General features: G+C 45.9%; 7 protein-coding genes across 7 annotated transcripts; 1 reads left to right on the forward strand and 6 right to left on the reverse strand.

Annotated features, from left to right (window-relative positions):
* Positions 1-11,625: 11,625 nt before the first annotated feature.
* Positions 11,626-15,439, reverse strand: LOC149343763 (uncharacterized). The gene is made up of 4 exons (XM_089542466.1): positions 15,391-15,439; positions 14,526-14,538; positions 14,387-14,427; positions 11,626-11,873 (listed from the first exon to the last, which is right to left on the reverse strand). Exons 1-4 carry the CDS (start codon positions 15,437-15,439, stop codon positions 11,626-11,628), a joined length of 351 nt encoding a protein of 116 aa, XP_089398592.1.
* A 14,761-nt stretch (positions 15,440-30,200) lies between these two features.
* On the reverse strand, positions 30,201-34,009 carry LOC149343764 (uncharacterized). Its single transcript, XM_089542467.1, has 4 exons — positions 33,961-34,009; positions 33,096-33,108; positions 32,957-32,997; positions 30,201-30,448 (listed from the first exon to the last, which is right to left on the reverse strand). The coding sequence occupies exons 1-4, from the start codon at positions 34,007-34,009 to the stop codon at positions 30,201-30,203; spliced, it is 351 nt and encodes a 116-aa protein (XP_089398593.1).
* Positions 34,010-48,780: 14,771 nt separating this feature from the next.
* LOC149343765 (uncharacterized) lies at positions 48,781-52,594 on the reverse strand. The gene is made up of 4 exons (XM_089542468.1): positions 52,546-52,594; positions 51,681-51,693; positions 51,542-51,582; positions 48,781-49,028 (listed from the first exon to the last, which is right to left on the reverse strand). The coding sequence occupies exons 1-4, from the start codon at positions 52,592-52,594 to the stop codon at positions 48,781-48,783; spliced, it is 351 nt and encodes a 116-aa protein (XP_089398594.1).
* A 14,761-nt stretch (positions 52,595-67,355) lies between these two features.
* On the reverse strand, positions 67,356-71,649 carry LOC149343766 (uncharacterized). Its single transcript, XM_089542470.1, has 4 exons — positions 71,601-71,649; positions 70,736-70,748; positions 70,597-70,637; positions 67,356-67,603 (listed from the first exon to the last, which is right to left on the reverse strand). The coding sequence occupies exons 1-4, from the start codon at positions 71,647-71,649 to the stop codon at positions 67,356-67,358; spliced, it is 351 nt and encodes a 116-aa protein (XP_089398596.1).
* Positions 71,650-88,707: 17,058 nt separating this feature from the next.
* On the reverse strand, positions 88,708-92,517 carry LOC149343767 (uncharacterized). Its single transcript, XM_089542471.1, has 4 exons — positions 92,469-92,517; positions 91,604-91,616; positions 91,465-91,505; positions 88,708-88,955 (listed from the first exon to the last, which is right to left on the reverse strand). The coding sequence occupies exons 1-4, from the start codon at positions 92,515-92,517 to the stop codon at positions 88,708-88,710; spliced, it is 351 nt and encodes a 116-aa protein (XP_089398597.1).
* An 8,746-nt stretch (positions 92,518-101,263) lies between these two features.
* LOC149343768 (uncharacterized) lies at positions 101,264-104,785 on the reverse strand. The gene is made up of 4 exons (XM_089542472.1): positions 104,737-104,785; positions 103,853-103,865; positions 103,714-103,754; positions 101,264-101,508 (listed from the first exon to the last, which is right to left on the reverse strand). The coding sequence occupies exons 1-4, from the start codon at positions 104,783-104,785 to the stop codon at positions 101,264-101,266; spliced, it is 348 nt and encodes a 115-aa protein (XP_089398598.1).
* Positions 104,786-119,034: 14,249 nt separating this feature from the next.
* On the forward strand, positions 119,035-122,740 carry LOC149343769 (uncharacterized). The gene is made up of 4 exons (XM_089542473.1): positions 119,035-119,083; positions 119,925-119,937; positions 120,036-120,076; positions 122,493-122,740. Exons 1-4 carry the CDS (start codon positions 119,035-119,037, stop codon positions 122,738-122,740), a joined length of 351 nt encoding a protein of 116 aa, XP_089398599.1.
* The last annotated feature ends 21,439 nt before the right edge of the window (positions 122,741-144,179 follow it).

Consider the following 144,179-nt stretch of genomic DNA (forward strand, 5'->3'; position numbering starts at 1 on the left):
CTGTAGTGACGCATCGATCAAGACACAAAATTCTTGGTTTTTATGCAGGCATTCTTTGCGCTTCTTCTTCGACAAGTGATTGCACATTGATAACGCAACTTGGCCAAGCGCCATCGCGAGCGGACCCACCTTTCACCCTATCAGGAAGAGATACTAATCACAAATCGCCGAGAACATTTCTATCGACGAACAAGAAATGATTAACTCAACGGAGCAGATTGGGGTGTTCCCTAAAGGGCGAGAATTCGGGCTAGCGAAAAGGTACAGTGCTAGAGAGAACAAAATAAAAACATAAATTCCCTTAGAAACGTCGCAGGAGTAACCAGTCTTTGCGCAATTTTTTTTTTTCAAGTTTTTTTCTTTCCTCTCACCACCGCCTTCTCTGCTTTCCCTGCGTCGACTGTCAAGAAATAACCTGCTCGACCGCGGTTTTTCTGTCTCCCTTTGTTCCTTCCACGAGGATTCCTCTGTGTCTGTCTTGTCCCTCCCAGCCCCCTTCCCCGAAATGGCACCGAGGCGCTCACTCTACAACCCACTACCGAACATTTTAAGCCACCCTCCCGACCACACTCCCCGCGAAACTTCCATGAAGTGGAGAGGGGGCTCCGATTCTACTTGTTCACTGTGTCCGGTCGGTGCGTGGTGACGTTATGCAGAAGTGCTCCCCGCCTTTCCTGCGTTTGCTTGGAACAGGTTTCCTTCTCTCCTGCGGTTGGGTTCACTTTTTAGTCCTCGGTCAATTTGTGCTATACAGTTTTTTGTGCCTTTTCTCGTGTGTCTTGATCAATCACGAACGAAGATGACATCGCCTTCCATGCGTATGTCCAGTGCAAGTATAGTGGAACCCTGTCGTCCTTGTCTTAGTGTTGAATAACTTCGCTCCGAAAGACGAGTGGTGAACAGTAACATTTACTGACATTTGAGCGGTGGAGGCCGCGGCGGTGAAGGCGGATTTTATGACGGCGACGTCGTGCTGCTAGGACGTAAGTACGCATTTGAAATCACTCTGTTGTCTGAGTACTGCCGCCGTCTCGGTTATATGCTCGGCGTCAACAGAAACTTTCTAGTTGTAGAGTGTCTTTTTTAAACCAGCCAGTTGTAGATTGCACAGCGTAGAGGGCCAAAATACCGAAACATTTTCTCTCAGTTACATACCGAAATATATTGTCCTTCATGGTAACAAGACGAAAATTAGTTTTGTTGTGTGTATTCTTTCTTTACACAGGCATATGGTGCATACGTGCGAGTGCAATCAGCGACGAGCGTCCTGAGGGGGAGCGGCTCGAGGCATCGCATCGCATCGATGCTGCGGAATGTGCCGTAAATAAAGGAGGGACCCAGCAAGCATTCGAATCGTTCGAACAACCTGTTTACACACCAAAAATGTTACGACACACATTTGCAACGCAATATTGATTCAGATACGAAAGGCGTGAGGTGCATTCACGATACTGAGCATTTCCAATGATCAGGGCCAGGCGTCATGAGACGCCTGGCTTGTCCGAGCCTTCTCTTTCGCGCTGTCTTCTTTTGCACGCATTATCTCTATTTAAGTAATGTGACGTACAACTTCCGCTGCGTGAGATTCTCGGTAGCTCCTTTTCTTCTTTTTTGCTTTTTGTATTTCTTAGCGATTACGAGTCCCCAATCACTTTAGCAATAATAATCGTCGATTACAATCCCAATTATCGATTACCTATCATCAATGCTTATCTAGCTTACAGAGCACGGGATGCTACGCAACTTCTACACATACATCATCAATCCCTATCTAGCTTACAGAGCACGGCATACTACGCCACTTCTACACATACACGCCATTTGTTCCAGTACAGTGAAGCACTATAACACCCCTTTTCATTCCGTCCAATTTTTGGCTTGTAATTACCGTATTAATATTTGTCTGGCTCCGCCGTGGTGGCTCAATGATTACGGCGCTCGGCTGCTGACCCGAAACACGCGGGTTGGATCCCGGCCGCGGCGGCCGAATTTCGATGAATGCGAAATTCTAGAGGCCCGTGTACTGTGCGATGTCTTTGCACTTTAAAGAACCCCAGGTGGTCGAAATTTCCGAAGCCCTTCACTAAATCGTCCCTCATCGCCTGATTCGCTTTGGGACGTTAAGCTCCCATACACCACACCAAAAATTCAGGGGGCACTTTGACAGTCTAACGTGCGTACAGGCGAAAGCGTTTTCCGCACCACTTTCAGTGCTTCTGTGGCTCTGGTGGCGTCACATGTAATTGAGTACTAATTACTAAGTGATGACAAATCACTAATTAATGGTTAATTACTGATTAATGCCTGAATACTAATTAACTGCTAATTAAGCTTAAGCTTAAGCTTCGCCTTTAAGAGTGGAACGCGACAGCGGGGCGGTCTGCGGGGCAGGGACGCGCTTCGGCTCGTGTATGCCTTCGTGACTAGCCGGATCCTCTACGCCGTGCCATATCTCCGCACTACTAAGCAAGACGAGGCGGGAATAGACGCCATCATCCGCAAGGCAACTAAGCGAGCCCTGGATCTCCCGGTGGCTACCCCTAATGACAAACTTAAGGCATTCGGGGTGCTAAACTCCTACCAGGAGCTGCGGGAGGCCCACCTCGTGAACCAATACACGCGGCTCATGCAGACGGCCCCTGGGCGCCGCCTGCTAAAGCGCTTACACATCCAACACGACTGCACTCCAGAGGAGGCGGAGCGTACGCAGTACTGTGGCGCCATATTCTCTGGGCCTCCCCGCTCCCCCGTAACATGGACACCGACATGCACGAAAACAGGCGACAAGCGCGGGCTCGGGCTCTTGAGAGACAACACGGCTCCCGACCCGGTGTATATTATGTAGACGTAGCAGGGCCATCGCCCGCGGGATTTCACACGGCCGCTGTCGTTCACCAGGAAATGCACGTTGATGGACTCTCTTTTCGAGCCCCGAATTCAATGCGAGCCGAGGAAGTAGCGATAGCGCTTGCTGCCGCCCACGCCAATTCGAGAATCATCATTACGGACTCCCGAAAAGCATGTGATCATTACTTGGCGGGGGAGATCTCCCCGTTGGCTGCTTGTATTCTAAGACGGACTGCCACTGATCCAACACCCAAAAGAATCATTTGGGCTCCTGGCCACCAGGGCTTACGAGGTAATGAGGCCGCTGACGCGGCTGCCCGAGCGCTTATTCACCGGGCTCCTCATCCCAGCTCTTCTGGCTCGGAGACTAACCAGCCGCTGCTGCGATTCAGGGAAATTATAACGCATTATAGCGACATCCACCGTCTTTTCCCGGCCCCTACAAAGGGGCTGAGTAAGACGGAGGAGCGAACTTTAAGGCGCCTGCAGACAGGTACTCTACTCTGTCCTGCAATCTTAAAGCATTACGATCCAAACACGGATGGGCGATGCCCGCACTGTGGGGAGACCTGTGATATCTTCCACATGGTGTGGGCATGTACTCAAAATCCCCACCTCCCCCCTTCCCCTACCCCTTCCAGAGAGGCATGGGAGACTGCCCTCCTCAACTGCTCCTCGCTTGAGTCCCAAAGGGCTCTGGTGAAACGGGCGAGACGGGCATTGTCATGCGGTGTCCCGGACTAAGGACGCCGACCATGTAGCGGGGCCACTCTGTGGCTCCCAAACCCTATTTCAACAATTAAAAGTTTTCACCACCACCACCACCACCACCAGAGTGTTGTAGCGCTGCCAGGGAGTCCACGGAACGCCACCACCCGTTCGGCGCGATGCCTTGCCGTTTCAACGCAACGGTTTTTGAGGAAAGGAAATGGCGCAGTAAATCTCTGTCATCTCGGTCGACACCTGAACCGCACCGTAGAGGAACGGAGGAAGTGTGAGTGAAAGAAGAAAGACGAAGATGGCCCGTAATGAAGAAAATGAAAATTGTATTTGAGGAAAGAAAATTACGGAGTAACTGTCTCACATATCTCGGTGGACACCCGTCAAAATTCAGGGGGGGGGGGGGTGCATTTTTTTGACCTAAAGTGTGGTCACTGATGTGTGGTTAAGATGTTAAGCTTCGCCTCTAAGAGTGGAACGCGAGAGCGTCTTGCAACGCTGCCAGGGAGTCCATAGAACGCCATCGCCCATTCGGTTCTACGCCTCGCTCGTCGGTAAATTGGTTTTTGAGGAAAGGAAATGTATTCCTGTCTCATATCTCGGTGGACACCTAAACCTCGCCGGAAGGGAGCAGCATGGCAGTGAGCGAAGACACCGTATTCACTAGACGTGCCTTTGTTCATTCCAAACCATCGAGCTGGCATGGCGGAGTGGATAGCATGCTTGTCTCGCACTCCGAAGACCGGGGTTCGATTCCCGAGCTCGACCAATTTCTTACTAGGTTTTATTTATTTATATGGCCTGACTAGAAAAGTTAATTAGGCTAATTGGGTAATTAAGCAATTAACTAAGCTCAGTCCCTCTTACTTGGAGCATCACTATATGGTCCCTTCAATTGGTTGCATGGTTACTAGCCAAAGTACAATTGGCCCCGTTTGAAATTGGCGCACTGTGACGTCACGATCGTTTCGACCAAGTGAAAAGCGTGACATTCTCTTTCGACAACTGCTGCTTACAACGATGAGACATTAAAGGCTTTCGCCTTAATATTTTTTTTTCATTACTGTCAGAGCAGAACACATTCCAAACACAGGTTACTAAGCCGTACACCCGACCACGAATTCAGTGGGTGTCCCTCAAACACGCCTGAAGCAATTGCCCTTCGTGGCCTACGGGAATAAAGAACAAACAAAAAACCTTCATGGCATACGCGTGAATTGCCCACCTGGCGCAGTGGGCCTATTTTCTTTTTCTATTTACAGGAATTGGGTTTTTTTCCGATGGGCGGAGCCGGGATTTCACCTGAACGAGCTCCTTAAGCTGTCGCTTAATACCTGCGACTGTCCAATAGACCTTTCCCGGAATGCATCACAGCTCGTGTTCCTGCTTCGATGGGCAAAAGATAGCGCGCACCGAGGTGTCTCTAACAAGGAGAAGAAATGAGGCGGGGGAGCTATCGTACCAAGGAAAACCGGTTGAGAAGCCAAAGTGGAATGTTTTGCCTGTGGAAGAAGTCCTGACTGGGCTAATTAGTGTAGATTCATTATGGTGGTTTAACAGCGCGAACACACCAAGAAAGACAGAGGACAAACACACCAGCGCTGAATTTAGCGCTGGTGTGTGTCTGTCTCTTTCTTGTTCTATGTGTGTTTGCCCTTGGACCGAACTTGGGCTAGCCCCCGTGGGCCGGACTTGGGCTAGCCCATGTGGGTCCCCGCTGCAGTGCCGCCTAAGCCCTCCTGGAGGTCCCCTCTGAGAAGCCCAATACTGCCCATATGGGTCCCACAAAGGACCGAGGATAGCCCCCTTTATTGTTTTTATGCATGCAGACCATAGGGGTTCCTTGCTGGTACTATGTAGCAAGCTCACTTTGGGTCACGCGCGATGCCGAGTTGCAAGTCCCGCACATATCCCACATCGGGCTTCCATGGGCTGCCCGTGTCGGGCCCACGAGGGCCCGCAATTCCGAGCCCCGTTTGTGCTACTGGGAATGTATGCAACCATGCATTTATGCTGACGGCCCTAATATAGTTCTTTGCAATTGCGGCAGGAGATTTGCTTTTTCTAATTAAATTCGTTTCTGCTTTCTAAAGTTGCTAATATCAGTAGCTTGTTTTTCAGCAATGAATGTTTAGGGTATTGCAACTCTAGGCTTTCCTACGCAATGTTCACTCGTGGTTTTACATTTTTTCTCAATTCTAAAAACACGTCATTAAAAATATGCCTGGAGATTATCTAGGGCTGGTTATTTGCGCCTGTAGATCGCGATTTAACGTTACGCCTTTCGTTGCTGCCCCAGCTGTAAAAAAAAAAAAAACTCTCCTACGAGTCAGGTCGCCCTCCCGAATTAAAACATGGACTGATGAAAGGTGCGCTATATCAATGTGATTGCCGTCATCAAATACTTGATCTAAACCTTACATAGCAACTGTATAGAATTTTTTGTAATTGCTTAAGAACAAGCCGTCTACGGTTTCCAAATGGCAGAAACGTTAGCAGTGCTGGCTTGCATAGTTGCATTACTATTTCCTGTTGATGGCTATAGCCTAGAGAGTGGATAAAAAGCTATAAGTGCCTTTTGCCTGCGACACCCGACCAACGAGTATGGATTGCCTGAACACACGTAATTACTCTGCCTTCTTAACAAAATTTGTATCAGGAGAGTCCTAGTGTCTCGATACGTTCTTGCTATGTCGAATAAGCACTGCTAGGTGATTCTAAACGTGCCGATCCCTGTTGTGAAACAGTGTTGCTGCAGCGCTAAAAAAGTAATAATGATATACAGTCCACTACTGCTTGTTTGGCGATAGCCTGCGAATGCTGGGACATTCCTTTTGTGGAACTTACACTTGACAAAAACACCAAAAGCCTACCTGGTTGCCAATTTACCACAAAATAAATAAATTATTCGAAAATCCCCTGTGTCCCTTGGTTTGTGTGACTGTTGGCTTCTCTCATATTTATAACGAGCCCCTCATTTTCCTTCCCTTGTTTGGCTAACTGCGTAGCTAGGGCCTCGGTTCTCGCAGCCTTGACGCCATAGGAAGCATAAGAGGGTTCTCACACAGCTTCCACCCTCGCCGTTCGATGACGTTCTACGTCACATCAGCGGTAACTCAGGACGTGCTACGTCCGCCGCTTAAGAACAGCGGTGGCGCTGACGAACATTCTCAAGGCTAGGATATTTGTAAACATATATACCGACGAAAGCAGAAGATTTGACAGCCGTCGCCGTAGCTCAGCGGTAGAGCAGGGGACGCGGAATTCGGAGGTCATGGGTTCAGATCCCACCGGCGGCTTGTGGTTTTTTTTTCTTCGGCTTTTCTAATGAATTAGCTTTAAGCGATAGAATATTCACGAATATTATAAATTGATCGACACCACAAAATAAATAATTTCTGAGACTGTTAGCTTCTCTCTCATATGTATGTATGTATATATATATATATACACATACATATATATATACTTCCTTTTTACCTGTAACTTTCGCAATGCTGAATCATTGGCTTACAGTTTTTGTTTTCTGTTCAGTGCTGCCTTTCACCTGCTGATCCGAGTATTTGAAAGTTTAGAACCTTTTACTTTGTTCCTGTGTTCTTTGCTAAGCATCATGCTCACACAACGCTGTGTGCTATTGTGCGTATTTATTAAGACTGTTCAGCTTATGCCCTTCCTGTTATAACCCCATGTGGGATTTACAGTATGTAGCGATAAAATAAATAAGCAATATTAGAAACCAAAAAACTTTTTTGTTCCTGCTAATGATTGTCTAAACTATTCAAGTACTTAAGCCGAACACTACTGTTCCCCAGTCCCTTTATTCACCGGTCTGTGCAGCTGTGCTGCCTCCGCGGCGTATCAGTGGTTAGCGCGCTCGGCTACCGAGCCGGGGAACCTGGCTTCAAACCCGACCGCATCGACCGCGTTTCAATGGAGCTCAAACGCATAGAGGCACCCGTATACTGTGCGAACTGAGCGTTCATAAAGATCTCCAGGTTGGTGAAATTATTCCGGAGCCCTCCACAACGGCACTTTTATGACATTCTGCTTCCCCTCCCCCCCCCCCCCCCCCTCCCTGTCTTCCCTCACGGCGGGGTTGATGTTTCCACCGCGAATTACCATAGTGAATGCACGATTTCGTACCATAAAATTAAGTAATCTTAGTGCGCTACAGCGGCTTTGATATGCTAATGTGCTCACACTGCTACGCAAGATATTTACACGTTCCCATTGTTTAGATTTAGATTTGTTTAGATGATGCTATCCTCGAGTATCGTGATTGGCAGAGCAAGGTATATATATTGCCTATTATGTCTAGGAAACGAATGGGCCCAGATTTCCAGTCTGAACCAATCAAAGTCTGGAATAAACACCCTCTTTGCACACTGACATTATCGGGCGCTCGCCAACCGGCAGCGTCGCTAGTCAGGAGGTCCTATTAGAGAGGTGGAGGAGCTCCGTATTCTGGGCCTTTTCATTCACCAGAGACTCAGACCGGACTCCACTATTGCGAAACTCAAGAGAGTAGGCGAACAGGTAGGGCGCATGATCCGCCGCGTTTCCAACAAGCGGGGTGGTCTGCGGGGCAGGGACGCGCTTCAGCTCGTCTATGCCTTCGTGACTAGCCGGATCCTCTACGCCGTGCCATATCTCCGCACTACTAAGCAAGACGAGGCGCGAATAGACGCCATCATCCGCAAGGCAACTAAGCGAGCCCTGGATCTCCCGGTGGCTACCTCTAATGCCAAGCTCAAGGCATTGGGGGTGCTAAACTCCTACCAGGAGCTGCGGGAGGCCCACCTCGTGAACCAATACACGCGGCTCAGGCAGACGGCTCCTGGGCGCCGCCTGCTAAACCACTTACACATCCAACACGACTGCACTCCAGAGGAGGCGGAGCGTACCCATATGCTCTGGGTCTCCCCGCTCCCCCGTAACATGGACACCGACATGCATGAAAACAGACGACAAGCGCGGGCTCGGGCTCTTGAGAGACAACACGGCTCCCGACCCGGTGTATATTATGTAGACGTAGCAGGGCCATCGCCCACGGGATTTTACTCGGCCGCTGTCGTTCACCAGGAAATGCAGGTTGATGGACTCTCCTTTCGAGCCCCGAATTCAATGCGGGCCGAGGAAGTAGCGATAGCGCTTGCTGCCGCCCACGCCAATTCGAGAATAATCATCACGGACTCCCGAAAAGCATGTGAACATTACTTGGCAGGGCAGATCTCCCCCTTAGCTGCTTGTATTCTACGACGGACTGCCACTGATCCAACAGCCAAACGAATCATTTGGGCTCCTGGCCACCAGGGCTTGCGAAGTAATGAGGCCGCTGACGCGGCTGCCCGAGCGCTTACTCACCGGGCTCCTCATCCCAGCTCTTCTGGCTCGGAGACTAACCAGCCGCTGCTGCGATTCAGGGAAATATTAACACATTATAGCGACAACCACCGCCTTTTCCCGGCCCCGACAAAAGGGCTGAGTAAGACGGAGGAGCGAACTTTAAGGCGCCTGCAGACAGGTACTCTACTCTGTCCTGTAATAATAAAACATTACGATACTAACACGGATGGGCGATGCCCACACCGTGGGGAGACCTGTGATATCTTCCACATGGTGTGGGCATGTACTCAAAATCCCCACCTCCCCCCCTTACCCTACCCCTTCCAGAGAGGCATGGGAGACTGCCCTCCTCAACTGCTCCTCGCTTGAGTCCCAAAGGGCTCTGGTGAAACGGGCGAGAGACTGGGCCTCGTCATGCGGTGTCCCGGACTAGGGACGCCGACCATGTAGCGGGGTCACTCTGTGGCTCCCAAACTCTTTTTCACAAAATAAAAGTTTTCACCACCACCACCACCTAGCACACACTCCCTGTGTCCCCCGCGGGTACCTCTGGGCGGCATGTAGCCTACTGTAGCAGTTTCGCAGAATTTGGCGGCAATCGTAGAAAGCGGCAGGCATGGGTGCGTCTCTAGAGATTGACTTGATTGAGTTTGAGCCCAGAGTCGCAGCTAAAGACGGGGAAAAGCGCGAGCCAGGGAGCGTACAAGCGATCGCGTAACAGGCTACACTTTGAAACTGACGCTAATAAAAGAGAGCCCGAGCGGCACCAGTAGTGTAACGCGCTGACAGCGGGATTTTATGTCATCACTTGCCTAAGCTGTCTTAAAAACAGCTCTGGCCAAAATGACAGGCGCTGCCTGAAGCGGAGGCTGCAAATGAAAATTTAATTTGGAAGAAAAAACATCTTAAATCAGGACCTGTCAAAAATTCGTTGCAAATAAAAAATCCCAACCAGGCTGCACGTGTACTAAAGAAACAAAATATTTCTTCTGTTTGGTATATCAAGGTTCATCAGCACTATTTCAAGCAAGCCAACAGGTAGGCGACACACGTACTTCTATTTGATCTTGTGAACTATGAAGCAGTAAGTAACTCACTTTCCTTTTCGTTCGGTATTTGTGTTTGAACACGTCCTTTCTTTGAACGTAGCCAAGCGAATTCATTGCTCACTTGAATGAAACAGGGACTCGGTGGAGACACGATGGCCAACTTAAAAGAGAACTAACCGAATCTTTTTGCTCCCAACAGCTCAGAAAGGTAAAGTCAGCCTTCGGTTACCTTTCACGCCAGTGTCGTGATAATCGGCAAGCATCATATCAGGATATTTTTTTCGTTTAGAGAAATCCGAATAGACTGCTACTGCCTGCAGCTGCTGCTTTCGATAAAACAAATTATTGGTGGCAACAACTTTGCTTCCCAATCCACGTTTCGCCTTTCTTCCACGGAGCTGTTTGCATGAACCTCGCTCTGTGGGAGGAGCATAGTGCATAATTTCGCATTAATGATTTTACTCACAAATAGGAACCCTAACATGGCTTGTCGAGTGTACGGGGGTTGAATGATGAAATGTCAAGACTCCAAGGCTGTGTCGTAGAGAGAAAAGCGAGAACATTGCGGAGCGGCTATTAAGAGCAATCACGATAAGATATGCTGCTACATGTAGTTCGCACCCTAGTTGTGCATTAGTGTACAGCTTCCAAAGTATCTGTCAGGCAGGCGCCCCTCTTTTGAGAAAATAAATTGGCCCAGTAACGGTCTCACGCCTTTGCTAAACATCGAAACTTCGCTCAGAGTTAAGGGAATTAGGAGCAGTGAAATAATACACCAAAACAGCAGCTGCTGTGGAGGTGTGCAGAATAATTTTGTTCGCATGAGGACTTTTCACCATTACTGGCCTTAAAAACGCGTAGCCGCCTTTTGTGTTTCGCCTCCATTGCAATGCCTTCGCTACTGCCAGTATCGAACCCTGGTCCTCCGGAACTGTAGCCAAGCACATGCTTGACAATTCTTCGCTTCAAGGTGATTTAGTTGCCTGTTTACGGTCATTACTTTGCTATCAGTGTGCTTGTTTGCGTTTGTGCCGTTCCTTTTCAAGTTAATAGTAGTGAATGAGTTAATCGAGTAAAAATCGTGCTGCTTGTATATTATCATTTCTTAACCGCTATAAAAAGTTCTTATGTTACCCCGCATGCATATTTAGAGTTAAGCACTTTATTTCTGCACCCGCCGCGGTGGCTCAGTGCTAAGGCGGTCGTCTACCGAGCCGGAGTACCCGCGTTCGAACCCAACCGCGGCGGCCGCGTTTCGATGGAGGCGGAACGCAAGAGGCGCCCGTGATCTCCAGGTGGTCGAAATTATTCCGGAGACCTCTACTAAGGCTGCTCTTCCTCTCTATCTTCTTTTTTAGGTCGGCGCCGAGATATGTGAGTCAGATACTGCGCCATTTCCTTTCCTCAAAAACCATTTTACCAATTTACCCATTTTATTTTGCAGGTAGACCGCTTACAAGTAAGAAACGTTTGCGGGTGCCCGTTAACATGCATAAACACTTTAGAGACAGGGAAAAAAAAGACCGAGGACATACTATTAGCAGAATAGCAGTATATTTGACGCGACTTTCAACAAGTAACAACACTCAGTGCAGTTCTATTTTTGTGTTGTTAAAGATAACATGGTTGGGACAGATTGGGCATTTCCGACGATCTTCGCTTATCCCAGATTCTCGAACAATTTGTGGATTCCGAGTGATACGGCTCCCGAGATGACGCCTTTGACGATAAGGGGCCAGAAGTACTCAGCGTCTTCACCACTCAGGGCAACTTCCCCATTCGTGAGAACACTCAACACCTCAAGCACTTCTTCTTGCTCTTCCTTGGTCAAGCTTGCATCGCCTCGTAGGAGACGGCCGACGCTCTCCAGACTTTTTCCAGCCTTCAGCATCACTGCAGCTTCATCCTCTGCAGGGAAGGTAAATGTTACGTGCATATTTATTCGTGATTTTATTAAAAGAGCATATTCTTCTGTACAAGCCAATTACTAAGTCTGGAAGCAGATACAGTGCAAAGCTATCACCCGTTCTATGATACCTAAGACAGGGGGCTTAGGTAGTGGTATGGTACATCTGATTTAAGGTGTCCAGGTGTAATACAGAAATATTCGCTGCAGCTTTCTCTCCAAAGAATTAATTAACACTTCTCTTAAACGGGGTGGCCACGTGTTCGGTTTATTAAATGAAATACTTGTAACTGTGGAAACGCAGTATTTTCGAAGCGTACGTATATCGAGTAATCACAACAATGATGTGAAAATAGGCCTAATAATATATGTGCTCAGTTGCAGGAGTGTCCGCAGAAGGTACACTCAGCTCAGCGTTCTTATCTTTCCTCATAATGTGCTTATGCGCCATAAAACCCCATATAACTAACTTTCCTCATAATGTGAAGATGAAGAGGCAAGCAAAATAATAAAATGGTGATGATGACGATGACTGCGGCATAATAAAATAGCAGGACACGGCAAGTATAAGACGGAGCACACAGCTGATGTGAACAAAATTTGGCCCCACATACACGGATTCGTTAGGTGCAGATAATGCTGGCGTACAGTGGTGAGCAGCCTTGACTAAAACGCTCGGGCGGTGCACTTCCCTGCAAACAAATCTAAATTTTGTGGCAGCCTCTAGGGTCCAGCTGCAACGCTTGCACGGAAGTAGCGCCAGATAGCCTCGTAAACAAAGCAGGCACGAAAACTTTGCCCTGTAATGAGGGGTGCTCTCTGATTTCGGGTTTTGTTACGAAGTGCGCACTGTTCAAGCCCTCTAGACAAGGCTGCTCACCACTGTACTGTGATCGTTGCATATTTTATACTTCAAATTAAAGTTCACCTCTTCTACACTATAAATTAACTGATACTCCCAAAGGGGACTCCTGTGATACCGACCATGATTAATAAACCCGGTAAGTTGTTGTTTCTATTTTCGAGGAAAAGAAATGAACACACAAGAAATATGTTTGTATTTAGGCAGGCGCATAAGACATTCACGAAGATCGCGGTTTAGAATATATTCTAAGGATCGTGCAATCTGAACGGTGAGAAAAATATCCGGTTATGTATTTTTAACATCACGAAGATTATCGCTGCCAAGTGAAGGACAAGGAAACACCATGTAGCTGTAAAGTTATCTCCTGAATGAGAAAAACACCTCCTGACCGCTCAAGAATCGATTACTTGATATGCTTTAGTGAACGACATAGTTTCTCCTTTTTTTCCAACGGATTTTCCCCACCTGTGTTGTAAAGTAAGCCACGTTCATATTATTCCAGAGATAACACCAAATCTATTTTTTCTAACAACTGACAGCTTCCATGAGTGTTTGAGCTATTTGTATATAGGCTACTTTCTTAAAGCAGCACATCTAATGTCGTGAGAATTAAGCATTTTCAAGTGGTAGAAAGCATGCCTGAATTGTGGCCGCCTCAGGCTTATGTGGGGAGCCCTTGTGGGGCCCGTGTGGTGAGCCCATCTGGGAAACAAGCGGGATCTAGAGCTGGTGCCCGGATGGGCCCCGTGTGGACTGCCCTCAGATGACCTGCTATTTTAGCCCCTTTCAGATCCATGTGGCCACGAAATTGCAAGGCACCGTCCCACATGAATTCCATATGAGAGACTTTTCAGCACAATTTTGATACGCCCCATTTTCGGCCCTGAGGTTCTCAGGTTCTCGCTAAGGTTCTCAGTGCGTAAAGCCCACATTAGCGTCCTATATGCCCTCAGTACAAAAAGAAAAGGCTTTTCTGAGGATCATGCAGACCCGCTCGCTTTCCAGACGCACTACTGCCCTTGGAGGTCCGATAATACATTTGTACAGGCTGCCCTATTTGGGCTAACCCAGATGTTTTCAGCAGAACTCCCACAATTACATTGCGTCTGCCGTTAATTAACCCAGAATGGATTCTTGTCGCCTTGATGTAAGAATTGAGGCAAATTTAGAACTAGAGCGTAATACGAGACGCATGTGCAATTCATAGGGAAAAGTCCAATCTGGAATTGCCCACATGTTTCCAAGATAGGCAAATAAGACACTAGAGGGGTTCCCCTATACCCAAACACACAGGCCACACCTACAAGGGGCCCCATATTGTGCGCTACTTCCGTGGTTTTAGTGAAATAATATCAGCGGCAGTGTTCCTTCTAAAGAGTTCTCCTATGCTCTTCTTCTGTCATTAAAGCTAGCCTGCGCAGTGTGGTCCGGAAATTCTCTTTATTTAAACCAGAATAATTTCGCTGATACCAAAGTTACTTGTTTTTATACGGGATCTATAGGTAATGCTTGGAATTGTATCGCAAATAGGAGCGTATTGCCAATTAATGCGTTAGGCACGTTAAGGCTTTCTTTTCTTTTTGCCAATTGAAGACGGTTTATTTGCCAGTGGAATTTTCACGGCTCGTTTCCGACCGAAGCGATTCTCACCTTTCGATAGAACTGGTTTTTGGAGGTCCACTTTCGGGGCTCTGTTGAAAGGAAGGGAAAACAGAATCGTTCCGTTATATATCTTCGAAATACTGTGCATAGAATAGTTGTCAATGGCGATAATAACGACTGTACTTACACTGTAGCTCCATCTTCATCACGCATGAAAGAAATATGAGAAAAAAGGCATTAATAAATTTTTCAGAATTGTAAAATTCTAGAAATGCATAAAAGCCATATTTTCCATCATAGGTGATAAAAGCTTTAAACACAAAATAAATATTGCCACAAGCTTTTGAACTAGCGAGTACTAGATAAAAACCGGATATTTCAGTACTCAAAGAAACCTTATTCACAGAGTTGCGGATATTTCCAACCTTTTTCTGCGCAACTACGCAGAAAAAGGCACATGATTTAAGCGGTTTTGTCTGAACATGGGCACTTAATGCCAAGCTAATCTCTCTTTCTTATCTGTGTTCACTCATTACAGGTAAGTTCCACATTTTAAATAGTTATTGCTCCAGGCTGAATTCATAAATAAATGCAGCACCAGTGGTGATTCCAAACAGCGTCTAAACCTTTACTCATTCAGCTGAAGGATCGCCTTCGTAAGGAACATCGCCATTTAAGTGTGACGCAAAGGCCGAAAATATTTCGTCCAATTGCGATCATTACAGACATTTGATTGCGCACAACTATTTTAAATACAGAAGAACTTGTACTTATGTCCACTATCGGTGTATTTGCACGTTTTCTGGCGTTTTGAATCTTCACGTTTGCTTCTGGTTAATTTACTGATACTCATAGGAATAAAATCCGGCTTTGCGCTCGATCAAATATTGCTAACTTATAAAGTAGCAAGCTTCCACTGAAAAGAAAGCCATTCCATAGTAAGCGATCATTGCGTATAAATGCTAGTTTCATTCTCATAGTAGGTATGACGCATGACTGGTACGGCGAAACGAAAATTTTCCGAATCCCTAAGAACATTTCTGCATACTCACAAGCAACGGCAATGAGAGAGATGAGGGTGAGCCACAGGCAGGTCTTCATGGTGAAGCTAGCTGTATGGACCAACAAATAAGAAATAAATCGTGAGAAGGACACGTGCCGAGTTTAAATTTAAAGAGCTTGCATTTGACATATCTTCACAATGTTAAAGCGTAATGTTTGGTTGGACCTGTTACAAAATCATGATTCAAAGTTCACTGCAATGAAAAAAAGTTTCCTTGGCTCATTAGTTTCAAGAAATACGTTAAGCATTCACTCTTTTCACCGTGCATGCCGAATCCCAAGGCAAGGTTTCCTGCTTTTACCATGCTGTAAGATTAACAGAACACGCTTGCAATGTTTCACATGCACCGGAGAAGGTTGACGTTCAAGGTCGCAAGTTTTTCAACATTGGCAGTTTAAACGAATAACTGAAACACGTGATTCAAAGGAATGTCTGATAACCCAGCAATTTCTAGACAGACTGAAATTTATCGCTAGAGCTTTTCTTTTCTAGAGATACAGTTCAGATTTGAAATGAACATCCACATTCCACTTTCAAAGTACAACTAGAAATCAGTACCATTATAAATGCCATCGTATGCTCTCAGCAGAAAAAACAAGAAGTGACTTCTGTTTTCATTACAATTGTCGCAATATTTCTATGTTAATTTCTTTCTCAAGTAATTTCATTTATTCTATCCATTATAAAATGGTAAATGCGGCTCGTGTCTGTTCGGCTGAAAGCTAAAATTGCTTCATCATGGTATATTTTGCGTAGTTTGGATTTATCTATCAGCCTATTTAATTCTTGTTCTTGGCTGTTTTTTTAACATAGGAAAAAAATATCTTTTAATGCGCACCTTTTGCTTCGTTTCGCATACTTGTCGGATCCTAGAAAACTCGGGGCTGTAAGTCATTTCATCTACAAATCAAATTTATTCAGAATGTCCTCCATTTACAATGTACCCTGTGTAACTGGAAACAGCTTTTCAAACGTATATATGATATAAGGTCAACTGAGATCTACAAGGCGCGTAGCAGTATACATAAAATACATTCTGGTAATACAAATAAATACCTTCTGAAGCACTAAGCATAGATCTGCTTTAAAATATCGAGAGAAGAAACACAAACGTGTAAAGAGAAATCAACAGGATAATGGTTGCGAATAGCATATAGCTGGCTGGTATGAGGGAAGACTTCAGATTACACAGTAGTGATTCAAACACAAACAGAAATGCAGTTGCCACATGAAAACACTAAGGCAGAAAAAACGGGGCTAATTCGGATGGAACATTTCTCTGCGACGTTTTGTACAAGTTCTTAAAGGGAATAGAGTCCGCTATACTCTAACTACTATCAAAAGTAAAACGTGCTACTCACCAGTGATCTTCGGAGCAGCCGCTATGCGGTGTCAGTTCTCTGCTCGTTTTTATACTGAGTATCAAAGGGTGTGTGTATCTTTCTTCCGTGCGATGACGTCAGCTGTCGGCTTTATATCTTGGTGCGAACACATGCCACGAAGTGCATACATTAATATCGGCCATTTACGCACACTGCGAAAGCCAGATATTATGCTTATCCGCAGACACAAAGAGGGAGAGGAGGGCTGAAATTCCATTCGAGACTTATTAAGTTACGAAAGAAGGAACTAGACGAGAATATGTACAACACAATACAGAAAATGTCAGTGCCCTAAGCCCGACAAGACGCATCGGTTGATAACTGAAATACATGCCTAGAGCGAACAGGACAATGAACGGAAGATGAATTTTTAAAGCTGCATGTCACGAATAGAGATTTCTCCCCAGTAGCACAAGGTGGCGGGCCCATGCGGGTCCGACATGGGCAATGAGGGCTGGTGGCTGCCTGCAATAAACCCACATGGGCCCGCCGGGGGCGCAGTGCTGGCACAAAACGCTGGGGCTGCCCACTTCATGCCTGAATAGGACCCTCGATGACTAGGCATGGTATTAAACAGACTGGGCAGCCCACCTATAGGTCCTACCGCAGATACAGGCGGGCTAGGATGTGGGCTCTATTACGGTAAAGCGCGGTCAACCCCAAAAGGGGCTGCCCGTACACCACCGTGAGGAAGCTGCAGTGTTTTTGTGTGGGCAAAGAGCTTGTATTGCCGCCTTCAGCCTACATGGGTCCCGCGTAGTAAATACAGGGGCTAAACTATGGGCTTCACAGTGGCGAAGCGGTTCAGGCATGCAGTTTGGGCTGCCTTAGCAACACCGGCGAAGGTCCCGCGTGGGCTGGGCATGGGCACATTTGCCATTCGGACGTCTGCACCGCCTGTAATAATCTAAATCGGGTATGAAAGGGGTAAGAATGGGCTGCGTGCAGTTCGTGTGCATAAATGTGGGGCTACATGACGGTGAAGTGCGGGCACACCCAACAGGGGCTCCCCGTGCAGCCCACTGACGGAGCCAAATGGGCTGTATGTGGGCTAACACCAGTATTCCCGCCTGTAGACTACATGGGTCCTGCATAGAAAATATATGGGCTAGGCATGGACACAATTGCGATTCCAACATCTTCCCCGCCTGTATCGTACGTATCTGGTAGAAAATGCCTAAGCGTGAGCTGCGTAGTAGCAAAAGACGCAGTGTGTGCGGGCGAACGGCTAGTATCCGCCAGCATCCTTCGTAAATGCTGCGCAGATTACTCTGGGCTTCACAGTGCAGAAACATCATGCGCCATTAGCGAGTTGCCGGGCAACACCTATCGACAGTCCCACGTACATTAGTTGTACACGGGAGGAGTTGAAATTGTCTCATTTAGTCTGCCTGCATATCCTACACCAGCGGTAAAAGGGTTAAGCGGGCCCAAATAGCAAGACCTTGCACGTTTCACTCTGACGAAGAGCTGCTCTTTGAACGTCGTAATAACAAAAGAACCCGCTTCTGAGTTTTGTTGGTGCTTTTTTTGCGTTGATCGCATTGCATTTTTTTCTGGTGTGCTACGGTCGCCGCGGAGAAAGCTGCCAGCATAAGGTTTCTTCCTTGTTTCAATGCACTTCAATTACGCCAGCACTGCAAGCGCTTTCGTCGTCTCCATGCAACATGTGGCGCATGGAATTCATCACTGGTTGATGGACATAGCGAGTCTCCGGCGACTGCGCCAGAGGCTGCAAAAGGTTTGCTACTGTCGCGTTCATTGCAGCAGCTTTCTTAATGTACGCCAGAAGCAGCCTGTAGTGACGCATCGATGAAGACACAAAATTCTTGGTTTTTATGCAGGCATTCTTTGCGCTTCTTCTTCGACAAGTGATTGCACATTGATAACGCAACTTGGCCAAGCGCCATCGCGAGCGGACCCACCTTTCACCCTATCAGGAAGAGATATTAATCACAAATCGCCGAGAACATTTCTATCGACGAACAAGAAATGATTAACTCAACGGAGCAGATTGGGGTGTTCCCTAAAGGGCGAGAATTCGGGCTAGCGAAAAGGTACAGTGCTAGAGAGAACAAAATAAAAACATAAATTCCCTTAGAAACGTCGCAGGAGTAACCAGTCTTTGTGCAATTTTTTTTTCAAGTTTTTTTCTTTCCTCTCACCACCGCCTTCTCTGCTTTCCCTGCGTCGACTGTCAAGAAATAACCTGCTCGACCGCGGTTTTTCTGTCTCCCTTTGTTCCTTCCCCGAGGATTCCTCTGTGTCTGTCTTGTCCCTCCCAGCCCCCTTCCCCGAAATGGCACGGAGGCGCTCACTCTACAACCCACTACCGAACATTTTAAGCCACCCTCCCGACCACACTCCCCGCGAAACTTCCATGAAGTGGAGAGGGGGCTCCGATTCTACTTGTTCACTGTGTCCGGTCGCTGCGTGGTGACGTTATGCAGAAGTGCTCCCCGCCTTTCCTGCGTTTGTTTGGAACAGGTTTCCTTCTCTCCTGCGGTTGGGTTCACTTTTTAGTGCTCGGTCAATTTGTGCTATACAGTTTTTTGTGCCTTTTCTCGTGTGTCTTGATCAATCACGAACGAAGATGACATCGCCTTCCATGCGTATGTCCAGTGCAAGTACAGTGGAACCCTGTCGTCCTTGTCTTAGTGTTGAATAACTTCGCTCCGAAAGACGAGAGTGGTGAACAGTAACATTTACTGACATTTGAGCGGTGGAGGCCGCGGCGGTGAAGGCGGATTTTATGACGGCGACGTCGTGCTGCTAGGACGTAAGTACGCATTTGAAATCACTCTGTTGTCTGAGTACTGCCGCCGTCTCGGTTATATGCTCGGCGTCAACAGAAACTTTCTAGTTGTAGAGTGTCTTTTTTAAACCAGCCAGTTGTAGATTGCACAGCGTAGAGGGCCAAAATACCGAAACATTTTCTCTCAGTTACATACCGAAATATATTGTCCTTCACGGTAACAAGACGAAAATTAGTTTTGTTGTGTGTATTCTTTCTTTACACAGGCATATGGTGCATACGTGCGAGTGCAATCAGCGACGAGCGTCCTGAGGGGGAGCGGCTCGAGGCATCGCATCGCATCGATGCTGCGGAATGTGCCGTAAATAAAGGAGGGACCCAGCAAGCATTCGAATCGTTCGAACAACCTGTTTACACACCAACAATGTTACGACACACATTTGCAACGCAATATTGATTCAGATACGAAAGGCGTGAGGTGCATTCACGATACTGAGCATTTCCAATGATCAGGGCCAGGCGTCATGAGTCGCCTGGCTTGTCCGAGCCTTCTCTTTCGCGCTGTCTTCTTTTGCACGCATTATCTCTATTTAAGTAATGTGACGTACAACTTCCGCTGCGTGAGATTCTCGGTAGCTCCTTTTCTTCTTTTTTCCTCTTTGTATTTCTTAGCGATTACCAGTCCCCAATCACTTTAGCAATAATAATCGTCGATTACAATCCCAATGATCGATTACCTATCATCAATGCTTATCTAGCTTACAGAGCACGGGATGCTACGCCACTTCTACACATACACGCCATTTGTTCCAGTACAGTGAAGCACTATAACACCCCTTTTCATTCCGTCCAATTGTTGGCTTGTAATTACCGTATTAATATTTGTCTGGCTCCGCCGTGGTGGCTCAATGATTACGGCGCTCGGCTGCTGACCCGAAACACGTGGGTTGGATCCCGGCCGCGGCGACCGAATTTCGATGAATGCGAAATTCTAGAGGCCCGTGTACTGTGCGATGTCTCTGCACTTTAAAGAACCCCAGGTGGTCGAAATTTCCGAAGCCCTTCACTAAATCGTCCTTCATCGCCTGATTCGCTTTGGGCCGTTAAGCTCCCATACACCACACCAATATTTTTTTTTCATTACTGTCAGAGCAGAACACATTCCAAACACAGGTTACTAAGCCGTACACCCGACCACGAATTCAGTGGGTGTCCCTCAAACACGCCTGAAGCAATTACCCTTCGTGGCCTACGGGAATAAAGAACAAACAAAAAACCTTCATGGCATACGCGTGAATTGCCCACCTGGCGCAGTGGGCCTATTTTCTTTTTCTATTTACAGGAATTGGGTTTTTTTTCCGATGGGCGGAGCCGGGATTTCACCTGAACGAGCTCCTTAAGCTGTCGCTTAATACCTGCGACTGTCCAATAGACCTTTCCCGGAATGCATCACAGCTCGTGTTTCTGCTTCGATGGGCAAAAGATAGCGCGCACCGAGGTGTCTCTAACAAGGAGAAGAAATGAGGCGGGGGAACTATCGTACCAAGGAAAACCGGTTGAGAAGCCAAAGTGGAATGTTTTGCCTGTGGAAGAAGTCCTGACTGGGCTAATTAGTGTAGATTCACTATGGTGGTTTAACAGCGCGAACACACCAAGAAAGACAGAGGACAAACACACCAGCGCTGAATTTAGCGCTGGTGTGTGTCTGTCTCTTTCTTGTTCTATGTGTGTTTGCCCTTGGGCCGAACTTGGGCTAGCCCCCGTGGGCCGGACTTGGGCTAGCCCATGTGGGTCCCCGCTGCAGTGCCGCCTAAGCCCTCCTGGAGGTCCCCTCTGAGAAGCCCCATACTGCCCATATGGGTCCCACAAAGGACCGAGGATAGCCCCCTTTATCGTTTTTATGCATGCAGACCTTAGGGGTTCCCTGCTGGTACTATGTAGCAAGCTCACTTTGGGTCACGCGCGATGCCGAGTTGCAAGTCGCGCACATATCCCACATCGGGCTTCCATGGGCTGCCCGTGTCGGGCCCACGAGGGCCCGCAATTCCGAGCCCCGTTTGTGCTACTGGGAATGTATGCAACCATGCATTTATGCTGACTGCCCTAATATAGTTCTTTGCAATTGCGGCAGGAGATTTGCTTTTTCTAATTAAATTCGTGTCTGCTTTCTAAAGTTGCTAATATCAGTAGCTTGTTTTTCAGCAATGAATGTTTAGGGTATTGCAACTCTAGGCTTTCCTACGCAATGTTCACTCGTGGTTTTACATTTTTTCTCAATTCTAAAAACACGTCATTAAAGATATGCCTGGAGATTATCTAGGGCTGGTTATTTGCGCCTGTAGATCGCGATTTAACGTTACGCCTTTCGTTGCTGCCCCAGCTGTAATAAAAAAAAACTCTCCTACGAGTCAGGTCGCCCTCCCGAATTAAAACATGGACTGATGAAAGGTGCGCTATATCAATGTGATTGCCGTCATCAAATACTTGATCTAAACCTTACATAGCAACTGTATAGAATTTTTTCTAATTGCTTAAGAACAAGCCGTCCACGGTTTCCAAATGGCAGAAACCTTAGCAGTGCTGGCTTGCATAGTTGCATTACTATTTCCTGTTGATGGCTATAGCCTAGAGAGTGGATAAAAAGCTATAAGTGCCTTTTGCCTGCGACACCCGACCAACGAGTATGGATTGCCTGAACACACGTAATTACTCTGCCTTCTTAACAAAATTTGTATCAGGAGAGTCCCAGTGTCTCGATACGTTCTTGCTATGTCGAATAAGCACTGCTAGGTCATTCTAAACGTGCCGATCCCTGTTGTGAAACAGTGTTGCTGCAGCGCTAAAAAAGTAATAATGATATACAGTCCACTACTGCTTGTTTGGCGATAGCCTGCGAATGCTGGGACATTCCTTTTGTGGAACTTACACTTGACAAAAACACCAAAAGCCTACCTGGTTGCCAATTTACCACAAAATAAATAAATTATTCGAAAATCCCCTGTGTCCCTTGGTTTGTGTGACTGTTGGCTTCTCTCATATTTATAACGAGCCCCTCATTTTCCTTCCCTTGTTTGGCTAACTGCGTAGCGAGGGCCTCGGTTCTGGCAGCCTTGACGCCATAGGAAGCATAACAGGGTTCTCACACAGCTTCCACCCTCGCCGTTCGATGACGTTCTACGTCACATCAGCGGTAACTCAGGACGTGCTACGTCCGCCGCTTAAGAACAGCGGTGGCGCTGACGAACATTCTCAAGGCTAGGTTATTTGTAAACATATATACCGACGAAAGTAGAAGATTTGACAGCCGTCGCCGTAGCTCAGCGGTAGAGCAGGGGACGCGGAATTCGGAGGTCATGGGTTCAGATCCCACCGGCGGCTTGTGGTTTTTTTTTATTCTGCTTTTCTAATGAATTAGCTTTAAGCGATAGAATATTCAGGAATATTCTAAATTGATCGACACCACAAAATAAATAATTTCTGTGACTGTTAGCTTCTCTCTCATATGTATGTATGTATGTATGTGTATATATATATATATATATATATATATATATATATATATACATATATATATACTTCCTTTTTACCTGTAACTTTGGCAATGCTGAATCATTGGCTTACAGTTTTTGTTTTCTGTTCAGTGCTGCCTTTCAACTGCTGATCCGAGTATTTGAAAGTTTAGAACCTTTTACTTTGTTCCTGTGTTCTTTGCTAAGCATCATGCTCACACAACACTGTGTGTTATTGTGCGTATTTATTAAGACTGTTCAGCTTATGCCCTTCCTGTTATAACCCCATGTGGGATTTACAGTATGTAGCAATAAAATAAATAAGCAATATTAGAAACCAAAAAACTTTTTTTTTCCTGCTAATGATTGTCTAAACTATTCAAGTACTTAAGCCGAACACTACTGTCCCCAGTCCCTTTATTCACCGGTCTGTGCAGCTGTGCTGCCTCCGCATCGTATCAGTGGTTAGCGCGCTCGGCTACCGAGCCGGGGAACTGGCTTCAAACCCGACCGCATCGACCGCGTTTCAATGGAGCTCAAACGCGTAGAGGCACCCGTATACTGTGCGAATCGAGTGTTCATAAAGATCTCCAGGTTGGTGAAATTATTCCGGAGCCCTCCACAACAGCACTTTTTATGACATTCTGCTTCCCCCCCCCCCCCCCCTCCCTGTCTTCCCTCACGGTGGGGTTGATGTTTCCACCGCGAATTACCATAGTGAATGCACGATTTCGTACCATAAAATTAAGTAATCTTAGTGCTCTACAGCGGCTTTGATATGCTAATGTGCTCACACTGCTACGCAAGATATTTACACGTTCCCATTGTTTAGATTTAGATTTGTTTAGATGATGCTATCCTCGAGTATCGTGATTGGCAGAGCAAGGTATATATATTGCCTATTATGTCTAGGAAACGAATGGGCCCAGATTTCCAGTCTGAACCAATCAAAGTCTGGAATAAACACCCTCTTTGCACACTGACATTATCGCGCGCTCGCCAACCGGCAGCGTCGCTAGTCAGGAGGTCCTATTAGAGAGGTGGAGGAGCTCCGTATTCTGGGCCTTTTCATTCACCAGAGACTCAGACCGGACTCCACTATCGCGAAACTCAAGAGAGTAGGCGAACAGGTAGGGCGCATGATCCGCCGCGTTTCCAACAAGCGGGGTGGTCTGCGGGGCAGGGACGCGCTTCAGCTCGTCTATGCCTTCGTGACTAGCCGGATCATCTACGCCGTGCCATATCTCCGCACTACTAAGCAAGACGAGGCGCGATTAGACGCCATCATCCGCAAGGCAACTAAGCGAGCCCTGGATCTCCCGGTGGCTACCTCTAATGCCAAACTCAAGGCATTGGGGGTGCTAAACTCCTACCAGGAGCTGCGGGAGGCCCACCTCGTGAACCAATACACGCGGCTCAGGCAGACGGCTCCTGGGCGCCGCCTGCTAAACCACTTACACATCCAACACGACTGCACTCCAGAGGAGGCGGAGCGTACCCAGTACTATGGCGCCATATGCTCTGGGTCTCCCCGCTCCCCCGTAACATGGACACCGACATGCATGAAAACAGACGACAAGCGCGGGCTCGGGCTCTTGAGAGACAACACGGCTCCCGACCCGGTGTATATTATGTAGACGTAGCAGGGCCATCGCCCTCGGGATTTTACTCGGCCGCTGTCGTTCACCAGGAAATGCACGTTGATGGACTCTCCTTTCGAGCCCCGAATTCAATGCGGGCCGAGGAAGTAGCGATAGCGCTTGTTGCCGCCCACGCCAATTCGAGACTAATCATCACGGACTCCCGAAAAGCATGTGAAGATTACTTGGCAGGGCAGATCTCCCCCTTAGTTGCTTGTATTCTACGACGGACTGCCACTGATCCAACAGCCAAACGAATCATTTGGGCTCCTGGCCACCAGGGCTTGCGAAGTAATGAGGCCGCTGACGCGGCTGCCCGAGCGCTTACTCACCGGGCTCCTCATCCCAGCTCTTCTGGCTCGGAGACTAACCAGCCGCTGCTGCGATTCAGAGAAATATTAACACATTATAGCGACAACCACCGCCTTTTCCCGGCCCCGGCAAAAGGGCTGAGTAAGACGGAGGAGCGAACTTTAAGGCGCCTGCAGACAGGTACTCTACTCTGTCCTGCAATAATAAAACATTACGATACTAACACGGATGGGCGATGCCCACACCGTGGGGAGACCTGTGATATCTTTCACATGGTGTGGGCATGTACTCAAAATCCCCACCTCCCCCCTTCCCCTACCCCTTCCAGAGAGGCATGGGAGACTGCCCTCCTCAACTGCTCCTCGCTTGAGTCCCAAAGGGCTCTGGTGAAACGGGCGAGAAACGGGGCCTCGTCATGCGGTGTCCCGGACTAGGGACGCCGACCATGTAGCGGGGTCACTCTGTGGCTCCCAAACTCTTTTTCACAAAATAAAAGTTTTCACCACCACCACCACCTAGCACACACTCCCTGTGTCCCCCGCGGGTACCTCTGGGCGGCATGTAGCCTACTGTAGCAGTTTCGCAGAATTGGGCGGCAATCGTAGAAAGCGGCAGGCATGGGTGCGTCTCTAGAGATTGACTTGATTGAGTTTGAGCCCAGAGTCGCAGCTAAAGACGGGGAAAAGCGCGAGCCAGGGAGCGTACAAGCGATCGCGTAACAGGCTACACTTTGAAACTGACGCTAATAAAAGAGAGCCCGACCGGCACCAATAGTGTAACGCGCTGACAGCGGGATTTTATGTCATCACTTGCCTAAGCTGTCTTAAAAACAGCTCTGGCCAAAATGACAGGCGCTGCCTGAAGCGGAGGCTGCAAATGAAAATTTAATTTGGAAGAAAAAACATCTTAAATCAGGACCTGTCAAAAATTCGTTGCAAATAAAAAATCCCAACCAGGCTGCACGTGTACTAAAGAAACAAAATATTTCTTCTGTTTGGTATATCAAGGTTCATCAGCACTATTTCAAGCAAGCCAACAGGTAGGCGACACACGTACTTCTATTTCATCTTGTGAACTATGAAGCAGTAAGTAACTCACTTTCCTTTTCGTTCGGTATTTGTGTTTGAACACGTCCTTTCTTTGAACGTAGCCAAGCGAATTCATTGCTCACTTGAATGAAACAGGGACTCGGTGGAGACACGATGGCCAACTTAAAAGAGAACTAACCGAATCTTTTTGCTCCCAACAGCTCAGAAAGGTAAAGTCAGCCTTCGGTTACCTTTCACGCCAGTGTCGTGATAATCGGCAAGCATCATATCAGGATATTTTTTTCGTTTAGAGAAATCCGAATAGACTGCTACTGCCTGCAGCTGCTGCTTTCGATAAAACAAATTATTGGTGGCCACAACTTTGCTTCCCAATCCACGTTTCGCCTTTCTTCCACGGAGCTGTTTGCATGAACCTCGCTCTGTGGGAGGAGCATAGCCCTTTCGGCATTGGCGTCGTCAATTGATCCCACAAAATAAAACGCAATTCTCACTTGTAAAACCGAAACTGAAACCAATAATATTTTTGTGGGGTGTTCCTCTGAGAGCCCTATCGGCACTGCCATCAGCAGCAGAGCATTTTGTGCACGCTGACAAGAAGGTGACGACAAAGTGTTCACTCGTACCATGGCGGAGCAGCCTTCGGGTAAGTATCGATTTTCACAATGTATAAATTTTGAAGTCTCGAGTATTCGCGGGTGATATTTTTGATAATTATTTCCTACTGTTAGCGTAGGCGGCATGCGAAAAATTATAGGCCTAACCTGCACACTTTTTCTGCAGTGGCCCTTTGTTTACATGTCCACTTTTGACGACATCAGGGCTTAGTGGTTGCAAGTCATGCGTTTGTCGTTTTATCCGCGTTCTCTTTCATATTTTTAGGTGCATCGATACCGGCGGCCTTATTTTATTCGAGCCATGGTAAACGCTCACGACGCTTGGAAGAATGCACAGATAGACTCTTTCAACAACTGGACAATGGTAATTTGTCAGACGTGGAAGACGAGTGCGGTGAGTCTGGCGGCAGCGGTGACGAGGGGGACGATGCGCTTGGAGCCCCCGAGGAGAGCGAGAGTAGTAGTTCAGAAGCTGATTCGGAAGATGATAACACACCAGCAATGGCAAGCGGATGGGCGAGAAAGCCTTTCAAGGTGCCAGAGACTCTGTTCAAAGGGGCAGCTTGCGAAGACCTTCACATCGAAGGGGACATACCCTCACCATTTAGTTATTTTAGCCGTTATGTCCCGAAGAGCGTCTTTACTGAGCTTGCTGAGAAAACAAATCAGTACTCGGTTTTTCAGTATGGCACGTGTGTAAGCACTGACGAAGATGAAATCAGCCGACTGGTGGCTCTCCATCTGACAATGGGTGTCCTGAAATATCCGAGGTTGCGCCTATATTGGAAGCCTGCAATGAGAACTGCTCTCATAGGATCATGCGAGATGTCGCGCAATCGCTTCGAGAAGCTTCGCAACACTCTTCACATTGTTGATGCGAACAAGCCAGACACCAATGACAGACTCTGGAAGGTGAGACCTCTGCTCAAGAATTTTCAAGTAAGGTGCCACGACCTCGATGTAGAGGAGCATCTGTGCATTGATGAACAGATTGTTCCTTTCAAGGGCCGTTTGGACATAAAACAATATGTGAAGGGCAAGCCTCACCCTTGGGGTGTGAAGGTATTCATGCTATGCGGGGAGTCCGGCCTGATTTATGATTTTCTGGTATACCAGGGGTCTACAACAAAGCTGAATGAGAGTGAAAAACAGCGATATGGTGTGACAGGTGCAATCGTTTCGCACCTGGCGGAGCGAATCCCGCCGTTTGTTGGCCACAAGCTTTTTTTTTGATAATTACTTTACTTCGTTGCCCATGCTGCGCGCACTGCGTGAACGAGAAATATTTGCAGCTGGTACTGTACGCATGAACAGGTGTGAAAAGTGCCCGCTCATGAGTGAAAATCAATTAAAGAAAAATGGTCGAGGGTCATCTGACAGTTTGGTCAGCAATGACGGCAAGATTGTTGTGACGCGGTGGCTGGACAATCGAGCCGTAAATATGGCCTCAAATTTTATCGGTGTAGAAGTGGAGGATACAGCACAGCGCTGGAGCAAGGCAGATAAATGTTTCATTGATGTGAAACGCCCAGCTGTAGTCGGAGCGTACAACCGAAGCATGGGAGGTGTAGACAAAACGGACTTCCTTGTTGCCTTGTACAGGACCACAATTCGTTCAAGAAAGTGGACTCTCAGAATGATTTTTCATTTTGTGAATCTTGCTGTTGTGAACTCCTGGTTAGAGTACAGACAGGATGCCGACGTGCGAGGAGTCTCATCGAATGAAAAACTTGACCTCCTGGACTTCACCCTCAGAATCATTGATGCTCTTGCCAAGAAAGACAAAATATGCAAGATAATGAAGCGTGGTAGGCCATCCTTGTCTTCACTAGAGCCCAGGAAGCAAGCACGCATCATGGAGAATAGGCCTATAGAAGATGTGAGGTTCGACCAAGTTGGACATTGGCCAATTCACACCGACGCTAGTGCGCAGCGGTGTAAAATGAATGGCTGCACAGGGAAAGTTCGAGTTTTTTGTGAAAAGTGCAAGGTGCATCTGTGCTTGACGAAGTCGAGGAATTGCTTCAAGGACTTTCACACAAAGAAATAATCAATTTTGTGCTTAGTTCTTGTTGTAAGAGCCGCTTGAAATAAAGTGAACATTTTTTCATTCCTACACCCACTGAGCCCTGATGTCCTTTTTTGAGGACATGATGCCAAATCGATAATAACTTCACACACAAGCTTTAAATTTTCTGAGCATGTCATTTACACCTTCAAAGTGACGAAAATGCCAGGCAAAAAAATCTGCGGTAAAAATAAAAATTCCAGGGCTGAAAGGGATAGTGCATAATTTCGCATTAATGATTTTACTCACAAATAGGAACCCCAACATGGCTTGTCGAGTGTACGGGGGTTGAATGATGAAATGTCAAGACTCCAAGGCTGTGTCGTAGAGAGAAAAGCGAGAACATTGCGGAGCGGCTATTAAGAGCAATCACGATAAGATATGCTGCTACATGTAGTTCGCACCCTAGTTGTGCATTAGTGTACAGCTTCCAAAGTATCTGTCAGGCAGGCGCCCCTCTTTTGAGAAAATAAATTGGCCCAGTAACGGTCTCACGCCTTTGCTAAACATCTAAACATCGCTCAGAGTTAAGGGAATTAGGAGCAGTAAAATAATACACCAAAACAGCAGCTGCTGTGGAGGTGTGCAGAATAATTTTGTTCGCATGAGGACTTTTCACCATTACTGGCCTTAAAAACGCGTAGCCGCCTTTTGTGTTTCGCCTCCATTGCAATGCCTTCGCTACTGCCAGTATCGAACCCTGGTCCTCCGGAACAGTAGCCAAGCACATGCTTGACAATTCTTCGCTTCAAGGTGATTTAGTTGCCTGTTTACGGTCATTACTTTGCTATCAGTGTGCTTGTTTGCGTTTGTGCCGTTCCTTTTCAAGTTAATAGTAGTGAATGAGTTAATCGAGTAAAAATCGTGCTGCTTGTATATTATCATTTCTTAACCGCTATAAAAGTTCTTATGATACCCCGCATGCATATTTAGAGTTAAGCACTTTATTTCTGCACCCGCCGCGGTGGCTCAGTGCTAAGGCGGTCGTCTACCGAGCCGGAGTACCCGCGTTCGAACCCAACCGCGGCGGCCGCGTTTCGATGGAGGCGAAACGCAAGAGGCGCCCGTGTGCTGTGCGATGTCAGTGCACGTTAAAGATCTCCAGGTGGTCGAAATTATTCCGGAGACCTCTACTAAGGCTGCTCTTCCTCTCTATCTTCTTTTTTAGGTCGGCGCCGAGATATGTGAGTCAGATACTGCGCCATTTCCTTTCCTCAAAAACCATTTTACCAATTTACCCATTTTATTTTGCAGGTAGACCGCTTACAAGTAAGAAAAGTTTGCGGGTGCCCGTTAACATGCATAAACACTTTAGAGACAGGGAAAAAAAAGACCGAGGACATACTATTAGCAGAATAGCAGTATATTTGACGCGACTTTCAACAAGTAACAACACTCAGTGTAGTTCTATTTTTGTGTTGTTAAAGATAACATGGTTGGGACAGATTGGGCATTTCCGACGATCTTCGCTTATCCCAGATTCTCGAACAACTTGTGGATTCCGAGTGATACGGCTCCCGAGATGACGCCTTTGACGATAAGGGGCCAGAAGTACTCAGCGTCTTCACCACTCAGGGCAACTTCCCCATTCGTGAGAATACTCAACACCTCAAGCACTTCTTCTTGCTCTTCCTTGGTCAAGCTTGCATCGCCTCGTAGGAGACGGCCGACGCTCTCCAGACTTTTTCCAGCCTTCAGCATCACTGCAGCTTCATCCTCTGCAGGAAAGGTAAATGTTACGTGCATATTTATTCGTGATTTTATTAAAAGAGCATATTCTTCTGTACAAGCCAATTACTAAGTCTGGAAGCAGATACAGTGCAAAGCTATCACCCGTTCTATGATACCTAAGACAGGGGGCTTAGGAAGTGGTATGGTACATCTGATTTAAGGTGTCCAGGTGTAATACAGAAATATTCGCTGCAGCTTTCTCTCCAAATAATTAATTAACACTTCTCTTAAACGGGGTAGCCACGTGTTCGGTTTATTAAATGTAATACTTGTAACTGTGGAAACGCAGTATTTTCGAAGCGTACGTATATCGAGTAATCACAACAATGATGTGAAAATAGGCCTAATAATATATGTGCTCAGTTGCAGGAGTGTCCCCAGAAGGTACACTCAGCTCAGCGTTCTTATCTTTCCTCATAATGTGCTTATGCGCCATAAAACCCCATATAACTAACTTTCCTCATAATGTGAAGATGAAGAGGCAAGCAAAATAATAAAATGATGATGATGACGATGACTGCGGCATAATAAAACAGCAGGACACGGCAAGTCTAAGACGGAGCACACAGCTGATGTGAACAAAATTTGGCCCCACATACACGGATTCGTTAGGTGCAGATAATGCTGGCGTACAGTGGTGAGCAGCCTTGACTAGAGCGCTCGGGTGGTGCACTTCCCTGCAAACAAATCCAGATTTTGTGGCAGCCTCTAGGGTCCAGCTGCAACGCTTGCACGGAAGTAGCGCCAGATAGCCTTGTAAACAAAGCAGGCACGAAAACTTTGCCCTGTAATGAGGGGTGCTCTCTAATTTCGGGTTTTGTTACGAAGTGCGCACTGTTCAAGCCCTCTAGACAAGGCTGCTCACCACTGTACTGTGATCGTTGCATATTTTATACTTCAAATTAAAGTTCACCTGTTCTACGCTATAAATTAACTGATACTCCCAAAGGGGACTCCTGTGATACCGACCATGATTAATAAACCCGGTAAGTTGTTGTTTCTATTTTCGAGGAAAAGAAATGAACACACAAGAAATATGTTTGTATTTGGGCAGACGCATAAGGCATTCACGAAGATCGCGGTTTAGAATATATTCTAAGGATCGTGCAATCTGAACGGTGAGAAAAATATCCGGTTATGTATTTTTAGCATCACGAAGATTATCGCTGCCAAGTGAAGAATAAGGAAACACCATGTAGCTGTAAAGTTATCTCCTGTATGAGAAAAACACCTCCTGACCGCTTAAGAATCGATTACTTGATATGCTTTAGTGAACGACATAGTTTCTCCTTTTTTCCAACGGATTTTCCCCACCTGTGTTATAAAGTAAGCCACGTTCATATTATTCCAGAGATAACACCAAATCTATTTTTTCTAGCAACTGACAGCTTCCATGAGTGTTTGAGCTATTTGTATATAGGCTACTTTCTTAAAGCAGCACATCTAATGTCGTGAGAATTAAGCATTTTCAAGTGGTAGAAAGCATGCCTGAATTGTGGCCGCCTCAGGCTTATGTGGGGAGCCCTTGTGGGGCCCGTGTGGTGAGCTCATCTGGGAAACAAGCGGGATCTAGAGCTGGTGCCCGGATGGGCCCCGTGTGGACTGCCCTCAGATGACCTGCTATTTTAGCCCCTTTCAGATCCATGTGGCCACGAAATTGCAAGGCACCGTCCCACATGAATTCCATATGAGACTTTTCAGCACAATTTTGATACGCCCCATTTTCGGCCCTGAGGTTCTCAGGTTCTCGCTAAGGTTCTCACTGCGTAAAGCCCACATTAGCGTCCTATATGCCCTCATACAAAAAGAAAAGGCTTTTCTGAGGATCATGCAGACCTGCTCGCTTTCCAGCCGCACTACAGCCCTTGGAGGTCCGATAATACATTTGTACGGGCTGCCCTATTTGGGCTAACCCAGATGATTTCAGCAGAACTCCCACAATTACATTGCGTCTGCCGTTAATTAACCCAGAATGGATTCTTGTCGCCTTGATGTAAGAATTGAGGCAAATTTAGAACTAGAGCGTAATACGAGACGCATGTGAAATTCATAGGGAAAAGTCCAATCTGGAATTGCCCACATGTTTCCAAGATGGGCAAATAAGACACTAGAGGGGTTCCCCTATACCCAAACACAAAGGCCACACCAACAAGGGGCCCCATATTGTGCGCTACTTGCGTGGTTTTAGTGAAATAATATCAGCGGCAGTGTTCCTTCTAAAGAGTTCTCCTATGCTCTTCTTCTGTCATTAAAGCTAGCTGCGCAGTGTGGTCCGGAAAATCTCTTTATTTAAACCAGAATAATTTCGCTGATACCAAAGTTACTTGTTTTTATACGTGATCTATAGGTAATGCTTGGAATTGTATCGCAAATAGGAGCGTATTGCCAATTAATGCGTTAGGCACGTTAAGGCTTTCTTTTCTTTTTGCCAATTGAAGACGGTTTATTTGCCAGTGGAATTTTTACGGCTCGTTTCCGACCGAAGCGATTCTCACCTTTCGATAGAACTGGTTTTTGGAGGTCCACTTTCGGGGCTCTGTTGAAAGGAAGGGAAAACAGAATCGTTCCGTTATATATCTTCGAAATACTGTGCATAGAATAGATGTCAATGGCAATAATAACGACTGTACTTACACTGTAGCTCCATCTTCATCACGCATGAAAGAAATATGAGAAAAAAGGCATTAATAAATTTTTCAGAATTGTAAAATTCTAGAAATGCATAAAAGCCATATTTTCCATCATAGGTGATAAAAGCTTTAAACACAAAATAAATATTGCCACAAGCTTTTGAACTAGCGAGTACTAGATAAAAACCGGATATTTCAGTACTCAAAGAGACCTTATTCACAGAGTTGCGGATATTTCCAACCTTTTTCTGCGCAACTACGCAGAAAAAGGCACATGATTTAAGCGGTTTTGTCTGAACATGGGCACTTAATGCCAAGCTAATCTCTCTTTCTTATCTGTGTTCACTCATTACAGGTAAGTTCCACATTTTAAATAGTTATTGCTCCAGGCTGAATTCATAAATAAATGCAGCACCAGTGGTGATTCCAAACAGCGTCTAAACCTTTACTCAGTCAGCTGAAGGATCGCCTTCGTAAGGAACATCGCCATTTAAGTGTGACGCAAAGGCCAAAAATATTTCGTCCAATTGCGATCATTACAGACATTTGATTGCGCACAACTATTTTAAATACAGAAGAACTTGTACTTATTTCCACTATCGGGGTATTTGCACGTTTTCTGGCGTTTTGAATCTTCACGTTTGCTTCTGGTTAATTTACTGATACTCATAGGAATAAAATCCGGCTTTGCGCTCGATCAAATATTGCTAACTTATAAAGTAGCAAGCTTCCACTGAAAAGAAAGCCATTCCATAGTAAGCGGTCATTGCGTATAAATGCTTGTTTCATTCTCATAGTAGGTATGACGCATGACTGGTACGGCGAAACGAAAATTTTCCGAATCCCTAAGAACATTTCTGCATACTCACAAGCAACGGCAATGAGAGAGATGAGGGTGAGCCACAGGCAGGTCTTCATGGTGAAACTAGCTGTATGGACCAACAAATAAGAAATAAATCGTGAGAAGGACACGTGCCGAGTTTAAATTTAAAGAGCTTGCATTTGACATATCTTCACAATGTTAAAGCGTAATGTTTGGTTGGACCTGTTACAAAATCATGACTCAAAGTTCACTGCAATGAAAAAAAGTTTCCTTGGCTCATTAGTTTCAATAAATACGTTAAGCATTCACTCTTTTCACCGTGCATACCGAATCCCAAGGCAAGGTTTCCTGCTTTCACCATGCTGTAAGATTAACAGAACACGCTTGCAATGTTTCACATGCAACGGAGAAGGTTGACGTTCAAGGTCGCAAGTTTTTCAACATTGGCAGTTTAAACGAATAACTGAAACACGTGATAAAAAGGAATGTCTGATAACCCAGCAATTTCTAGACAGACTGAAATTTATCGCTAGAGCTTTTCTTTTCTAGAGATACAGTTCAGATTTGAAATGAACATCCACATTCCACTTTCAAAATACAACTAGAAATAAGTACCATTATAAATGCCATCGTATGCTCTCAGCAGAAAAAACAAGAAGTGACTTCTGTTTTCATTACAATTGTCGCAATATTTCTATGTTAATTTCTTTCTCAAGTAATTTCATGTATTCTATCCATTATAAAATGGTAAATGCGGCTCGTCTCTGTTCGGCTGAAAGCTAAAATTGCTTCATCATGGTATATTTTGCGTAGTGATGATTTATCTATCAGCCTATTTAATTCTTGTTCTTGGCTGTTTTTTTAACATAGGAAAAAAATATCTTTTAATGCGCACCTTTTGCTTCGTTTCGCATACTTGTCGGATCCTAGAAAACTCGGGGCTGTAAGTCATTTCATCTACAAATCAAATTTATTAAGAATGTCCTCCATTTAGAATGTACCCTGTGTAACTGGAAACAGCTTTTCAAACGTATATATGATATAAGGTCAACTGAGATCTACAAGGCGCGTAGCAGTATACATAAAATACATTCTGGTAATACAAATAAATACCTTCTGAAGCACTAAGCATAGATCTGGTTTAAAATATCGAGAGAAGAAACACAAACGTGTAAAGAGAAATCAACAGGATAATGGTTGCGAATAGCATATAGCTGGCTGGTATGAGGGAAGACTTCAGATTACACAGTAGTGATTCAAACACAAACAGAAATGCAGTTGCCACATGAAAACACTAAGGCAGAAAAAACGGGGCTAATTCGGATGGAACATTTCTCTGCGACGTTTTGTACAAGTTCTTAAAGGGTATAGAGTCCGCTATACTCTAACTACTATCAAAAGTAAAACGTGCTACTCACCAGTGATCTTCGGAGCAGCCGCTATGCGGTGTCAGTTCTCTGCTCGTTTTTATACTGAGTATCAAAGGGTGTGTGTATCTTTCTTCCGTGCGATGACGTCAGCTGTCGGCTTTATATCTTGGTGCGAACACATGCCACGAAGTGCATACATTAATATCGGCCATTTACGCACACTGCGAAAGCCAGATATTATGCTTATCCGCAGACACAAAGACGGTGAGGAGGGCTGAAATTCCAATCGAGACTGATTAAGTTACGAAAGAAGGAACTAGACGAGAATATGTACAACACAATACAGAAAATGTCAGTGCCCTAAGCCCGACAAGACGCATCGGTTGATAAATGAAATACATGCCTAGAGCGAACAGGACAATGAACGGAAGATCAATTTTTAAAGCTGCATGTCACGAATAGAGATTTCTCCCCAGTAGCACAAGGTGGCGGGCCCATGCGGGTCCGACATGGGCAATGAGGGCTGGTGGCTGCCCGCAATAAACCCACATGGGCCCGCCGTGGGCGCAGTGCTGGCACAAAACGCTGGGGCTGCCCACTTCATGCCTGAATAGGACCCTCGATGACTAGGAATGGTATTAAACAGACTGGGCAGCCCACCTATAGGTCCTACCGCAGATACAGGCGGCCTAGGATGTGGGCTCTTTTACGGTAAAGCGCGGTCAACCCCAAAAGGGGCTGCCCGTACACCACCGTGAGGAAGCCGCAGTGTTTTTGTGCGGGCAAAGAGCTTGTATATCCGCCCTCAGCCTACATGGGTCCCGCGTAGTAAATACAGGGGCTAAACTATGGGCTTCACAGTGGCGAAGCGGTTCACGCATGCAGTTTGGGCTGTCTTAGCAACACCGGCGAAGGTCCCGCGTGGGCTGGGCATGGGCACATTTGCCATTCGGACGTCTGCACCGCCTGTAATAATCTAAATCGGGTATGAAAGGAGTAAGAATGGGCTGCGTGCAGTTCGTGTGCATAAATGTGGGGCTACATGACGGTGAAGTGCGGGCACACCCAACAGGGGCTCCCCGTGCAGCCCACTGACGGAGCCAAATGGGCTGTATGTGGGCTAACACCAGTATTCCCGCCTGTAGACTACATGGGTCCTGCATAGAAAATATATGGGCTAGGCATGGACACAATTGCGATTCCAACATCTTCCCCGCCTGTATCGTACGTATCTGGTAGAAAATGCCTAAGCGTGAGCTGCGCAGTAGCAAAAGACGCAGTGTGTGCGGGCGAACGGCTAGTATCCGCCAGCAGCCTTCGTAAATGCTGCGCAGATTACTCTGGGCTTCACAGTGCAGAAACATCATGCGCCATTAGCGAGTTGCCGGGCAACACCTATCGACAGTCCCAGGTACATTAGTTGTACACGGGAGGAGTTGAAATTGTCTCATTTAGTCTGCCTGCATATCCTACACCAGAGGTAAAAGGGTTAAGCGGGCCCAAATAGCAAGACCTTGCACGTTTCACTCTGACGAAGAGCTGCTCTTTGAACGTCGTAATAACAAAAGAACCCGCTTCTGAGTTTTGTTGGTGCTTTTTTTGCGTTGATCGCATTGCATTTTTTTCTGGTGTGCTACGGTCGCCGCGGAGAAAGCTGCCAGCATAAGGTTTCTTCCTTGTTTCAATGCACTTCAATTACGCCAGCACTGCAAGCGCTTTCGTCGTCTCCATGCAACATGTGGCGCATGGAATTCATCACTGGTTGATGGACATAGCGAGTCTCCGGCGACTGCGCCAGAGGCTGCAAAAGGTTTGCTACTGTCGCGTTCATTGCAGCAGCTTTCTTAATGTACGCCAGAAGCAGCCTGTAGTGACGCATCGATCAAGACACAAAATTCTTGGTTTTTATGCAGGCATTCTTTGCGCTTCTTCTTCGACAAGTGATTGCACATTGATAACGCAACTTGGCCAAGCGCCATCGCGAGCGGACCCACCTTTCACCCTATCAGGAAGAGATACTAATCACAAATCGCCGAGAACATTTCTATCGACGAACAAGAAATGATTAACTCAACGGAGCAGATTGGGGTGTTCCCTAAAGGGCGAGAATTCGGGCTAGCGAAAAGGTACAGTGCTAGAGAGAACAAAATAAAAACATAAATTCCCTTAGAAACGTCGCAGGAGTAACCAGTCTTTGCGCAATTTTTTTTTTTCAAGTTTTTTTCTTTCCTCTCACCACCGCCTTCTCTGCTTTCCCTGCGTCGACTGTCAAGAAATAACCTGCTCGACCGCGGTTTTTCTGTCTCCCTTTGTTCCTTCCACGAGGATTCCTCTGTGTCTGTCTTGTCCCTCCCAGCCCCCTTCCCCGAAATGGCACCGAGGCGCTCACTCTACAACCCACTACCGAACATTTTAAGCCACCCTCCCGACCACACTCCCCGCGAAACTTCCATGAAGTGGAGAGGGGGCTCCGATTCTACTTGTTCACTGTGTCCGGTCGGTGCGTGGTGACGTTATGCAGAAGTGCTCCCCGCCTTTCCTGCGTTTGCTTGGAACAGGTTTCCTTCTCTCCTGCGGTTGGGTTCACTTTTTAGTCCTCGGTCAATTTGTGCTATACAGTTTTTTGTGCCTTTTCTCGTGTGTCTTGATCAATCACGAACGAAGATGACATCGCCTTCCATGCGTATGTCCAGTGCAAGTATAGTGGAACCCTGTCGTCCTTGTCTTAGTGTTGAATAACTTCGCTCCGAAAGACGAGTGGTGAACAGTAACATTTACTGACATTTGAGCGGTGGAGGCCGCGGCGGTGAAGGCGGATTTTATGACGGCGACGTCGTGCTGCTAGGACGTAAGTACGCATTTGAAATCACTCTGTTGTCTGAGTACTGCCGCCGTCTCGGTTATATGCTCGGCGTCAACAGAAACTTTCTAGTTGTAGAGTGTCTTTTTTAAACCAGCCAGTTGTAGATTGCACAGCGTAGAGGGCCAAAATACCGAAACATTTTCTCTCAGTTACATACCGAAATATATTGTCCTTCATGGTAACAAGACGAAAATTAGTTTTGTTGTGTGTATTCTTTCTTTACACAGGCATATGGTGCATACGTGCGAGTGCAATCAGCGACGAGCGTCCTGAGGGGGAGCGGCTCGAGGCATCGCATCGCATCGATGCTGCGGAATGTGCCGTAAATAAAGGAGGGACCCAGCAAGCATTCGAATCGTTCGAACAACCTGTTTACACACCAACAATGTTACGACACACATTTGCAACGCAATATTGATTCAGATACGAAAGGCGTGAGGTGCATTCACGATACTGAGCATTTCCAATGATCAGGGCCAGGCGTCATGAGACGCCTGGCTTGTCCGAGCCTTCTCTTTCGCGCTGTCTTCTTTTGCACGCATTATCTCTATTTAAGTAATGTGACGTACAACTTCCGCTGCGTGAGATTCTCGGTAGCTCCTTTTCTTCTTTTTTGCTTTTTGTATTTCTTAGCGATTACGAGTCCCCAATCACTTTAGCAATAATAATCGTCGATTACAATCCCAATTATCGATTACCTATCATCAATGCTTATCTAGCTTACAGAGCACGGGATGCTACGCAACTTCTACACATACATCATCAATCCCTATCTAGCTTACAGAGCACGGCATACTACGCCACTTCTACACATACACGCCATTTGTTCCAGTACAGTGAAGCACTATAACACCCCTTTTCATTCCGTCCAATTTTTGGCTTGTAATTACCGTATTAATATTTGTCTGGCTCCGCCGTGGTGGCTCAATGATTACGGCGCTCGGCTGCTGACCCGAAACACGCGGGTTGGATCCCGGCCGCGGCGGCCGAATTTCGATGAATGCGAAATTCTAGAGGCCCGTGTACTGTGCGATGTCTTTGCACTTTAAAGAACCCCAGGTGGTCGAAATTTCCGAAGCCCTTCACTAAATCGTCCCTCATCGCCTGATTCGCTTTGGGACGTTAAGCTCCCATACACCACACCAAAAATTCAGGGGGCACTTTGACAGTCTAACGTGCGTACAGGCGAAAGCGTTTTCCGCACCACTTTCAGTGCTTCTGTGGCTCTGGTGGCGTCACATGTAATTGAGTACTAATTACTAAGTGATGACAAATCACTAATTAATGGTTAATTACTGATTAATGCCTGAATACTAATTAACTGCTAATTAAGCTTAAGCTTAAGCTTCGCCTTTAAGAGTGGAACGCGACAGCGGGGCGGTCTGCGGGGCAGGGACGCGCTTCGGCTCGTGTATGCCTTCGTGACTAGCCGGATCCTCTACGCCGTGCCATATCTCCGCACTACTAAGCAAGACGAGGCGGGAATAGACGCCATCATCCGCAAGGCAACTAAGCGAGCCCTGGATCTCCCGGTGGCTACCCCTAATGACAAACTTAAGGCATTCGGGGTGCTAAACTCCTACCAGGAGCTGCGGGAGGCCCACCTCGTGAACCAATACACGCGGCTCATGCAGACGGCCCCTGGGCGCCGCCTGCTAAAGCGCTTACACATCCAACACGACTGCACTCCAGAGGAGGCGGAGCGTACGCAGTACTGTGGCGCCATATTCTCTGGGCCTCCCCGCTCCCCCGTAACATGGACACCGACATGCACGAAAACAGGCGACAAGCGCGGGCTCGGGCTCTTGAGAGACAACACGGCTCCCGACCCGGTGTATATTATGTAGACGTAGCAGGGCCATCGCCCGCGGGATTTCACACGGCCGCTGTCGTTCACCAGGAAATGCACGTTGATGGACTCTCTTTTCGAGCCCCGAATTCAATGCGAGCCGAGGAAGTAGCGATAGCGCTTGCTGCCGCCCACGCCAATTCGAGAATCATCATTACGGACTCCCGAAAAGCATGTGATCATTACTTGGCGGGGGAGATCTCCCCGTTGGCTGCTTGTATTCTAAGACGGACTGCCACTGATCCAACACCCAAAAGAATCATTTGGGCTCCTGGCCACCAGGGCTTACGAGGTAATGAGGCCGCTGACGCGGCTGCCCGAGCGCTTATTCACCGGGCTCCTCATCCCAGCTCTTCTGGCTCGGAGACTAACCAGCCGCTGCTGCGATTCAGGGAAATTATAACGCATTATAGCGACATCCACCGTCTTTTCCCGGCCCCTACAAAGGGGCTGAGTAAGACGGAGGAGCGAACTTTAAGGCGCCTGCAGACAGGTACTCTACTCTGTCCTGCAATCTTAAAGCATTACGATCCAAACACGGATGGGCGATGCCCGCACTGTGGGGAGACCTGTGATATCTTCCACATGGTGTGGGCATGTACTCAAAATCCCCACCTCCCCCCTTCCCCTACCCCTTCCAGAGAGGCATGGGAGACTGCCCTCCTCAACTGCTCCTCGCTTGAGTCCCAAAGGGCTCTGGTGAAACGGGCGAGACGGGCATTGTCATGCGGTGTCCCGGACTAAGGACGCCGACCATGTAGCGGGGCCACTCTGTGGCTCCCAAACCCTATTTCAACAATTAAAAGTTTTCACCACCACCACCACCACCACCAGAGTGTTGTAGCGCTGCCAGGGAGTCCACGGAACGCCACCACCCGTTCGGCGCGATGCCTTGCCGTTTCAACGCAACGGTTTTTGAGGAAAGGAAATGGCGCAGTAAATCTCTGTCATCTCGGTCGACACCTGAACCGCACCGTAGAGGAACGGAGGAAGTGTGAGTGAAAGAAGAAAGACGAAGATGGCCCGTAATGAAGAAAATGAAAATTGTATTTGAGGAAAGAAAATTACGCAGTAACTGTCTCACATATCTCGGTGGACACCCGTCAAAATTCAGGGGGGGGGGGGTGCATTTTTTTGACCTAAAGTGTGGTCACTGATGTGTGGTTAAGATGTTAAGCTTCGCCTCTAAGAGTGGAACGCGAGAGCGTCTTGCAACGCTGCCAGGGAGTCCATAGAACGCCATCGCCCATTCGGTTCTACGCCTCGCTCGTCGGTAAATTGGTTTTTGAGGAAAGGAAATGTATTCCTGTCTCATATCTCGGTGGACACCTAAACCTCGCCGGAAGGGAGCAGCATGGCAGTGAGCGAAGACACCGTATTCACTAGACGTGCCTTTGTTCATTCCAAACCATCGAGCTGGCATGGCGGAGTGGATAGCATGCTTGTCTCGCACTCCGAAGACCGGGGTTCGATTCCCGAGCTCGACCAATTTCTTACTAGGTTTTATTTATTTATATGGCCTGACTAGAAAAGTTAATTAGGCTAATTGGGTAATTAAGCAATTAACTAAGCTCAGTCCCTCTTACTTGGAGCATCACTATATGGTCCCTTCAATTGGTTGCATGGTTACTAGCCAAAGTACAATTGGCCCCGTTTGAAATTGGCGCACTGTGACGTCACGATCGTTTCGACCAAGTGAAAAGCGTGACATTCTCTTTCGACAACTGCTGCTTACAACGATGAGACATTAAAGGCTTTCGCCTTAATATTTTTTTTTCATTACTGTCAGAGCAGAACACATTCCAAACACAGGTTACTAAGCCGTACACCCGACCACGAATTCAGTGGGTGTCCCTCAAACACGCCTGAAGCAATTGCCCTTCGTGGCCTACGGGAATAAAGAACAAACAAAAAACCTTCATGGCATACGCGTGAATTGCCCACCTGGCGCAGTGGGCCTATTTTCTTTTTCTATTTACAGGAATTGGGTTTTTTTCCGATGGGCGGAGCCGGGATTTCACCTGAACGAGCTCCTTAAGCTGTCGCTTAATACCTGCGACTGTCCAATAGACCTTTCCCGGAATGCATCACAGCTCGTGTTCCTGCTTCGATGGGCAAAAGATAGCGCGCACCGAGGTGTCTCTAACAAGGAGAAGAAATGAGGCGGGGGAGCTATCGTACCAAGGAAAACCGGTTGAGAAGCCAAAGTGGAATGTTTTGCCTGTGGAAGAAGTCCTGACTGGGCTAATTAGTGTAGATTCATTATGGTGGTTTAACAGCGCGAACACACCAAGAAAGACAGAGGACAAACACACCAGCGCTGAATTTAGCGCTGGTGTGTGTCTGTCTCTTTCTTGTTCTATGTGTGTTTGCCCTTGGACCGAACTTGGGCTAGCCCCCGTGGGCCGGACTTGGGCTAGCCCATGTGGGTCCCCGCTGCAGTGCCGCCTAAGCCCTCCTGGAGGTCCCCTCTGAGAAGCCCAATACTGCCCATATGGGTCCCACAAAGGACCGAGGATAGCCCCCTTTATTGTTTTTATGCATGCAGACCATAGGGGTTCCTTGCTGGTACTATGTAGCAAGCTCACTTTGGGTCACGCGCGATGCCGAGTTGCAAGTCCCGCACATATCCCACATCGGGCTTCCATGGGCTGCCCGTGTCGGGCCCACGAGGGCCCGCAATTCCGAGCCCCGTTTGTGCTACTGGGAATGTATGCAACCATGCATTTATGCTGACGGCCCTAATATAGTTCTTTGCAATTGCGGCAGGAGATTTGCTTTTTCTAATTAAATTCGTTTCTGCTTTCTAAAGTTGCTAATATCAGTAGCTTGTTTTTCAGCAATGAATGTTTAGGGTATTGCAACTCTAGGCTTTCCTACGCAATGTTCACTCGTGGTTTTACATTTTTTCTCAATTCTAAAAACACGTCATTAAAAATATGCCTGGAGATTATCTAGGGCTGGTTATTTGCGCCTGTAGATCGCGATTTAACGTTACGCCTTTCGTTGCTGCCCCAGCTGTAAAAAAAAAAAAAACTCTCCTACGAGTCAGGTCGCCCTCCCGAATTAAAACATGGACTGATGAAAGGTGCGCTATATCAATGTGATTGCCGTCATCAAATACTTGATCTAAACCTTACATAGCAACTGTATAGAATTTTTTGTAATTGCTTAAGAACAAGCCGTCTACGGTTTCCAAATGGCAGAAACGTTAGCAGTGCTGGCTTGCATAGTTGCATTACTATTTCCTGTTGATGGCTATAGCCTAGAGAGTGGATAAAAAGCTATAAGTGCCTTTTGCCTGCGACACCCGACCAACGAGTATGGATTGCCTGAACACACGTAATTACTCTGCCTTCTTAACAAAATTTGTATCAGGAGAGTCCTAGTGTCTCGATACGTTCTTGCTATGTCGAATAAGCACTGCTAGGTGATTCTAAACGTGCCGATCCCTGTTGTGAAACAGTGTTGCTGCAGCGCTAAAAAAGTAATAATGATATACAGTCCACTACTGCTTGTTTGGCGATAGCCTGCGAATGCTGGGACATTCCTTTTGTGGAACTTACACTTGACAAAAACACCAAAAGCCTACCTGGTTGCCAATTTACCACAAAATAAATAAATTATTCGAAAATCCCCTGTGTCCCTTGGTTTGTGTGACTGTTGGCTTCTCTCATATTTATAACGAGCCCCTCATTTTCCTTCCCTTGTTTGGCTAACTGCGTAGCTAGGGCCTCGGTTCTCGCAGCCTTGACGCCATAGGAAGCATAAGAGGGTTCTCACACAGCTTCCACCCTCGCCGTTCGATGACGTTCTACGTCACATCAGCGGTAACTCAGGACGTGCTACGTCCGCCGCTTAAGAACAGCGGTGGCGCTGACGAACATTCTCAAGGCTAGGTTATTTGTAAACATATATACCGACGAAAGCAGAAGATTTGACAGCCGTCGCCGTAGCTCAGCGGTAGAGCAGGGGACGCGGAATTCGGAGGTCATGGGTTCAGATCCCACCGGCGGCTTGTGGTTTTTTTTTCTTCGGCTTTTCTAATGAATTAGCTTTAAGCGATAGAATATTCACGAATATTATAAATTGATCGACACCACAAAATAAATAATTTCTGAGACTGTTAGCTTCTCTCTCATATGTATGTATGTATATATATATATATACACATACATATATATATACTTCCTTTTTACCTGTAACTTTCGCAATGCTGAATCATTGGCTTACAGTTTTTGTTTTCTGTTCAGTGCTGCCTTTCACCTGCTGATCCGAGTATTTGAAAGTTTAGAACCTTTTACTTTGTTCCTGTGTTCTTTGCTAAGCATCATGCTCACACAACGCTGTGTGCTATTGTGCGTATTTATTAAGACTGTTCAGCTTATGCCCTTCCTGTTATAACCCCATGTGGGATTTACAGTATGTAGCGATAAAATAAATAAGCAATATTAGAAACCAAAAAACTTTTTTGTTCCTGCTAATGATTGTCTAAACTATTCAAGTACTTAAGCCGAACACTACTGTTCCCCAGTCCCTTTATTCACCGGTCTGTGCAGCTGTGCTGCCTCCGCGGCGTATCAGTGGTTAGCGCGCTCGGCTACCGAGCCGGGGAACCTGGCTTCAAACCCGACCGCATCGACCGCGTTTCAATGGAGCTCAAACGCATAGAGGCACCCGTATACTGTGCGAACTGAGCGTTCATAAAGATCTCCAGGTTGGTGAAATTATTCCGGAGCCCTCCACAACGGCACTTTTTATGACATTCTGCTTCCCCTCCCCCCCCCCCCCCCCCCCCCCCCTCCCTGTCTTCCCTCACGGCGGGGTTGATGTTTCCACCGCGAATTACCATAGTGAATGCACGATTTCGTACCATAAAATTAAGTAATCTTAGTGCGCTACAGCGGCTTTGATATGCTAATGTGCTCACACTGCTACGCAAGATATTTACACGTTCCCATTGTTTAGATTTAGATTTGTTTAGATGATGCTATCCTCGAGTATCGTGATTGGCAGAGCAAGGTATATATATTGCCTATTATGTCTAGGAAACGAATGGGCCCAGATTTCCAGTCTGAACCAATCAAAGTCTGGAATAAACACCCTCTTTGCACACTGACATTATCGGGCGCTCGCCAACCGGCAGCGTCGCTAGTCAGGAGGTCCTATTAGAGAGGTGGAGGAGCTCCGTATTCTGGGCCTTTTCATTCACCAGAGACTCAGACCGGACTCCACTATTGCGAAACTCAAGAGAGTAGGCGAACAGGTAGGGCGCATGATCCGCCGCGTTTCCAACAAGCGGGGTGGTCTGCGGGGCAGGGACGCGCTTCAGCTCGTCTATGCCTTCGTGACTAGCCGGATCCTCTACGCCGTGCCATATCTCCGCACTACTAAGCAAGACGAGGCGCGAATAGACGCCATCATCCGCAAGGCAACTAAGCGAGCCCTGGATCTCCCGGTGGCTACCTCTAATGCCAAGCTCAAGGCATTGGGGGTGCTAAACTCCTACCAGGAGCTGCGGGAGGCCCACCTCGTGAACCAATACACGCGGCTCAGGCAGACGGCTCCTGGGCGCCGCCTGCTAAACCACTTACACATCCAACACGACTGCACTCCAGAGGAGGCGGAGCGTACCCATATGCTCTGGGTCTCCCCGCTCCCCCGTAACATGGACACCGACATGCATGAAAACAGACGACAAGCGCGGGCTCGGGCTCTTGAGAGACAACACGGCTCCCGACCCGGTGTATATTATGTAGACGTAGCAGGGCCATCGCCCACGGGATTTTACTCGGCCGCTGTCGTTCACCAGGAAATGCAGGTTGATGGACTCTCCTTTCGAGCCCCGAATTCAATGCGGGCCGAGGAAGTAGCGATAGCGCTTGCTGCCGCCCACGCCAATTCGAGAATAATCATCACGGACTCCCGAAAAGCATGTGAACATTACTTGGCAGGGCAGATCTCCCCCTTAGCTGCTTGTATTCTACGACGGACTGCCACTGATCCAACAGCCAAACGAATCATTTGGGCTCCTGGCCACCAGGGCTTGCGAAGTAATGAGGCCGCTGACGCGGCTGCCCGAGCGCTTACACACCGGGCTCCTCATCCCAGCTCTTCTGGCTCGGAGACTAACCAGCCGCTGCTGCGATTCAGGGAAATATTAACACATTATAGCGACAACCACCGCCTTTTCCCGGCCCCGACAAAAGGGCTGAGTAAGACGGAGGAGCGAACTTTAAGGCGCCTGCAGACAGGTACTCTACTCTGTCCTGTAATAATAAAACATTACGATACTAACACGGATGGGCGATGCCCACACCGTGGGGAGACCTGTGATATCTTCCACATGGTGTGGGCATGTACTCAAAATCCCCACCTCCCCCCTTACCCTACCCCTTCCAGAGAGGCATGGGAGACTGCCCTCCTCAACTGCTCCTCGCTTGAGTCCCAAAGGGCTCTGGTGAAACGGGCGAGAGACTGGGCCTCGTCATGCGGTGTCCCGGACTAGGGACGCCGACCATGTAGCGGGGTCACTCTGTGGCTCCCAAACTCTTTTTCACAAAATAAAAGTTTTCACCACCACCACCACCTAGCACACACTCCCTGTGTCCCCCGCGGGTACCTCTGGGCGGCATGTAGCCTACTGTAGCAGTTTCGCAGAATTTGGCGGCAATCGTAGAAAGCGGCAGGCATGGGTGCGTCTCTAGAGATTGACTTGATTGAGTTTGAGCCCAGAGTCGCAGCTAAAGACGGGGAAAAGCGCGAGCCAGGGAGCGTACAAGCGATCGCGTAACAGGCTACACTTTGAAACTGACGCTAATAAAAGAGAGCCCGAGCGGCACCAGTAGTGTAACGCGCTGACAGCGGGATTTTATGTCATCACTTGCCTAAGCTGTCTTAAAAACAGCTCTGGCCAAAATGACAGGCGCTGCCTGAAGCGGAGGCTGCAAATGAAAATTTAATTTGGAAGAAAAAACATCTTAAATCAGGACCTGTCAAAAATTCGTTGCAAATAAAAAATCCCAACCAGGCTGCACGTGTACTAAAGAAACAAAATATTTCTTCTGTTTGGTATATCAAGGTTCATCAGCACTATTTCAAGCAAGCCAACAGGTAGGCGACACACGTACTTCTATTTGATCTTGTGAACTATGAAGCAGTAAGTAACTCACTTTCCTTTTCGTTCGGTATTTGTGTTTGAACACGTCCTTTCTTTGAACGTAGCCAAGCGAATTCATTGCTCACTTGAATGAAACAGGGACTCGGTGGAGACACGATGGCCAACTTAAAAGAGAACTAACCGAATCTTTTTGCTCCCAACAGCTCAGAAAGGTAAAGTCAGCCTTCGGTTACCTTTCACGCCAGTGTCGTGATAATCGGCAAGCATCATATCAGGATATTTTTTTCGTTTAGAGAAATCCGAATAGACTGCTACTGCCTGCAGCTGCTGCTTTCGATAAAACAAATTATTGGTGGCAACAACTTTGCTTCCCAATCCACGTTTCGCCTTTCTTCCACGGAGCTGTTTGCATGAACCTCGCTCTGTGGGAGGAGCATAGTGCATAATTTCGCATTAATGATTTTACTCACAAATAGGAACCCTAACATGGCTTGTCGAGTGTACGGGGGTTGAATGATGAAATGTCAAGACTCCAAGGCTGTGTCGTAGAGAGAAAAGCGAGAACATTGCGGAGCGGCTATTAAGAGCAATCACGATAAGATATGCTGCTACATGTAGTTCGCACCCTAGTTGTGCATTAGTGTACAGCTTCCAAAGTATCTGTCAGGCAGGCGCCCCTCTTTTGAGAAAATAAATTGGCCCAGTAACGGTCTCACGCCTTTGCTAAACATCGAAACTTCGCTCAGAGTTAAGGGAATTAGGAGCAGTGAAATAATACACCAAAACAGCAGCTGCTGTGGAGGTGTGCAGAATAATTTTGTTCGCATGAGGACTTTTCACCATTACTGGCCTTAAAAACGCGTAGCCGCCTTTTGTGTTTCGCCTCCATTGCAATGCCTTCGCTACTGCCAGTATCGAACCCTGGTCCTCCGGAACTGTAGCCAAGCACATGCTTGACAATTCTTCGCTTCAAGGTGATTTAGTTGCCTGTTTACGGTCATTACTTTGCTATCAGTGTGCTTGTTTGCGTTTGTGCCGTTCCTTTTCAAGTTAATAGTAGTGAATGAGTTAATCGAGTAAAAATCGTGCTGCTTGTATATTATCATTTCTTAACCGCTATAAAAAGTTCTTATGTTACCCCGCATGCATATTTAGAGTTAAGCACTTTATTTCTGCACCCGCCGCGGTGGCTCAGTGCTAAGGCGGTCGTCTACCGAGCCGGAGTACCCGCGTTCGAACCCAACCGCGGCGGCCGCGTTTCGATGGAGGCGGAACGCAAGAGGCGCCCGTGATCTCCAGGTGGTCGAAATTATTCCGGAGACCTCTACTAAGGCTGCTCTTCCTCTCTATCTTCTTTTTTAGGTCGGCGCCGAGATATGTGAGTCAGATACTGCGCCATTTCCTTTCCTCAAAAACCATTTTACCAATTTACCCATTTTATTTTGCAGGTAGACCGCTTACAAGTAAGAAACGTTTGCGGGTGCCCGTTAACATGCATAAACACTTTAGAGACAGGGAAAAAAAAGACCGAGGACATACTATTAGCAGAATAGCAGTATATTTGACGCGACTTTCAACAAGTAACAACACTCAGTGCAGTTCTATTTTTGTGTTGTTAAAGATAACATGGTTGGGACAGATTGGGCATTTCCGACGATCTTCGCTTATCCCAGATTCTCGAACAATTTGTGGATTCCGAGTGATACGGCTCCCGAGATGACGCCTTTGACGATAAGGGGCCAGAAGTACTCAGCGTCTTCACCACTCAGGGCAACTTCCCCATTCGTGAGAACACTCAACACCTCAAGCACTTCTTCTTGCTCTTCCTTGGTCAAGCTTGCATCGCCTCGTAGGAGACGGCCGACGCTCTCCAGACTTTTTCCAGCCTTCAGCATCACTGCAGCTTCATCCTCTGCAGGGAAGGTAAATGTTACGTGCATATTTATTCGTGATTTTATTAAAAGAGCATATTCTTCTGTACAAGCCAATTACTAAGTCTGGAAGCAGATACAGTGCAAAGCTATCACCCGTTCTATGATACCTAAGACAGGGGGCTTAGGTAGTGGTATGGTACATCTGATTTAAGGTGTCCAGGTGTAATACAGAAATATTCGCTGCAGCTTTCTCTCCAAAGAATTAATTAACACTTCTCTTAAACGGGGTGGCCACGTGTTCGGTTTATTAAATGAAATACTTGTAACTGTGGAAACGCAGTATTTTCGAAGCGTACGTATATCGAGTAATCACAACAATGATGTGAAAATAGGCCTAATAATATATGTGCTCAGTTGCAGGAGTGTCCGCAGAAGGTACACTCAGCTCAGCGTTCTTATCTTTCCTCATAATGTGCTTATGCGCCATAAAACCCCATATAACTAACTTTCCTCATAATGTGAAGATGAAGAGGCAAGCAAAATAATAAAATGGTGATGATGACGATGACTGCGGCATAATAAAATAGCAGGACACGGCAAGTATAAGACGGAGCACACAGCTGATGTGAACAAAATTTGGCCCCACATACACGGATTCGTTAGGTGCAGATAATGCTGGCGTACAGTGGTGAGCAGCCTTGACTAAAACGCTCGGGCGGTGCACTTCCCTGCAAACAAATCCAAATTTTGTGGCAGCCTCTAGGGTCCAGCTGCAACGCTTGCACGGAAGTAGCGCCAGATAGCCTCGTAAACAAAGCAGGCACGAAAACTTTGCCCTGTAATGAGGGGTGCTCTCTGATTTCGGGTTTTGTTACGAAGTGCGCACTGTTCAAGCCCTCTAGACAAGGCTGCTCACCACTGTACTGTGATCGTTGCATATTTTATACTTCAAATTAAAGTTCACCTCTTCTACACTATAAATTAACTGATACTCCCAAAGGGGACTCCTGTGATACCGACCATGATTAATAAACCCGGTAAGTTGTTGTTTCTATTTTCGAGGAAAAGAAATGAACACACAAGAAATATGTTTGTATTTAGGCAGGCGCATAAGACATTCACGAAGATCGCGGTTTAGAATATATTCTAAGGATCGTGCAATCTGAACGGTGAGAAAAATATCCGGTTATGTATTTTTAACATCACGAAGATTATCGCTGCCAAGTGAAGGACAAGGAAACACCATGTAGCTGTAAAGTTATCTCCTGAATGAGAAAAACACCTCCTGACCGCTCAAGAATCGATTACTTGATATGCTTTAGTGAACGACATAGTTTCTCCTTTTTTTCCAACGGATTTTCCCCACCTGTGTTGTAAAGTAAGCCACGTTCATATTATTCCAGAGATAACACCAAATCTATTTTTTCTAACAACTGACAGCTTCCATGAGTGTTTGAGCTATTTGTATATAGGCTACTTTCTTAAAGCAGCACATCTAATGTCGTGAGAATTAAGCATTTTCAAGTGGTAGAAAGCATGCCTGAATTGTGGCCGCCTCAGGCTTATGTGGGGAGCCCTTGTGGGGCCCGTGTGGTGAGCCCATCTGGGAAACAAGCGGGATCTAGAGCTGGTGCCCGGATGGGCCCCGTGTGGACTGCCCTCAGATGACCTGCTATTTTAGCCCCTTTCAGATCCATGTGGCCACGAAATTGCAAGGCACCGTCCCACATGAATTCCATATGAGAGACTTTTCAGCACAATTTTGATACGCCCCATTTTCGGCCCTGAGGTTCTCAGGTTCTCGCTAAGGTTCTCAGTGCGTAAAGCCCACATTAGCGTCCTATATGCCCTCAGTACAAAAAGAAAAGGCTTTTCTGAGGATCATGCAGACCCGCTCGCTTTCCAGACGCACTACTGCCCTTGGAGGTCCGATAATACATTTGTACAGGCTGCCCTATTTGGGCTAACCCAGATGTTTTCAGCAGAACTCCCACAATTACATTGCGTCTGCCGTTAATTAACCCAGAATGGATTCTTGTCGCCTTGATGTAAGAATTGAGGCAAATTTAGAACTAGAGCGTAATACGAGACGCATGTGCAATTCATAGGGAAAAGTCCAATCTGGAATTGCCCACATCTTTCCAAGATGGGCAAATAAGACACTAGAGGGGTTCCCCTATACCCAAACACACAGGCCACACCTACAAGGGGCCCCATATTGTGCGCTACTTCCGTGGTTTTAGTGAAATAATATCAGCGGCAGTGTTCCTTCTAAAGAGTTCTCCTATGCTCTTCTTCTGTCATTAAAGCTAGCCTGCGCAGTGTGGTCCGGAAATTCTCTTTATTTAAACCAGAATAATTTCGCTGATACCAAAGTTACTTGTTTTTATACGGGATCTATAGGTAATGCTTGGAATTGTATCGCAAATAGGAGCGTATTGCCAATTAATGCGTTAGGCACGTTAAGGCTTTCTTTTCTTTTTGCCAATTGAAGACGGTTTATTTGCCAGTGGAATTTTCACGGCTCGTTTCCGACCGAAGCGATTCTCACCTTTCGATAGAACTGGTTTTTGGAGGTCCACTTTCGGGGCTCTGTTGAAAGGAAGGGAAAACAGAATCGTTCCGTTATATATCTTCGAAATACTGTGCATAGAATAGTTGTCAATGGCGATAATAACGACTGTACTTACACTGTAGCTCCATCTTCATCACGCATGAAAGAAATATGAGAAAAAAGGCATTAATAAATTTTTCAGAATTGTAAAATTCTAGAAATGCATAAAAGCCATATTTTCCATCATAGGTGATAAAAGCTTTAAACACAAAATAAATATTGCCACAAGCTTTTGAACTAGCGAGTACTAGATAAAAACCGGATATTTCAGTACTCAAAGAAACCTTATTCACAGAGTTGCGGATATTTCCAACCTTTTTCTGCGCAACTACGCAGAAAAAGGCACATGATTTAAGCGGTTTTGTCTGAACATGGGCACTTAATGCCAAGCTAATCTCTCTTTCTTATCTGTGTTCACTCATTACAGGTAAGTTCCACATTTTAAATAGTTATTGCTCCAGGCTGAATTCATAAATAAATGCAGCACCAGTGGTGATTCCAAACAGCGTCTAAACCTTTACTCATTCAGCTGAAGGATCGCCTTCGTAAGGAACATCGCCATTTAAGTGTGACGCAAAGGCCGAAAATATTTCGTCCAATTGCGATCATTACAGACATTTGATTGCGCACAACTATTTTAAATACAGAAGAACTTGTACTTATGTCCACTATCGGTGTATTTGCACGTTTTCTGGCGTTTTGAATCTTCACGTTTGCTTCTGGTTAATTTACTGATACTCATAGGAATAAAATCCGGCTTTGCGCTCGATCAAATATTGCTAACTTATAAAGTAGCAAGCTTCCACTGAAAAGAAAGCCATTCCATAGTAAGCGATCATTGCGTATAAATGCTAGTTTCATTCTCATAGTAGGTATGACGCATGACTGGTACGGCGAAACGAAAATTTTCCGAATCCCTAAGAACATTTCTGCATACTCACAAGCAACGGCAATGAGAGAGATGAGGGTGAGCCACAGGCAGGTCTTCATGGTGAAGCTAGCTGTATGGACCAACAAATAAGAAATAAATCGTGAGAAGGACACGTGCCGAGTTTAAATTTAAAGAGCTTGCATTTGACATATCTTCACAATGTTAAAGCGTAATGTTTGGTTGGACCTGTTACAAAATCATGATTCAAAGTTCACTGCAATGAAAAAAAGTTTCCTTGGCTCATTAGTTTCAAGAAATACGTTAAGCATTCACTCTTTTCACCGTGCATGCCGAATCCCAAGGCAAGGTTTCCTGCTTTTACCATGCTGTAAGATTAACAGAACACGCTTGCAATGTTTCACATGCACCGGAGAAGGTTGACGTTCAAGGTCGCAAGTTTTTCAACATTGGCAGTTTAAACGAATAACTGAAACACGTGATTCAAAGGAATGTCTGATAACCCAGCAATTTCTAGACAGACTGAAATTTATCGCTAGAGCTTTTCTTTTCTAGAGATACAGTTCAGATTTGAAATGAACATCCACATTCCACTTTCAAAGTACAACTAGAAATCAGTACCATTATAAATGCCATCGTATGCTCTCAGCAGAAAAAACAAGAAGTGACTTCTGTTTTCATTACAATTGTCGCAATATTTCTATGTTAATTTCTTTCTCAAGTAATTTCATTTATTCTATCCATTATAAAATGGTAAATGCGGCTCGTGTCTGTTCGGCTGAAAGCTAAAATTGCTTCATCATGGTATATTTTGCGTAGTTTGGATTTATCTATCAGCCTATTTAATTCTTGTTCTTGGCTGTTTTTTTAACATAGGAAAAAAATATCTTTTAATGCGCACCTTTTGCTTCGTTTCGCATACTTGTCGGATCCTAGAAAACTCGGGGCTGTAAGTCATTTCATCTACAAATCAAATTTATTCAGAATGTCCTCCATTTACAATGTACCCTGTGTAACTGGAAACAGCTTTTCAAACGTATATATGATATAAGGTCAACTGAGATCTACAAGGCGCGTAGCAGTATACATAAAATACATTCTGGTAATACAAATAAATACCTTCTGAAGCACTAAGCATAGATCTGCTTTAAAATATCGAGAGAAGAAACACAAACGTGTAAAGAGAAATCAACAGGATAATGGTTGCGAATAGCATATAGCTGGCTGGTATGAGGGAAGACTTCAGATTACACAGTAGTGATTCAAACACAAACAGAAATGCAGTTGCCACATGAAAACACTAAGGCAGAAAAAACGGGGCTAATTCGGATGGAACATTTCTCTGCGACGTTTTGTACAAGTTCTTAAAGGGAATAGAGTCCGCTATACTCTAACTACTATCAAAAGTAAAACGTGCTACTCACCAGTGATCTTCGGAGCAGCCGCTATGCGGTGTCAGTTCTCTGCTCGTTTTTATACTGAGTATCAAAGGGTGTGTGTATCTTTCTTCCGTGCGATGACGTCAGCTGTCGGCTTTATATCTTGGTGCGAACACATGCCACGAAGTGCATACATTAATATCGGCCATTTACGCACACTGCGAAAGCCAGATATTATGCTTATCCGCAGACACAAAGAGGGAGAGGAGGGCTGAAATTCCATTCGAGACTTATTAAGTTACGAAAGAAGGAACTAGACGAGAATATGTACAACACAATACAGAAAATGTCAGTGCCCTAAGCCCGACAAGACGCATCGGTTGATAACTGAAATACATGCCTAGAGCGAACAGGACAATGAACGGAAGATGAATTTTTAAAGCTGCATGTCACGAATAGAGATTTCTCCCCAGTAGCACAAGGTGGCGGGCCCATGCGGGTCCGACATGGGCAATGAGGGCTGGTGGCTGCCTGCAATAAACCCACATGGGCCCGCCGGGGGCGCAGTGCTGGCACAAAACGCTGGGGCTGCCCACTTCATGCCTGAATAGGACCCTCGATGACTAGGCATGGTATTAAACAGACTGGGCAGCCCACCTATAGGTCCTACCGCAGATACAGGCGGGCTAGGATGTGGGCTCTATTACGGTAAAGCGCGGTCAACCCCAAAAGGGGCTGCCCGTACACCACCGTGAGGAAGCTGCAGTGTTTTTGTGTGGGCAAAGAGCTTGTATTGCCGCCTTCAGCCTACATGGGTCCCGCGTAGTAAATACAGGGGCTAAACTATGGGCTTCACAGTGGCGAAGCGGTTCAGGCATGCAGTTTGGGCTGCCTTAGCAACACCGGCGAAGGTCCCGCGTGGGCTGGGCATGGGCACATTTGCCATTCGGACGTCTGCACCGCCTGTAATAATCTAAATCGGGTATGAAAGGGGTAAGAATGGGCTGCGTGCAGTTCGTGTGCATAAATGTGGGGCTACATGACGGTGAAGTGCGGGCACACCCAACAGGGGCTCCCCGTGCAGCCCACTGACGGAGCCAAATGGGCTGTATGTGGGCTAACACCAGTATTCCCGCCTGTAGACTACATGGGTCCTGCATAGAAAATATATGGGCTAGGCATGGACACAATTGCGATTCCAACATCTTCCCCGCCTGTATCGTACGTATCTGGTAGAAAATGCCTAAGCGTGAGCTGCGTAGTAGCAAAAGACGCAGTGTGTGCGGGCGAACGGCTAGTATCCGCCAGCATCCTTCGTAAATGCTGCGCAGATTACTCTGGGCTTCACAGTGCAGAAACATCATGCGCCATTAGCGAGTTGCCGGGCAACACCTATCGACAGTCCCACGTACATTAGTTGTACACGGGAGGAGTTGAAATTGTCTCATTTAGTCTGCCTGCATATCCTACACCAGCGGTAAAAGGGTTAAGCGGGCCCAAATAGCAAGACCTTGCACGTTTCACTCTGACGAAGAGCTGCTCTTTGAACGTCGTAATAACAAAAGAACCCGCTTCTGAGTTTTGTTGGTGCTTTTTTTGCGTTGATCGCATTGCATTTTTTTCTGGTGTGCTACGGTCGCCGCGGAGAAAGCTGCCAGCATAAGGTTTCTTCCTTGTTTCAATGCACTTCAATTACGCCAGCACTGCAAGCGCTTTCGTCGTCTCCATGCAACATGTGGCGCATGGAATTCATCACTGGTTGATGGACATAGCGAGTCTCCGGCGACTGCGCCAGAGGCTGCAAAAGGTTTGCTACTGTCGCGTTCATTGCAGCAGCTTTCTTAATGTACGCCAGAAGCAGCCTGTAGTGACGCATCGATGAAGACACAAAATTCTTGGTTTTTATGCAGGCATTCTTTGCGCTTCTTCTTCGACAAGTGATTGCACATTGATAACGCAACTTGGCCAAGCGCCATCGCGAGCGGACCCACCTTTCACCCTATCAGGAAGAGATATTAATCACAAATCGCCGAGAACATTTCTATCGACGAACAAGAAATGATTAACTCAACGGAGCAGATTGGGGTGTTCCCTAAAGGGCGAGAATTCGGGCTAGCGAAAAGGTACAGTGCTAGAGAGAACAAAATAAAAACATAAATTCCCTTAGAAACGTCGCAGGAGTAACCAGTCTTTGTGCAATTTTTTTTTCAAGTTTTTTTCTTTCCTCTCACCACCGCCTTCTCTGCTTTCCCTGCGTCGACTGTCAAGAAATAACCTGCTCGACCGCGGTTTTTCTGTCTCCCTTTGTTCCTTCCCCGAGGATTCCTCTGTGTCTGTCTTGTCCCTCCCAGCCCCCTTCCCCGAAATGGCACGGAGGCGCTCACTCTACAACCCACTACCGAACATTTTAAGCCACCCTCCCGACCACACTCCCCGCGAAACTTCCATGAAGTGGAGAGGGGGCTCCGATTCTACTTGTTCACTGTGTCCGGTCGCTGCGTGGTGACGTTATGCAGAAGTGCTCCCCGCCTTTCCTGCGTTTGTTTGGAACAGGTTTCCTTCTCTCCTGCGGTTGGGTTCACTTTTTAGTGCTCGGTCAATTTGTGCTATACAGTTTTTTGTGCCTTTTCTCGTGTGTCTTGATCAATCACGAACGAAGATGACATCGCCTTCCATGCGTATGTCCAGTGCAAGTACAGTGGAACCCTGTCGTCCTTGTCTTAGTGTTGAATAACTTCGCTCCGAAAGACGAGAGTGGTGAACAGTAACATTTACTGACATTTGAGCGGTGGAGGCCGCGGCGGTGAAGGCGGATTTTATGACGGCGACGTCGTGCTGCTGGGACGTAAGTACGCATTTGAAATCACTCTGTTGTCTGAGTACTGCCGCCGTCTCGGTTATATGCTCGGCGTCAACAGAAACTTTCTAGTTGTAGAGTGTCTTTTTTAAACCAGCCAGTTGTAGATTGCACAGCGTAGAGGGCCAAAATACCGAAACATTTTCTCTCAGTTACATACCGAAATATATTGTCCTTCACGGTAACAAGACGAAAATTAGTTTTGTTGTGTGTATTCTTTCTTTACACAGGCATATGGTGCATACGTGCGAGTGCAATCAGCGACGAGCGTCCTGAGGGGGAGCGGCTCGAGGCATCGCATCGCATCGATGCTGCGGAATGTGCCGTAAATAAAGGAGGGACCCAGCAAGCATTCGAATCGTTCGAACAACCTGTTTACACACCAACAATGTTACGACACACATTTGCAACGCAATATTGATTCAGATACGAAAGGCGTGAGGTGCATTCACGATACTGAGCATTTCCAATGATCAGGGCCAGGCGTCATGAGTCGCCTGGCTTGTCCGAGCCTTCTCTTTCGCGCTGTCTTCTTTTGCACGCATTATCTCTATTTAAGTAATGTGACGTACAACTTCCGCTGCGTGAGATTCTCGGTAGCTCCTTTTCTTCTTTTTTCCTCTTTGTATTTCTTAGCGATTACCAGTCCCCAATCACTTTAGCAATAATAATCGTCGATTACAATCCCAATGATCGATTACCTATCATCAATGCTTATCTAGCTTACAGAGCACGGGATGCTACGCCACTTCTACACATACACGCCATTTGTTCCAGTACAGTGAAGCACTATAACACCCCTTTTCATTCCGTCCAATTGTTGGCTTGTAATTACCGTATTAATATTTGTCTGGCTCCGCCGTGGTGGCTCAATGATTACGGCGCTCGGCTGCTGACCCGAAACACGTGGGTTGGATCCCGGCCGCGGCGACCGAATTTCGATGAATGCGAAATTCTAGAGGCCCGTGTACTGTGCGATGTCTCTGCACTTTAAAGAACCCCAGGTGGTCGAAATTTCCGAAGCCCTTCACTAAATCGTCCTTCATCGCCTGATTCGCTTTGGGCCGTTAAGCTCCCATACACCACACCAATATTTTTTTTTCATTACTGTCAGAGCAGAACACATTCCAAACACAGGTTACTAAGCCGTACACCCGACCACGAATTCAGTGGGTGTCCCTCAAACACGCCTGAAGCAATTACCCTTCGTGGCCTACGGGAATAAAGAACAAACAAAAAACCTTCATGGCATACGCGTGAATTGCCCACCTGGCGCAGTGGGCCTATTTTCTTTTTCTATTTACAGGAATTGGGTTTTTTTTCCGATGGGCGGAGCCGGGATTTCACCTGAACGAGCTCCTTAAGCTGTCGCTTAATACCTGCGACTGTCCAATAGACCTTTCCCGGAATGCATCACAGCTCGTGTTTCTGCTTCGATGGGCAAAAGATAGCGCGCACCGAGGTGTCTCTAACAAGGAGAAGAAATGAGGCGGGGGAACTATCGTACCAAGGAAAACCGGTTGAGAAGCCAAAGTGGAATGTTTTGCCTGTGGAAGAAGTCCTGACTGGGCTAATTAGTGTAGATTCACTATGGTGGTTTAACAGCGCGAACACACCAAGAAAGACAGAGGACAAACACACCAGCGCTGAATTTAGCGCTGGTGTGTGTCTGTCTCTTTCTTGTTCTATGTGTGTTTGCCCTTGGGCCGAACTTGGGCTAGCCCCCGTGGGCCGGACTTGGGCTAGCCCATGTGGGTCCCCGCTGCAGTGCCGCCTAAGCCCTCCTGGAGGTCCCCTCTGAGAAGCCCCATACTGCCCATATGGGTCCCACAAAGGACCGAGGATAGCCCCCTTTATCGTTTTTATGCATGCAGACCTTAGGGGTTCCCTGCTGGTACTATGTAGCAAGCTCACTTTGGGTCACGCGCGATGCCGAGTTGCAAGTCGCGCACATATCCCACATCGGGCTTCCATGGGCTGCCCGTGTCGGGCCCACGAGGGCCCGCAATTCCGAGCCCCGTTTGTGCTACTGGGAATGTATGCAACCATGCATTTATGCTGACTGCCCTAATATAGTTCTTTGCAATTGCGGCAGGAGATTTGCTTTTTCTAATTAAATTCGTGTCTGCTTTCTAAAGTTGCTAATATCAGTAGCTTGTTTTTCAGCAATGAATGTTTAGGGTATTGCAACTCTAGGCTTTCCTACGCAATGTTCACTCGTGGTTTTACATTTTTTCTCAATTCTAAAAACACGTCATTAAAGATATGCCTGGAGATTATCTAGGGCTGGTTATTTGCGCCTGTAGATCGCGATTTAACGTTACGCCTTTCGTTGCTGCCCCAGCTGTAATAAAAAAAAACTCTCCTACGAGTCAGGTCGCCCTCCCGAATTAAAACATGGACTGATGAAAGGTGCGCTATATCAATGTGATTGCCGTCATCAAATACTTGATCTAAACCTTACATAGCAACTGTATAGAATTTTTTCTAATTGCTTAAGAACAAGCCGTCCACGGTTTCCAAATGGCAGAAACCTTAGCAGTGCTGGCTTGCATAGTTGCATTACTATTTCCTGTTGATGGCTATAGCCTAGAGAGTGGATAAAAAGCTATAAGTGCCTTTTGCCTGCGACACCCGACCAACGAGTATGGATTGCCTGAACACACGTAATTACTCTGCCTTCTTAACAAAATTTGTATCAGGAGAGTCCCAGTGTCTCGATACGTTCTTGCTATGTCGAATAAGCACTGCTAGGTCATTCTAAACGTGCCGATCCCTGTTGTGAAACAGTGTTGCTGCAGCGCTAAAAAAGTAATAATGATATACAGTCCACTACTGCTTGTTTGGCGATAGCCTGCGAATGCTGGGACATTCCTTTTGTGGAACTTACACTTGACAAAAACACCAAAAGCCTACCTGGTTGCCAATTTACCACAAAATAAATAAATTATTCGAAAATCCCCTGTGTCCCTTGGTTTGTGTGACTGTTGGCTTCTCTCATATTTATAACGAGCCCCTCATTTTCCTTCCCTTGTTTGGCTAACTGCGTAGCGAGGGCCTCGGTTCTGGCAGCCTTGACGCCATAGGAAGCATAACAGGGTTCTCACACAGCTTCCACCCTCGCCGTTCGATGACGTTCTACGTCACATCAGCGGTAACTCAGGACGTGCTACGTCCGCCGCTTAAGAACAGCGGTGGCGCTGACGAACATTCTCAAGGCTAGGTTATTTGTAAACATATATACCGACGAAAGTAGAAGATTTGACAGCCGTCGCCGTAGCTCAGCGGTAGAGCAGGGGACGCGGAATTCGGAGGTCATGGGTTCAGATCCCACCGGCGGCTTGTGGTTTTTTTTTATTCTGCTTTTCTAATGAATTAGCTTTAAGCGATAGAATATTCAGGAATATTCTAAATTGATCGACACCACAAAATAAATAATTTCTGTGACTGTTAGCTTCTCTCTCATATGTATGTATGTATGTATGTGTATATATATATATATATATATATATATATATATATATATACATATATATATACTTCCTTTTTACCTGTAACTTTGGCAATGCTGAATCATTGGCTTACAGTTTTTGTTTTCTGTTCAGTGCTGCCTTTCAACTGCTGATCCGAGTATTTGAAAGTTTAGAACCTTTTACTTTGTTCCTGTGTTCTTTGCTAAGCATCATGCTCACACAACACTGTGTGTTATTGTGCGTATTTATTAAGACTGTTCAGCTTATGCCCTTCCTGTTATAACCCCATGTGGGATTTACAGTATGTAGCAATAAAATAAATAAGCAATATTAGAAACCAAAAAACTTTTTTTTTCCTGCTAATGATTGTCTAAACTATTCAAGTACTTAAGCCGAACACTACTGTCCCCAGTCCCTTTATTCACCGGTCTGTGCAGCTGTGCTGCCTCCGCATCGTATCAGTGGTTAGCGCGCTCGGCTACCGAGCCGGGGAACTGGCTTCAAACCCGACCGCATCGACCGCGTTTCAATGGAGCTCAAACGCGTAGAGGCACCCGTATACTGTGCGAATCGAGTGTTCATAAAGATCTCCAGGTTGGTGAAATTATTCCGGAGCCCTCCACAACAGCACTTTTTATGACATTCTGCTTCCCCCCCCCCCCCCCCTCCCTGTCTTCCCTCACGGTGGGGTTGATGTTTCCACCGCGAATTACCATAGTGAATGCACGATTTCGTACCATAAAATTAAGTAATCTTAGTGCTCTACAGCGGCTTTGATATGCTAATGTGCTCACACTGCTACGCAAGATATTTACACGTTCCCATTGTTTAGATTTAGATTTGTTTAGATGATGCTATCCTCGAGTATCGTGATTGGCAGAGCAAGGTATATATATTGCCTATTATGTCTAGGAAACGAATGGGCCCAGATTTCCAGTCTGAACCAATCAAAGTCTGGAATAAACACCCTCTTTGCACACTGACATTATCGCGCGCTCGCCAACCGGCAGCGTCGCTAGTCAGGAGGTCCTATTAGAGAGGTGGAGGAGCTCCGTATTCTGGGCCTTTTCATTCACCAGAGACTCAGACCGGACTCCACTATCGCGAAACTCAAGAGAGTAGGCGAACAGGTAGGGCGCATGATCCGCCGCGTTTCCAACAAGCGGGGTGGTCTGCGGGGCAGGGACGCGCTTCAGCTCGTCTATGCCTTCGTGACTAGCCGGATCATCTACGCCGTGCCATATCTCCGCACTACTAAGCAAGACGAGGCGCGATTAGACGCCATCATCCGCAAGGCAACTAAGCGAGCCCTGGATCTCCCGGTGGCTACCTCTAATGCCAAACTCAAGGCATTGGGGGTGCTAAACTCCTACCAGGAGCTGCGGGAGGCCCACCTCGTGAACCAATACACGCGGCTCAGGCAGACGGCTCCTGGGCGCCGCCTGCTAAACCACTTACACATCCAACACGACTGCACTCCAGAGGAGGCGGAGCGTACCCAGTACTATGGCGCCATATGCTCTGGGTCTCCCCGCTCCCCCGTAACATGGACACCGACATGCATGAAAACAGACGACAAGCGCGGGCTCGGGCTCTTGAGAGACAACACGGCTCCCGACCCGGTGTATATTATGTAGACGTAGCAGGGCCATCGCCCTCGGGATTTTACTCGGCCGCTGTCGTTCACCAGGAAATGCACGTTGATGGACTCTCCTTTCGAGCCCCGAATTCAATGCGGGCCGAGGAAGTAGCGATAGCGCTTGTTGCCGCCCACGCCAATTCGAGACTAATCATCACGGACTCCCGAAAAGCATGTGAAGATTACTTGGCAGGGCAGATCTCCCCCTTAGTTGCTTGTATTCTACGACGGACTGCCACTGATCCAACAGCCAAACGAATCATTTGGGCTCCTGGCCACCAGGGCTTGCGAAGTAATGAGGCCGCTGACGCGGCTGCCCGAGCGCTTACTCACCGGGCTCCTCATCCCAGCTCTTCTGGCTCGGAGACTAACCAGCCGCTGCTGCGATTCAGAGAAATATTAACACATTATAGCGACAACCACCGCCTTTTCCCGGCCCCGGCAAAAGGGCTGAGTAAGACGGAGGAGCGAACTTTAAGGCGCCTGCAGACAGGTACTCTACTCTGTCCTGCAATAATAAAACATTACGATACTAACACGGATGGGCGATGCCCACACCGTGGGGAGACCTGTGATATCTTTCACATGGTGTGGGCATGTACTCAAAATCCCCACCTCCCCCCTTCCCCTACCCCTTCCAGAGAGGCATGGGAGACTGCCCTCCTCAACTGCTCCTCGCTTGAGTCCCAAAGGGCTCTGGTGAAACGGGCGAGAAACGGGGCCTCGTCATGCGGTGTCCCGGACTAGGGACGCCGACCATGTAGCGGGGTCACTCTGTGGCTCCCAAACTCTTTTTCACAAAATAAAAGTTTTCACCACCACCACCACCTAGCACACACTCCCTGTGTCCCCCGCGGGTACCTCTGGGCGGCATGTAGCCTACTGTAGCAGTTTCGCAGAATTGGGCGGCAATCGTAGAAAGCGGCAGGCATGGGTGCGTCTCTAGAGATTGACTTGATTGAGTTTGAGCCCAGAGTCGCAGCTAAAGACGGGGAAAAGCGCGAGCCAGGGAGCGTACAAGCGATCGCGTAACAGGCTACACTTTGAAACTGACGCTAATAAAAGAGAGCCCGACCGGCACCAATAGTGTAACGCGCTGACAGCGGGATTTTATGTCATCACTTGCCTAAGCTGTCTTAAAAACAGCTCTGGCCAAAATGACAGGCGCTGCCTGAAGCGGAGGCTGCAAATGAAAATTTAATTTGGAAGAAAAAACATCTTAAATCAGGACCTGTCAAAAATTCGTTGCAAATAAAAAATCCCAACCAGGCTGCACGTGTACTAAAGAAACAAAATATTTCTTCTGTTTGGTATATCAAGGTTCATCAGCACTATTTCAAGCAAGCCAACAGGTAGGCGACACACGTACTTCTATTTCATCTTGTGAACTATGAAGCAGTAAGTAACTCACTTTCCTTTTCGTTCGGTATTTGTGTTTGAACACGTCCTTTCTTTGAACGTAGCCAAGCGAATTCATTGCTCACTTGAATGAAACAGGGACTCGGTGGAGACACGATGGCCAACTTAAAAGAGAACTAACCGAATCTTTTTGCTCCCAACAGCTCAGAAAGGTAAAGTCAGCCTTCGGTTACCTTTCACGCCAGTGTCGTGATAATCGGCAAGCATCATATCAGGATATTTTTTTCGTTTAGAGAAATCCGAATAGACTGCTACTGCCTGCAGCTGCTGCTTTCGATAAAACAAATTATTGGTGGCCACAACTTTGCTTCCCAATCCACGTTTCGCCTTTCTTCCACGGAGCTGTTTGCATGAACCTCGCTCTGTGGGAGGAGCATAGCCCTTTCGGCATTGGCGTCGTCAATTGATCCCACAAAATAAAACGCAATTCTCACTTGTAAAACCGAAACTGAAACCAATAATATTTTTGTGGGGTGTTCCTCTGAGAGCCCTATCGGCACTGCCATCAGCAGCAGAGCATTTTGTGCACGCTGACAAGAAGGTGACGACAAAGTGTTCACTCGTACCATGGCGGAGCAGCCTTCGGGTAAGTATCGATTTTCACAATGTATAAATTTTGAAGTCTCGAGTATTCGCGGGTGATATTTTTGATAATTATTTCCTACTGTTAGCGTAGGCGGCATGCGAAAAATTATAGGCCTAACCTGCACACTTTTTCTGCAGTGGCCCTTTGTTTACATGTCCACTTTTGACGACATCAGGGCTTAGTGGTTGCAAGTCATGCGTTTGTCGTTTTATCCGCGTTCTCTTTCATATTTTTAGGTGCATCGATACCGGCGGCCTTATTTTATTCGAGCCATGGTAAACGCTCACGACGCTTGGAAGAATGCACAGATAGACTCTTTCAACAACTGGACAATGGTAATTTGTCAGACGTGGAAGACGAGTGCGGTGAGTCTGGCGGCAGCGGTGACGAGGGGGACGATGCGCTTGGAGCCCCCGAGGAGAGCGAGAGTAGTAGTTCAGAAGCTGATTCGGAAGATGATAACACACCAGCAATGGCAAGCGGATGGGCGAGAAAGCCTTTCAAGGTGCCAGAGACTCTGTTCAAAGGGGCAGCTTGCGAAGACCTTCACATCGAAGGGGACATACCCTCACCATTTAGTTATTTTAGCCGTTATGTCCCGAAGAGCGTCTTTACTGAGCTTGCTGAGAAAACAAATCAGTACTCGGTTTTTCAGTATGGCACGTGTGTAAGCACTGACGAAGATGAAATCAGCCGACTGGTGGCTCTCCATCTGACAATGGGTGTCCTGAAATATCCGAGGTTGCGCCTATATTGGAAGCCTGCAATGAGAACTGCTCTCATAGGATCATGCGAGATGTCGCGCAATCGCTTCGAGAAGCTTCGCAACACTCTTCACATTGTTGATGCGAACAAGCCAGACACCAATGACAGACTCTGGAAGGTGAGACCTCTGCTCAAGAATTTTCAAGTAAGGTGCCACGACCTCGATGTAGAGGAGCATCTGTGCATTGATGAACAGATTGTTCCTTTCAAGGGCCGTTTGGACATAAAACAATATGTGAAGGGCAAGCCTCACCCTTGGGGTGTGAAGGTATTCATGCTATGCGGGGAGTCCGGCCTGATTTATGATTTTCTGGTATACCAGGGGTCTACAACAAAGCTGAATGAGAGTGAAAAACAGCGATATGGTGTGACAGGTGCAATCGTTTCGCACCTGGCGGAGCGAATCCCGCCGTTTGTTGGCCACAAGCTTTTTTTTTGATAATTACTTTACTTCGTTGCCCATGCTGCGCGCACTGCGTGAACGAGAAATATTTGCAGCTGGTACTGTACGCATGAACAGGTGTGAAAAGTGCCCGCTCATGAGTGAAAATCAATTAAAGAAAAATGGTCGAGGGTCATCTGACAGTTTGGTCAGCAATGACGGCAAGATTGTTGTGACGCGGTGGCTGGACAATCGAGCCGTAAATATGGCCTCAAATTTTATCGGTGTAGAAGTGGAGGATACAGCACAGCGCTGGAGCAAGGCAGATAAATGTTTCATTGATGTGAAACGCCCAGCTGTAGTCGGAGCGTACAACCGAAGCATGGGAGGTGTAGACAAAACGGACTTCCTTGTTGCCTTGTACAGGACCACAATTCGTTCAAGAAAGTGGACTCTCAGAATGATTTTTCATTTTGTGAATCTTGCTGTTGTGAACTCCTGGTTAGAGTACAGACAGGATGCCGACGTGCGAGGAGTCTCATCGAATGAAAAACTTGACCTCCTGGACTTCACCCTCAGAATCATTGATGCTCTTGCCAAGAAAGACAAAATATGCAAGATAATGAAGCGTGGTAGGCCATCCTTGTCTTCACTAGAGCCCAGGAAGCAAGCACGCATCATGGAGAATAGGCCTATAGAAGATGTGAGGTTCGACCAAGTTGGACATTGGCCAATTCACACCGACGCTAGTGCGCAGCGGTGTAAAATGAATGGCTGCACAGGGAAAGTTCGAGTTTTTTGTGAAAAGTGCAAGGTGCATCTGTGCTTGACGAAGTCGAGGAATTGCTTCAAGGACTTTCACACAAAGAAATAATCAATTTTGTGCTTAGTTCTTGTTGTAAGAGCCGCTTGAAATAAAGTGAACATTTTTTCATTCCTACACCCACTGAGCCCTGATGTCCTTTTTTGAGGACATGATGCCAAATCGATAATAACTTCACACACAAGCTTTAAATTTTCTGAGCATGTCATTTACACCTTCAAAGTGACGAAAATGCCAGGCAAAAAAATCTGCGGTAAAAATAAAAATTCCAGGGCTGAAAGGGATAGTGCATAATTTCGCATTAATGATTTTACTCACAAATAGGAACCCCAACATGGCTTGTCGAGTGTACGGGGGTTGAATGATGAAATGTCAAGACTCCAAGGCTGTGTCGTAGAGAGAAAAGCGAGAACATTGCGGAGCGGCTATTAAGAGCAATCACGATAAGATATGCTGCTACATGTAGTTCGCACCCTAGTTGTGCATTAGTGTACAGCTTCCAAAGTATCTGTCAGGCAGGCGCCCCTCTTTTGAGAAAATAAATTGGCCCAGTAACGGTCTCACGCCTTTGCTAAACATCTAAACATCGCTCAGAGTTAAGGGAATTAGGAGCAGTAAAATAATACACCAAAACAGCAGCTGCTGTGGAGGTGTGCAGAATAATTTTGTTCGCATGAGGACTTTTCACCATTACTGGCCTTAAAAACGCGTAGCCGCCTTTTGTGTTTCGCCTCCATTGCAATGCCTTCGCTACTGCCAGTATCGAACCCTGGTCCTCCGGAACAGTAGCCAAGCACATGCTTGACAATTCTTCGCTTCAAGGTGATTTAGTTGCCTGTTTACGGTCATTACTTTGCTATCAGTGTGCTTGTTTGCGTTTGTGCCGTTCCTTTTCAAGTTAATAGTAGTGAATGAGTTAATCGAGTAAAAATCGTGCTGCTTGTATATTATCATTTCTTAACCGCTATAAAAGTTCTTATGATACCCCGCATGCATATTTAGAGTTAAGCACTTTATTTCTGCACCCGCCGCGGTGGCTCAGTGCTAAGGCGGTCGTCTACCGAGCCGGAGTACCCGCGTTCGAACCCAACCGCGGCGGCCGCGTTTCGATGGAGGCGAAACGCAAGAGGCGCCCGTGTGCTGTGCGATGTCAGTGCACGTTAAAGATCTCCAGGTGGTCGAAATTATTCCGGAGACCTCTACTAAGGCTGCTCTTCCTCTCTATCTTCTTTTTTAGGTCGGCGCCGAGATATGTGAGTCAGATACTGCGCCATTTCCTTTCCTCAAAAACCATTTTACCAATTTACCCATTTTATTTTGCAGGTAGACCGCTTACAAGTAAGAAAAGTTTGCGGGTGCCCGTTAACATGCATAAACACTTTAGAGACAGGGAAAAAAAAGACCGAGGACATACTATTAGCAGAATAGCAGTATATTTGACGCGACTTTCAACAAGTAACAACACTCAGTGTAGTTCTATTTTTGTGTTGTTAAAGATAACATGGTTGGGACAGATTGGGCATTTCCGACGATCTTCGCTTATCCCAGATTCTCGAACAACTTGTGGATTCCGAGTGATACGGCTCCCGAGATGACGCCTTTGACGATAAGGGGCCAGAAGTACTCAGCGTCTTCACCACTCAGGGCAACTTCCCCATTCGTGAGAACACTCAACACCTCAAGCACTTCTTCTTGCTCTTCCTTGGTCAAGCTTGCATCGCCTCGTAGGAGACGGCCGACGCTCTCCAGACTTTTTCCAGCCTTCAGCATCACTGCAGCTTCATCCTCTGCAGGGAAGGTAAATGTTACGTGCATATTTATTCGTGATTTTATTAAAAGAGCATATTCTTCTGTACAAGCCAATTACTAAGTCTGGAAGCAGATACAGTGCAAAGCTATCACCCGTTCTATGATACCTAAGACAGGGGGCTTAGGTAGTGGTATGGTACATCTTATTTAAGGTGTCCAGGTGTAATACAGAAATATTCGCTGCAGCTTTCTCTCCAAAGAATTAATTAACACTTCTCTTAAACGGGGTAGCCACGTGTTCGGTTTATTAAATGAAATACTTGTAACTGTGGAAACGCAGTATTTTCGAAGCGTACGTATATCGAGTAATCACAACAATGATGTGAAAATAGGCCTAATAATATATGTGCTCAGTTGCAGGAGTGTCCAAAGAAGGTACACTCAGCTCAGCGTTCTTATCTTTCCTCATAATGTGCTTATGCGCCATAAAACCCCATATAACTAACTTTCCTCATAATGTGAAGATGAAGAGGCAAGCAAAATAATAAAATGATGATGATGACGATGACTGCGGCATAATCAAATAGCAGGACACGGCAAGTATAAGACGGAGCACACAGCTGATGTGAACAAAATTTGGCCCCACATACATGGATTCGTTAGGTGCAGATAATGCTGGCGTACAGTGGTGAGCAGCTTTGACTAGAGCGCTCGGGCGGTGCACTTCCCTGCAAACAAATCCAGATTTTGTGGCAGCCTCTAGGGTCCAGCTGCAACGCTTGCACGGAAGTAGCGCCAGATAGCCTCGTAAACAAAGCAGGCACGAAAACTTTGCCCTGTAATGAGGGGTGCTCTCTAATTTCGGGTTTTGTTACGAAGTGCGCACTGTTCAAGCCCTCTAGACAAGGCTGCTCACCACTGTACTGTGATCGTTGCATATTTTATACTTCAAATTAAAGTTCACCTGTTCTACGCTATAAATTAACTGATACTCCCCAAGGGGACTCCTGTGATACCGACCATGATTAATAAACCCGGTAAGTTGTTGTTTCTATTTTCGAGGAAAAGAAATGAACACACAAGAAATATGTTTGTATTTGGGCAGGCGCATAAGGCATTCACGAAGATCGCGGTTTAGAATATATTATAAGGATCGTGCAATCTGAACGGTGAGAAAAATATCCGGTTATGTATTTTTAACATCACGAAGATTATCGCTGCCAAGTGAAGAATAAGGAAACACCATGTAGCTGTAAAGTTATCTCCTGTATGAGAAAAACACCTCCTGACCGCTCAAGAATCGATTACTTGATATGCTTTAGTGAACGACATAGTTTCCCCTTTTTTCCAACGGATTTTCCCCACCTGTGTTATAAAGTAAGCCACGTTCATATTATTCCAGAGATAACACGAAATCTATTTTTTCTAGCAACTGACAGCTTCCATGAGTGTTTGAGCTATTTGTATATAGGCTACTTTCTTAAAGCAGCCCATCTAATGTCGTGAGAATTAAGCATTTTCAAGTGGTAGAAAGCATGCCTGAATTGTGGCCGCCTCAGGCTTATGTGGGGAGCCCTTGTGGGGCCCGTGTGGTGAGCTCATCTGGGAAACAAGCGGGATCTAGAGCTGGTGCCCGGATGGGCCCCGTGTGGACTGCCCTCAGATGACCTGCTATTTTAGCCCCTTTCAGATCCATGTGGCCACGAAATTGCAAGGCACCGTCCCACATGAATTCCATATGAGAGACTTTTCAGCACAATTTTGATACGCCCCATTTTCGGCCCTGAGGTTCGTTCTCAGTTTCTCGCTAAGGTTCTCACTGCGTAAAGCCCACATTAGCGTCCTATATGCCCTCAGTACAAAAAGAAAAGGCTTTTCTGAGAATCATGCAGACCCGCTCGCTTTCCAGCCGCACTACAGCCCTTGGAGGTCCGATAATACATTTGTACAGTCGCGAGGGAAAAATATTAGCACAGATCAGTGGCGATTAGAATTCGTATATCTCACCACGCGGCGCTGCGGTACGCAGACCTGCTTAACGGGCCGTTTCCATGTTTGAAGCCTAGGGGGGGACGGCAGGAAGTAAGCTTTATCAAGCGTGCACCTCCCGAGCGTTGAAGTGCCGACCCTACGTGACTGTGCTTTTGGCTCGGTTATCATGAGCAAAGATGGCTTCTTTTTATTACTGTTTTTTTATGTCCGCGATGGTTGGCAAAAGGAACTCGCGGGAACAATAGATGATAGCGCTGCTTTTAGCCAGAAATTTTGCTGTCCGTGGCAGTCCGCTGAACCCCCCTAATACTGTAGAATGGGAACGGCCCGGCACTCTCGTTATCTGCCTCTTCGCCACCCGCATCGCCACGCGTTGTCATTCCGGCGCTCTGGTGCTCCGTCACGTGTGCTAATCTTTTTTACCCGCGACTGTACGGGCTGCCCTATTTGGGCTAACCCAGATGTTTTCAGCATAACTCCCACAATTGCATTGCGTCTGCCGTTAATTAACCCAGAATGGATTCTTGTCGCCTTGATGTAAGAATTGAGGCAAATTTAGAACTAGAGCGTAATACGAGACGCATGTGCAATTCATAGGGAAAAGTCCAATCTGGAATTGCCCACATGTTTCCAAGATGGGCAAATAAGACACTAGAGGGGTTCCCCTATACCCAAACACCCAGGCCACACCTACAAGGGGCCCCCTATTGTGCGCTACTTGCGTGGTTTTAGTGAAATAATATCAGCGGCAGTGTTCCTTCTAAAGAGTTCTCCTATGCTCTTCTTCTGTCATTAAAGCTAGCTGCGCAGTGTGGTCCGGAAATTCTGTTTATTTAAACCAGAATAATTTCGCTGATACCAAAGTTACTTGTTTTTATACGGGATCTATAGGTAATGCTTGGAATTGTATCGCAAATAGGAGCGTATTGCCAATTAATGCGTTAGGCACGTTAAGGTTTTCTTTTCTTTTCCCCAGTTGAAGACGGTTTATTTGCCAGTGGAATTTTTGCGGGTCGTTTCCGACCGAAGCGATTCTCACCTTTCGATAGAACTGGTTTTTGGAGGTCCACTTTCGGGGCTCTGTTGAAAGGAAGGGAAAACAGAATAGTTCCGTTATATATCTTCGAAATACTGTGCATAGAATAGCTGTCAATGGCAATAGTAACGACTGTACTTACACTGTAGCTCCATCTTCATCACGCATGAAAGAAATATGAGAAAAAAGGCATTAATAAATTTTTCAGAATTGTAAAACTCTAGAAATGCATAAAAGCCATATTTCCCATCATAGGTGATGAAAGCTTTAAACACAAAATAAATATTGCCACAAGCTTTTGAACTAGTGAGTACTAGATAAAAACCGGATATTTCAGTACTCAAAGAGACCTTATTCACAGAGTTGCGGATATTTCCAACCTTTTTCTGCGCAACTACGCAGAAAATGGCACATGATTTAAGCGGTTTTGTCTGAACATGGGCACCTAATGCCAAACTAATCTCTCTTTCTTATCTGTGTTCACTCATTACAGGTAAGTTCCACATTTTAAATAGTTATTGCTCCAGGCTGAATTCATAAATAAATGCAGCACCAGTGGTGATTCCAAACAGCGTCTAAACCTTTACTCAGTCAGCTGAAGGATCGCCTTCGTAAGGAACATCGCCATTTAAGTGTGACGCAAAAGCCGAAAATATTTCGTCCAATTGCGATCATTACAGACATTTGATTGCGCACAACTATTTTAAATACAGAAGAACTTGTACTTATTTCCACTATCGTGGTATTTGCACGTTTTCTGGCGTTTTGAATCTTCACGTTTGCTTCTGGTTAATTTAGTGATACTCATAGGAATAAAATCCGGCTTTGCGCTCGTTCAAATATTGCTAACTTATAAAGTAGCAAGCTTCCACTGAAAAGAAAGCCATTCCATAGTAAGCGGTCATTGCGTATAAATGCTAGTCTCATTCTCATAGTAGGTATGACGCATGACTGGTACGGCGAAACGAAAATTTTCCGAATCCCTAAGAACATTTCTGCATACTCACAAGCAACGGCAATGAGAGAGATGAGGGTGAGCCACAGGCAGGTCTTCATGGTGAAGCTAGCTGTATGGACCAACAAATAAGAAATAAATCGTGAGAAGGACACGTGCCGAGTTTAAATTTAAAGAGCTTGCATTTGACATATCTTCACAATGTTAAAGCGTAATGTTTGGTTGGACCTGTTACAAAATCATGACTCAAAGTTCACTGCAATGAAAAAAAGTTTCCTTGGCTCATTAGTTTCAAGAAATACGTTAAGCATTCACTCTTTTCACCGTGCATGCCGAATCCCAAGGCAAGGTTTCCTGCTTTTACCATGCTGTAAGATTAACAGAACACGCTTGCAATGTTTCACATGCACCGGAGAAGGTTGACGTTCAAGGTCGCAAGTTTTTCAACATTGGCAGTTTAAACGAATAACTGAAACACGTGATTCAAAGGAATGTCTGATAACCCAGCAATTTCTAGACAGACTGAAATTTATCGCTAGAGCTTTTCTTTTCTAGAGATACAGTTCAGATTTGAAATGAACATCCACATTCCACTTTCAAAATACAACTAGAAATCAGTACCATTATAAATGCCACCGTATGCTCTCAGCAGAAAAAACAAGAAGTGACTTCTGTTTTCATTACAATCGTCGCAATATTTCTATGTTAATTTCTTTCTCAAGTAATTTCATGTATTCTATCCATTATAAAATGGTAAATGCGGCTCGTGTCTGTTCGGCTGAAAGCTAAAATTGCTTCATCATGGTATATTTTGCGTAGTGATGATTTATCTTTCAGCCTATTTAATTCTTGTTCTTGGCTGTTTTTTTAACATAGGAAAAAAATATCTTTTAATGCGCACCTTTTGCTTCGTTTCGCATACTTGTCGGATCCTAGAAAACTCGGGGCTGTAAGTCATTTCATCTACAAATCAAATTTATTAAGAATGTCCTCCATTTAGAATGTACCCTGTGTAACTGGAAACAGCCTTTCAAACGTATATATGATATAAGGTCAACTGAGATCTACAAGGCGCGTAGCAGTATACATAAAATACATTCTGGTAATACAAATAAATACCTTCTGAAGCACTAAGCATAGATCTGCTTTAAAATATCGAGAGAAGAAACAGAAACGTGTAAAGAGAAATCAACAGGATAATGGTTGCGAATAGCATATAGCTGGCTGGTATGAGGGAAGACTTCAGATTACACAGTAGTGATTCAAACACAAACAGAAATGCAGCTGCCACATGAAAACACTAAGGCAGAAAAAACGGGGCTAATTCGGATGGAACATTTCTCTGTGACGTTTTGTACAAGTTCCTAAAGGGAATAGAGTCCGATATACTCTAACTACTATCAAAAGTAAAACGTGCTACTCACCAGTGATCTTCGGAGCAGCCGCTATGCGGTGTCAGTTCTCTGCTCGTTTTTATACTGAGTATCAAAGGGTGTGTGTATCTTTCTTCCGTGCGATGACGTCAGCTGTCGGCTTTATATCTTGGTCCGAACACATGCCACGAAGTGCATACATTAATATCGGCCATTTACGCACACTGCGAAAGCCAGATATTATGCTTATCCGCAGACACAAAGAGGGAGAGGAGGGCTGAAATTCCATTCGAGAGTTATTAAGTTACGAAAGAAGGAACTAGACGAGAATATGTACAACACAATACAGAAAATACAGAAAATGTCAGTGCCCTAAGCCTGACAAGACGCATCGGTTGATAACTGAAATACATGCCTAGAGCGAACAGGACAATGAACGGAAGATGAATTTTTAAAGCTGCATGTCACGAATAGAGATTTCTCCCCAGTAGCACAAGGTGGCGGGCCCATGCGGGTCCGACATGGGCAATGAGGGCTGGTGGCTGCCCGCAATAAACCCACATGGGCCCGCCGTGGGCGCAGTGCTGGCACAAAACGCTGGGTCTGCCCACTTCATGCCTGAATAGGACCCTCGATGACTAGGCATAGTATTAAACAGACTGGGAAGCCCACCTATAGGTCCTACCGCAGATACAGGCGGGCTAGGATGTGGGCTCTATTACGGTAAAGCGCGGTCAACCCCAAAAGGGGCTGCCCGTACACCACCGTGAAGAAACCGCAGTGTTTTTGTGTGGGCAAAGAGCTTGTATTGCCGCCGTCAGCCTACATGGGTCCCGCGTAGTAAATACAGGGGCTAAACTATGGGCTTCACAGTGGCGAAGCGGTTCAGGCATGCAGTTTGGGCTGTCTTAGCAACACCGGCGAAGGTCCCGCGTGGGCTGGGCATGGGCACATTTGCCATTCGGACGTCTGCACCGCCTGTAATAATCTAAATCGGGTATGAAAGGGGTAAGAATGGGCTGCGTGCAGTTCGTGTGCATAAATGTGGGGCTACATGACGGTGAAGTTCGGGCACACCCAACAGGGGCTCCCCGTGCAGCCCACTGACGGAGCCAAATGGGCTGTATGTGGGCTAACACCAGTATTCCCGCCTGTAGACTACATGGGTCCTGCATAGAAAATATATGGGCTAGGCATGGACACAATTGCGATTCCAACATCTTCCCCGCCTGTATCGTACGTATCTGGTAGAAAATGCCTAAGCGTGAGCTGCGCAGTAGCAAAAGACGCAGTGTGTGCGGGCGAACGGCTAGTATCCGCCAGCAGCCTTCGTAAATGCTGCGCAGATTACTCTGGGCTTCACAGTGCAGAAACATCATGCGCCATTAGCGAGTTGCCGGGCAACACCTATCGACAGTCCCACGTACATTAGTTGTACACGGGAGGAGTTGAAAGTGTCTAATTTAGTCTGCCTGCATATCCTACACCAGAGGTAAAAGGGTTAAGCGGGCCCAAATAGCAAGACCTTGCACGTTTCACTCTGACGAAGAGCTGCTCTTTGAACGTCGTAATAACAAAAGAACCCGCTTCTGAGTTTTGTTGGTGCTTTTTTGCGTTGATCGCATTGCATTTTTTTCCGGTGTGCTACAGTCGCCGCGGAGAAAGCTGCCAGCATAAGATTTCTTCCTTGTTTCGATGCACTTCAATTACACCAACACTGCAAGCGCTTTCGTCGTATCCAAGCAACATGTGGCGCATGGAATTCATCACTGGTTGATGGACATAGCGAGTCTCCGGCGACTGCGCCAGAGGCTGCAAAAGGTTTGCTACTGTCGCGTTCATTGCAGCAGCTTTCTTAATGTACGCCAGAAGCAGCCTGTAGTGACACATCCATCAAGACACAAAATTCTTGGTTTTTATGCAGGCATTCTTTGCGCTTCTTCTTCGACAAGTGATTGCACATTGATAACGCAACTTGGCCAAGCGCCATCGCGAGCGGACCCACCTTTCACCCTATCAGGAAGAGATACTAATCACAAATCGCCGAGAACATTTCTATCGACGAACAAGAAAGGATTAACTCAACGGAGCAGATTGGGGTGTTCCCTAATGGGCGAGAATTCGGGCTAGCGAAAAGGTACAGTGCTAGAGAGAACAAAATAAAAACATAAATTCCCTTAGAAACGTCGCAGGAGTAACCAGTCTTTGCGCAATTTTTTTTTTCAAGTTTTTTTCTTTCCTCTCACCACCGCCTTCTCTGCTTTCCCTGCGTCGACTGTCAAGAAATAACCTGCTCGACCGCGGTTTTTCTGTCTCCCTTTGTTCCTTCCCCGAGGATTCCTCTGTGTCTGTCTTGTCCCTCCCAGCCCCCTTCCCCGAAATGGCACGGAGGCGCTCACTCTGCAACCCACTACCGAACATTTTAAGCCACCCTCCCGACCACACTCCCCGCGAAACTTTCATGAAGTGGAGAGGGGGCTCCGATTCTACTTGTTCACAGTGTCCGGTCGCTGCGTGGTGACGTTATGCAGAAGTGCTCCCCGCCTTTCCTGCGTTTGTTTGGAACAGGTTTCCTTCTCTCCTGCGGTTGGGTTCACTTTTTAGTCCTCGGTCAATTTGTGCTATACAGTTTTTGTGCCTTTTCTCGTGTGTCTTGATCAATCACGAACGAAGATGACATCGCCTTCCATGCGTATGTCCAGTGCAAGTATAGTGGAACCCTGTCGTCCTTGTCTTAGTGTTGAATAACTTCGCTCCGAAAGACGAGAGTGGTGAACAGTAACATTTACTGACATTTGAGCGGTGGAGGCCGCGGCGGTGAAGGCGGATTTTATCACGGCGACGTCGTGCTGCTAGGACGTAAGTACGCATTTGAAATCACTCTGTTGTCTGAGTACTGCCGCCGCCTCGGTTATATGCTCGGCGTCAACAGAAACTTTCTAGTTGTAGAGTGTCTTTTTTAAACCAGCCAGTTGTAGATTGCACAGCGTAGAGGGCCAAAATACCGAAACATTTTCTCTCAGTTACATACCGAAATTTCTTGTCCTTCATGGTAACAAGACGAAAATTAGTTTTGTTGTGTGTATTCTTTCTTTACACAGGCATATGGTGCATACGTGCGAGTGCAATCAGCGACGAGCGTCCTGAGGGGGAGCGGCTCGAGGCATCGCATCGCATCGATGCTGCGGAATGTGCCGTAAATAAAGGAGGGACCCAGCAAGCATTCGAATCGTTCGAACAACCTCTTTACACACCAACAATGTTACGACACACATTTGCAACGCAATATTGATTCAGATACGAAAGGCGTGAGGTGCATTCACGATACTGCGCATTTCCAATGATCAGGGCCAGGCGTCATGAGACGCCTGGCTTGTCCGAGCCTTCTCTTTCGCGCTGTCTTCTTTTGCACGCATTATCTCTATTTAAGTAATGTGACGTACAACTTCCGCTGCGTGAGATTCTCGGTAGCTCCTTTTCTTCTTTTTTCCTTTTTGTATTTCTTAGCGATTACCAGTCCCCAATCACTTTAGCAAAAATAATTGTCTATTACAATCCCAATTATCGATTACCTATCATCAATGCTTATCTAGCTTACAGAGCACGGGATGCTACGCAACTTCTACACATACATCATCAATCCCTATCTAGCTTACAGAGCACGGCATACTACGCCACTTCTACACATACACGCCATTTGTTCCAGTACAGTGAAGAACTATAACACTCCTTTTCATTCCGTCCAATTTTTGGCTTGTAATTACCGTATTAATATTTGTCTGGCTCCGCCGTGGTGGCTCAATGATTACGGCGCTCGGCTGCTGACCCGAAACACGCGGGTTGGATCCCGGCCGCGGCGGCCGAATTTCGATGAATGCGAAATTCTAGAGGCCCGTGTACTGTGCGATGTCTCTGCACTTTAAAGAACCCCAGGTGGTCGAAATTTCCGAAGCCCTTCACTAAATCGTCCCTCATCGCCTGATTCGCTTTGGGACGTTAAGCTCCCATACACCACACCAATATTTTTTTTTTCATTACTGTCAGAGCAGAACACATTTCAAACACAGGTTACTAAGCCGTACACCCGACCACGAATTCAGTGGGTGTCCCTCAAACACGCCTGAAGCAATTACCCTTCGTGGCCTACGGGAATAAAGAACAAACAAAAAACCTTCATGGCATACGCGTGAATTGCCCACCTGGCGCAGTGGGCCTATTTTCTTTTTCTATTTACAGGAATTGGGTTTTTTTTCCGATGGGCGGAGCCGGGATTTCACCTGAACGAGCTCCTTAAGCTGTCGCTTAATACCTGCGACTGTCCAATAGACCTTTCCCGGAATGCATCACAGCTCGTGTTTCTGCTTCGATGGGCAAAAGATAGCGCGCACCGAGGTGTCTCTAACAAGGAGAAGAAATGAGGCGGGGGAGCTATCGTACCAAGGAAAACCGGTTGAGAAGCCAAAGTGGAATGTTTTGCCTGTGGAAGAAGTCCTGACTGGGCTAATTAGTGTAGATTCATTATGGTGGTTTAACAGCGCGAACACACCAAGAAAGACAGAGGACAAACACACCAGCGCTGAATTTAGCGCTGGTGTGTGTCTGTCTCTTTCTTGTTCTATGTGTGTTTGCCCTTGGGCCGAACTTGGGCTAGCCCCCGTGGGCCGGACTTGGGCTAGCCCATGTGGGTCCCCGCTGCAGTGCCGCCTAAGCCCTCCTGGAGGTCCCCTCTGAGAAGCCCAATACTGCCCATATTTTTGCCCTTTTTTTTTTTTTTGCTTATCCAGACTTCCCCTGCAACTGCTGCCCTGGCTGCAACACTGCGCCCTGCTTGACGTCATCCAACCCGTGATCCACGCACCAAGTGTTGTCGCGTTTCCTGTGCCGGAATTACAGCTGGACACACGGGCGGCGGCGGCGGTGGCGAAAGGACGCTTGGCTTATCTGCTCTTTTTTGCTTATCCAGGTGGGTTTCCAACTTCTGGGCAGGAGGTGCCTGATCGTGCCTTGGAATCGTCGTGCCTGCTGCTGTTTTCCGAGGCAACGGTTCCTTTTCTACGTGTTGTTCAGCGTGAAATTTCTTCACCCTCCAGACTTCCCCTGCAACTGCTGCCCTGGCTGCAACACTGCGCCCTGCTTGACGTTATCCAACCCGTGATCCACGCACCAAGTGTTGTCGCGTTTCCTGTGCCGGAATTACAGCTGGACACACGGGCGGCGGCGGCGGTGGCGAAAGGACGCTTGGCTTATCTGCTCTTTTTTGCTTATCCAGGTTGGTAAAATTCACTTACTCGTTGCTTAACGCTGCGTTACTGCTACCGCCGTTGCCACCGTGTTCCGTGCTTTGCTCAGTGGTATGTGCTCTATATATCTTTGCTGTACTGTGTGATACCTCGGGCTTCTGGTCCACGAGTCATGGCAGACACTTGCCAGTCCTGCAATGAGTCCCTGCCAGATGACGGCCAATTCCTGATGTGCAGCGAATGTGAGTCCTCCTATCATATTGGTAGTTGTTCTGGCTGGTCGGAGTCAACATTTAAGGCCAAAGGAGAGAGCGGCCGCAGAGCATGGCGATGCGTGGCATGCCGTCCATCTAAAGCTAAAAGTGGGGACAAAGGGAACATGGACTCTGAGCTAACTGTTTGCCTGGCAGATATAACTCGAAGGCTTGATGCTCTAGCAGGATTGCCTGCTCAGGTTGGGGAAATTAAGGACTCCATTGAGTTATTGTCCCAGAAGTACGACGATATCCTGAATCGACAAGTTAAACAAGAGAAAGACATTAGTAACTTGAACAGACGTGTAGACAAATTAGAGGCTGTATGTACTTCAAGTGACGTTCACCAACTGAAAGCGACTGTCAATGATTTGGAATTTCGTAGCAGGAAATTGAACGTAGAAGTTCATGGCATCCAAGCTACGCCAAATGAGGACTTGATGTGCAAGTTGAATGCTGTGGCTAAGACTGTTAACCTGCCAGAGCTGACGGCAAATGACATTGGCGCTATTCACAGGCTTCCTTCAAAACCAAACAAAACGCCTGGAATTCTTGTTAGGTTTGCCCAGCAGTCAACTCGAGATAAATGGCTGGAAAAGCGTAAAGCCCTCAGAAATGGTTCATCTGGAGTCTCGATCACTGAAAACATGACACACCAAAACAGAGAGCTGCTCCGTCGCGCTAAGGAATGGGCAGAGGACAATGACTACCGATTTTCATGGCACTGCAATGGCAAGATCCTAGTGAGGAAAAGAGAAGGTGATAGCGCCGTTGTCATTCGTTGCGTGGCTGACCTTGATAAGCTGTGACATAGTTCAACCTGAAAAAGCCTTCCGTTTATCTCTGTTTTTGCTCCGATCATGCTTGATCCTTCGACTGCGCAGGTAGACGTTGCAAACCTTAAATACTTTTGCGATACTAGTTTTCAGAATTGTCTTAGTTGTGTTCATTCTAACTTGAGGTCTGGTAGAAATAAGCAGGATGCACTTGACTATTTTTTCGGCGAAGCGCAAATACGCTTTAATGTCATGATGTTTTCAGAAACATGGTTTGCCTCGGAAGAGGATGTGTTTACACCTCCGACGTATAAATCTTATTACATGAACCGCACAGGCAAAAGGGGTGGTGGCGTAGCAATGCTAATCTCTAACTCGATGGATTCTGAACTAATGTCAGAATTCAGCTGTATCACTCCTTTTTACGAAACGCTTGCCATTAGATGTGGTACTTCTGTTTTTTGTGTTTGTTATCGCCCGCCTTCAAATGACGTTCGTCTGTTCTTGCCTTTTTTAGACTCTTTCTTAGAATTTGTCAGTGAAAGAAAATATACATTAATTCTAGGTGGTGATCTGAACATTGACATGTTACAGAATAGCAGGGTTAAATTAGAACTAGATTCATTATTAAGCTCTCACTCCTGTCAAAACTTTATAACGTCTCCTACACGAATAACTACACAATCAACTACACTTTTAGATCTGTTTGTCACCAATATTGATCCATCCCTTGTTAGAGCTGGCACTTTGATTTATGATATCAGCGACCACTTGCCTATATTTATGTTTGTCAGTCAAGTCGTTAACACGCCTACACGAATGCGCTCTGAATTTTCATACAGACGCATTACTCCTGATACGCTCTCCGCTTTTAGAGACTGCTTAAGCAGAGAAAACTGGAACGATGTGTTCGCAGTGAGCGATCCTAACTTAGCGTATGAGTTATTTATGAGCAAGTTCTCTAAGGTATACCTTGCGTGTTTTCCTATCAAGACGTTTAGAATTTGTAAGAAAAGTAGGAAGCCTTGGGTGGATAAAGAGTGCCTCAAGCTTATTAAAAAACGGGACCAGTTGTTTAAGGCATTTATAGAGAGTAAGTCCCTTGAAGCCCTCAAAGTGTTTAAGAAGTACAGGAATTCAGTCACAAAACATCTTCGTAATGCAAAAAAGCAATATTACCCTAACCTGTTCGAAGCAACACAAGGACGCACAAACAACGTTTGGAAGGCACTAAACACTGTATTTGGTAATGATTCAGAAGCGGTAACCACAATCGTAAAAGATGGCATAGAACTTCAAGGCACTAAGTTAGCTGACGCATTTAATGACTTCTTTTTATCAATCGGTGGTGCTACCAGTAGAAACCCTGATTTAAGATATATGAAGGAGCGAAGTAATCCAACTATATTTTTAGACCCAGTCACTAATAGTGAGCTCGTAGCGACATTTTTAACCCTAAGCAATAGTAGAGCTGCTGACGCGGACGATATTCAAGTGAAACCTGTAAAATTTGCCATTGATGTATTAGCACCTTGTCTTACCCACATTTTTAATATATGTTTGTCCACAGGATGCTTTCCTCAAAAAATGCAGCGAGCAAAAGTGACAGTTGTGTTTAAGAAGGGAAATAGAAATGACATGTCAAACTACCGCCCCATATCCGTTTTACCTGTATTCTCCAAAGGTTTAGAGAAAATAATTCTGAAACGCTTGACCTCTTTCACTGAACGTTACAACTTAATAACGTCTGCTCAGTTTGGCTTCCGCAGGAACAAATCTACGGAACTCGCACTGCTGGCCCAAAAGGAGTTCATTCTCGAAAACTTTGAGTGTAAAAATATGGCACTTGGGCTGTTTCTGGACTTTTCCAAAGCCTTTGACCTCATTAATCATGAAATTCTCCTTCAAAAACTCGATCACTACGGCATAAGAGGCATTTCGCATCAATTAATATCGTCTTACTTACAATACCGTACTCAGTTTGTCGTCATTGAAGGAAAACACTCCACATCAAAGTCAATCAAAACAGGTGTCCCACAGGGAAGCATCCTGGGACCATTTCTTTTCATTCTTTATATTAACGAGATAGTTCGCGTTGATACAACGGCACATTACATAATCTATGCTGACGACACAAGTTTATTCTTTTCAGGCAAATCGTGTGTTGATCTAGGTATCCGAGCGAATAGAACGTTGTCCGAGATCAATGCCTGGGCTCAAATTAACTGCCTAAAGCTAAACATTAATAAAACGAAGGCTATTTTATTTCACCCCCGACACACACATGTCCAGCGACCTTCCATTTTTTTAAATAACACTGAAATTGAAGTGGTAAAGAGCTTTAAATCACTGGGCGTGTATTTCTCAGAAAACATGACATGGGATGATCACGTAAACTATATCGTTGGTAAGCTATCCAGGACAGCTGGCGTTATGCGCCGTTACTGCTACAATTTTCCGATACCTGTTAACATGCTCATATATAACTCTTTATTTTCCTCTTTATTAAATTACGCGTTTTCTGTATGGGCAACAACAACAGCTGGAAACATTAGCAAACTTACTGTCTTGCAAAAAAGGGCTTTACGCCTCGCCTGTAAAGTTCCATATCGCTTCCACACAGCAGGCCTATTCAAGAAGTACCACATAATACAAGTTTCATCGATGAACGATTACAGACTGTGCCGCTTATATAAACTCAGTTTAATAAAAAATAATGATGCCATCACTAGCCTAGCAAGGCTAGAGAAAAACATTTCTGCTTATAATGTGCGCCATCCTGAGATGTGGTATGTTCCAAAATGCAGAACCAATTATGGAAATCAAATGATAAAATTTAAATTGCCTACACTTCTGAATCACATGATGAACGATGCTAACATTGACATATCAGATATAACACCAAAAGAACTGCGTTTATTGTTTGTATAATGTTGTGATATGATTTTCTAGTTCTTCTTGCCTGTTTTATACTAACTTTTTCAACGATGTTGCCATATCCGACTGTGTTCTCTTGCCGCACTCTTCTGTCCTACCCCGTGTGTTGGGGGGTCAGGGCTTTTCAAGCTGTTCACACAGCTTTTCTCCTGTCCTCCTCGCAGCATCTTTTTGTTGTGGAATAAATTTCAATTCAATATGGGTCCCACAAAGGACCGAGGATAGCCCCCTTTATCGTTTTTATGCATGCAGACCATAGGGGTTCCCTGCTGGTACTATGTAGCAAGCTCACTTTGGGTCACGCGAATTGCCGAGTTGCAAGTCCCGCACATATCCCACATCGGACTTCCATGGGCTGCCCGTGTCGGGCCCACGAGGGCCCGCAATTCCGAGCCCCGTTTGTGCTACTGGGAATGTATGCAACCATGCATTTATGCTGACTGCCCTAATATAGTTCTTTGCAATTGCGGCAGGAGATTTGCTTTTTCTAATTAAATTCGTTTCTCCTTTCTAAAGTTGCTAATATCAGTAGCTTGTTTTTCAGCAATGAATGTTTAGGGTATTGCAACTCTAGGCTTTCCTACGCAATGTTCACTCGTGGTTTTACATTTTTTCTCAATTCTAAAAACACGTCATTAAAAATATGCCTGGAGATTATCTAGGGCTGGTTATTTGCGCCTGTAGATCGCGATTTAACGTTACGCCTTTCGTTGCTGCCCCAGCTGTAATAAAAAAAAACTCTCCTACGAGTCAGGTCGCCCTCCCGAATTAAAACATGGACTGATGAAAGGTGCGCTATATCAATGTGATTGCCGTCATCAAATACTTGATCTAAACCTTACATAGCAACTGTATAGAATTTTTTCTAATTGCTTAAGAACAAGCCGTCCACGGTTTCCAAATGGCAGAAACCTTAGCAGTGCTGGCTTGCACAGTTGCATTACTATTTCCTGTTGATGGCTATAGCCTAGAGAGTGGATAAATAGCTATAAGTGCCTTTTGCCTGCGACACCCGACCAACGAGTATGGATTGCCTGAACACACGTAATTACTCTGCCTTCTTAACAAAATTTGTATCAGGAGAGTCCTAGTGTCTCGATACGTTCTTGCTATGTCGAATAAGCACTGCTAGGTCATTCTAAACGTGCCGATCCCTGTTGTGAAACAGTGTTGCTGCAGCGCTAAAAAAGTAATAATGATATACAGTCCACTACTGCTTGTTTGGCGATAGCCTGCGAATGCTGGTACATTCCTTTTGTGGAACTTACACTTGACAAAAACACCAAAAGCCTACCTGGTTGCCAATTTACCACAAAATAAATAAATTATTCGAAAATCCCCTGTGTCCCTTGGTTTGTGTGACTGTTGGCTTCTCTCAAATTTATAACGAGCCCCTCATTTTCCTTCCCTTGTTTGGCTAACTGCGTAGCGAGGGCCTCGGTTCTGGCAGCCTTGACGCCATAGGAAGCATAAGAGGGTTCTCACGCAGCTTCCACCCTCGCCGTTCGATGACGTTCTACGTCACATCAGCGGTAACTCAGGACGTGTTACGTCCGCCGCTTCAGAACAGCGGTGGCGCTGACGAACATTCTCAAGGCTAGGTTATTTGTAAACATATATACCGACGAAAGCAGAAGATTTGACAGCCGTCGCCGTAGCTCAGCGGTAGAGCAGGGGACGCGGAATTCGGAGGTCATGGGTTCAGATCCCACCGGCGGCTTGTGGTTTTTTTTTCTTCTGTTTTTCTAATGAATTAGCTTTAAGCGATAGAATATTCAGGAATATTCTAAATTGATCGACACCACAAAATAAATAATTTCTGTGACTGTTAGCTTCTCTCTCATATGTATGTATGTATGTATGTATATATATATATATATATATATATATATATATATATATATATATATATATATATATATATATATATATATATATACATACATATATATATACTTCCTTTTTACCTGTAACTTTCGCAATGCTGAATCATTGGCTTACAGTTTTTGTTTTCTGTTCAGTGCTGCCTTTCAACTGCTGATCCGAGTATTTGAAAGTTTAGAACCTTTTACTTTGTTCCTGTGTTCTTTGCTAAGCATCATGCTCACACAACGCTGTGTGTTATTGTGCGTATTTATTAAGACTGTTCAGCTTATGCCCTTCCTGTTATAACCCCATGTGGGATTTACAGTATGTAGCAATAAAATAAATAAGCAATATTAGAAACCAAAAAACTTTTTTTTTCCTGCTAATGATTGTCTAAACTATTCAAGTACTTAAGCCGAACACTACTGTTCCCCAGTCCCTTTATTCACCGGTCTGTGCAGCTGTGCTGCCTCCGCGGCGTATCAGTGGTTAGCGCGCTCGGCTACCGAGCCGGGGAACCTGGCTTCAAACCCGACCGCATCGACCGCGTTTCAATGGAGCTCAAACGCATAGAGGCACCCGTATACTGTGCGATCTGAGTGTTCATAAAGATCTCCAGGTTGGTGAAATTATTCCGGAGCCCTCCACAACGGCACTTTTTATGACATTCTGCTTCCCCTCCCCCCCCCCCTCCCTGTCTTCCCTCACGGCGGGGTTGATGTTTTTACCGCGAATTACCATAGTGAATGCACGATTTCGTACCAAAAAATTAAGTAATCTTAGTGCGCTACAGCGGCTTTGATATGCTAATGTGCTCACACTGCTACGCAAGATATTTACACGTTCCCATTGTTTAGATTTAGATTTGTTTAGATGATGCTATCCTCGAGTATCGTGATTGGCAGAGCAAGGTATATATATTGCCTATTACGTCTAGGAAACGAATGGGCCCAGATTTCCAGTCTGAACCAATCAGTCTGGAATAAACACCCTCTTTGCGCACTGACATTATCGGGCGCTCGCCAACCGGCAGCGTCGCTAGTCAGGAGGTCCTATTAGAGAGGTGGAGGAGCTCCGTATTCTGGGCCTTTTCATTCACCAGAGACTCAGACCGGACTCCACTATTGCGAAACTCAAGAGAGTAGGCGAACAGGTAGGGCGCATGATCCGCCGCGTTTCCAACAAGCGGGGTGGTCTGCGGGGCAGGGACGCGCTTCAGCTCGTCTATGCCTTCGTGACTAGCCGGATCCTCTACGCCGTGCCATATCTCCGCACTACTAAGCAAGACGAGGCGCGAATAGACGCCATCATCCGCAAGGCAACTAAGCGAGCCCTGGATCTCCCGGTGGCTACCTCTAATGCCAAACTCAAGGCATTGGGGGTGCTAAACTCCTACCAGGAGCTGCGGGAGGCCCACCTCGTGAACCAATACACGCGGCTCAGGCAGACGGCTCCTGGGCGCCGCCTGCTAAACCACTTACACATCCAACACGACTGCACTCCAGAGGAGGCGGAGCGTACCCAGTACTATGGCGCCATATGCTCTGGGTCTCCCCGCTCCCCCGTAACATGGACACCGACATGCATGAAAACAGACGACAAGCGCGGGCTCGGGCTCTTGAGAGACAACACGGCTCCCGACCCGGTGTATATTATGTAGACGTAGCAGGGCCATCGCCCACGGGATTTTACTCGGCCGCTGTCGTTCACCAGGAAATGCACGTTGATGGACTCTCCTTTCGAGCCCCGAATTCAATGCGGGCCGAGGAAGTAGCGATAGCGCTTGCTGCCGCCCACGCCAATTCGAGAATAATCATCACGGACTCCCGAAAAGCATGTGAACATTACTTGGCAGGGCAGATCTCCCCCTTAGCTGCTTGTATTCTACGACGGACTGCCACTGATCCAACAGCCAAACGAATCATTTGGGCTCCTGGCCACCAGGGCTTACGAGGCAATGAGGCCGCTGACGCGGCTGCCCGAGCGCTTACTCACCGGGCTCCTCATCCCAGCTCTTCTGGCTCGGAGACTAACCAGCCGCTGCTGCGATTCAGGGAAATATTAACACATTATAGCGACAACCACCGCCTTTTCCCGGCCCCGGCAAAAGGGCTGAGTAAGACGGAGGAGCGAACTTTAAGGCGCCTGCAGACAGGTACTCTACTCTGTCCTGCAATAATAAAACATTACGATACTAACACGGATGCGCGATGCCCACACTGTGGGGAGACCTGTGATATCTTCCACATGGTGTGGGCATGTACTCAAAATCCCCACCTCCTCCCTTCCCCTACCCCTTCCAGAGACGCATGGGAGACTGCCCTCCTCAACTGCTCCTCGCTTGAGTCCCAAAGGGCTCTGGTGAAACGGGCGAGAGACGGGGCCTCGTCATGCAGTGTCCCGGACTAGGGACGCCGACCATGTAGCGGGGCCACTCTGTGGCTCCCAAACTCTTTTTCACAAAATAAAAGTTTTCACCACCACCACCACCTAGCACACACTCCCTGTGTCCACCGCGGCCACCTCTGGGCTGCGTGTAGCCTACTGTACCAGTTTCGAAGAATTTGGCGGCAATCGTAGAAAGCGGCAGGCATGGGTGCGTCTCTAGAGATTGACTTGATTGAGCTTGAACCCAGAGTCGCCGCTAAAGACGGGGAAAAGCGCGACCCAGGGAGCGTACAAGCGATCGCGTAACAGGCAACACTTCGAAACTGACGCTAATAAAAGAGAGCCCGACCGGCACGAGTAGTGTAACGCGCTGACAGCGGGATTTTATGTCATCACTTGCCTAAGCTGTCTTAAAAACAGCTCTGGCCAAAATGACAGGCGCTGCCTGAAGCGGAGGCTGCAAATGAAAATTTAATTTAGAAGAACATAAATCTTAAATCAGGACCTGTCAAAAATTCGTTGCAAATAAAAAATCCCAACCAGGCTGCACGTGTACTAAAGAAACAAAATATTTCTTCTGTTTGGTATATCAAGGTTCATCAGCACTATTTCAAGCAAGGCAACAGGTAGGCGACACACGTACTTCTATTTGATCTTGTGAACTATGAAGCAGTAAGTAACTCACTTTCCTTTTCGTTCGGTATTTGTGTTTGAACACGTCCTTTCTTTGAACGTAGCCAAGCGAATTCATTGCTCACTTGACTGAAACAGGGACTCGGTGGAGACACGATGGCCAACTTAAAAGAGAACTAACCGAATCTTTTTGCTCCCAACAGCTCAGAAAGGTAAAGTCAGCCTTCGGTTACCTTTCACGCCAGTGTCGTGATAATCGGCAAGCATCATATCAGGATATTTTTTTCGTTTAGAGAAATGCGAATAGACTGCTACTGCCTGCAGCTGCTGCTTTCGATAAAACAAATTATTGGTGGCCACAACTTTGCTTCCCAATCCACGTTTCGCCTTTCTTCCACGCAGCTGTTTGCATGAACCTCGCTCTGTGGGAGGAGCATAGTGCATAATTTCGCATTAATGATTTTACTCACAAATAGGAACCCTAACATAGCTTGTCGAGTGTACGGGGGTTGAATGATGAAATGTCAAGACTCCAAGGCTGTGTCGTAGAGAGAAAAGCGAGAACATTGCGGAGCGGCTATTAAGAGCAATCACGATAAGATATGCTGCTACATGTAGTTCGCACCCTAGTTGTGCATTGGTGTACAGCTTCCAAAGTATCTGTCAGGCAGGCGCCCCTCTTTTGAGAAAATAAATTGGCCCAGTAACGGTCTCACGCCTTTGCTAAACATCTAAACTTCGCTCAGAGTTAAGGGAATTAGGAGCAGTGAAATAATACACCAAAACAGCAGCTGCTGTGGAGGTGTGCAGAATAATTTTGTTCGCATGAGGACTTTTCACCATTACTGGCCTTAAAAACGCGTAGCCGCCTTTTGTGTTTCGCCTCCATTGCAATGCCTTCGCTACTGCCAGTATCGAACCCTGGTCCTCCGGAACAGTAGCCAAGCACATGCTTGACAATTCTTCGCTTCAAGGTGATTTAGTTGCCTGTTTACGGTCATTACTTTGCTATCAGTGTGCTTGTTTGCGTTTGTGCCGTTCCTTTTCAAGTTAATAGTAGTGAATGAGTTAATCGAGTAAAAATCGTGCTGCTTGTATATTATCATTTCTTAACCGCTATAAAAAGTTCTTATGATACCCCGCATGCATATTTAGAGTTAAGCACTTTATTTCTGCACCCGCCGCGGTGGCTCAGTGCTAAGGCGGTCGTCTACCGAGCCGGAGTACCCGCGTTCGAACCCAACCGCGGCGGCCGCGTTTCGATGGAGGCGAAACGCAAGAGGCGCCCGTGTGCTGTGCGATGTCCGTGCACGTTAAAGATCTCCAGGTGGTCGAAATTATTCCGGAGACCTCTACTAAGGCTGCTCTTCCTCTCTATCTTCTTTTTTAGGTCGGCGCCGAGATATGTGAGTCAGATACTGCGCCATTTCCTTTCCTCAAAAACCATTTTACCAATTTACCCATTTTATTTTGCAGGTAGACCGCTTACAAGTAAGAAACGTTTGCGGGTGCCCGTTAACATGCATAAACACTTTAGAGACAGAGAAAAAAAAGACCGAGGACATACTATTAGCAGAATAGCAGTATATTTGACGCGACTTTCAACAAGTAACAACACTCAGTGTAGTTCTATTTTTGTGTTGTTAAAGATAACATGGTTGGGACAGATTGGGCATTTCCGACGATCTTCGCTTATCCCAGATTCTCGAACAACTTGTGGATTCCGAGTGATACGGCTCCCGAGATGACGCCTTTGACGATAAGGGGCCAGAAGTACTCAGCGTCTTCACCACTCAGGGCAACTTCCCCATTCGTGAGAACACTCAACACCTCAAGCACTTCTTCTTGCTCTTCCTTGGTCAAGCTTGCATCGCCCCGGAGGAGACGGCCGACGCTCTCCAGACTTTTTCCAGCCTTCAGCACCACTGCAGCTTCATCCTCTGCAGGGAAGGTAAATGTTACGTGCATATTTATTCGTGATTTTATTAAAAGAGCATATTCTTCTGTACAAGCCAATTACTAAGTCTGGAAGCAGATACAGTGCAAAGCTATCACCCGTTCTATGATACCTAAGACAGGGGGCTTAGGTAGTGGTATGGTACATCTTATTTAAGGTGTCCAGTTGTAATACAGAAATATTCGCTGCAGCTTTCTCTCCAAAGAATTAATTAACACTTCTCTTAAACGGGGTAGCCACGTGTTCGGTTTATTAAATGAAATACTTGTAACTGTGGAAACGCAGTATTTTCGAAGCGTACGTATATCGAGTAATCACAACAATGATATGAAAATAGGCCTAATAATATATGTGCTCAGTTGCAGGAGTGTCCCCAGAAGGTACACTCAGCTCAGCGCTCTTATCTTTCCTCATAATGTGCTTATGCGCCATAAAACCCCATATAACTAACTTTCCTCATATTGTGAAGATGAAGAGGCAAGCAAAATAATAAAATGATGATGATGACGATGACTGCGGCATAATAAAATAGCAGGACACGGCAAGTCTAAGACGGAGCACACAGCTGATGTGAACAAAATTTGGCCCCACATACACGGATTCGTTAGGCGCAGATAATGCTGGCGTACAGTGGTGAGCAGCCTTGACTAGAGCGCTCGGGCGGTGCACTTCCCTGCAAACAAATCCAGATTTTGTGGCAGCCTCTAGGGTCCAGCTGCAACGCTTGCACGGAAGTAGCGCCAGATAGCCTCGTAAACAAAGCAGGCACGAAAACTTTGCCCTGTGATGAGGGGCTGCTCTCTAATTTCGGGTTTTGTTACGAAGTGCGCACTGTTCAAGCCCTCTAGACAAGGCTGCTCACCACTGTACTGTGATCGTTGCATATTTTATACTTCAAATTAAAGTTCACCTGTTCTACGCTATAAATTAACTGATACTCCCAAAGGGGACTCCTGTGATACCGACCTTGATTAATAAACCCGGTAAGTTGTTGTTTCTATTTTCGAGTAAAAGAAATGAACACACAAGAAATATGTTTGTATTTGGGCAGGCGCATAAGGCATTCACGAAGATCGCGGTTTAGAATATATTATAAGGATCGTGCAATCTGAACGGTGAGAAAAATATCCGGTTATGTATTTTTAACATCACGAAGATTATCGCTGCCAAGTGAAGAATAAGGAAACACCATGTAGCTGTAAAGTTATCTCCTGTACGAGAAAAACACCTTCTGACCGCTCAAGAATCGATTACTTGATATGCTTTAGTGAACGACATAGTTTCTCCTTTTTTTCCAACGGATTTTCCCCACCTGTGTTATAAAGTAAGCCACGTTCATATTATTCCAGAGATAACACCAAATCTATTTTTTCTAGCAACTGACAGCTTCCATGAGTGTTTGAGCTATTTGTATATAGGCTACTTTCTTAAAGCAGCACATCTAATGTCGTGAGAATTAAGCATTTTCAAGTGGTAGAAAGCATGCCTGAATTGTGGCCGCCTCAGGCTTATGTGGGGAGTCCTTGTGGGGCCCGTGTGGTGAGCCCATCTGGGAAACAAGCGGGATCTAGAGCTGGTGCCCGGATGGGCCCCGTGTGGACTGCCCTCAGATGACCTGCTATTTTAGCCCCTTTCAGATCCATGTGGCCACGAAATTGCAAGGCACCGTCCCACATGAATTCCATATGAGAGACTTTTCAGCACAATTTTGATACGCCCCATTTTCGGCCCTGAGGTTCTCAGGTTCTCGCTAAGGTTCTCACTGCGTAAAGCCCACATTAGCGTCCTATATGCCCTCAGTACAAAAAGAAAAGGCTTTTCTGAGGATCATGCAGACCCGCTCGCTTTCCAGCCGCACTACAGCCCTTGGAGGTCCGATAATACATTTGTACGGGCTGCCCTATTTGGGCTAACCCAGATGTTTTCAGCAGAACTCCCACAATTACATTGCGTCTGCCGTTAATTAACCCAGAATGGATTCTTGTCGCCTTGATGTAAGAATATAGGCAAATTTAGAACTAGAGCGTAATACGAGACGCATGTGCAATTCATAGGGAAAAGTCCAATCTGGAATTGCACACATCTTTCCAAGATGGGCAAATAAGACACTAGAGGGGTTCCCCTATACCCAAACACACAGGCCACACCTACAAGGGGCCCCATATTGTGCGCTACTTGCGTGGTTTTAGTGAAATAATATCAGCGGCAGTGTTCCTTCTAAAGAGATCTATGCTCTTCTTCTGTCATTAAAGCTAGCTGCGCAGTGTGGTCCGGAAATTCTGTTTATTTAAACCAGAATAATTTCGCTGATACCAAAGTTACTTGTTTTTTACGGGATCTATAGGTAATGCTTGGAATTGTATCGCAAATAGGAGCGTATTGCCAATTAATGCGTTAGGCACGTTAAGGCTTTCTTTTCTTTTTGCCAATTGAAGACGGTTTATTTGCCAGTGGAATTTTCACGGCTCGTTTCCGACCGAAGCGATTCTCACCTTTCGATAGAACTGGTTTTTGGAGGTCCACTTTCGGGGCTCTGTTGAAAGGAAGGGAAAACAGAATCGTTCCGTTATATATCTTCGAAATACTGTGCATAGAATAGCTGTCAATGGCAATAATAACGACTGTACTTACACTGTAGCTCCATCTTCATCACGTATGAAAGAAATATGAGAAAAAAGGCATTAATAAATTTTTCAGAATTGTAAAATTCTAGAAATGCATAAAAGCCATATTTTCCATCATAGGTGATAAAAGCTTTAAACACAAAATAAATATTGCCACAAGCTTTTGAACTAGCGAGTACTAGATAAAAACCGGATATTTCAGTACTCAAAGAGACCTTAATCACAGAGTTGCGGATATTTCCAACCTTTTTCTGCGCAACTACGCAGAAAATGGCACATGATTTAAGCGGTTTTGTCTGAACATGGGCACTTAATGCCAAGCTAATCTCTCTTTCTTATCTGTGTTCACTCATTACAGGTAAGTTCCACATTTTAAATAATTATTGCTCCAGGCTGAATTCATAAATAAATGCAGCACCAGTGGTGATTCCAAACAGCGTCTAAACCTTTACTCAGTCAGCTGAAGAATCGCCTTCGTAAGGAACATCGCCATTTCAGTGTGACGCAAAGGCCGAAAATATTTCGTCCAATTGCGATCATTACAGACATTTGATTGCGCGCAACTATTTTGAATACAGAAGAACTTGTACTTATTTCCACTATCGGGGTATTTGCACGTTTTCTGGCGTTTTGAATCTTCACGTTTGCTTCTGGTTAATTTACTGATACTCATAGGAATAAAATCCGGCTTTGCGCTCGTTCAAATATTGCTAACTTATAAAGGAGCTAGCTTCCACTGAAAAGAAAGCCATTCCATAGTAAGCGGTCATTGCGTATAAATGCTAGTTTCATTCTCATAGTAGGTATGACGCATGACTGGTACGGCGAAACGAAAATTTTCCGAATCCCTAAGAACATTTCTGCATACTCACAAGCAACGGCAATGAGAGAGATGAGGGTGAGCCACAGGCAGGTCTTCATGGTGAAGCTAGCTGTATGGACCAACAAATAAGAAATAAATCGTGAGAAGGACACGTGCCGGGTTTAAATTTAAAGAGCTTGCAATTGACATATCTTCACTATGTTAAAGCGTAATTTTTGGTTGGACCTGTTACAAAATCATGACTCAAAGTTCACTGCAATGAAAAAAAGTTTCCTTGGCTCATTAGTTTCAATTAATACGTTAAGCATTCACTCTTTTCACCGTGCATGCCGAATCCCAAGGCAAGGTTTCCTGCTTTTACCATGCTGTAAGATTAACAGAACACGCTTGCAATGTTTCACATGCACCGGAGAAGGTTGACGTTCAAGGTCGCAAGTTTTTCAACATTGGCAGTTTAAACTAATAACTGAAACACGTGATTCAAAGGAATGCCTGATAACCCAGCAATTTCTAGACAGACTGAAATTTATCGCTAGAGCTTTTCTTTTCTAGATATACAGTTCAGATTTGAAATGAACATCCACATTCCACTTTCAAAATACAACTAGAAATCAGTACCATTATAAATGCCATCGTATGCTCTCAGCAGAAAAAACAAGGAGTGACTTCTGTTTTCATTACAATTGTCGCAATATTTCTATGTTAATTTCTTTCTCAAGTAATTTCATGTATTCTATCCATTATAAAATGGTAAATGCGGCTCGTGTCTGTTCGGCTGAAAGCTGAAATTGCTTCATCATGGTATATTTTGCGTAGTGATGATTTATCTATCAGCCTATTTAATTCTTGTTCTTGGCTGTTTTTTTAACATAGGAAAAAAATATCTTTTAATGCGCACCTTTTGCTTCGTTTCGCATACTTGGCGGATCCTAGAAAACTCGGGGCTGTAAGTCATTTCATTTACAAATCAAATTTATTAAGAATGTCCTCCATTTAGAATGTACCCTGTGTAACTGGAAACAGCTTATCAAACGTATATATGATATAAGGTCAACTGAGATCTACAAGGCGCGTAGCAGTATACATAAAATACATTCAGGTAATACAAATAAATACCTTCTGAAGCACTAAGCATAGATCTGCTTTAAAATATCGAGAGAAGAAACACAAACGTGTAAAGAGAAATCAACAGGATAATGGTTGCGAATAGCATATAGCTGGCTGGTATGATGGAAGACTTCAGATTACACAGTAGTGATTCAAACACAAACAGAAATGCAGTTGCCACATGAAAACACTAAGGCAGAAAAAACGGGGCTAATTCGGATGGAACATTTCTCTGCGACGTTTTGTACAAGTTCTTAAAGGGAATAGAGTCCGCTATACTCTAACTACTATCAAAAGTAAAACGTGCTACTCACCAGTGATCTTCGGAGCAGCCGCTATGCGGTGTCAGTTCTCTGCTCGTTTTTATACTGAGTATCAAAGGGTGTGTGTATCTTTCTTCCGTGCGATGACGTCTGCTGTCGGCTTTATATCTTGGTGCGAACAGATGCCACGAAGTGCATACATTAATATCGGCCATTTACGCACACTGCGAAAGCCAGATATTATGCTTATCCGCAGACACAAAGAGGAAGAGGAGGGCTGAAATTCCATTCGAGACTTATTAAGTTACGAAAGAAGGAACTAGACGAGAATATGTACAACACAATACAGAAAATGTCAGTGCCCTAAGCCCGACAAGACGCATCGGTTGATAACTGAAATACATGCCTAGAGCGAACAGCACAATGAACGGAAGATGAATTTTTAAAGCTGCATGTCACGAATAGAGATTTCTCCCCAGTAGCACAAGGTGGCGGGCCCATGCGGGTCCGACATGGGCAATGAGGGCTGGTGGCTGCCCGCAATAAACCCACATGGGCCCGCCGTGGGCGCAGTGCTGGCACAAAACGCTGGGGCTGCCCACTTCATGCCTGAATAGGACCCTCGATGACTAGGCATGGTATTAAACAGACTGGGCAGCCCACCTATAGGTCCTACCGCAGATACAGGCGGGCTAGGATGTGGGCTCTATTACGGTAAAGCGCGGTCAACCCCAAAAGAGGCTGCCCGTACACCACCGTGAGGAAGCCGCAGTGTTTTTGCATGGGCAAAGAGCTTGTATTGCCGCCTTCAGCCTACATGGTTCCCGCGTAGTAAATACAGGGGCTAAGCTATGGGCTTCACAGTGGCGAAGCGGTTCAGGCATGCAGTTTGGGCTGTCTTAGCAACACCGGCGAAGGTCCCGCGTGGGCTGGGCATGGGCACATTTGCCATTCGGACGTCTGCACCGCCTGTAATAATCTAAATCGGGTATGAAAGGGGTAAGAATGGGCTTCGTGCAGTTCGTGTGCATAAATGTGGGGCTACATGACGGTGAAGTGCGGGCACACCCAACAGGGGCTCCCCGTGCAGCCCACTGACGGAGCCAAATGGGCTGTATGTGAGCTAACACCAGTATTCCCGCCTGTAGACTACATGGGTCCTGCATAGAAAATATATGGGCTAGGCATGGACACAATTGCGATTCCAACATCTTCCCCGCCTGTATCGTACGTATCTGGTAGAAAATGCCTAAGCATGAGCTGCGCAGTAGCAAAAGACGCAGTGTGTGCGGGCGAACGGCTAGTATCCGCCAGCAGCCTTCGTAAATGCTGCGCAGATTACTCTGGGCTTCACAGTGCAGAAACATCATGCGCCATTAGCGAGTTGCCGGGCAACACCTATCGACAGTCCCACGTACATTAGTTGTACACGGGAGGAGTTGAAATTGTCTCATTTAGTCTGCCTGCATATCCTACACCAGAGGTAAAAGGGTTAAGCGGGCCCAAATAGCAAGACCTTGCACGTTTCACTCTGACGAAGAGCTGCTCTTTGAACGTCGTAATAACAAAAGAACCCGCTTCTGAGTTTTGTTGGTGCTTTTTTTGCGTTGATCGCATTGCATTTTTTTCTGGTGTGCTACGGTCGCCGCGGAGAAAGCTGCCAGCATAAGGTTTCTTCCTTGTTTCAATGCACTTCAATTACGCCAGCACTGCAAGCGCTTTCGTCGTCTCCATGCAACATGTGGCGCATGGAATTCATCACTGGTTGATGGACATAGCGAGTCTCCGGCGACTGCGCCAGAGGCTGCAAAAGGTTTGCTACTGTCGCGTTCATTGCAGCAGCTTTCTTAATGTACGCCAGAAGCAGCCTGTAGTGACGCATCGATCAAGACACAAAATTCTTGGTTTTTATGCAGGCATTCTTTGCGCTTTTTCTTCGACAAGTGATTGCACATTGATAACGCAACTTGGCCAAGCGCCATCGCGAGCGGACCCACCTTTCACCCTATCAGGAAGAGATACTAATCACAAATCGCCGAGAACATTTCTATCGACGAACAAGAAATGATTAACTCAACGGAGCAGATTGGGGTGTTCCCTAAAGGGCGAGAATTCGGGCTAGCGAAAAGGTACAGTGCTAGAGAGAACAAAATAAAAACATAAATTCCCTTAGAAACGTCGCAGGAGTAACCAGTCTTTGCGCAATTTTTTTTTTCAAGTTTTTTTCTTTCCTCTCACCACCGCCTTCTCTACTTTCCCTGCGTCGACTGTCAAGAAATAACCTGCTCGACCGCGGTTTTTCTGCCTCCCTTTGTTCCTTCCCCGAGGATTCCTCTGTGTCTGTCTTGTCCCTCCCAGCCCCCTTCACCGAAATGGCACGGAGGCGCTCACTCTACAACCCACTACCGAACATTTTAAGCCACCCTCCCGACCACACTCCCCGCGAAGCTTCCATGAAGTGGAGAGGGGGCTCCGATTCTACTTGTTCACTGTGTCCGGTCGCTGCGTGGTGACGTTATGCAGAAGTGCTCCCCGCCTTTCCTGCGTTTGTTTGGAACAGGTTTCCTTCTCTCCTGCGGTTGGGTTCACTTTTTAGTCCTCGGTCAATTTGTGCTATACAGTTTTTTGTGCCTTTTCTCGTGTGTCTTGATCAATCATGAACGAAGATGACATCGCCTTCCATGCGTATGTCCAGTGCAAGTATGGTGGAACCCTGTCGTCCTTGTCTTAGTGTTGAATAACTTCGCTCCGAAAGACGAGAGTGGTGAACAGTAACATTTACTGACATTTGAGCGGTGGAGGCCGCGGCGGTGAAGGCGGATTTTATGACGGCGACGTCGTGTTGCTAGGACGTAAGTACGCATTTGAAATCACTCTGTTGTCTGAGTACTGCCGCCGTCTCGGTTATATGCTCGGCGTCAACAGAAACTTTCTAGTTGTAGAGTGTCTTTTTGAAACCAGCCAGTTATAGATTGCACAGCGTAGAGGGCCAAAATACCGAAACATTTTCTCTCAGTTACATACCGAAATTTCTTGTCCTTCATGGTAACAAGACGAAAATTAGTTTTGTTGTGTGTATTCTTTCTTTACACAGGCATATGGTGCATACGTGCGAGTGCAATCAGCGACGAGCGTCCTGAGGGGGAGCGGCTCGAGGCATCGCATCGCATCGATGCTGCGGAATGTGCCGTAAATAAAGGAGGGACCCAGCAAGCATTCGAATCGTTCGAACAACCTGTTTACACACCAACAATGTTACGACACACATTTGCAACGCAATATTGATTCAGATACGAAAGGCGTGAGGTGCATTCACGATACTGAGCATTTCCAATGATCAGGGCCAGGCGTCAAGAGACGCCTGGCTTGTCCGAGCCTTCTCTTTCGCGCTGTCTTCTTTTGCATGCATTATCTCTATTTAAGTAATGTGACGTACAACTTCCGCTGCGTGAGATTCTCGGTAGCTCCTTTTCTTCTTTTTTCCTTTTTGTATTTCTTAGCGATTACCAGTCCCCAATCACTTTAGCAATAATAATCGTCGATTACAATCCCAATTATCGATTACCTATCATCAATGCTTATCTAGCTTACAGAGCACGGGATGCTACGCAACTTCTACACATACATCATCAATCCCTATCTAGCTTACAGAGCACGGCATACTACGCCACTTCTACACATACACGCCATTTGTTCCAGTACAGTGAAGCACTATAACACCCCTTTTCATTCCGTCCAATTTTTGGCTTGTAATTACCGTATTAATATTTGTCTGGCTCCGCCGTGGTGGCTCAATGATTACGGCGCTCGGCTGCTGACCCGAAACACGCGGGTTGGATCCCGGCCGCGGCGGCCGAATTTCGATGAATGCGAAATTCTAGAGGCCCGTGTACTGTGCGATGTCTTTGCACTTTAAAGAACCCCAGGTGGTCGAAATTTCCGAAGCCCTTCACTAAATCGTCCCTCATCGCCTGATTCGCTTTGGGACGTTAAGCTCCCATACACCACACCAATATTTTTTTTTTTCGTTACTGTCAGAGCAGAACACATTCCAAACACAGGTTACTAAGCCGTACACCCGACCACGAATTCAGTGGGTGTCCCTCAAACACGCCTGAAGCAATTACCCTTAGTGGCCTACGGGAATAAAGAACAAACAAAAAACCTTCATGGCATACGCGTGAATTGTCCACCTGGCGCAGTGGGCCTATTTTCTTTTTCTATTTACAGGAATTGGGTTTTATGTATGTATGTATATATATATATGTATGTATATATATATATATATATATATATATATATATATATATATATATATATATATATATATATATATATATATATATACTTCTTTTTTACCTGTAACTTTCGTAATGCTGAATCATTGGCTTACAGTTTTTGTTTTCTGTTCAGTGCTGCCTTTCAACTGCTGATCCGAGTATTTGAAAGTTTAGAACCTTTTACTTTGTTCCTGTGTTCTTTGCTAAGCATCATGCTCACACAACGCTGTGTGTTATTGTGCGTATTTATTAAGACTGTTCAGCTTATGCCCTTCCTGTTATAACCCCATGTGGGATTTACAGTATGTAGCAATAAAATAAATAGGCAATATTAGAAACCAAAAAACTTTTTTTTTCCTGCTAATGATTGTCTAAACTATTCAAGTACTTAAGCCGAACACTACTGTTCCCCAGTCCCTTTATTCACCGGTCTGTGCAGCTGTGCTGCCTCCGCGGCGTATCAGTGGTTAGCGCGCTCGGCTACCGAGCCGGGGAACCTGGCTTCAAACCCGACCGCATCGACCGCGTTTCAATGGAGCTCAAACGCATAGAGGCACCCGTATAGTGTGCGATCTGAGTGTTCATAAAGATCTCCAGGTTGTTGAAATTATTCCGGAGCCCTCCACAACGGCACTTTTCTAGTCAACTGTCTGTAAATCTCCATTTTTTGCAGATTTTTCTGACATTCTGCTTCCCCCCCCCCCCCCTCCCTGTCTTCCCTCACGGCGGGGTTGATGTTTCCACCGCGAATTACCATAGTGAATGCACGATTTCGTACCATAAAATTAAGTAATGTTAGTGCGCTACAGGGGCTTTGATATGCTAATGTGCTCACACTGCTACGCAAGATATTTACACGTTCCCATTGTTTAGATTTGGGAGTCTACGAGAAATCATTTCGCGGCATGGCTAATAATTACGTGGGAACACTCACAAGCGTAGATAAGCGATGATGCTATCCTCGAGTATCGTCATTTGCAGAGCAACGTATTTACATTGCCTATTAGGTCTAGGAAACGAATGGGCCCATATTTCCAGTCGGAACCAGAGTCTGGAATAAACACCCTCTTTGCGCACTGACATTATCGGGCGCTCGCCAACCGGCAGCGTCGCTAGCACACACTCCCTGTGTCAACCGCGGGCACCCCTGGGCGGCATGTAGTCTACTGTAGCAGTTTCGAAGAATTTTGCGGCAACCGTAGAAAGCGCCAGGCATGAGCTGCGTCTCGAGAGATTGACTTGATTGAGTTTGAGCCCAGAGTCGCAGCTAAAGACGGGGAAAAGCGCGAGCCAGGGAGCGTACAAGCGATCGCGTAACAGGCTACACTTCGAAACTGACGCTAATAAAAGAGAGCCCGGCCTGCACGAGTAGTGTAACGCGCTGACAGCGAGATTTCATGTCATCACTTGGCTAAGCTGTCTTAGAAACAGCTCCGGCCAAAATCACAGGCGCTGCCTGAAGCGGAGGCTGCAAATGAAAATTTAATTTGGAAGAACATAAATCTTAGATCAGGACCTGTCAAAAATTCGTTGCAAATAAAAAATCCCAACCAGGCTGCACGTGTACTAAAGAAGCAAAATATTTCTTCTGTTTGGTGTATGAAGGTTCATCAGCACTATTTCAAGCAAGCCAACAGGTAGACGACACATGTACTTGTATTTGGTCTTGTGAACTATGAAGCAGTAAGAAACTAACTTTCCTTTTCGTTTGGTATTTGTGTTTGAAGACGTCCTTTCTTTGAATGTAGCCAAGTGATTTCATTGCTCACTTGACTGAAACAAAGACTCGGTAGAGACACAAAGGCCAACCGAAAAGAGAACTAACTGACTTTTTTTGCTCCTAACAGCTCAGAAAGGTAAAGTCAGCCTTCGGTTACCTTTCACGCCGGTGTGGTGATAATCGGCATGCACCATATCAGGAAATTTTTTTTCGTTTAGAGAATTGCGAATTGTATGCTACAGTCTGCAGCTGCTGCTTTCGATAAAAGAAATTGTTTGGTGGCCGCAACTTAGCTTCCCAATCCACGTTTCCCCTTTTTTCCACGCAGCTGTTTGCATGAACCTTGCTCTGTGGGAGGAGCGTAGTGCATAATTTCGCATTAATTAGTTTACCCACAAGTAGGAAGCCTTGCACGGTTATCGACTGGACGAGGGTTCAATGATGAAATGTCAAGCCTCCACGGCTGTGTCGTAGAGAGAATAGCAAGCACATCGCGCAGCGGCCATTAAGAGCAATCACGATAAGATATCCTGATACATGTAGTTCGCACCCTAGATGTGCATTGGTGCACAGCTTCCAAAGTGCCTTTTGAGAAAATAAATGGGCCCAGTAACTGCATCACTGCTTTGCTGAACATTCAAACTTCGCTCAGAGTTAAGGAAATACAAGCAGTGAAATAATACACCAAAACAGCAGCTGCTGTGGAGGCGTGCTGAATAATTTTGTTCGAATGGGGACACTTAACTGTTACTGGCCTTGAAAAACGCCTGGCCACCTTTTGTGTTTCGCCTTCATCGTAATACCTTCGCTACTGCCAGTATCGAACCCTGGTCCTCCGGAAATGTAGACAAGGTCGTCCTTGACAATTCTTCGCTTCAAGGTGATTTAGTTGCCTGTTTACGGTCATTACTTTGCTATCAGTGTGCTTGTTTGCTTTTGTGCCTTTCCTTTTCAAGTTAATAGTAGAAAATCAGTTGCTCGTGTGAAAATCGTGCTGCTTGTATATTTTCATTTCTTAACCGCTGTAAAAATTTCTTATGATATACCCCGCATGCATATTTAGAGTTAAGCGCTTTATATTTGTACCCGCCGCGGTGGCTGAGTGCTAAGGCGGTCGTCTACCGAGCCGGAGTACCCGCGTTCGAACCCAACCGCGGCGGCCGCGTTTCGATGGAGGCGGAACGCAAGAAGCGCCCGTGCGCTGTGCGATGTCAGTGCACGTTAAAGATCTCCAGGTGGTCGAAATTATTCCGGAGACCTCCACTAAGGCTGCTCTTCCTCTCTATCTTCTTTTTTAGGTCGGCGCCGAGATATGTGAGTCAGATAATGCGCCATTTACTTTCCTATACTATTAGCAGAATAGCAGTATATTTGACTCGACTTTCAACAAGTAACAACACTGAGTGTAGTTGTATTTTTGTGTTGTTAAAATTAACATGGCTGGGACAGATTGGGCATTTCCGACGATCTTCGCTTATCCCAGGTTCTCGAACAACTTGCGGACTCCGAGTGATACGGCTCCCGAGATGACGCCTTTGACGATAAGGGGCCAGAAGTACTCAGCGTCTTCACCACTCAGGGCACCTTCCCCGTTCGTGAGAACACTCAAGACCTCTAGCACTTCTTGCTCTTCCTTGGTCAAGCTTGCATCGCCCCGGAGGAGACGGCCGACGCTCTCCAGACTTTTTCCAGCCTTCAGCATCACTGCACCTTCATCCTCTGCAGGGAAGGAAAATGTTCGGCGTATATTTAATCGTAATTCAATTGAAAGCACCTATTCATCTGTAAAAGCAAATTACTGAGTCTGGAAGCAGGCACAGCGGAAAGCCATTACGCGATCGATGATACCTAAGACATGGGGTTAGGTGCTGGTATGGAGCAGCCGGAATAAGTTCTCCAGGTTTCATATATAAACATTCGCTGAAGCTTTCTCTCCAACGAACTATTCAACAAATCAGGTGATTAGGTCAGCGATGGGTTCCGTTTATGAAAGGCAATAATTATTAGTGTAGAAACGCAATATTTTTGGTGTGTATGTAGAATGATCCCAAAGCTGTTGTCAAAATAGGTCTAGTAATAAATATGCCTGTTTGCGGGATGTCCACAGAAGGAACACTGAGTTCTGCGTTTATTTCTCTGTCATAAAGTGAAGATGATGTGGAAAGCAAAAGCAGAAAACGAAAATGAACTATGGTGACTCTGCAATAAAATATCAGGACACTGCAGGACGGAGTACACAGCTGATGTGAAGAAAATTTGGCCGCACATACACCGATTCCTTAGGCTCAGGTAAGACAGGCATACTGTGATCATTGCAAATTTTATACTTCACATTAAAGCTCACCTCTTCAGCGCTATAAATTAACTGATACTCTCAAAGGGGCCTCCTGTGATACCGATCTTGATTAATGAAACCGGTAAGTTGTTGATGCTCTTTTAGAGCAAAAAAGTGAAAACACAAGAAAAATGTGTGTATTTGAGCAGGAACATAAGGCATTCACGAAGATTCCAGTTTAGAAATATATTATAAGGATCGTGGAATCTGAACGGTGAGAAAAATATCCGGTTGTGTATTTTTAACATCACGAAGATTATCGCTGCCCAGTGAAGAAAAAAGAAGCACCATGTAGCTGTAAAGTTATCTCCCATATGAGAAACGCACCTCCTAACCGCTCAAGAATCGATTACTTGATATGCTTTAGTGACCGACATAGTGTCTGCTTTTTTCCACTGGATTTTCCCCACCTGTGTCATAAAGTAAGCCACGTTTATCTTATTCCGGAGATAACACCCAATGTATTATTTTCTAGAAACTGACAGCTTCCATGCGTGTTTGAGGTACTTCTATATAGGCAACTTTCTGAAAGCAGCGCAGCTAATGCTGTGAAAATTGAGCATTTTCAAGTAGTAGAAAGAGTGTGTGAATTGTGGTCGCCTCAGACTTATGTGGGGAGCCCTTGCGGGGCCCGTGTGGTGAGCTCATCTGGGAAACAAGCGGGTTATAGAGCTGGTGCCCGGATGGGCCCCGTGTGGGCTGCCCTCATATGTCCCTCTATTTTAGCCCCTTTCAGACCCATGTTTCCACGAAATTGCGTTGCACCAGCCCACATGAATAAGAGAGATTTTTTAGCAGAATCTGCATACGCCCAATTTTTGGCCCTGAGATACTTATGTTCTCGCTCAGGTTCTCACGGCGTAAAGTACACATTACCGTCCTATATGCCCTCAGTACAACAGAAGAGGCTTTTCTGAGCATCATACAGACCCACTCGCTTTCAAGCCCCACTACATCCCTAGGAGGTCCGATAATACGTTTGTACGGGCTGTCCTATTTGGGCTAGCCCAGATGTTTTCAGCTTAACTCCAACATTTACATTGCGTCTGCCGTTAATTAACCCAGAATGGATTCATGTCGCCTTGATGTAAGAACTGAGGCAAATTTAGAGCTAGAGCGTAATACGGGACGCATGTGCAATTAATAGGGGAAACCCCAATCTGGAATTGCCCACATGTTTCCAAGATGGGAAAATAGGATACTAGAGGGGTTCCCCTATACCCAAATACACAGGCCACACCTACAAGGGGCCCCATATTGTGCGCTGCATCCGTGGGTTTAGTGAAATAATATCAGCGGCAGTGTTCTGTCTAAAGAGTTCTCCTATGCTCTTCCTCTTTCATTAAAGCTAGCTTCGCAGAGTCATCCGGAAAAGCTGTTTATTTAAACCAGAATAATTTCGCTGATACGAAAGTTACTCCTCTTTATAACGGGTCGATAGGTAATGCATGGAATTGTATCGCAAATAGAAGCGTATTGTCAATTAATGCGATAGGAACGTTAAGGTTTCCTTTTTTTTTTGACAGTTGAAGACGGTTTATAAGCCAGTGTAATTTTTACGGCTCGTTTTCGACCGAAGCAATTCTCACCTTTCGACAGAACTGGTTTTTGGAGGTCCACTTTCGGGGCTCTGTTGAAAGGAAGGGAAAACAGAATCGTTCCGTTATATATCTTTTTAATACTAGGAATAGAATATCTATCAATAGCAATAATAACTTTAGTACTTACACTACAGCTCCATCTTCATCAGGCATGAAAGAAATATGAGAAAAAAGGCATTATAGATATCTTAGAATTGTAAAATTTCTATAAATACATAAAAGCCACATTTCCCATCACAAGTGGTAACAGCTTTAAATATAAAATGAAAATTGCCACAAGCTTTTGAACTAGCGAATACTATATAAAAACCTGGTATTTAAGTACTCAAAAAGCCTTATTCACAGATCTGAGGATATTTCCAACTTTTTTTTTTTGCGCTACTCTGCCTCACAGGCATCGAAAAGATGGCATATGATTTCAGTGCTTTTGCCTGAAGATGGTCACGTAATGCCAAAATAATCTCTTTCTTCTCTGCGTTCACTCATTGCAGGTAATTTCCACACTTTAAACAGCTTTTGCTCCAGGCTGAATTCGTAACAAAATATAGCATCAGTGGTCATTCCAAACAGCGTCTAAAGCTTTACTCAATCAGCGGAAGGGTCGCCTTCGTTCGGAACAACAAAATTTAAGTATGACGCAAAAGCCGAAAATATTTCGTCCCAATGCGATGAATAAAGGCATTTAATTGCACACCACTATTATAAACAGAGAAGAACTTGTACTTATATCCACTATCGTGGTATTTGCCCATTTCCTGGCGTTTTGAATTTTCACGTTTGCTTCTGGTTAATTTGCCAATTTGCATAGGTATAAAATACGGCTCTGCGTAAGTTCAAATATTGCAAACATATAAGGTAGCCTTCCACTTAAAAAGGCCATTACACAGTAAACGATCGTTGCGTATAAATCCTAGCTTCATTCTCATCATTAGTAGATAGTAAGTATGTCACATGGCTCGTAGAGGTAAACGTGAATATTCGGAATCGCAAAGAAAATTTTTGCACACTCACAAGCAACCGCGATGAGAGAGAGGAGGGTGAGCCACAGGCAGGCCTTCATGATGAAGCTAGTTTTAGGGACCAACAAATAAGAAATAAATAGAGCGAATGACAAATGCCGAGTTTAAATTAAAGAGGTTGCATTTAACATGTCTATGCAATGTTAGGGCGCATGTTTGGTTGGACCTGTAATAAAGACGTCACTAAAAATCACTGCAGTGAAAAAAGCCCTGTTGGCTCATTACTTTCAAATCACACGTTAAGCATTCACTCCCTTCAGCGCGGAAGCCAAGTGCCAAGGCAAGGTTTCCTGCTGTAAGATTAAGAGAAAACGCTTGCAATGTTTAACAAGCAGCGGTGACAGCTGACGTTGAAGATCACAAGTTTTTCAGCATCGCAAGCTTCAACAAAAAATTGAAGCTCTTTATTCACAAGGCTGTCCGATAACCCAGCAGTTTACAGACAGTCTGAAATTTATCGCTCGAGTTTTTCTTTTCTAGAGATATAGTTCAGATTAGAAATGAACATCCACATTCCACTTTCAAAGTACAACTAGAAATCAATACCATTATTAATGCCATCGGATGCACTCAGCAGAAAAACAGGAATTAACGTGTTTTAATTACAATTTACGCAATATTTCAGTGTTCCTTTTTTTCTTACGTACTCTCTAGCATTCTCTGCATTATAAAATAATAAATCCGGCTGAGGTTTGTTCGGTTGAAAGCAGAAATGATGTCATCTTGGCATAACTTGCGTAGTGATGATTTATGAGCCAATTTAATTCTTCTATTTCACTGTTTTTTTAGCATAGCATAAAGTTATCTTTTAATGCGCAGCTTTTACTTCTTTTTCCATACTTATAAGACGCTAAAAAAACTTGGGGCTGTATGTCGTTTCATCTACAAACCAAATTTATTCAGAATGCCCCCCCCCCCCCCCTTTAGAACATATCCTGTGTGACTGGGAACATCTTTTCAAAGCTATATATCGAATACAGACATATGAGGAGAAATGAACAGGATAATAGGTGTGAATAGCATATAACTGGCCAGTATATGCTAGGGGGAGTCTATTCTGAAGGGGGAGTCTTCAGAATATACAGTAGCGATTGAAGCTGAAACAGGTATACACTGACCACATGAGAAAAATAAGGCTGAAGAAACTTATCTAATTTTGGATGGAATATTTCTCTTCGACTTTTCGTACAGTTTCTTAAAGGAAATACAGCCCGCTATATTCTAACTGCTAGCAAAAGTAAAACGTTCTACTCACCAGAGATCTTCGGAGCAGCCGCTGTGCGATTTCAATTCTCTACTCCTTTTTATACTAAGTATCAGAGGATGCGTGTGTGTCTATCTTTCACGCGATGACGTCCGTTGTAGACATTTTATCTTCGCTCAAACACATTCCACGAAGGGCATACATTAATATCGGCCATTTACATGCACTGCGACAGCCATATATTATGCTCATGCGCAGACACAAACAGGCAGAAGAGAGCTGAGATTCCACGCGAGACTTATTAAGTGACGAAAGAAGGGACTAGACGACAAAATGTACAACACAATACCGGAAATGTCACTGCCCTACGCCCGACTGGACGCATGGTTGATACCTGAAATTCACGCCTAAAGCGAGCAGGACAATGAACGGAAGTTAAACTTTTCAAGCTGCATGTCACGAATACAGATTTCTAACAATCAATCTAACCATGCATTTATGCTGACTTTCCTAACGTATTTCTTGCCGATTGAAACAGGAGATTTTTTTTCTAAAGAAAGGCGTTTCTGTTTTCTGAAGTTGCTAATATCCGCCGCTTATTTTTTAGCAATGAATGTTTAGGGTATTGCAACTCTAGGCTTTCCTTCCCGATGTTGACTCATGGCTTTACATTTTTGTTGATTTCTAAAAAGACATCATTAAGAGTATGGCTGGAAATTCTCTAGGGCTGGTTGTTTGCGTCAGTAGATCGCGATTTAACGTTACGCCTTTCGTTACTGCCCCAGCAGTAATAAAAACAAACTGCCCTATTAGTCAGATCACCCTACCGATGTCGATGTCGTCGAAATTAAAACGTGGGCTGATTGCGAGGTGCGCTATGTCCCCGGTGATTTGCGCCATCAAATAGCGGATGTGAACCTTACATAACTAATGTATAGCATTTATTCTAATTACTTAAGCGCAAGCCATCCACGGTTTCGAAATGACAGCAACCTTTGCAACTCTTTCTTGCATTCTTACATAAGTTTTTCCAGTCGTTGGCTTGAGCTTAGAAAATGGACACAAAGCTATAAGTAAGTACCTTTTGTCTGCGAGACTCGACCAACGAGTATCCAATGCCTGAACAAATATAATTACTCGGCCTTCTGAACAAAATTTGTATCCGGAGATTCCGAGTGTCTCGAGATGTTCTTCCTATGTCGAATAAGCACTGTTAGGTCATTCTGAACGCGCCGATACTTGTTGTGGAACAGTGTTAATGCAGTGCTCAAAAAGTCTGATATTACAATATACAGTCCACTACTCCTTGTATTGTGATGGGCTGCGAGTATTCGTACACTCCTTTTGTGGAACCTACAATTCACAGAAACACCAAAAGCCTACCTGGTTGCCCATTTATTTTTGAAATAATAATATTAATTGTTTATTTTATGCCTATCATCAAAATGAATGTACATTACATGAAAAACAAAATTTGCTTTTGCAACCGATGTGCACTTCCGCTCAGGAATCAAAAATGGCATTTTAGTTCAGCTTATCAAGAAAGCACCTCAACGTAAAGCTGGGGAATAAACTGGTTACTCACGCGTCGATCCGCTCTTGTGTATAGTAGATAATTAACTGACTCCACTTTCAAACGGTAATAATTTTAAACAAAATCTTTGTTTCATTGGAACAAACATCAAAAGATTGTGATTACACTACTCGCTTCCGAGGGAAGAAACTTTTGTTTTCATTGAACGAAAAATGAAAAGTTTCTGCAGCCTCAGGTTAGCTGCAAAGCAATATACACCTATATTAGTCGCAGTTATTTTGGCTCACGTGTGTTCGTCTACAGTGGTACAGCTAGTTGAAAGGTATTTTTACTTGTCTAGGGGTACCCAGAAATGGTTGCCAGGCGCATTATTTCCGTGGTAAGTTTTTTATGAACGAATTTTTACGCATATTTTAATCTTCGAGCATAATAAGCAAAATATCAACACAACACTCATCAGGACGTTGGTAGAATCCTGCCAGTTGTCAAAAACGTGCCCTATTTTTTACGATTGCATTATTCTCTGCTCGGCGGGAGCCCAGGAGAAGATATTTAAAAGCAAGTCTTTGTTTCGCTTTTAACAGTAAAACCATTCCCACAAATGTGATCACAGCAGTGCCTTACAATATTCCTCACTTGCTTCAAAATTCAAAATAATTTCCAAGAAACATGAATTTGAATTCCACCCAGTGGCTAGTGGGTATAGTTTGTTTTTTTACTCCAGAAATTTCTCCTCTCATGCTAGTCGGCTCTTTTTTTCTCAAATCACAGATATCTCCTTCTGGCGCTCAGGTCAAAGGTGTACACTGTCAGGGCACCTAGGGCTTCAAATTGCAGTAGTGTGGATACCTTAGCGACACCACCCATTCTATGAAAACATCGGAACCTTTGATGTAATGTCAATTTAAGCCCGACAAAACAGCGAGCAAAAACAAAACTTACCAAGGGGGCAAGAGAGCATATATGGTATCAGTTCGGAGCCAGAAGTATTTTACAACCTAGAAAAATATACACACACTTAATTGTCCTGCTAACCAGCATACGCGGCATCAAGAGAGATTATGTCTTACAGTGAAGTAGAATACATGTTGGCACGTGGTATAGACCGCTACCTATGATACTAAACCAAAGCTAACATTGAGGAAGTGAAATGTATGCGCAATATGAAATATACATAGAATAATCCCTTTTACAGAGTTACAGATTTTGAATATGCAGTGAATGGCCATGTAATGGGCAAAAAAGATAATAAACCAACGGGAAATTATCAGTGACGATATGAAAAGATGCGCTCCGAATAGATAATGAAACTAAGTCTTCTAAGACAGAAACTAAATCTGGCTACAGTGGTATAGTGTTCTTAGCGCCTTTCGTCTTGTTTACGTAATGAAAGAGATAACGTGAACATGAAGCATACCGACCTATATTTCACGCCTTCCTCCGATTGGAAGATCGCAAGAAGATCGGCGCTGTAGCAGGGCTATATTATTTTTCAAAAGTTGCAGCTCTAACAGTTGCACCGCTACAAAAAAGGCAATCGAGAAGGAAAGTCAATCAGAATGATATCAAAGCAATAAAAAGCGCAAATGAAAGAGGCTGCAAGAAGCTCTAACGCCAACTACGGTTTACAAGAAAGCGAACATATCCAGACGAGCCTTGCAGAATGAATTTAATAGCTTAGACTGTAAATGCCACAACACCAGTTACTTCAGTGCGTAAAGAGCAATTTCCGGTAGTCCATATGTCTGGTGCCACTAGAGCAGGTGAGTAGAGATGTGTCCAGAAGACAACAATACGTAAAGATTTTGGCGGCCTCAAGATCAACACATCGCGACCGGTTTCAAGGGGCATTATGAGTCCGTACTTCAGCGTAAAGGGCAAAGTGGCCCAAATACAGGGTAGCAGAGCGTCGTACTTTAATTCGTCAAATTTGTTACGGCCCAACTCAAGAACAGCAGCAGCACCCTTTGCGCTAACATTTTTCTCTGCGCCAAAACTTAAGCTCTCGCTTCGATACACCACATCAAGTTTGTCGGGACGAACACCCCTCGACTAGTGCACACGAGGGAGGGTTACAGACGCACCCTTCTTGAGTGCAGTCTCCTCTGTTATCCAGCTGAGTGGGTATTGTTCCATCTACCCCTGCCTAGGCAAGGGGAGACGACATCCTTCGCAGTCTTCTAACTTATCCGCATAAGAGCGCATTGTATTGCACCGCAAGGAAGAGGAAGGGCGCCTCCAGACCTGTTTCCATTCACCCCAAAAGTAAACTTCCTTGTCTCCAGGTATCCCTGCCTTGTGACGAACAATTGCTCCAGGAGGGTTGTTAGGTCATTCGCAAGAGGAGTTTTGTGCCACGGCTTTCTGACGACGGCGGGGTTTTCACTCCGCGACCTTAGTGATGCTCTTGCATTAAATATACTTATTAGAAAAATCGGCTAATGCCCACACGTGCAACCTAGTTGCTTTTCTAGTAGCGAACAAAGGAGCCTCGCAATATACTGAATATCTTTATCAGCTCACTGTCATGAAAGACAACAGAAGGTTCGCTCATTTACGTTCCTGTGCTCTTGTGAAGGATACGACTCACTTATCTTTCGAGTTGCCTTTGTAAATAAAAAAAACGTTTTCATTCACTCGAGGAAAGAATTCGCGTTCATTCAATCCATTTTTTCAATCGAAGTATAGATGAATTGAAACAGAAAGAACAGTTCGAAAAGGAAAGTGGTCTAGTGCTTCATTGTACACAAGAATAAATTTTAACACGTTATTAAATCACCGATCTGATGCCTTGCTCCAAGCAGAGGTACTTTATCTTGATATACAATATATAAAGGATATAATGGCATTAGTATGCGTGCACATAGAATGCCAAAATGTATAAAAACCGCGATTTTTAAAAGTCGCACTTTAAGGTTTTCTTCTTCTCTTTTAAAAAAAATATACCGACATTTGTGCAGTGCTTCGGTCCTCGTGTGACTGCTGCAACCAAAACATTTAATGAGCCTATTCCCTCCACTGGGGAAGCGTTACGTCACTGCCAACGCGTTACACTAATGGTTGTACGGGTGGAGCTCATTCCTATCCATCTGTCTACAACCAGTCAACGCGTAATCCTGCACACGACGTCTAATCAAGTTCCGCCTTACTTCTCACTTCCGGCCTCGCGCTGCCTTCTCATTCGTCACGGTGACCTCAGTGGTCACCCATGTATTATGTCCCCCCCAATACGCACCCCAAGCTGCGCGCACCACAATGCTTCGATAATTGTCATTCATTAAATAAAGTTTTCATTTAGTGAATGAATGAATGAATCAATCAATCAATCTAGATATCCCGGTAACGTTGGCCGAGGATATACCAATCGGGAGTAGCTCTTTCGGCCGCGAGGGGAAGTTAGCGCTAGAGTGCGTGCGATATTTCTTAATAGGACTGAAATTAAATTTGACGACTTTAAGTGCGACGCTCTATTACCGTGCATTTGGGCCACTTTACTCGTCACGCAAAAGCTCGGAACTCGTATTCCAATATTGCAACTTCCACTCTGCCATGATGTGTTGCACTTGACGCTGCCAACAGCCGTAGATACCGCTCTCTTATGGACAGATTTTTATTCATTTGCCGTTTTGGATGCTAATCATTCGTGGTATCCAAAATTGTTCTGCACAAACTGAAATAACACAGGCTGTACGGTCGAATACAACTCAAGCACGCAGCGGATTTTCCCCCCAGATGAACCCCTTGCAGTTAATGGCGTCGACCGATTCTTATGCATTGCTAGCGCGACAATGCATGGAGGGGCGCTACAATGAAGAGAGGCGTCTCTCCACTACCATAGAGGGAAGGGATTATCCCCTTTCATATATCACTCCCTGCTTTGTCGCTCTAGCCGGTTCAGAAGTATCAGCCAACACCATTGGCTGGAAGGGGGTCTTTTGTCGGGGAAAAGCAGCTGCGTTCTTAAGTTGTACTCGATTATATAAATTATAGATTTAAAGATATATAATTCATTTTGCAAACCTGCTCTTAATATTTTACTTGGTCATAGGCCGGAGTGCGAGTAAAAACTTTTTGTGACCTCTTTCATTAGTTGCTTAAATTTCTTTTGGATCATGATGATGGATTCTTCTTCCCGATTATCTTCTTTAAAATAGTACTGCCGTTCGACCCACAAATACTGTGGCGATAGCGCTGCTGCAGTGCTGATGTTAGTACGGTTGTAAATTCACAGGCAGACATGAAATCTAGACCACCATTCTTCACGTTCAGGTTGTTTTTTTCATTAGGTGAACATGATGAAAGTCTCAGAAGACCACTGTACCACTGTAGCCAGACTTAGTTTCCCTTTTTGCGCTCTGTTAGGAGCGTATCTTTTCATATCGCCAATCATGTTGATTGCCTATAACATCAGCTCTCGCTGCTTATGCAAAAGTTGAGTGTGCAGACGTGTTTTTTTCTCTCTTTCTTTCTTTATTCAAATGCCCCAAAGGCCCTCTGGGAGAGAGTAATACAGAGGGATGGGGGAGGGGGCGCACACACCGCAATAACGACAACTTCTGAGAAAAATACCGCAAGCAGCAAAAAACGCACCACAAAATGCGCGAATGCGAATATTACCGGTGGGATGAAAGAGTTCGCACTGAAACAGAATAGAACAAGATGAGAATAGAGTACGAAAATTGAAACACCGGGGATCTAAAATACTAAAAGCAAGACAAAAAAAAGACAAATGTGAAAACCTGCATCCAAGTGGAGGGCAAAAGGTGTCACAGCAGTCCTGAACATGAATAACACAGCAGGAAAAAGACGTAGGCGTGACATTCTCATATGAGTACGCAGCATGTGATGAAATTGACCGGCTTCAACTTCAGTGTGAGTATCTGATTGTAGGACATTCCAGTCAACTATGGTTCTAGGCATGACTGATTGTGCGTAATGAGCTGAGGGACATGGCGATCGTTCGATATTGTAAGGATGATCTCGGCGAGGGAAGATGACAGGGGGTGACTGAAAGAAGTCTTTGTGCAAATGATTGTAATGATATTGTTTTTGAAAGAGGGATAGATTAGCATCTTTTCGTAGTAGTGATTAGGGGTGTAATTCTAAAATTGTAGCGGATGAAATGGATTTTATACAGGTGAGTGCTTGACGGAACACAGCTTGCCGCAAAAGGCTCAGAGTCCAGATCAGTCTGCACGCGCCTCCCTCTTCATCCTCCAAGTCCTCAGTAAGCCGCTACGCGGCGTAACAATATATATTGTGACGAAGAAGACGAAGCTGGCAGAATGCAGCTCCTGCGTGCGTTATGCTTGTCCTGTTTATTTTTGGTATTTCTGCTTTCTCTTGAAGGTTCTTTTCCCCAGCATTCTGCTATTTCTATTTATACTTAATTTATCAATTTATTTTTCCCCAGAAAACAAAGCCAAACAAACAAACAAATCTCAAAAACTCTCTATGCACCCCTCTTCTTGGCCGATCCTCCTCTTTGGGTATGCGCCATTCTACGAGGTGAACAACAACAACAACGGGCCGCTCGAGCTAGGCCAGCGGCCATTAAAATCATCTCACTGCCATCAGTCAACCCGTCTCATTCCTCGGCTGTCCGTCGTGTAACGTTTGATGTGAGGTGCGGAATTCATCCTGTCCTGGTACTGGAGCTACGGCACATGTGTCAGGCGTGGTCGTCGAACGTGAGTTCTTGGCCTGCGTCACCCGGCTCTTCCCCAGCCTTCCACACCCAAACCAATCTCGCCGTTGTACCCCCGCCCCGTCTAACGCCCAGACCACTCGACACTACGAACTGAACCTTACTCATTGATCCGACCTGCGGACCCCACCGACCCGAGACGCTGCCCATACGCGACGACACCGTTTCCCTCTGCCCATGCCGTGCGGCGCGTCCTGTGGCCTCGTCCGTCGGCTCCTGGTGACATGCAGCCCGGAAGCTTCGCGGTCTAGGAATCGTACAGCCCTCTCCTTCATTGTGGCAGCCAGCACCTGACCACTTTCTCCTTCCTGTCCCACAATCCTCTGAAGCTCTTCACTATTTCGCGCGTCTGTTTGTGAGCGATCGGGACGATCGCTCGGTGGCTCCAGGTAATGTGACGAAGAAGACGAAGCTGACAGGGGCGCGGGACCATAGAGTTTCTTACTACTACCTAGAGGGAAAGCTGGCGGCGCTGCACTTCAGCCAACATGGACGCTCAAAGCATCATGGGGCGGTGAGCTACTTGTTGCGGCACAGTCGTAGTTTTTCGGGAACACAGAGTGGCAGTACTAAGGCGTTTCATTCCGAAAACGTAGTTCGTGTGTGCGCAGACGACTTTCGCGCGAATGCAGTGTGCAAAAGCCATAGTAGTGAAGACGCGACGACACACGACGCCAATAAAAGGTTTTACTCTTCCGAAATGCCATTAAAAAAACATCTTAAAGTGTCTAAGCAACAACATTTTTTTTAAAGCATATTTACTTTGAAAAGTGCGCCTGTTAATTACGAAATATTAGTTTTTATAGTGTTCATTACTTGGCCAATAGGAGAGCGAGTCGTCTCTTATTTTGGGCAAACTTTGCACTTAAATGCTTTTTTGCTCGTTTGTTGCAATCATTAGACAAGATATTGAATGTTAGGACGTTTGTGGTTATCAAACAGCTTTATTTTTCCATTATTTTTTGGCCAAAAGTTGCAGTTCCGCAACAAGTAGCTCACCGCCCCATGATGCTTTGAGCGCCCATGGTGGCTGAGGTGGTCACGTGGGGTCTCCATGCAAACTCCCATAGACGGCTTGCCAGCTTTCCCTCTAGGTAATAGTAAGAAACTCTATGCGCGGGACGGAGGGCTCGGGCTAGGCCAGTGGCCATTAAAATCATCTCATAGCCATCAATCAACTCGTCTCATTTTTCGGCTGGCCGTCATGTAACAATATATTTCCAGTTGCGCTTGAATTTCACCTTTGTATATTAGTTTTTGATCGTGCATGCTAAGCGTAGCGGACTGTAATACGTACGAAAATATAATTTGTTTCCTTGTTAAACAAACATCATTGATGCTTCACACTCTGCTCGGCAGTACCCGACTGATATATGCAAATATGCTTGGTTTATGATTTATGGGGGTTTAACGTCTAAAAGCGACTCAGGCTGTGAAAGACGCAGTAGTGATGGGCTCTGGAAATTACGACCACCTGGGGATCTTTACCAGCACTGACATCGCACAGTACACGGGCCTCTAGAATTCACCTCCATCGAAATTCAACCGCCTCGGCCAGGATCTAACCCGCGTCTTTCGAGTCAGCAGCCGAGTGCCACAACCTCTCAGCCACCGTGGCAGCGTATGCGTATGCATGTGTAAGCTTAAAATTCCATCCGCCTGCAAATTGAAACCAAAAATGTTTTCATGCCACCTGGGTTAGTTTTGCTCCAGCTCGCTTTTTTGACGTGGTTTAGTTGAGAGGTCTTGAAAGGCTCTCTTGTCTGTAGATAATGGGCGATGTCGGTAATGAGTCTAATGCATTCTGCAGCGCTAGGTGCCTTGACATTACACGCTTTCGACATGGGTGCCAGAGTGCCTTAATTGTGATTAGAGAACATAAGCCCCAAAGAGCAACAGACAAGATGTTTCTAAAATATAAATAAAAAACCTTACACTGTGTAGTAACTAGAGGACATTTAAATTCATGTTTCTTCGAAATTAATTCTAATTATGAAGCAGCAGCGGTAATCGTAAGTTACATCTATGACGACATTGACTGGAATGACCTAGTAATTCACAACGTAGAAAGTCATGCCTTTACAGCTCTCGTCGTGCGCCGACCGGTGAAGCCTGCGGTTGAAATCAATAGGGCACGTTTTTGACATTGACTAGCAGAACGCTACAAACGTTCTTGGAGTGATGTTAGGATGTATATCGCGTAATAAGTGCAACCTTATGATATACGAAAGAAAAAGTTTTCATAAAGAACATGGCACTGAAAAGGAATGCGCTTGTCCGGTACTCGCGGCATCTTCGCAAGAGCAAAAATACCTTTCAACCTATTGTACCATTATAGAAGAACACACGCAGTACAACAGAACGACGTCTGGCGTAGGTGTCTACTGGTCTGTAGCCAAGGTAAGGTCTCAGCTCTTTTTATTTTTAATTGTCTTTCAAACAAAGCAACACTTTTCTCTATCTGCAGCGCAATGCTGGAGTTACACTTAAGCAATTGAAATAAATTCTCGACATCAGTTCCTTTGATTTTGAGCCAGTGTTTGGTGACGCAAAAGCAGCGGGGTTACGGCGCACCCTGCATTTAGTCCGCGTCATCGGGAGGCCGACTTCACTTGCGAGCGAGTTCCTTTGAATACCGCTGTGGCAGTAACGGAGGCGTAACGTTAAATCGCGCTCTGCTAAGACAAATAATCACCGTTAGAGAATGTATAGGTGCAGGGTAATAACAATTTTAGCCAACATGTTCCTAATGAAAGCTTTGGAGACCGTGCTACATATTCAACAGCCAAAGAAAGGTATATGAAAGAAGTTTGCCTCGTAAAAAAGTTTGCCGCTGTTAGTTGAAAAAAATTACAATTAAAACTCTATTATGTTCCTTGATTTCACTTCATTTACTCCTTTATTCCTTTGCAGAGTTCAACAAGTATGAAGCCATGAATGAAAAGCCAAGGGAAAACCTAAAGAGACTGAATGCCCCAATCATTTCGTGTTGAAAAACAAGAAGCAGGCTCAGAAAGCAAATGTTTTTAATTAGCGAAAGAAATGTCCCCTCGTACGCTGCTAGGTCAACTCAAACTGAAAATAAATATGTTAGGACAGCCAGTATGACCGCTAGGTTCTCTTCATTCATAGAAATACGTATTTGTGACATGCCGCTTTAAAGCTCAACGTTAGTTCAATGTCCCCTTCGCTCTAGGCGTGTATTTCACTTATCAACCAGTGCATCCAGTGCGCGTCGGACAGTGACATTTTCTCTATTATCTTGTACATTGTGTCGTCTAGTTCCTTCTTCGTCAGTTAATATGTCTCTCTTGAAATCTCAGATCTCCTCTCTGTCTTTGTGTCTACGCATAGGCATAATATCTGGCTTTCGCAGTGCATGTAAATGGCCGATATTAATGTATGGCCTTCATAGCATGCGTTCGCGCCAAGATAAAATGTCGACCACTGAAGTAATCGCACAAAAGAAAGACACGCACACCCACTGATAGTGAGTATAAAAAGGAGCAGAGAATTGACACCGCACAGCACCTGCTCGGAAGATCTCTGGTGAGTAGCACGTTTTACTTTTCTTAGCAGTTTGAGTATAGCGGGTTCTAATTCGTTAGAGGTACTGTACAAGAGGTCGCACAGTAATTTTCCATCCCAAATTAACCCCGTTTCTTCTGCCTTAGTTTCTTCATTACCAACGTAATTCTCAACAGTCTAACAATAGAACAGCAGTTCGCATTTGGTAGCGAGGTGTTTGAAGTATTAAGATAATACATCTAATTATGGTCTACCAGGGTCTTTAAGGTATTAAAGTAAACTGGAGTGAAGTAGTGACCGCTGATCCTGATCGTGAGGTGGAAATAACAAGAAGACTAAAAATGGGATGGAACGCGTATGGCAGGTTCTCTTCTGTCATCAATGGCAGTTTGCTAATATCCCTCAGCCGCCGCGGTGGCTCAGTGGCTATGGTGCGCGGCTGCTGATCCAAAAGACGCGGGTTCCATCCCGGCCACGGCGGTTAAATTTCTTTGGAGGAGAAATTCTAGAGGCCCGTGTACTGTGCGATGTCAGTGCATGTTAAAGAACCCCAGGTGATCGAAATTTCCGGAGCCCTCCACTACGGCGTCTTTCATAGCCTTAGTCGCTTTGGGACGTTAAACCCCTTAAAACCACAAAACCAAAACCATATCCCTCAAAAGAAAAGTCTAGAAGAGCTGTATCTTACCGGTAATCACATATGGGGCAGAAACCTGCAGGCTAAGAAAGAGGGTTCAGCTTAAGTTAAGAATAACGCAGCGAGGTATGGAAATAAAAATGATAATTGCAACGTTAAGAGATCGGAAGCGGACGGAGTGGGTGAGGGAACAAAGACGGGTTAATTATATCCTAGTCGAAATCAAGAGGAAGAAATGGGCTTGGGCAGGGCATGTAATGCGAAGGCAAGATAACCGCTGATCCTTAAGGGTAACGGAGTGGATTCCAAGAGAAGACAAACACAGCAGGGGGCCGCAGAAAGTTAGGTGGGCGGATGATATTAAGAATTCTGCAGGGATACGGTGCCCGCAAGTGGCAAATGACAGGGTTAACTGGACAGTCATGGAAGAGGCCTTTGCCCTGCAGTGGGAGAAGTCAGGCTGATGATGATGGTGATGACGGTGATGACGGTGATGAGTTTTTTTCTTCTCGGCACTGCATTTCTGTTTCTGTTTGAATCGCTACTGTATAAAATGAACTCTTCCCTCTTAGTAGCCAGTTATATGCTGTTCTCAGCCATTATCCTGCTGATTTCTCTTGAGATGTTTGTGTTTCGTGAGTCGATATTTTGCAGCTTATGTACGCTTAGTGGTTCAGACGGTGTTATTTGTGTTGCAAGAATCTATTTGATGCATAGTGCTACGCGTCCCGTAAAGCTCAGTTGCTTTTATTTCATATATACCCCTAAAAGATGTTTCCAGTCACACATGGTGCGTTCTAAATAATCCTTAATAAATTTGGTTTGCAGACGAAACTACTTACAACCCCCCGTATTCTAGCATCTGATAAGCATGGGAAAAGAAGTAAAATGTGCGCATTAAAAGATAATTTTATGCTATGCTATAAAACAGTTAAGAACAAGAATTTAATCGACTAAAGTGCTCACTACGCAAGTTATACCAAGATGACGCAATTTATTCTTTCAACAGAACAAACATCAACAGAATTTACAATTTTATAATGCACAGAATACATGAAATTACTTGAGAAAAACTAACACAGAAATACTGCTACAATAATAATGAAAACACAAGTAAATTACTGTTTTTCTGCTGAGCGCATCCTACGTCATTAATAACGGTACACATTTCTGGTTCTATTGTGAAAGTCGAATGTGGTTATTTATTTCTAATGTTGATTGTGTGTTCTGAAAAAACGAGCTGGAACGAGAAATGTCACTCTGTCTGGAAACTGCTGGGTTATCGGACAGTCTTGTGAATCAAGAGCTTCAATTTTTTGTTGAAGCTTGCGATGCTGAAAAACTTGTGACCTTCACGTCAGATTTCCCCGCTGCTTCGTAAACATTGCAAGCGTTTTCTCTTAATCTTACAGCATGGGAAAAGCAGGAAACCTTGCCTCAGCACTTGGCATGCACGCTGAAGAGAGTTAATGTTTAACGTATTCCTTGAAAGTAATGAGCCAAGAGCACTTTCTTTCCCTGCAATGAGCTTTGAGTGACGACTTTATTACAGGTCCAACCAAACATTGCGCCCCAATATTGCATAGACATGTTAAATGCAACCTCTTTAAATTTAAACTCGGCACGTGTCCTTCTCTCTATTTATTTCTTATTTGTTGGTCCCTGCAGCTAAGCTTCACCATGAAGACCTGCCTGTGGCTCACCCTCCTCTCTCTCATCGCCGTTGCTTGTGAGTATGCAAAAATTTTGGGGGGATTTGGAAAATTCCTATTTCGCTGTACTAGTCGTGACCAGAATGAAACCAACATTTATACGCAATGCTCGTTTACTGTGGAATGGCTTCCCTTTCAGTGAAAGGCTACTTTATAATTTAGCAGTATTTGAACGTGCGCAAAGCCTGATTGTGTACCTATGAGGATTGGTAAATTAACCGGAAGCAAACGTGAGAATCACAACTTCAGGAAACGTCCAAATACGGTAGTGGGTGTAAGTACAAGTTCTTCTGTAATTCAAAAAGCGGCGTAGCATTAAAGGCCTTTAAAGATAGCGAGGGGAAGAAATAATTTTTGCGTTCGCGCCATATTTAAATGGCATTGTTCGGAGCGAAGGCGGCCCTCCAGATGATTAAGTAAAGGTTTTGACGCTGTTTGGAATCGCCACTGATTCTCTATTGATCTATGCATTCAGCCTGGAGAAATGACTGTTTAAAGTGTGGAGCCTACCAGTAATGACTGAATGTACAGGAGAGAAATAATATTATGCCATTACGTGCAAATTTTCAAGCACCACCACTGAAAGCATGTACCATCTCTTCGACGCCAGTCAGGCGTAGTTGCGCTTGAAAATGTTAGAAGTATCCTACATTCCGTGAATAACGCCTTTTTCATTAATTGAAAATCGACGTTTTTATATAGTTCTCACTAGTGCTAAAACTTGTGGAAATTATGAATTTTCTTTTTAAAGCTGTGGCCACTCGTGATTAGAAATATGGCTGTTACGTATTTACAAAAATTTATTGTACCGAGAGATCTCATAATGTTTTTCTCATATTCCTTTCATGCCTGATGAAGACGGAGCTGCAGTGTAAGTACCGTAGTTATTACTCCCGTTGATAGGTATTCTCGGTCCAGCATTCAGAGAAATAATATCAGAACGATTCTGTTTTCCCGTCCCCTCAACAGAGCCCCGCAAGTGGACCTCCAAAAACCAGTTCTGTCGAAAGGTGAGAATTGCTTCCGTTGAAACCGAGGCGTAAAAATTTCACTGGCGTATAAATTGTCTTCAACCGACAAAAAAAAAGGAAACCTTAACTTTTCTCCGCAATAATTCGCAACATGCTTCTATTTCGATACAATTCCAAACATTACCCCAAGATCCCATATAAAAGGGAGTAACTTTGATAACAAATAAATTATTCTGGTTTCAAATGAACAGCTTTTCCGGACCATTCTGCGCAGCTTAATGAAGGAACAAGCGCAAAGGAACAGACTTTGGAACGAACACAGCCGCTGATGTTATTTCGCGGAAACAACGCAAGCAGCACAAATTATAGGGCTCCTGTAGATCTGTCCTGGGAGTCTGGGAATAGGGTAACCTCTCTAGTATCATCGTTTCATAATTCTGAAAATATCTGGGCAATTCTGAATTGGGCTTGCCCCTATTGATTACACATGCGTCCCGTATTAGGCACTAGAAGCTCCAACTTTGGCTCAGTTTATTTTATTTTAAGGTGACGAGCATTCGTTCTGGGTTAGTTCGGGGGAGTTGTACTGAAAACATCTGAGCTAGGTGAAATAGAGCTGCCCTTTGCTATCGGAAAGTGTTATCGTAAACCCAAGGGCCGTAGTGGGGCTGGAAATCGGACGGTTCTGCATGATGCCCACAAAAACTTCTTCCAGTGTACTGAGGGCATATACAACGCAAATATTGGTTTTATGCATTAAGAACCTGAGAACCTGAGGGCTGTAAAGCGGGCGTGCTCACATTGGGCCCAAAAGGCTCTCATCTGGGATTCATGCGGGCAGGCTCCACGCAATTTCATGGCTTCATGCAAGAAGAACCTTGGCTAGGCTTAGTAGGGCAGTTCGAAAAAAAACGACTGTAGGTCCGAAAGCGGCCATAGAACTCGCATTGCTCCCTTTAGGTGAAGCGACTAGCCCTGAAAATACCCACCTCGGCTCCACTAGAGAATACCCAACAGTTGCTTACCCCTGGCGAAGACGCGTCTGAACTCTTCCCGCATTGGTATTGCACTCTTTCCGTATTGCTAGTAAATGTTGGCAGCCCAAATGCTGCTGTCCACATGGGTCTCAAGGGGCCCCAATAGCGCGTCATCTAAGGGCAGCTCACACGGACCCCATCTGGGAACCAGCTCTAGAACCTGCTTGTTTCTCACATGAACTCACCACACTGACCCCACAGGGGCTCCCAAGATATGCCTGCAGCGGCCACAATTCAGACCCGCTTTGTGCTAATTGAAAATGCTTCATTCTCACCCCCTTACCTGTGCTTTCTTCCGAAAATAGCAGATATACAGGTAGCACAAGCAAGGATGGGAGCTGTCAGTTTCTATAAGAAAACACATTTTGATGTTATCTCTGCAATAAGCTTAATGTGGCTAACTGGCATAACTCGTCGAGGGAAAGGTAGTTGGAAAAAAGGAGAAACTATGTGTGCCAATAAAGCATGAAGAGTAATTGATCGTTGAGTGGTCAGAACGTGTTCTTTTTCATATAGGGGCTAACTTTACCATTACGTGGTGCTTTCTTTTTCTTCATTATAGAGCGATTATTTTCGTGATGTTAAAAATATGTAACCGGACGTTGTGTGCCACCGTTCAGATTGCACGATCCTTCTATTATATTCTAAACCTGACTACCGTGAATGCGTTATGCGCCTGCATGAATACAATCACACTTCTTGTGTGTTCTCCCTTTTGCTCGAAAAGAGCCACTAGAGCTTACCTCATTTATGAATCGAGATCGCTATCACAGGAGGTCCGAAGAAGGTGTCTTTAATTTGAAGTATAAAATTTTAACGTTGACAGTACGCCTGAGGGTATCCGTGCCTATCGAATCCGTGTATGTGTGGCCACATTGTCTTCACATGAGTTGTGTACTTAGTCTTAAACTTGCAGTGTCCTGCTATTTTATTATAGCGTCACCATCCTACATTTTAAATTTCTGCTTGTGCTTTCCACTCATCTTCATTTTATGGGGAAAGATAAGAACGCAGAATGCACTGTTCATTCTGTGGACATTCCCGCGATTAGGCAGAGTTACTAGTAGGCCTATTTTCAGAAGAATGTTGGGATCATTCCTTAAACACATCAAAAATACTGCGTTTCCACACTTAGATCTATTACATTTCATAAACACAACCCTGGCTAACACGTTCAAGAGAAGTGTTAATTAATTCGTTGGAGAGAAAGCTTCAGTAATTGTTTATGCATCACACCTGTAGAACTTACGGCAGCTGCACCATACCAGCACCTAAGCCCCATGTCTTAGGTATCATCGACCTCATGATAGCTTTGCACTCTATCTGCTTCCAGACTAAGTAATTTGCTTGTGCAGAAGAATAGGTGCTTTCAAGAGAATTATGATTATATATGCACCTAAAATTTTTCCGGCCTGCAGAGGACGAAGCTGCAGTGATGCTGAAGGCTGGAAAAAGTCTGGAGAGCGTCGGCCGTCTCCTCCGGGGCGATGCAAGCTTGACCAAGGAAGAGCAAGAAGAAGTGCTACAGGTCTTGAGTGCTCTCACGAATGGAGAAGGTGCCCTGAGTGGGGAAGAAGCTGAGTACTTCTTGCCAATCATCATCCGTGGCGTCGTCTCGGGTGCCATCTCTGCTGGAGTCCAGAAGTTGTTCAAGAAGCTGGGATAAACGAAAATCGTCGGAAATGCCCCAATCTGTCCCAATAATGTTATTTTTAAGAACATCAAAATAGAAAAGCACTGAATACTTTTTTCCTTCCGTGAGTTGCGCTAAATATAAAAATATTTCGTCAATTATCTACAAATGTTCATTCTTTCTTTTCTCTATTTAAAATTTTTATGCATGCGGACTGGTACACACAAACGTTTCTCGCGTGTAAGGTATCAAACTTCAAAATTATACGCTTACTTTAAGTAAGCATGCTGTGTATTGTAAAAATTTATTATAGCGGTTAGGAAGTGATAAAAGACAAGCAGCATAATTTTCAAGCTAGAAACTGAAATACTGTCATTACCTGCAAAAGGAGAGGCACAAACGCAGACAAACACATTGATAGAAAATAACGATCATATACCAACAACTAAATGACCTTGCAGCAAAGAATTGTGAAGGACGTCCTAGGCTACTGTTCCGGAGGTTCAGGGTTTGATTCTGGCAGCAGCGGAGGGATTGCGGTGGAGGTGAAGCACAAAAGGCGGCCACGCACTCTTTAATGCCAGTAAAAGTTAAAAGTCCCCATGCGAACGAAATTAATCCCCAGGCCTTCAAAACAGCACCTATTTTACTGTTTATCGTTTAGGTGTTCTGCAAAGGTGTGCGACAGTTACTGAGCACATTTCTGCTCTCAAAAGAGAGGCGCCTGCATGACAGATACTTTCAAAGCTGTGCATCAACGCCCATCAAAGAAGCGAACTATATGTAACATCATATCTTATCGTGATTGCTCAGACTGGCTGCTCCGCAATGTTCTTGCTTTTCTTTCTATGCCACATCCCTCGTGTTTTGATATTTCGTCTTTCAACACTCGCTTAATGGATAACCCGTGCTAAGTTATCTGTTAGTGAGTAGCATGATTACTGCGTAATAATAATGCGCTATGCTCCTCACAAGTCCGGAGTCCATGATAACAGCTTCGTGGAAGAAAGTCGAAACGTGGACACGGAAGCTAAGCTATGGCTACCAAATAATTTCATTTTCCCGCAAGAAGAAACGGATGCAGTCAGTAGCAGCCTATTTTCATTTCTGTAACGAAGAAATAAACCTCCTAATATGCAGCATTCACATTATCAGCACGCTTGCATGAAAGGCATAGAAGGCTGTCTGGTCTATGTCTCTCAGCTCTTCGGAGCCAGAAGATTCAGTTAGCTCTATTTTAGTTGGCCTTTGTGTTTCTACTAAATGTTTGTTTCTTGAAGTCAGCGATGAAATTGGTGTCCTTCATTCGAAGGTTGTGTTCAAACACAGACCAAATTAAAAGCGGTTACTTATTGCTTCATAGTTCACAAGACCAAATACATTACTACCGGTTGCCTTGCTTGAAATATTGGTGATTAACATTTATGTACCCAACAGAACAGAAACAGATTGTTTCTTCTGTAGCACACGTGCAGCCTGGTTGAGAGTTTTTAAATACAGCGCATTTTTGTGTTGTGCAAGATTTGTGTTCTTCTAAATTAAATTTTCATTTGTGGCCTGCGCTTCAGACAGAGATTTTCATGTGTAGCCAGAGCAGTTTCTAAGTCACCCAGTTTCTAAGTCACCCAAATGACGGCGCGGAATGCCGCTGCCGCGCCGCGGTGGCTCAGTGGCTATGGTGCTCGGCTGCTGACCCAAAAGACGCGGGTTCGATCCCGGCCGCGGCGGCTAGAATTTCTTTGGAGCAGAAATTCTAGAGGCCCGTGTACTGTGCGATGTCAGTGCACGTTAAAGAACCCCAGGTGGTTGAAATTTCCGGAGACCTTCACTACGGCGTCTCTCATAGCCTTAGTCGCTTTGGGACGTTAAACTCTACAAAACCAAACCAATGCCGCTGCCAACCCTTTGCACGAGTGGTGCACGACGCGCGCTCTTCTATCAGCCTCAATTACGAAGTGTAACCTGTTACGCGATCGCTTGCGCACTCACTACCTTGCCCTCCTTCCTCGTCTTTATCTGCGATTCTGGGCTCAACCTTGATTAAGACAACCCCTCGACCCGCAGCCCATGCCTCGAGCTTTCCAAGATCGCCGCCAAATTCTTCAAAACTGCTCCAGTAGACTACATGCCGCCCAGAAATGACCGCGGTTAACAAAGGGAGTACGTGCTAGGGACGCTGCCCTTAGGCGAGCGCCCAATAATGTCAGTGCGTAAAAGGGTGTTTATTCCCGACTCCGATTGGTTGCGACTGCAAATGTGGGCAAATTCTTTTTCTGAACTAAATCGGCAATATCAATGCCACGCTCTGTAAATCGCGACGCTAAAGAATATCAGCATCGCTTAGCTGCACTTGTGACTCTTCCGAAACAATTCTTTGCCTAAGCCGGGGAACGCTTCCTGCGAACCACTCCTTTTTGCTGGACGGGATCCTCGCTGTGCTGAATGACCGCCCACTGCTCCATGTTGGGATTAGGAAGGCTATTAATAGCCAGATTGAACTGGCATGCGCACACCATGGGAATAGCCGACGCTATTTCGCTATAGTGTGATCACTGAGGTTTGTTGATATAATTCTGGCTTCGGATGGGCTCCTATAAGACTATGCATATTTCAAAAATGAGTCCAAAGTACAGTGTACTGCAGGAAAGTGCTGAGAACAGAGACCGAGCCTTCTGCATTTATTTCATACCACCATGTTCCATATGCATCCGAAAAATGCTGCCATACATATGTGGCCTTTGCATGGAAAAGGAAAATCACAAGCGTCGAAATGCAAACTAGGGATCATGTTCACACCAAATTTTCGTTCGAGCGGTCTCAATTTTTGCAACTATTCTTCTCCCTCAAGTAATCATACCTCCATGATATCGACATTACAAGTTCAGCCTTATTGATTCGTGTAATTACAGAATGAGATTGGCATTACAATGTGTAGAACATTGTTGATATCGCTGCGACTTTTTCGTAGAACAGAGAGCTTATCTAGAAGCTGACTCTTGCAACGTCCTCCGCTTCAGAAGGATCAGAAATAAAAATGTATCTCCGCGCTTCCTGTATCGATTTCGAAAGTGAGCGAGGACAAGAAGCTTCCTCGTAAGCCTTTTTTAACTGGTCTGTCTTTCTCCTCTTCCTCAGTGCCTTTCTCAGGGATCCGTGCAGCTGCCTAATCAATTTATGAGTGCCACTACGCTATTTCAAAGCAGTACAATAATCCACTCATACATGTTCACACTGTTTGGCTTTGGGAGCCCGAGAAAACTAGTACCCCTTCTACACAGGGTCATGTAGCAAGAGCGAGAACCACTCAAAAGCAGTGCTGCTAGATCTGACTATCGATTATTGCACACCATGATATTGATATTCCCATGTTTCTCGAGAAAAACAATGGAAACAGACTAGCAATCATTACCTGAGACCGGAAAAAAGTTCTCTTTTTCTGATGTTATCGGGCACTACGTTGCGGTCAGCGTACCTAGCGCCAGCTCCGTGATGCCAGTCCACTGCGTAAGAGCCGTCGGTCACCTCCGAGCTGCATGCAGTCTTCAGGAGGCGCCTGGAAACGCTTGTGGGCCTCTTAAGACTGGAAGTTATAAAAAGCGCGCAGCTTGGGGTGCGTATTGGGGGGGAGGGGGGGGGGGGCAGGGGGAGGGGGATTGGTGACATGATTACGGGTGGCCACTTAGCTCACCATAACGATTGAGAAGGCAGTGCGAGGCAGTGAGTGTACTCGGGAGCGCTGAACAGGATTAAACATCTTATGCAGACTTGCGCGTTCAGTAATTTCAGATTGAGAGAGATAGGAAAGAGCCTCACCCGCACCCCTAGTGCAGCACATCGACAGCGTTATGACACGTCCTCAGGTGCGGAAGGTGGATCATTAATGCCTTTGACTGTAGCAGTCAGACGAGGACAGAAGTGCAGGCCGCAAATGTAGACTTATTTTGAAAAAAGAAAAATATCTTAATTTGTGTCCTGCAAAAATGGCTGTTTTTAATGCACATTCGCATCCAGGGTGCCCGTGTATTAAGGTCATCATAAAATTCTTTATTTTCGTACATCAAGGAAAGCACCTCTACTGGAAGCAAGGCATCAGATAGGTGACTAACTCACGAGTTAAAATTTATTTGAAGAAATTTGACGACTTAAATGAAGTCGCTCTTCTGCCCTGGATTTGGGCCACTTTGCCCGTTACGCAAAAGCACGGAACTCGTAATACTACTTCCAATGTGTCATGATGTGTTGGACTTGAGGCCACCGACACCTTTACCTGTTGTTGTCTTGTGGACACATTTTTATTCGGCTGCTCTAGTGGAACCAACAATGTAGACTATCGGAAATTGCTCTTTACGCACTGAAATAACAGGTGTTGTGGCATTTACAGCTTACGCTATTTTACTATCTACGAGGCTTCTCTTGATACAATCGCTTGCTTGTAAACTGGAATGGGCGTCAGAGCTTCTTGCAGCCTCTTTCATATGAGGTTTGTGTTCCTTTGATATTATCATGATAGATTTTTCGTGTTGATTGGCTTCCTTCTAATGGTGCTGGTGCTCGAGCTACAACTACTGTATATAATTTGTTTTCCCCATAGCACGGCCTGTAACTGCATATTCAAAATCTGTAACTGTGCAAAAACAATTATTACTTGTATATTTCCTGTTGCGCATGCATTTCATTTTTGAATGTTAGCTTTGCTTTGGGAGTCATGCGTAGCGGTCTGTAATACGTTCCAATATATTGATACGGGGTGGCAAGCCTAGGAAAAGGACGACATGATGACAGATGATATGGTTTAATGGCTATGGGCCTAGCGCGAGCGCTCCGTCCCGCGCCACTGCCCTCTTCTTCATCTTCGTAACATGACCCGGGACGCGTGTTCGCCAAATGCAGCCGGTACAGCCAGCGATGACAGCGCCGCCCACCGGCAGGTAGCAGCCACATTAAGGCTGATTATAAATATTCATTCAGAACGACGGCTTGACATCGCCGCTATGGCGCAGTGGACTAGAGGCACGTGTTGCGTATGGAAGGTCGGCCGTTCGACTCCGCTCTCTGTACTGTAATTTTATTGTTTTCTTAATTTCATTTTTTTTTTCATTTTTTCCCTTTTAGGTCGCAAATCGTGATGCTTAGTGGCATATAACGCCGTTTAAGAGAATTTATTATCCCGTTTAGGTAAGCCGTTGTGACAATCTTCAGTCGCCGTGATCAATTCACCGTGGTTTCAAGCCTTGTGGCTGTACAGGCTGCAGTTGGCGAATACGCACCCGGGTCCTCCGAGCGATCGTCCCGATCGATTGCGTAAATTCTCGAAGATGAGGTGGTGATGGCCATGATCACAAAGGATAGAAGAAGATGAAAGGCTTGCCACCAAGATGAACGAGATGATCTGGTGAACGGTTGTCCCTGGAGCTTCAGGTCCAACGGTCGGTCGCCCACAGTCGAAGGTCAGGGGTTAAGACTCGCCGCACAGCTTGGGCGGAGGTGCCGTCTTGATTCGGGTCGTCGTCGGGTCATTCTTCGTCTGGTCTTGGTCGTCGTGTCTTGTGGTCGGGGCTGGGGACGGGGCTGGGGAAAGCGGCTGGTCGGTTCTGGTCAGTTCGGGCTCGGGTTGAGCCTGCGGCGGAGTCCAGGTCCCCTCGGCCAACGACGAAGGCGAGCAGAAGGCGGCGATGCTCCAGGGCCCGGGATGACGAGGAGGAACCCGCACCTCACACCAAATGATACGGGGTGGCAAGCCTAGGAAAAGGACGACATGATGACAGATGATAATATGGTTTAATGGCTGTGGGCCTAGCGCGAGCGCTCCGTCCCGCGCCACTGCCCTCTTCTTCATCTTCGTAACAATATAATCTATTTCTCTGTAAAACATAGTCACTCTGTTGCCCCGTACGCTGGTGAGCAGGACCCAAAGGTATGTATATGGTTGTGTAGGCTGAAAAATAATTCCTGCTGCGAACTGATACCTTAGATGTTCCTTGCCACATTGGTAAGTTGTTTCTTTGTTCTCCTCTCGTCGCGCTTTAATTGACAGGACTTCAGAAGCTTTATTGTCTCTATAGAATGGGCGGTGTCCGTAAGGTATCCACGCTACTGCTATTTGCAGCCTAATGTGCCTTGACATTCTACACCTTTGATGTGAACGCCGGAAAGACATATCTTGATTCGAAAAAACAAGCACCGACTAGCATCGGAGGGAAAGTTTTTGGAATAAAAAAAAAACTTATAGCTACTAGCCACTAGGGGGCATCCAAACCAAAGTGGAAATTACTTTTAAATTCTGAAGCAACTGAAGGCAGAGAGAGCTCTTTAATGAAAAACAAAGACTAGCTGGCGTTAATATTCGCTGAAATGCTACTCTGCATGGGGGAGGGAATAGGGGAGTAAAGATTGAAGAAGGGTGGTAGAAAGAGAGTGCGGTCATTAAAAGGGCTGCAGCGCAGTAATTCACTGCATGACGGCTTCTTTGATTGAGACTGAAGTCAGATTCTGTGCATGTACAGCGGGGTGATCAAGGGTTCGGCAATTTAGTTGTTTGTCCAAAACACTAAGAGCGTCTAAACATCCAAAATAATTATATCGTTCGACGTCGATGCTCTCTGTAGCAGCTTAAAGGGCATAATGTAGAGCCCACTATGCGTGACACTTGGATGACTGACGGCATGTATTGTTTATAGTGCGCACGTTCGCTGGCGTACCCTCGGCACTCTAAGTGAATATGAAGCACAGTCTCAAGTGAGCCGTAGTTGTCACATATCGGGCTATCTGCTTGCTTGAAGCGGTATCGTAGACTGTTCATAAACACATCTTTAAGACGAAGGCGATGATAAATTGTTTCTAGAGCCCTAGGAGGCCTGTGTGGTACTCTATTCGAGCTGTTAGATGGAATGGAGAAAGGGGTAATGATGACTTGGCGAGTTCCAGAGGCGTGTCTTTTTGATCTGTTGAAACTAATGAATCTTACTCTATTTTGTGTACCATGTGATATGCGCAAAATTGGTGTATGTAGTTTGCTTTAAGAAGTTGCATGTTTGTAACACTTGGTATGGTTCCATTTTTATTGTTGCATATTTTGCTTTGTTTTTGCGCTGTTCTCACTGCTGCCAGTGCTTGTTGTGGGGCCAAGGCCAACTCAAGCCGTGCCTGAATGGCTTTTCCCTTGGTTCCTTTTTTTCACTGCATAGTGAGAAAAGAAAATAAAATAACTGTCAACTGTCAACTATCTTGGGTATATCGCTTGACTAGTTGGGACACATTGATTTTATGAAGAAGGTGCGCCTGTAGTTACTGTGCTCTAGACCTTTGCGGGCCCTCTCTCGTTGGCCAGGATGCCGCAGTGAACGGAAATCCAGTGAAAAATTATACAGTGGCCTCCGGCAACCGTCAAGTGTTGCAAGTATCCAATGTCATGAGAAATTGGAGGGTGATTTGCTGCTGTCTTCAGTAGGTTGGACAACGTTTGTAGCGTGCCTTGCGAGTCAATGAAGATTAGCCGTAGTCCTGGGTTAGGCGTAGAATATAGGAGACCGCTTCTTTTATTCCGCATAGCTATGCCGTGGTGGATGACGTCCTACGCTGCAGTCGTCATGAAAGCCTTAGGCCTGATGCGGGCACATAAAGGCCGTATGATGAGGAGTCGTGAGAAGTTGAGCCGCGAAGATGTGTGTGTCTCGCGAATACTGATCAGCGAAGTAGATCAGAGCAGCTTGTAGGAGCGCAGTTTGTGGCACGTAATTCTTCACAGTGACCCCCGGTATGAACTGTTTTGTTACAAGAGGTGAGAAAGCCCATGGAGGAAAAATTGGAGCCAGTAGTTTACGAGGCTGACTGCTGGCAGGACGATCCAATAGCTGCACAGCTTGATCAAAGCCGTAATTGCTGTGGGATAATAAGTACTCGCTGCAGGAAATGTTTATTCCCTTGAAGTACATGACGCAGATTGGTTGGAATCGTTACCGGCGCGGCGATGGCTTCGAGTGGTATTCATCCTGCTTCCGCAACTGTTCCCGAGGCAAAGGACCTGTTCGGGACGCCAAGGCAGATCTGCAGGCAGGTGTTTCGCGCTGCCTCCAGCGTCCTCTTATTGAAGCGAAAAGCTTCACTACCCGCACCACAGCCGCGCCTCGCGTGAGCCGTCGTGAGCCGTCGGAGCCACGGTTTGCCACAGCGGCGCATGCGCGAAACCCAGTGACGTCACACGTGGCACATATAAAAAAATAAATAAAAGACAACCATTGTGCCAGGAAACTCTCATATCTCGGTGGACACCCGAACCGCGCCTAAGCGAAGGAAAATGAAAAGAAAACTGGCTTCAAGGAAAGGAAATGCCTGTTTCTCATATCTTGGTGTACACCCGAAAGGAATGGACACCACAGTACATGTCTCTAAAACAACCTTTTAAGACAGTACCGTATTCACTACACGCGCGTATCCTACTCCGCCTCCGTACAGGATGGATGGAAAGAGCTTTATTACAAACACACACAAAAAATATCTTCCAGGGTGGTCCCCTACTGGTCCAGGAGTCCACGGGCTTATGCTTCACGTAAAGGCCGATACACCAGCCATTTCTGGCCAGCTGGCTGAGCGGTCCGTAAAGCAGCCTCCCAGGAAGAATGAGTGGGATTGGGGATGGGGGACACTTCCTTGATGGAAGGACATTCCCAAAGGTAGAAGAAAAGTGTGGATCTTGCCAGGCCACAAATTCTACAATCAGGAGGAAAGGTGGGGTGAAAGCATGAGCGACGGTGGGGGGCAATAACGCAGCCTGTCTATAATTGTCGCCATGTGGCGCTGGATGAGGGCGACAAGGTACTGTGGGGTGGTGGTGGTGGCGGTGAAAACATTTATTCAGAACAGGAGGTGTTTGGATCGGCCCGTAAGGGACCGATCCTTACAAACACTAGGTGGAGGTCCCTAGTTTGGGACCCCAGTGGCGGTAGCCGCCGCCCGGGCGCGCCCGACTAAGGCTTGTTGGGCCTGTAAGTCGTGGCAGCCGAGCAGGGTCGCCTTCCAGTCCTCCCGGGTTGGATTGGGGATAGGGGGAATGGCCGGGTTGGAGGGGCAGGCCCACACCATGTGATAGGTGTCCGAAGACACCGCACCACAGTGCGGGCAGTTGCCGCTAAAGGAGGGGTCAAAATGTTTTAGTGCTGCCGGGCACAGCAATGTATTGGTGAAGAGGCGGAGAAGAAGCCGCTCATCCGCCTTCTTGAGGCCTTTACATGGGCTAGGTTAAAGGCGATGGCTATCTTGAAAGTAGGTTGCGATATTTTTGAACGTATAAACCGGATTAAAATCGGGTTCCTGATCAGGTGGGGAGGAGAAAACAGCCCGGTGAGAGAGCGCGCGGGCGGCTGCGTCTGCTGCCTCGTTTCCTGCCAACCCCTGATGAGCAGGGGCCCATATGAGGTGACGGTGTGCGGGGTCCGTATGCCGTATGCAATTTTGGTATATTCGATAGGCTAGGAAGGGAGTGCTGCCTTGTTCGACGTTCCGACAGGCCCCTCGCGAGTCGGTAATTATGTATTTTGAATTGGAATGTGAGGCCGCGAGAGCAATCGCGACCTCTTCTGCTTGTGTTGCACTGCGGGCTCTGAAAGTGAGGCCGTTAACTGTGTTGCTGTTGTGAACTATCGCGGCCGTGTACCATCTCCCGTGGTGAGGGCCGGAGGCGTCCACGTAGTATACACCTGTTTTGTTGCCATAATATCGGGCTAGCGCTTCCGCTCGTGCCAGGCGCCGACCATTATGGTCTTCATGTGACATGTTTGCTGGAAGAGGCCGCACGTGGAGGGCACGTCTCCACAGTTCCGGGATGCGAAACCTGTCTTCCATTGGAGGGGTGTGTTGGAGTCGAGCAAGAAGGCGGCGACCCGACTCCGTTAGCGACAAACGCGTGTACTGGTTTGTAAGGTGCGCCTCCCGGAGCTCCCGGAAAGTATTCACCACCCCAAGGGCCATAAGCCGGCTGTTTGAAGTAGTGATGGGGAGGTCAAGGGCACGTTTAACAATTTTGCGAAGGATGACCTCAAGGGCATCCTCCTCTTGTTTCCGTAGGTGGAGATAAGGAGTCGAATAGAGAATTCGACTAGTTACGAAGGCGTTTGCCAGCCGCAAGGCATCCTTACTTCGTAACCCTCCGCGTTTGTTGGAAACCCGGCGGACCATGCGGCCCACCTGGTCCCCCACCTTACGGAGTTTGGCCAATGTAGTGTCTGGCCGCCTGTGTTTATGGATGTAGAGTCCGAGTACCCGTATCTCATCACTTTCGCGTATGGGACCACTCTAGAGAGAAAGAGATATTTTAGTTGTGCACTTCTGTGAGGGGCGGAGGTGCACAAATTCCGATTTTTGAGGGGAACATTGAAGACCGCAGCGGCGGGCGTAGCGGTCTACTATCGTCGCCGCTGTTTGCAGGCTGGTTTCAATATCCCCTGTGCTGCCCTGCGTGGCCCACAGAGTGATGTCATCGGCGTACAGGGCGTGCTGCACGCCGGCGACACCACTCAGCAGGGCCGGCAGGTGCATCATGGCCAGATTGAAGAGCAGCGGGGAAAGTACCGCGCCTTGAGGGGTTCCCCGCGTGCCGAGTAGGTAAGGACCATGGTCTCTATCTTGAATTCGAATGTAGGATTGACGATCCATTAAAAATTGGCTTATGTATCGGAATGTGTTGAGGCCACAGTCGGTATGACTTAGGTTAGTGAGTATGATGTCATGTGTTACATTATCAAATGCCCCTTTAAGATCCAAGGCGAGTACGACCCGGTCATTATGGGGCATTCGAGGGGGTCAAGGACTTCCCGATTGAGTTGCAGGAGGACATCCTGTGCGGATCTGTGTGGGCGGAATCCGAACATGGTGCTCGCAAAGACATGTTTGTATTCAAGATATGAAGATAACCGATCCCGCACCATCGTCTCCATTAGTTTGCCCACACATGAGGTGAGAGAGATGGGGCGGAGGTTATCTGTGTCAATTGGTTTGCCAGCTTTAGGAATAAAAGTGACCAAAGCCGTTTTCCATTCGATTGGCAGGGGGGTGTCCCAGCGCCAAATCGCATTGACGTATTCCAGGAGGGACTGGTATGCCAAGTCGGGCAGGTTCGTCAAAAGCTTGACGGTGACCTTATCCCGTCCTGGCGCAGTGCCCCGTTTCATTTTGGCGAGATCCGCCCGCAGATCATGGAGCTGGAAAGGTTGATCCAGCTCCGTATTCTCTCTGCCTGCATAAGAGTACGCAGATCCACGGGGGTCTTGGGCTGTACACAGATACTGGTCCCGAAGTTTCTGTGCCAGTTGAGTCGTGTTGCCAGGAAAAGCTTGCATGGCTCGCTGCAAATGTTTTTGTGTTTCGGTTCGTGTTTGGGTTGGGTCGATTAGGGCTCGAAAGAGACGCCACGTGTTTCGGCTGGACATTTGTCGCGCGGCCGTGTTGCATCTATCTACCCAGTTGGAGTCGGCGAGTTGGGCCGCGTACTCTGCCGCTTTCTGGGTAAGCTCGGCAATTCGAGCTTTAAGCTTTCTATTGAGTTTCTGGCGTCGCCAACGGCGGACGAGGCTGCGACGGGCTTCCCAGAGGTGTAGAAGGTGGTTATCCACATCCGTGACCGCCTCTGAGAGCTGGATGTGTGTTTCGTACGAGGAAAGGTGTGCCAGCAACTGTTGGGACCATGCTGTGTAGCCTTGCGCGGAAATGGGTGTATTATCAAGTGAGTTAAAATTTTGCCTGAATTTCGTCCAATCTGGGATACGGGCTTGTGTTCTAGGACGCTTGAGAGGGCGTGTGCGTAGTGTAGTGTTAATGATGCAGTGGTCGCTACCGAGGGTCTCCTCGGTGTTGAGCCAGTCTGCGTGTTGTATGTTGCGAGTGAAGGTTAAATCCGGGCACGTATCCCGTGTCACGGAGTTTCCTAGCCGTGTTGGATGGGGGTGGTGGCAGTGCCATGCGGCTGGGTTTCTAGAATGTGGTTATTTGGTATTATGTAGAGAGGGCCGATGGGGCCTCTTGCGCCTGATCATCCGGGGTCCGGGAGGAGAGTTCTCGGGCCAGCGCATGAACGCGCTCGTTACCGGGGATTGAGGCGTGCCCAGGGACCCACGACAGAGTAACCGTTCGGTCAAGAGAGGTGGCCATGGCAATAATAAGAAGTGTTGCCGGCGTCGCCGCGCCCTTTAGGTAGTGGCTGTACGCGGCCTGGAAATCTGCGCAAATTTCGGTTACATTTTGTCAATGGTGGAGTGGGCCAGAGCAAGTGCCATGGCGGCTCCCGCCTCTGCAGGCGAATTAGTTCGGATAGTGGCGGCGGCCCCCACTGTGCCGTCTTCATAGGCTGCGACTGCCGTGAAATATCCTGGTTTAGAAATTTCTGCCGCGTAGTCAAAAAGGATATCGGAGCAGTTGCTGTATGTTTTGGTGTAATAGCTCGCTCGTGCCGGCTGCCTACCCTGATGAAGAATGGCGCTCATATTGCTTGGTAGGGGCTTCTGATATACCGGGTGTTTTTTTTAGAAGGTCCAAAATTAAAAAAAAAAGCTAAATTGCTTTAGATTTATTTTAGCAGTGGGGCTATACTGGAGGCTACAGCGGGCGCCAGGCAAGAGGAAAACTACTTTAATTAGTTCGCTGATTAACTAAATATGTTAATAAACTTTTCTAATTTTTATTTTAGGGGTTATGTTGTATTCGCAGAATTGTAGATCGTCCTCCAAACAGTCCAACCGAGAAAAAACAATGTTAATTAAAAATTTTTCCCGCACGTTACAAGGCGCGAGAAAGTCACCCTGGTAGGCCTCTTCACACCGTAACTCAGCGGCGGTGAGCGCCTCTGACGTAGTTCGCTCCACCCTGCGCTTTGCGTCAGACGGCTGATATCACCTGAAGCCCGGACGGGCGGCCTGTGCTATCGCTGCTTGTTTCGATTCGCTCCGCGGCCTCACGGAAAGCCGCGCTGAAACAAAAACGCATTGCACAGGCGCTCGCTGATGCTGTGCTACAGTGTGAAGCTGCCTACCAGGGTGAATTTTTCTCGCTTCGTAAAGCGCGCAAAAATTTTTTCATTAAAATTTTTTTTTCTTGGCTGGACTGTTTGGAAGACAATCTACAATTCTGCTAATACAACATATCCCCTAAAGTAAAAATTACAAAAATTAATTAACGTAGTTCGCCTCTTACCTGGCGTCCGCCGTAGCCCTCAGTATAGCCCCAGAGTTAAAATAAATCGAAAGGAATTTACCTTTCTTTAAAAATTTTGGACCTTCTAAGCAAAACACCCGGTATGTGATACTAAGTCCCCTGGTACCCACAATACAGTGATCGAATTAATAGAGGCTCAACGCACCAACCAATTAGTCAGCCTGAGTCTCACAGAAACAGGACAACGCCTACTGCAACAGCTACGTCTAGATCCACCCATTCCCACCCCTACAAGTCCTACACCTTACATGATTTCTCCGTACAGGCAGTTTGTGGACGGCCGAACGCCTCCACCGTTATCGTGGTGCTCCCAGTGCAATGTGCGCCAAGTGCGACAACCACGACGTCAAACCAAGCACAACTGCAGCTTTTCGCTTGTATATTCAGGCTTAACCAGAGGTAAGGCACTGCCTAATTTTTTTGGCCCTAAATTTTCCGAAAAATCGGTAAACTACATAGCAAAAGATGATCAACAGAGGTCGTATGAAGGGGCGACAATTGCACCCCAAACGTGTTCTTGCTATGAACTTGAAGATTTGTGATGCTGCAGCTATTCTCCAATGGAGTAAAGCTGAAATTTCGGCGAGTTGGTAAGTATTCATCTTATGGCGAACAGAAGTGTTTTAACATGGGGAGTCCAAGAGCGGTTTCGGTCGATGGCAATAGCAAGGAGTCTTTGAGTATGTACGTAGGGTAGCAATTTCCCACAAAGGAGTGAATATTTTGTCATTTTTTTCCTGGTGAATGCATGGGCAACACTTTTTTTCCGGGGAAAGATGCAGTCTCGGGGAGCCAAGTACGTGGAGATGTATAGTAATGCTTTCTGAAGACGTCGTTTCACGATGTGGCCCGATATTGCTTCGCTCGGGATGCAGATATCATCTGCATAATGCGTGATGTCTACTCCCTGTTGTAAGTTTCGTGTTTGTATCAGGCTGATATTGAACAACAGGGGCCTGAGCACAGCGCCCTGTTGTACGCACTTCTATACTGCGGGAGGCAGTGTTGGCCCATCCGGGGTATCATAAAAATTTGCAGCTCATTCAAATGGTTTTCGATCCACTTGTACAGTTTGCCTCCAAGCCCAAAACTGGCTACGGCTTCGAGAATGGCATGGTGCAAAACAGAACCTAAAGCAGCCTTAATGTTGAGAAAAACAGCAATCAGGATGCGCTCGGCATGTAGGTTTTCTTCAAGTGATGTGACGAAGGCAATTACATTGTCAATGGCAGATTTCTGTCGACGAAACCCGTTCATTTCTTGGTGGTACTCATTGCGGGTTCCAAGAAACCAAGTTATGCTCTTATGAACTATACGCACCATAAGTTTATCTACACAACTCAGGGCCGGAAAGATGAGTGGTTAGTTGACTGATTTGCGGGTTTAATATGGCAATGATTTTAGCCAGATTCCACTCCGCGGGTACCTCTCCAGTAAGCCAGGAAGAGTTGTAATACTAAAGCAACCGAAGCCGGCACTTTTGATGTAGCTTTGCAAGAGCTTCATAGCTCACCTGATCCTTGCCCGGAGACGTTTTCTTGTTTAACTCAGTGATAGCCGTGTTTAGTCCTACTATGGTGAACGGTTGGTCCATCGCAGGTACGGCCGCCTGTGGGAGGTAAGATTGACAGTTTATGTTTGGTGTCGAAGGCTGTGAGCCCGCTGATAGAAGCCTTCAAAATTCCTCCTTAGTTTCTTATAAAGATTTGCGTTCCTGCAGAGATAGTGTAGCAGAGGGGTGAATATCGTGCGGAGGCATGCGCATAGCTCGAACAGTTCGTCAAATTCTGGCAGCCGGTTTTCGTACACCCAGTGTTGAACAAAAGTCTCGCCACCTTCATCGACTAAGTTTGTCTAGGTAGCGCCCAATGTGTCTTTCTCCCCGTCGGTAGGCCCGAAGATCCTCAAGGATATTCGTGCGCAAAAATTTCCGTTCGGCACGCCTGTGCATCACAGAGAGCCTTTCGAATTACTCACCATGTACTCACGATGCAAACATTTCCTTTCGGCACGCCTGCGCATCACAGAGAGCCTTTCGTATTACTCACCATGTACTCATGATGCAAACATTTCCTTTCGGCACGCCTGCGCATCACAGAGAGCCTTTCGTATCATTCATAATGTAACGGTACTCTATCACTTTTCGCTGCGATTTGAGTGCTCAATTGCTGGCAGTCAGCTAATGTGGAGATGTTCTGTGCTGCAGCTGTAATTCCCTTGCTCACTGCAGCTGGCAGTCGTCACACCTCGGAATATTCTTACGGAAGCTTGTCAACAACCTGCTCGCGTCATCTGATAGCTGTGAATGAAAGAGGTGACAGCCGTTCAATCGGAACTGGTCTGCAACATGCGATTCTTTCATCACAATTAAAGGGAAGTGATACGCTCGCACAAGATGAAAATGTGGAAGTTTCGGCGGTAGACCATGCGATTTCCACTGAAGAATGGTGCATTTGCGGAAGATGTTGTGAGTGGCTAGATTAGGTCAGGTTTTTGTTGCAGAAGCCATAGTTACTGCTGTGGTGAGAAGCGCTCTGTGGGATGTTAGATGCAAACCCTAACGGCTCCATTGCCAGAATAGCTTCTACTTGAGTGATACTTCTTCAGGAAAGGTGCCAATTTGCTGCTTATGGTAGGTCTTCCTGTCGCGTTGCGGTGTAATAGCTTGAGGGCGGGAGTTGGCATTTGTCGAGTGCTGTATGGAATATGAGGTTGACTTCAAAATAGGCGAAGAGATCGAGGGCTTGTAACACTTTTTCTTAGCGGCAGCTGCGTAGGAGTCTCCAGCTGCCTGGTCTTGTTGAGTCGGTTGATCTCTGTCTCGGACAGATGCAAAAAAAAAATTGGACTAGGTGGAGGGTAATGCCGTTTGAACGGCTTCTCTTGCACTTGTCTCACTGTGCGTGCAAATGTAGCAGCTTTCTTTTTGAGACACCCTTCTTAGTATGCGGGGTGTGGGCCAATGCAGTTCGCGCAATTTGGTTGCTCTCTCGAGGCAGGTTGCTTGCGTGAGTGAGGGCCAGCGCATACTTTCCAGCGAAAGGGGCCGGCGCAATGTCTGGAGGCGTACCCATATCTCTGGCATTTTAAACACTGCGTTGCAGGTACACTTTTCAGTTAAAGGAAAACTGCAAAAGCCGAGTGTAACGCTTATAGGGAGCGGGTAATGTTTGGCATATTCCATTATTACGGTGCGGCGACGTTTCTCTCTGATGTTACCACTGTATTCATGTAAGCGGCGAGTCTCCTTGCTGAGACAGCGCCTTGTGCACGAAGGTGCTCGTGCAGGTTTTCGTTTGAGTAACTCGAAGCTACGTCCTCAATTTTCTCATAGCTTACCGTGTACGGGTATGGGACGCGGGCCTCTACAACCGCTCCAGCCAGTTCTGTCAAAGCATGCAGATGGCTCGCGGCGAGCAGCGCAGCGCGGGAGCATCAAGCTTCGGTCCATGTCGAGACGATGTCTAACCACCGTTTCTTTGGTCGACATCACAACCGCCGTTGCCATGATGTTGGGTAGTCTTTCTATAAGTCGTCTGTTTCTTTTGTGGGCCTGAAGAAGAGAAGTACTCCAGAAACACGTTTTTTTCTTGCAAGCCACAACCGTAAATGCCGTCTGGTCCATGTCCTCCGCATTTTAGCCCAAAGGCTCGCCGGTTGTGTGATCTTCTCGCGATCTTATGTTTGCATCTTCATGGTCCGTGGCCTCGGCTACAGTAGGCTTTGCTGCTGCTGCCACTAAGGCTTTAGATGAGGCGTTGTCATTTGCCAGAGCTACCACTAGTGCAGCAAGGGGTACAGCTGGCGACGGGGCGAGTCTGGGCGGGTGCAGCGCTGAGTGATCAGGAGGCCGCCCGGCACGCTGCTTGCGTTGGGCTAGGAGCCCCAGGTCGTCGCACGATGGATGCACAACACAGATTCACACGTGAAGAGTACTGAAGCACAAAGAAACGAGAAATTAGGGGCTCCGCTCAGAGAGATAGGTTAATAGTCATCCTTTTCCCTTTGTTCTTCTCACAACTGAGGAATATTGCAAGGCATTGCTATGATTATGCAAATTGGAATGGTTTAACTAATCAAGGCAAAGCAACTTCTTGCTTTTAAATCTCTGGTCCTTCGCTCTCACGAAGCGATGAATCTTGCAATCGTGAAACATCAGGGCACGTTTTTGAGAACAACTAGCAGGATTCTTCAAACGCCGTTATGGGTGTTCTGTGGTTATAGAGATTGTTATGCTCCACTCTTACGATGCGCAGAAAAAAAAATGTATTCATAAAGCCTGCAGTTAGACTCGAGTTCAGGTCCTCCTCTTCGGTGGTGGTGGAGAGGGGGGTCCGTTTGTGCGCGACACGTACAGTTCCTTTGCGGAAATGTACAGCTGGCTTTATTTACAACTATTTACAATTATACACATCGACTAGGGTGGTTGCTAGCGTTCAGGGCGATCGGGAGCGCCAGGCCAGAGCTCGCCCCTACGAAACCCTGTCCTGCCTGACCGACTTAAATCGCGCTACGCGTAGCGGCTCCTCGTCCTTCGGAACGCGGCCAGCTCAAAGCTAGACCCTGTCTGTCTCTCGCGACTCCGACTCTCCACCAAGAGTCCCTGCCCAAGTCTACCCATTTGGCGCCAAAACGTCTCCTTAAATATGTTTCCCCGGCATTCTGGGGACCAATTTAGTGACCAATGAGAGCTGGGCTTCTTGGAACCACTCAGAGCATTTTCTCTGCAACTCAACAGACCAATGACACGCCGGTATCCAGGAGCTTGTTTGCTCGCGAGGACCGCATGCCTTTGAAGAAGCCGATCGCGCATTTTCACAAACAGTAAAAACACACTGCCAAAACAACAAACCACGCAAAAGCACCACTTCCAGCAACTTTGGCTCCAAACACACAGATACAGGGTGGCATCTGAGCCCACTGGCCAGAGGCAGAGTAAGCACAAGTAGTTACCCGCCATCCGGCAGCGCGACCATTCGTAATTGCACCCAGCTGCCTCCCACGCAAGCTTCCCCCTCAAGTGTCCATGAAGCTTTATTTCACACTGTTCGACGCCGCTGTCGAAAAGCCACTAAACTTAACCCCGACAATGCGCCGGGTGCGCGACTCGCACGCACTGTCCGCGGAGCGGGACCCCTTCCGGCACCTCGCTGCCATTGCTGCTTTTACTGTTTGGGGCGGCAGCCCTTCGATAGCAGCATTTGCTCCGTTCGCCGAGGTGGGGACTACCCGAAATGCCGCCCAAAACATGTTAAGATAAGGACCAAGTCAGCGGCGCCCGGGGTGATACGCAGATGGTCCGCTGCCCGGCGGCCCGCAAACTCAACTCCTGCCATTGAAATAATGCGCTTGTCGGCAATTTCAGGGTGTCCAGAAAAACAAAAATACCTTACAACTTGCTATACTACTGGAGATGAACACACGTAAGAAAAAAGAACTGCGACTGGCGTACGTATATATTGCTTTGTAGCTAACCTAAGGCCTAAGCCACTTTTGTTTTCAATTGTCTTTCAACCAAATGAAATATATTTTGTCCCTCTTTAGCGAGTAGTATAATCTTAGTACTTTCACGATTGGTACAACAAAACTAAGTTATTGTATAAAATTATTACCGCTTCAAAAGGTGGTCAGTTGATTATTTACTATACACAAGAGGGGGCCGATGCATAAGTAACTTGTCTATTTCAGAGGTTTACGATGTGGCGCTGTTTTGATGCGCCGAACTAAAATGCCATTGTTTATTTCTGAGCAAATGTAAATTTTGCTTCTGTGGTAATATACGTTCGTTTTAATGGCAGGCACAAAAAAGAACTGACATTTTGATTTAAAAAAAAAATGCTAACCAGCTAGCCTTCTTGTTTTTCTGTGAATTGTAGGTTCCATGAAAGGAGTGTACCAGCACTCGCAGGCAATCGCCATACAAGCAGTGGTGGTCTATATACTGTAATATCAGACTTTTCTGTCACTGCAGCAACACTGTTCTACAAGAAGGATCGGCACGCTCAAAATGACGTAGTAGTGCTTATTCTACAAAGAAATAACATCTCGAGACACACCTGCTCACCTGACAGAATTTTTTATTCATAAAGCCTTATTATAATGTGTGTTCAGGCATTCGATACTCGTTGGTAGGGTCTCGCAGAAAAAAAAGGTACTTATAGCTTTGTATGCACTTTCTAGTCTCTAGCCGTCGACTGCAAATAATTATGAAACAAAACGAAGCTATGCAAACGCTGTTTTCGTTTCGAAACCGTGCCTTGCTTGCACTCAAGCAATTAAAATAAATTCTATACAGCAGTTTTGTAAGGTCTGAATCCAGTGTTTGATGGCGCAAAAGCACCGGAGATACATCGTACCTTGCAATCAGTCCACTTTTTAAATTCGAAAACTTCCACATCGGGAGGCCCACCTGACCCCTAGACGAGTTCTTTTTGATTTCTGCTGGGCAGTAAGAAAAGGCGTAACGTTAAATCACGCTCCACTGAAACAAATAACCAGCCCAGAGAATGTATAGGCATATACTTAACGTTGTCTTTTTAGAGTTCAACAAAAATGTAAAGCGATGAGTGAACGTTGTGTAGGAAAGCCTAGTGTTGCAGTACCCTAAACCTTCATTGTTAAAAAACAAGCAGCGGACATTAGCAACTTCAGGAAACAGAAATGCCTTTAATTACAAAAAACAAACCTCCTATCGCAATTGAAAAGAAATATGTTAGGACAGTCAGCAAGAATGCAAGGTTATATGCATTATTAGAAATCTGTATTCGTGATATGCAGGTTCAAAAGTTCAACTTTAGTTGATTGTCCTGTTCGCTCTAGGCGTGTATTACAGTTATCAACCAGCGCATCTTGTCGCGAATCGGACAGTGACATACTGCTATTCTGTTGTACATTTTCTTCTCTAGTTCCTTCTTTCGTCACTTAATAAGTCCCGAATGGAATCTCAGCTCTCTTCTCCCTCTTTGTGTCTCCGCTTAAGCATAATATCTGGCTTTCGCAGTGCGTGTAAATGACCGATATTAATGCATGCCCTTCGTGGCATGTGTTCTCATCAAGATAAAATGCCGACAACCGACCTCATCCCACGAAATAAAGACACACACACACACCCGCTGATACTGAGTATAAAAAGGGAGCAGAAAACTGACACGGCACAGCGGCTGCTCCGAAGATCTCTGGTGAGTATAACGTTTTACTTTTTCGAACAGTTATCCTTTAAGAAACTGTACAAAAGGTCGCAGAGAAATGATCGATCGTAAATGAGACCACTTCTTTCTGCCTGAATGTTCTAATGAGGCCACTGCATTTCTGTATTTGAAATGCCACTATCGAATTCGAAGTCTACCCTCCTGTTAGCCAGTTGTATGGTAGGCTCTTCTATTATCCAGTTCATTTCTCTTCAGATATTTGTGTTTTGTTCTCTCGGTATTTTACAGCTGACGTGTGGTTTGTGTTTTAGATCGTGCAATCTGTTTTACAAGATTTTATTGTGTATGGTTCTTCCTGTATATTACAGCAGATCTTAGCTTAGTATTTTAGACGGTGTATATTTTGGCAAGATGGTGTAGTGCTTTATTCTCTCGCATTTTGCAGCAGACCTACTCTGAATGTTTTGGATGAAGTCTTTTGTTTTACAATATTGTAATGTGTATTGCTCTTTTTGTGTTTTAAAGCAGACCTAGTGTAATTTCGGTTACATCAGTATATTTGGAAGATACTGCTACGCACCCTGTAAAGCTCAATTGCTTTCATTTTAGGGGGACATAGACCTTCAAAAATATGTTGGCAGTCGTACATATTGCGTTATAAATATAGTAGACACTTAATAGATTTCTCTACAAGTTCGAAAGATTTTGAGCCCCGAGTTTCGTAGCGCCTGATAAGTATTGTCAAGAAGTAAAAGGTATGCATTACGCGGATCATTTTATACTTCTTTAGAATAACAGTAAAGAACAAGAATTAAATCAATAAGTCGACACTACGCAAATTGGAACAAAAGGACATCCTTTACGCTGTCAGTGAAACGTACTTCAGGTGATGCTACAATAATATTATGCTGAGGACAGAAAAAATGCGCGAGAAAAAATGAGCACAAAAATATTACTTCAAATATAGTGAAAACAGAACTCACTTCTTGTTTTTCTGCTGAGCGCGTCCAATGGTCTTGATAGCAGGGCTCATTGGTAGTCCCATTTTGTCAGGAAATTACGATCTTAATTCTAATCTTTACTCTATCTCCTGAAAAGAAGAGTTCGAATTAGTAATTTCACTCTGG

The sequence above is a fragment of the Amblyomma mixtum genome, chromosome 5 (genome assembly GCF_055824585.1).
Source record: "Amblyomma mixtum isolate Tamu chromosome 5, ASM5582458v1, whole genome shotgun sequence".
Lineage (NCBI taxonomy): Eukaryota > Metazoa > Arthropoda > Arachnida > Ixodida > Ixodidae > Amblyomma > Amblyomma mixtum.

Excerpts from the sequence above, each read along its gene's own strand:
- LOC149343768 (XM_089542472.1), bottom strand. The coding sequence starts at position 104,785 with ATGAAGGCCTGCCTGTGGCTCACCCTCCTCTCTCTCATCGCGGTTGCT. Across the intron at positions 101,509-103,713 it reads AAAACCAGTTCTGTCGAAAG|AGGATGAAGGTGCAGTGATG; the intron begins GTGAGAATTGCT and ends CCTTCCCTGCAG.
- LOC149343765 (XM_089542468.1), bottom strand. The coding sequence starts at position 52,594 with ATGAAGACCTGCCTGTGGCTCACCCTCATCTCTCTCATTGCCGTTGCT. Across the intron at positions 49,029-51,541 it reads AAAACCAGTTCTATCGAAAG|AGGATGAAGCTGCAGTGATG; the intron begins GTGAGAATCGCT and ends CCTTCCCTGCAG.
- LOC149343764 (XM_089542467.1), bottom strand. The coding sequence starts at position 34,009 with ATGAAGACCTGCCTGTGGCTCACCCTCATCTCTCTCATTGCCGTTGCT. Across the intron at positions 30,449-32,956 it reads AAAACCAGTTCTATCGAAAG|AGGATGAAGCTGCAGTGATG; the intron begins GTGAGAATCGCT and ends CCTTTCCTGCAG.
- LOC149343763 (XM_089542466.1), bottom strand. The coding sequence starts at position 15,439 with ATGAAGACCTGCCTGTGGCTCACCCTCATCTCTCTCATTGCCGTTGCT. Across the intron at positions 11,874-14,386 it reads AAAACCAGTTCTATCGAAAG|AGGATGAAGCTGCAGTGATG; the intron begins GTGAGAATCGCT and ends CCTTCCCTGCAG.
- LOC149343767 (XM_089542471.1), bottom strand. The coding sequence starts at position 92,517 with ATGAAGACCTGCCTGTGGCTCACCCTCATCTCTCTCATTGCCGTTGCT. Across the intron at positions 88,956-91,464 it reads AAAACCAGTTCTATCGAAAG|AGGATGAAGCTGCAGTGGTG; the intron begins GTGAGAATCGCT and ends CCTTCCCTGCAG.
- LOC149343766 (XM_089542470.1), bottom strand. The coding sequence starts at position 71,649 with ATGAAGACCTGCCTGTGGCTCACCCTCATCTCTCTCATTGCCGTTGCT. Across the intron at positions 67,604-70,596 it reads AAAACCAGTTCTATCGAAAG|AGGATGAAGCTGCAGTGATG; the intron begins GTGAGAATCGCT and ends CCTTCCCTGCAG.
- LOC149343769 (XM_089542473.1), top strand. The coding sequence starts at position 119,035 with ATGAAGACCTGCCTGTGGCTCACCCTCCTCTCTCTCATCGCCGTTGCT. Across the intron at positions 120,077-122,492 it reads AAAACCAGTTCTGTCGAAAG|AGGACGAAGCTGCAGTGATG; the intron begins GTGAGAATTGCT and ends TCCGGCCTGCAG.